This window comes from Phascolarctos cinereus, unplaced genomic scaffold (assembly GCF_003287225.1).
Source record: "Phascolarctos cinereus isolate Bilbo 61053 unplaced genomic scaffold, phaCin_HiC Scaffold_5;HRSCAF=322, whole genome shotgun sequence".
In the NCBI taxonomy this organism is placed as follows: Eukaryota; Metazoa; Chordata; class Mammalia; order Diprotodontia; family Phascolarctidae; genus Phascolarctos; species Phascolarctos cinereus.
The window spans coordinates 5,069,708-5,213,886 of NW_027555958.1; the positions used below are offsets into that span (position 1 = coordinate 5,069,708).

The window sequence follows — 144,179 nt, forward strand, 5'->3', positions numbered from 1 at the left end:
ACAAACCACTCCAGGATCTTTGCTAAAGAAAACTCCATATATAAGTCCATGGGGTCACAAAGAGTTAGACAGGATTGAAAAACCGAACAATAATGATGACCAAAAAAACAACCTGATAATCTAATAAAATGGATGCATGTTTACAAAAATATGAACTTCCTAGATTAACAGATGAAGAAATAGAACTGTTTTTTTCCTTTAAAATGTTTATTTTTTCTAATTACATGTAAAGACAATTTTAACATTCATTTTCAATAAAATTTCGAATTCCAAATCCCTCCTCCTCCTTAAGATGGTAAGCAATTTGATATAGTTGTATATTTGAAATCATGTAAAATATATTTCTATGTTAATCATGTTGTGAAAAAAGAAGCAGAACATAAGGAAAACACCACCAAAAAAAAAAGAAAGAAAGAAAGTGAAAATAGCATGCTTTGATCTGCATTTAGACTCCATCAATTCTTTCTCTGAATGCAGATAGAATTTTCCATCATGAATCTTTTGGAATTATCTTAGATCATTGTATTGCTGAGAACAGCTAAGTCAGTCATAGTGGATTATAACACAATGTTGCCATTATTGTATACAATGTTCTCCTGGTTCTGCTCACTTCACTTTGCATCAGTTCAAGTAAGCCCTTCCAGGTTTTCTGAAATCTGCCGGCTTATCATTTCTCATAGCACAATAGTATTCCATAATGTTCATATACCAAAATTTGTTAAACCTTTCCCCAATTTATGGGTATCCCTTCAAGGGGTATAGAATTCCAAAATAATCCAATCTTAGGGGAAAAAAATTGAATAAGCCATCAATGAGCTTCCTCAGGGGAAAAATCACCAGTACCCAATGGATTCACAAGTAAATTCTGCCAAACATTTAAGGAAGAATTAATTAACAATTAACCCTAATACTATATAAAGTATTTGAAAAAAGATAAAGAAGTCCTAACAAATTTAATTTATGACACAGAGTTTTGATACCTAAACCAAGAAGAGGGAAACTAGAGAAATAAAACTATAGACCAATCTCCTTAATTAATATCAATGCAAAAAATTTGAATGAAACATTAGCAATAGGAGTACAGCAATACATCATAAAAATTATAGTCTGATTAGGTGGAATTTATACCAGGACTGCAGAGCTGGTTCAATGTTAGGAAAACTATTAGCATAGTTGACTGTATCCATAACAATAACAACAAACATCATATAATCATATCAATATCAATATCAATAGAGGCAGAAAAAGTATTTGACAAAATATTCCTTTTACAAACATTAGAAACAGGGCAGCTAGATGGCACAGTGGTTAGAGTGCCGGCTCTGAAGTCGGAAGGACCTAAGTTCAAATCCAGCCTCAGACCAAACACTTGACACTTACTAGCCGTGTGACCCTGGGCAAGTTACTTAACTCCAATTGCCCAAAAACAAAACAAAACAAAAACACTAGAAAACATAGGAATCAATGGAACCTTTCTTAAAATGATAAGTAATATATATCTGAAACCAAGAGTAAGCATTATCTGTAAAGGAGATAAACTTGAAGCCTTCCAAGTAGGTTCAAAAGTGAAGCAAGGATGTTTATTATCACCACTGTTATTCAGTATCATGCTAGAAATGCTAGCTATAACAATAAGACAAGAAAAAGAAACTGAAGGAATAAAAATAGGCAATGAGGAAACAAAGCTATCACTCTTGCAGGTGATATAATGGCATTCTTAGAGAATGAACTAAAAAAACTAGTGGAAATAATTAAGAACTCCAGGAAGCTGGAGGATATAATATATTAACCTACATAAATAATCAGCATTTCTATATGCTACCAACAAAACCCAGCAGGATGAGAAAGAAAGAGAAATTCCGTTTAAAATAACTGCAGACAATATAAAATAATTGAGAGTCTATCTGTCAAGACAAACCCCAAGATTATATGAACACAATTACAAAACACTTTTCACATAAATAAAGACAATTGAAGAAATATTAATTGCTTATGGGTGGGCTGAGCCAATATAATAAAAATGACAATTCCACCTAAGCTAATTTACTTAGTGCCAATCAAACTACCAAAGAATTATTTTATAAATCTATAAAAATTGTAACAAAATTCATCTGGAAGAACCAAAGGTAAAGAATATAAAGTGAATCAATGGAAAAAAATGTTAAGGAAGATATCAGTTCCAGATCTCAGATTATATTACAAAGGAGTACTAATCAAAATAGTATGCCATTGGCTAAGAAAGAGTATTGGATCAGTGGAATAGATAGGTACACAATAGAGAGTAGTAAAAATCATAACAATCTAGTGTTTGATAAATCCAAAGATCCAAGCTTTTGGGATAAGAACTCAACAGTTGTAAAAATTGCTAAGAAAACTGCAGAGCAATTTGGTAGAGACTAGGCTTAGACCAACACCTGACACCACATACCAAGATAAGGTCAAACTGAATAAATGATTTAGACATAAAGGGTGATATCATAAGTAAATTAGGTGAGCATAGTAAAAATGTATCTGTCATGGGTATAGATAAGGGAAGAATTTATGATCAAACAAGAGATAGAGGGCATTATTGGAAGTAAAATAGATACTTTTGATAATATCAAATTTAAAAGGTTTTGCACGAACAAAACTAATGGAGCCAAAATTAGAAGGAAAACAGGAACCTGGGAAATTTTTTTGCAGCAAGTTTCTCTGATAAATGACTTTTTCCTCAAATATATAAGTAACTGACCCAAATTAATATATCAAACAGCTATTCCCTAGTTGATACATGGTCAAAGGATACAATCAGAAGAAGAAATTCATGCTGTCAATAGTCACATGAAAAAATGCTCTAAATCACTACTGTTTAGAGAAATTCAAATTAAAATAACTCTAGGATCCCATTCCACACCCCTCAGATTGGCTAATATTACAGAAAAGTAAAATTACAAACATTGGAGGGGATGTGGAAAAAAAAAAGTATGCACTGATGGCAGAGTCGTGAACTAGTCCAACCATTCTGGAGAACAATTTGGATCTATGCCCAAAGGACTATAAACTCTTCATGCCCTTTGAACAAGGAATACCACTATTATATCTATCCCAAAGAAATCAAAGGAAAGGGAAACAAAACTATTTATAACAGCTTTTTTTTTGTGGTGACAAGAACAAGAAAGTAAGGGGCCGTCCATTAATTTGGGAATGGCTGAACAAGCTGTGGCATGTGATTATGATGGAATGCTATTGTGGTATAAAAAATGATGAAAAAATGGTTTCAGAAAAACCTGGTAAGACTTATGTGAATGCATATAAAGTGAAGTAAGTAGAACTAGGAAATCACGGTTCACAATAACAGCAATATTGTAGGGATAATTAACAGTGAAAGACTTGGCTACTCTGATCAGACAATGATCCAAGGCAATTCTAAAAGACTCCTGATCAAAAACACTATCCACCTCCAGGGAGAGAACTAATGAATTCTGAATATAGATTGAAGCATATTTTTAATTATTTATCTTTTTTTAATTTCATCTGTGTCTTCTTTTGAAACATTGCTAATACAGAAGTATGTTTTGCGTGACCTCACATGTATAATCCAAATCAAATTGTTTCCCTTCTCAAGGAGGGAGGAGAGGCAAAAGGAAGGAAGAGAATTTTGAAAGTCAATTAATAAAAAAGATTGTTAAAAAGTTTCTCATGTAATTGGGGAATATTTAATGAAATAAATGAAAATATATAATTTTTAAAATAAAGAGGATGACTTTCCCAGGTGATTGTGATGGCAGTTACCTGGGTGAGGAAATAGGAGTGAGTGGAAAGACAAGATCTTTGGGGCCTATATGGATTTGAGCTGGCAGTGACCTTATAGCCATCTCCTCCAATCACTAAGTAAACAACAAGCATTCATTTTTCATTTACAAATGAGGAAACTGAGGTCTAATGAATGGAAGTTGTGCAGGTAATAGGCAACAGAAGTGAGATTTGAACCTAGGTCCTCAGACTCCAGAATGGGTGTTCTTTCCACATTGGCCCTAAGTGCTAGGGTCAACCTTCTGAGCATAACATAGCTCTTCAACAAAAAGCCACACCATCAAATTCACAGGGGAAAAAAATGTGCTTAGCTGTTTGATCAGTGCTCCATTCTGTTGCTGATATCTTTTCTAGCATTTCATATATTATAAATGTATATGTACATTCAATATGAAAGTCTGACTCATTCTGTGATTTGTTTAGGCTTTGTTATTTCTGTTTGTGGGTGCTGTGTGGTTGTTTGGGGGGAGGAGATTTGGTAAGGGCTGGAGAATCTCCCTGACAAGATAAGGTGATCCACGCTGGGTATTCTTCAACACGTACATTTATTAGTCAAAAAGCATTTATTATGTGCCAAGCACTTTCATAAGAGCAAGGGATGAAAAGAAAGGCAAAGACATGGTCCCTGCTCTCAAGAAGCTAACAATCTATCTGGGAGAGATGATATGTACCTAACTGGGTACAAAGTACCTGGAAGGTAGCCTTAGTGGGGGAAGCCTCAGTGTTCCAGCTGACATTTTAGGTGCAGCTAATCTCTAGGGACCCACTCTTGTTTCAGGGGGACCCTGCTTAGCCCTGTGTCTGGGGCTTCCATGGCAGACAGCTTATCCCTTTTACATGTTGTTGGAAATGACCCCGATCTAAAATCATAGACAGAATCTCAAGCCCCATTGGCCTGCTGAATCTGCATGAGAAAACTTTTTTTTTGCAATAAAATGACCAGCCTAGTTCATTTCAGATCAGATGGAGCTGTATGCCCCGACCCCTGCTCTCAGCTGATCAGCACACAACTTTGCTCAACTTTGCATTTTTCTGATCCCAAAGCCCTCTGATGCCTCATTGGCATGGTGATGACCTAGGTCTTGAAAGCTCAGCCAGTGGAGGAAAGTTCTGGTAGCTTTTACCAAGCTGGGAAGTCCCAGTGTCATCTGCTGGTGACTGTTGCTGGAGGAAGTTCAGCAATGTTCCTTGCCTATGGGGCTCGCCCTGGAATTGAAGCCACTCCTCTTGTCCAGTCTCTCTCCACAGTCCTGCTAGACTTGATGAAGCCACTGCTTCCTCAAGGGAGGGATTCTGCATTGCCACTGGACCCTCCTCCCCTTTACCTTCCTGCCTAAGATCTTGGAGCAGTGAACCATGTGTGACTTAGCAGACTGAGCCACATTGAATCTGAGCAAAAGGAAAGAGGAAGAGAATTCATGAGGAGTAGCAAGGATTTGCACCTCAGGGAGAATTTCTGGTTTGAGGCAATCCTGTCAATTCATCCCAAATGATGTCTCTAAATTGATGGTACAATTCTTAACTGGAATACTCCAGGACTCAGACACAGACACAGACACAGGCACAGACATTTCTGTAAATGAGAGGCAATCGCATTACCTTCCTGGGCTCAATGGGGCTCACTTTGACCTTGAAACCAAGGAGGCCTCCCAGCTCCCAGATGTGGAAAGTAAGACAGAACATACCCAAAGGGAGACGCCACCTTCTGCTCTGCCCTAGGATAGGACAGTGTATGTTCAGCAGATCACTGGTTTTTTAAATACTCCCCATCTAGTCAGGTAAAAAAAAATAAGCATTTATTAAGCACCTGCTATGGGTCAAATGTTATGCTAGTAATAGGGGAAACAAAGTCAAATAAATTCCCATACTGACTGTAGAATACTGTACGTCTCATTCTGTGTATTCAGTCCATTGCCTCTCTGTCAGGAGGTCAGTAACATTCTCCATCACTGATCCTTTGGAATCATGGTTGGTCATTGTGTTTAACAGAGAATTTAGGCCTTTCAGATTTGTTCCAGTGTTGTTGCCATTGTATAAATCATTCTCCTGGTTCTGTTCACTTCCCTCTGCATCAGTTCATATGAACTTCCCCAGGTTTCTTTGAAACCATTGCCTAGCTCATTTCTTACAGCACAATAGTATTCCATCACATTCATATCCCACAGTCTGTCCAGCCATTTCCCAGTTGATGGACACCCTCTTACTATCTTATTCTTGCCACCATAAAAAGAGTTGCTGTTGATATTTGGTCAAAGGATATGAACAGGCTATTCTCAAGGGAAGAAATACAAATGATCAATACCCATTTATCTGCTGTTTTTCAGAAACCTTGCCTACAGTAGGCCCCCAGTCCCTCTGAGTAACAGCAAACGTTTGCGAAGAAATGATTAATACAGAAATGTTTTACGTGACTGCACATACACAAACTATATCAGATTGTTTAACATCTCAGGAAGGAGAAAGAGGAGAAAGAAGGGAGGGATAGAATTTAAAACTCAAACCTTTAAAAAATGTTAAAAATTTGTTTTAACATGTCATATTAGTTACAAAAAGTTTGTGTGGAAGGAAAATCCATTTAGCCAGAACTCACTCTTTATCTTGGGTGAAGAACATGGTCTCTTTCCAGGTAATAATTGACCCCTGGGCACAAATTCCCTTAGGTAATTGGCACATAATTCTTCTGAACCAGCCCTAGAGAAATACTGATTCAGGGCTATGAAGGTTTGGATTTACCTTCCTGCAAGGGAAAAGGATAGTGGACTTGGCGTTTTGCCTTCATCATTTAGCAGGTCTCCTGACTTATCAAATAAAGACAAATTTTAAACCAAGAAGAATTTGTCAGACACCAACTCTGCATCACCCTTATGTTTGTGCTGGGTCCTGGGGACATAAAAGCATAAAGAAAACAGTAGCTGCCCTCAAAGGGCTTATGTCAGGAGTGGGGAACCTGTGGCCTTAAAGCCACATGTGGCCCTCTAGGACTTCAAGTGCGGCCCTTTGGTTGAATCTTAATTAATTAATTAATCCCCTTAATTAAGGGAATTTGTTCTGTAAAGTTCAGATTCAGTCAAAGGGCCACACTTGAGGACCTAGAGGGCCACAGGTTCCCACCCCTGGCTTATATTCTATTGGAGGAAACAACATGGACATAGATAAGTAAATGCAAATAGGGCAGTTTGGTGGCATAGTGGATGGAGTGCTGGGCCTGTAGTCAGGAAGATGAGTGAATATCCAGACACTTACTAGCTCTGTGACCCAGGGCAAGTCACTTCACCCTGTTTGCTTGCCCAGTTTTCTTATCCGCCAGATGAGTTGAAGAAGGCAATGGCAAACTGATCTAGGATCTTTGCCAAGAAAAGCCCACATTGGGCCACGACTGAAATGACTGAACAACAACAAAATGCAAAGTATGTACGAATAAATATCAAATGCTGGTGGAGAGGCAACTAAGACCAGAGGGCCCCAGGAAAGGATTCTGGTAGAAAGGAGAAATCCGGCGGAGCCTTCAAGGGAGCTGGGGGTTCTAGCATCAAAGATGAGGAAGGAGACTATTTCAGGTATGGGGGCCAGACCATGCAAAGCAGCAGGTAGGAGACAGAATATTTTTGTAAGTCATTCAACAAACATTTATTGAGCACTTTCTATGTACCAAGTACTTTTCTAATATGGTGATACACGGTAAGCAAGGAAGAAAACCCCTTCCCCCAAGGAGTTTATATTCTAATGGGAGAAGAATGCACCCAGAGGGAAGCTGGGAAGTTGTGGTGGGCAGGGTGGAGTGAGGTGGAGACAGACAGGACAAGGTTTTGGTAGGAAGGCAACAAGGACTAAGTCTGCAAAGGCCGGCTAGATCCAAGTGTCAAGGTATTTAACTCAAAGAGGGATTTGTAATTTCTGCTAGAGGCAAGAAGGCACTGCTGAACTTGAGGAGAGGTGTGCCATGGTGCTGGGTGAATCTGGCAGCTGTGTAGAGGAGGCAGCAGGGGCAGGAGAAGCTGGAGGCAAGGAGACCAAACAGGAGACTTTTGCAAAGCTAAGACATGTGGGAGACCTAAAACAAGATGGAGAGCAGTGGGTAGAGAGAAAGGAATTGATCAATCAATCCATGAACATGTATGAAGCACCTACTACGTGCCAGGCACTGTGCTAGGCCCGGTATGTGACTGATGTGAGTGATAGTTGGAAAGAATATCAGTGCTGGAGTCAGAGACTCTTCATGCCTTGGAAAGGTCACTTGATGCCTTGGAGCCTCTGTTTCCTTATCTCTTAAAGGGGGTTTTGGACTAGATGCCTCTGAGGCCCTTTCCAGCTCTAGACTGTGATTCTACTGTGAGGTTAAAAGCAATAAATCTTGGCAACTGAGTGGCCATGAAGCTGGAGTGAGTGAGAGAGAGAAATCAAGGAGGACACTGGCGCTGAGCACCAGATGTTAGAGGAGGCTGGCCTTTACTGGAAACCTAAGATCCTCTGCCGGACACATTGAGTCACATGATCTACTGAGGGAGGGATCTCTGCAGGGTTCCCCCCTGCAGAGCCAAGTTTGGGGAGCACTGCTGAACCTGGCAGACAAAAGCAGAGAGCCCTAAACCTAACACTCCCTCACCCAGCCTTTTCCGTGGTGGTCCCCAGACACGTTCCAACTCTCTCTGCTCCAGAGGAACTGGAGAATTGGAAGGTGTGTTTACCAACCTTTACCACAGCTGATCAGACCCACATGCTGCCTGATTGTACAGGGAACTGGGACCACCCAAGCCATTCAGCAAAATTGCCAAGTCAACGAAAATGTAGTAAACTCGCTCTGTATGCACAGCCAAGCATCCATCCAGGCCCCAGAGCACGCTCTTTCTTCCTTTCCTGTTTGGAATCCGTGGTTTCCTTGGATCTCGCTAAACTGCTCCCTGCTGCAGGAAGCCTGGGGGATCTTCCTGGCCCATAGTGCCCTCTCCCACCACAATTACCTTGGGTTTGTTGACAACAATGTACTTGACCTAGAGGCCTGAGGGCAAGGACTCTCCTTTTGTATTATCCAGAGCCCAGAGCAGTGTCTGGCACACAGACACAAATGATTGTTGAGTTGAGCGGTGGAACAGTCGGTAGGCATTGTATTTAGGGTTAGCAAGACCTAGAGGGGCCTTGTGACTTTTAACGCCACTTCGGGCTAGCTGGGCGACGCCTAAATTTCCTCTCTTGTAAAATGAGGAGATGGGAATGCTTGGCTTCTAAGGCCTCTTCCAGCCCCAAATCTGTGCCCCTGCCCTGCTCTTGTATTGACAAGTACAAACAGCCCTTGGGCCTCCCCTCTTGGGACCACCCAGAACTGCAGAACTCCCGGGGCTCCGGCCCTTTCGAGATGGAGACTAGGGATGTCCCTGACGGCCCCTTCTAGGGCCTCCGTTGGAGGCGCCCCCGGGATCAGAGGCCAGGACTGTCAGGAACTGCCGCCCTTCTGTTGGAGAGGCAACTGTGTCCCCGGCGAACTATCAGCAGGGGCGGTCACTGGATCGGACTGTAGGTGCTGTTCGAGGGAGCAGCCAAGGACGCAGGAGTCCGGGGTTGCCTGGGAAAGGAAGCCTGCAGCGTTGGCAGGGCAGGGCGCTGATGGGCGACGCTGGTGCCAGGAGTAGGTGCCCAGAGAGCGGCTTCTTCTCTTGCTCCCCGATCCCGGGCTGATCTGAGCTGAGCCAAGCTAGGCGGAGTGACGGGCCGGGCCGGGGAGGGGACAGTCTGGGGGAGGGCAGGGACGGCTTCTCTGCTTTCTTCTGCGTCTCCGCCCCGAGCACAGCCAGACCCCGAGCCCCAGCCGGGCAGAGGTTCCCCGCACCAGCCCTCTGCCTTCAGCCCCGCCAAAAGCGGGAGTGGCGAGCCGCCCGAGGGGGAGGGAGGCCCTGTCTGGTCCCGCCTTTCCACCCGCCCTCCCCCCCCAGTCCCGCGCAGTGCCCGACTCCGGCCCCCCAGAGCCTATAGTACCCCGAGCTCGAGCCCTTGCCGACGGCACCATGTACGCTGGCCGCCGACGGAGAAAGCCCGTGCCCAGGACGTGAGTGCCAGGCCCGCCGTAGGGCAGGGGGCGGGAGGGGAGGGGACGACTCGCCAGAGCCTGGGGGGGTGGTGGGTAATTCCGCGAGGCCGCTTATTCCGGGGAGGCGGGCTAGGGGTCCCCGGGGAGTAGATGTGAGCCCGGGGAGCGAGTGACAGCCCCGGTAAAGTGGCATCCTCTGCATCCCGGGGTCGGTGTCGGTGTTGGGTTGGACCCTGGGGGGGAGGGTGTGAACTTCGGGTCTGGGCATGGGCCCCTCCCCGGGAAGCAGCGGAACACATCAGGCCACCGCAGGGTTCGAGAACAGAAGGCCAGGGTGAGAGAGGCGGAGGGGGACTTTCTACTGCCCCGTCCATTCTTCTCCTGGTCTCCTTCTGTTCGTTCAAGTCCATTCACGGTCCTATGCCTCATCAGTTGTATGTCCTTGGACAAGTCCCGGCCCCTCTGACCAGACCCCACGTTCGTCCCTCCAACGGGAAGGGTTGTGATGGCAGTACCTTTCTGCTCCCTCCCTGAGCTGCGTCGTCATTCTTAACTCATCCTGTTCTAACGAAGAGTAGAAAGCGGTCCCGGCTCCACAGTTCCCGGCTCTTTGCCTGAGAGTCGGGGGTCCTGATCTGTAGGGTGACTGTGATGCTCACGGGCTGAGGGACCCTGCTCAAGCCCTTTTTCCTTTCTGCGCCAAGGGTCCTCACTGAGACCGGCTGCGTTTAGGGATTTGTCGATCCCAGACCCGCGCCACATCCTAGGAGGAAAAGTTTCTGGTGACTTCAGCGATTCCCAGGGTGCTGCTGTGACTTCACTTGGGAGGGCTTAGGGGCTCAAGACACACAGGATGGGGAACAGGCAGCGTGCGTGGAAGCTCCCCCCAGAAGCGCCTCCTCTTCCTCAGCCTCCGCGGAAATGCAGCCACAGAAAAAGCCGCTGGATTTGGCGTCAGAGGAAGCGGGTGCAAACCCAGCTGCCTGGGTGACTTGGGCACCTCTCTGAGACTCAGTTTCTTCATCTATAAAATGAGGAGGCTTGGACTAGATGCCGTTGATATTCTCCTTGGAGTCAAATACTAGCTCTACCCATTTCCTCTGTAGGGCTTTGGGCAAATCCCTTTGCCTCTCTGGACCTCAATATCCTGATCCATGAAAAGACAAGGTTGGACTAAATGACCCCCCATTCCCTTCCAGCCTCTAGGCCCCAGCCAGCTAGTTTTCTTTCTTTTTTTGGGGGGGGGGGGGAGGCTGTCCTGTCCTACACGCTCTTGTTGCTGCTGCTCTTTGTTCTTGGCCCCTGCTTGCCCTGGGTGTGGGAGGGGGCTTTGCTCTGCTCCCAAAGGGACCACCCCCTCCAGCTTTCACCAGAGGAAGCCCCCCTGTGCATTCCCCACTCTCTGCCCCTAGATCAGGGGATTCTGTGGGTTGAACCTAAACTAGCCACAGCAGCAGCACCACCACCAATGCCAAGACCAGAGCTGCTGTCGGTTTTCCTGAGGGGGCGCCAAAGGCTGGAGGATTTCCCCGAGATCCCGGTAGCTCATCGGTGCTAGAGCTGGATTTGAACTCATAGTCTCTGTTTCCCACTCTCTCCCCACTTTGCCCATCCTCCCTCCTCCAGTTCCCACAGACTGTTTCCCGGGACACAAACATTTAAGCCAGTTTCCATTCTGCAAGGGAGGCCAGCATCACATTTCCCATTGGTTCTATCACCACCTCCTCTTCCCCCATTGCTGTCTGGCCTGGGTGTGTAATGGCTGCCGTGAAGCTAGCATCTCCAGTCATGAAAGAGGGGGACCAGGGCCAGCAGTTGCTTCTCTGTCTGAGCCTACACTGCTGCTCTCATTTCAGAATGCATCAGATTTGGATTTTTCCAATAAAAGGTTCCAGTTGGAAGCTTTCATTTCAGAAAGAATATTTTCACTCCTCACCTGCCCCCTGAGAACTATCAGTCTGTAGCATCCAAAGCAAAAGGAATCCAGATTTGATTCTTTGTTGCCATTTGATTATAGAGTGGACAGATGACTATCCAGTTGTGCCAGATTGTGTGTGAGACCTGCATGATGTGGTCATCTCTGGCCCTGACTGGTACAGTAGCAGATGTCGACAGGCTTTGGCGAGGGGCGTAGAGCTCTAGACTGGGTCCTCGCTCTGAGACCGTGGGGCCTTACCATAGGATAAAAGATGGAAAGGCGGTGGGACAGAAGGTCTTGGCTCCACCGTGGGCTTTCTTGGAAGGTCTCTTGATGATCTTGGATTTAGGAAAGGGATCTTCTAAGTCCTGGACTGACAGGCAACCCCTCCATAAATGCTGTTTGAATTGAATTGGAACCCTGAGAAAAGCGGGTCGTTTCCCTGTAGGAGGGGTAAAAGCTCTCTTATGATCCTTACTTTGAATCAGAAGACCCAGGATCAAAAGATACTGACAAACTAAACATCCTGTAGACTTCCGATTAGGCAGGAGTTCCCAGGCCAGATGATTTAAAGAAAGCTTGAGGGTGTGTGGCTAGAAGCCCACTAACAAACGGCTGGGTCCTCCTCTCCCCGTGTTTCCTGAGGACTAGCAGTGGTTGGGAGCAGGAGGGGGAAGGCCTACCATTGTAACATGTCTGCCTTTGCCCCTCCCACCCCCCAACTGCAGGGCCAAGTTGCCTCCTCTGAAGGTGTCAAGGCAAACCCCTCCAAGCGGCACCGGGAGAGGCTGAACTCTGAGCTGGAGTGCCTGGCCAGCCTGCTGCCCTTTCCCAATGAGGTCATCTCCAGTTTGGACAAACTGTCCATCCTCCGGCTTACTGTCAGCTACCTGCGTACTCAAAGCTTCTTCCAAGGTAAGCCCTGGGCCCCTGGCTCACTCTAGATCTTGCCCAAGGGGAGTAGAATGGGCAAGGGGCAATCTCCCACAAGGAAAGGGTGGTTGAAAATGCTTTGTTCCCCCCTTTAAAGTGCTTTGGATGTGGCCACTATGATTACTATGACCATTGTCATCTGTATCAAATCCTCCTCCCAAATAAGACCTTCCGGCCTCATTGGATCTTAGTGGAATTCTATTTCTTGTCCTTGACAAGAATAAATTCAATTCTTTTCCATCGTGTGAGGAAAAACAAGTGAATTCTGAAATTGCTAAGGCAGGTCAGTTTCCAACGCGAAATATGGGGCTTACTTGGGTACCCTGGCCTAGTTCAAAACAAACATGGCACGGAGATGAATATTGAGTCCTAGCTCTTGGTAGTAAGTTGAGCGCAGACCTGCAGGAAGGCTAGCGAAGCTTCAAAACCAATTGATTTCCTTTGAAGATAATATTTCTCCAGTGCACTTATATTCCATCTTCTCGAAATGTGTACCTTTTGGAGTGCAATTTCTATGATCCCAGCCTTTCAAATGGGCTAGAAGGAACAAGAGGAAAGAGGAAGTCCTGTCTTAGTGGACTCTGACCTCTCTCCTGAAGGAAAAAGCAATTTCAACTCTGAAATTCATGGATTTAATTTTTTTTTAAATGTTTCTCTAGAGGACATCTAGATTACTGCTTCAGAAAAGAGAAAAATATAAACATACCTGCTCATCTACTCAAATCACCTTACCAGGCTTTCTTAGAGCTGGCAGCTACAATCCTGGCTACAAGACAGTTGATATCTTGCCGGCTCATGTCCTTTTCATTTCGACTTAAACTCCTTCCATGATCTCTTTATTTACGCCATACAGCCTATTTCCCGCAGAAAGACGAGCAGTGTTTCCACTTGATTCTATTTGCAGATAGATTGTGTTTTCATTTAAAAAGAGATCTTTCTTGTTTTGGCTGTACCTAATGTTTTCTCTGTTTGGAAGTTATTCAGATAAACAATCAAAAATATTTATTGAACATGCTTCCATTCATTGGTTTGAGGAGCATCCGTTTGGTTTGAGATGTCAGCTGCTCCTCCAGATGTATTCTGTGTGTTTGTACATATTTATATATATATGTGTCTGCATGTACATTTGTGTGAGAGATAACAGCATTGGTAGTTGGAGCTCACCAGTTCCCTGCACAGAAATCTAGAGAGGGGTTTCCAGGCATCAATCATTCCTTGATGCTTAGCCCATCTAGTGACATGTTTGGCAAACATGCCTTCATTCTTGTCTCCATCTTCCTTTCTTTTTCGTAGCCCTTAATACCTTTCTAGGTCTTCTCCAATTCTTGCATCGTTGACGCAGAGCTTTTGCAGTGTCCTTTGTCTCACTGTGGTATATACACATTCAAGAATGGCATTGAAATGTATATGTGGTTAGAATGAAGGTTGAAGGGGGCTACTGGAAGTCACGATATGATCTAAGGTTGCTCTTCATTGCTACTTTGAATTGATCTTTTCATGTTCATTAGGAAGCTAAAAACACCCTGTTATCTAGAAAAGCAATTGTTCTATATTTTTCTTGCATCCTTAGAAAATACGACAGATTTCAAACATTTTCTTTTGGTATCAGACTTCTTCTGCATGTATGAGCTGTGCTTTAGAGCACATCTGTTTATTCTAGGATGTGCACTACTCTGCCAGGCACACGCATATGTGCATGTGTGTGCTTCTGCATATATTTTCGGCTCTGGGTGACGGATTTGATAACATGTGCACCAATTCATATTAAAGAAACCTGGAGAGTGGGCTTGCCAGGCATTTCGTCATTTGCTTTGCTGCATCATTTCTAGGGATGCATTTATTTAATAAACTTTCATCATCACTATTACCTTCATCATCCCTTCCTTTTTATAGCCCTTAATACTTTCTCATGTCTTTTCCTATCCTTGCTCATTTTAGATGATAACTATGCAGAGTGCTTTCCCATATTTCAGTATGGATAGTTTCAAAGGCAATTTGAAATTGAAGAGTGTTTTGCATAAAATATCTAGTGGCATTTTTAAGTCAATCCATTATATATCTCATGGCGGTGGGGATTGTGTTGTCCTCAATTTCAAAGAAATGAAAGAGGAACATAATTGGTTGGTAAATCTGTCTTTTCCAGGCTTACTGAGTACAATTATGTTGGGGCCAGCAATGTATATTCCAAAAATATCTGCTTGAAAATTTTGGCTGGAAAATTTGCCTGTATTTGATATCTTACTCCTTATTTTATTTTGAATATTTTATCTAAATGGGAACTGAACTGAAGTCACTCCACTTCTAGAATGATTAGAAAGAGACCTTTTCTCTTTGATGATGCCCATCTAGTTTTGCTTTCTTTTTCCCAATAACAGTCTAATTTCACATTTGATGGGCTTTTTTTAAGCTTGAACTCTTCTCCTGAATTAGTAAAGCGACTGCAGTCAAATGAAGCTCTTCCTCCCACACTGTTTCTGAAAGCGTGTCTGATGAGTTAGTAGTGAAGTAGGAAAAGAAAGCATGTTGAAAATAGAAATAGTAGGAATTTCATTTTCTTTGTTGGTCAGTCCTTCAGTCCTGTCCGACTCTTTGTGACCCCATTTGAAGCTTCTTGGCCAAGGTTCTGGAGTGCTTTGCCATTTCCTTCTCCAGTAGGAATTTAGTAGAGACATGCAATATTGGGGATTTCCAAAGACAAGTGTGCTTGCAATCATCAAAGTGATTTTCTGTTGTTTGAAACCCGCACGTGCCTTTGTTTTCTGGAGTCGACCACGCTGCTTGTTGGAAGTCAGTGGTGCAGTGCAGCCATTGGGCTCTTCTGGGGCATTAATAATGTAAAACTTGCAGCGAAAGAATTTCTCAAAGGGAGGAGGGGAGGCTGCAATGGCTTCAAACAGCAGCTTTGAATGGGTTCATCAAGTCACCAAGAATCTCAATGGGCTTGTTTTCCACTGGCAATGAAATTCTTCCAAAATAGCTGTGCATCCAGCTAAGTAAAATGGAGACCAACGCGGGTGGATCTAGGGAAGAGAGACCTCAATAATGAAGGTCTGTAAGATTAAAGACGTTTTTTAAAGCCTACAGTATTCAGATGAACAGATGTCATTTTTGTTTAATCAAATGCCAGTTTCTCACAATCTTGGCTTAAGGTTAACCCTGGGTGAGGGACATAACATCTTTTAGCCCTAGTTTCTCATTTTTAAAATGATGAAGTTTGACTCTAAGTTCCCTTCCAACTCAAAATTTACAAGCCTATGATTCTAAGATAAGTATGCAGGCACATAAACAAAGGAGAGAGGATTGTAGATGAATCTAGGATGGAATGTCTTGACTATTGAGGTCTGGGAAGGAAGGAAGGAGGGAGGGAGGGAAGGAAGGAAGGAAGGAAGGAAGGAAGGAAGGAAGGAAGGAAGGAAGGAAGGAAGGAAGGAAGGAGGGAGGGAGGGAGTGAGGGAAGGAAGAAAGGAAGGAAGGAGGGAGGGAGTGAGGGAAGGAAGGAAGGAAGGAAGAAAGGAGGGAGGGAGGGAGGGAAGGAAGGAGGGAAGGAGGGAAGGAAGGAAGGAAACAAGCATTTATTAAGTGCTTACAATGGGCCAATCATTGTCCTAAGTGCTGGAGATACAAATATAAGCAAAAAGAAAGATACTCCTGAGGAACACAACACACAAAAGGGATCTGAAAGGGGAAGGAGAAGGAGGGAGATGAAAATACCTAGCCCAAGTTCATGATATTGAAGCCTAGAAAGTCTGGTCCACCTGGGTCCTTCCACAAAATAGGGGTTGTGAGAGAAACTCACCAATGGGAGAATGTTAAGCCATTCACTAACATGAAGCTACGGTTTCTTCCCAATCATGGGGTAATTTGGAGGTTTAGTACCTATCCACCTCCATTAGTGACACAGAGGCAACAAAATATGCTCCTTGGATGACTAGAAGTGTACTTAAGGCAGTTAGGTGGCACAGGGCATAAAGAGCTCTTGAGTCGGGAAGATATCTTAAACTTGGTATGTCCAAAGCTGAACTCGTTAATTTTCCTCCTAAACACTGTTCATTCCCCTTCCCTGTTACAATAGGAGCCACCGTCATCCTCCCAGGCTCTCAGGCTCATAAAATAGGAGTCATCCTGGATTCCTCACTATCTCTCACCCCTCCCCCATATTCAATATGGTGCCAAGGCCTGTTGATTTCACCTTTGCAAATTCTTCAGAATATACCTCCTTCTGTCCTCTGACACTACCCCTACTCTGGCACAGGACCTCAGCACCTCATGCCTGGACTACTGTAATGGCCTCCAGGTAGGTCTGCCCGCCTCAGATCTCTCCCCCACTCCAGTCCAGCCACCAAATGATTTTCCGAAAGTATAGGTGTGACCCCATGTCACCCCCCTAAGCAATAAACTCCAGTGGCCTCTATCACCTCTAGGAGCAAACACAAGATGCTCTTTGAGGCATTCAAAGCCCTTCATAATCTAGCCTCCTTCTCCTTTCCAGTCTTATTAAACCTTACTCCCCAACACTTGCACACATTATTCTGTCACCCATCTCCATTCCTTTGCACTCTTACTCCATACATAGAATGAGTTCCTCCTTCACCACCTCTGTGTCCAAGTTTCCTTCAAAACTCAGCTCAAGTATCACCTGATCCATGAGGTATTTCCTAATTCTCCCCAGCTGCTAGTGCTTCTCTCCCAAAACTACCTCTTATTAATTTTTGTATGTGTTTGATGTACACTTATATTTCTATATGTACACACTGTCTTTCCCATTGTGATGGGACAAGGATCATATCACTTTTGTCTTGTACCCCAAGCAGTTAACACTATGTAGTGTCCCTAACTTAATGGCTGTTCCACAAATAAGACACTCTATCTCTTGACTCCAGGCACTTTTTCTAGCTGTTCCCCATGTCTCAAATACTCTCCTTCTTCCACTCTAACTACTGACCTCCCTAGCTTCTTTTCAATCTCAATTAAAATCCTACTTCTACAAGAAGCTTTCCTCAACCCCTCTTGATTACACTGTAGTCCCTCTGTTCATTGTCTCCTATTTATCCTATATAGAGATTGCTTTGTGTATGTTTGTTTGCATGTTGTCTTCCCCATTAAATTGCTAACTCCATGAGGGTAGAGATTGTTTTTTGACTATTTTTGTCAACACTAAGCACAGTGCCTATCACATAGTAGGTTCTTAATAAATGTTTATTGATTGATTGATAAGAAAATCAATTCAAATCTAGCTTTAGGCATTCACTAGCTGTGAAGTCCTGGGCAATCTGTCTGACTTAGTTTTCTCATTAGTAGAATGGTGATAATAATAGCATTTACCTTGGATACAATGAGATATATAAGGATAAAATGAGATAATCTTTATAAAGTGTCATATAAATGATAGCTAATATTATTATTATTACTATTACTATTACATCTACTACTATGACTGTTGTTGTTGTTTAATCATTTCAGTCATATCTGACTCCTGATGATCCCATTCAGGGTTTTCTTGGCAAAGATACTAAAATGGTTTCTCATTTTCTTCTCTAGCTCATTTGACAGGAAACTGAGGCAATGGGGTTAAGTGGTTTGCCTAGGGTCACATAGCTAGTAAGTGTTTGAGGCCAGAGTTGAATTCAGGAAAATGAGTCTTAGATAACTGCGCTCAAGCTGTAATTTGGGTACATTCTCAAAAGGATTCATGTTTTACCACCCACAGTGAGTCTGCACTGAGTAGTATCCTTGGGCCAATATGTTGGAATTAGAACCCATTACCTTTTCAGACTCATTGCCATTGACCTTTGAAAATTAAGAAAGCCTATAACATCCCAATCTACAAAATTGGATGAGGTTTCGGAGGGCAGGGGACAGAAGTATCTCATTTTGTTTTGAAAAGAGACTCAACAAATTCTTTGGGGAAACAAGGAAAATAGAATTGAATTATTTTAGCCCTGCTATTTTTTTCTCCTGTCAGGCAGGTTCTAAATGTTCCCTATTTGGGGGTGATTTGAGGGTAATTCTTTTGGTGTCTGATATTCTAATACCTCCTTCCTCAGAGGTAAACCTGCAAATAAGGTGTATTGGGGAGGGTACTTCCGCATGTGGAGTGAGGATGTCCTCCTATAACAAGAAGGGGAAAGCTGAGGAGTTTCATGAAGGCAGGTTTGCTATGGATGGTTAAACATGGATCCGTGGGAAGACATTCATCTCAGGCCCTGAGCACTCCTCCTTTCAGCACTGAAATTCCATTTCTTTCAGATGGTGCAGGATCAGAAACCTTAAGTAAAATTAAAATTCCCCTTTTGTACTTTGGAGCATGAGTAAAAGGCGATGACCAACTCGTAAAGGCTGCTCTTTTGCCTCTGAGCTAGTCCCCAGAAAGCCCAGCAGCATGCAGAGGAGAGCAGCTCAGGCCTATGGTCTAGGACGCCACTTCTTCTTCCTTGCAGCCAGTTTCACAGACTTGGCTGGGATGTGGCCACAGTCCTAAGTATTCCTGTGGAGGGGTGAATCGGGGAGAGGTCATTGTCAGGAGACCTGAAATCCTTCGCTGAATTGTTCGGATTTGATCACCTGTTGGGGATTAGTGGGGACTTGATCCACTCTGGGCTCTTGAACTGGGGCAAGCTGTGTAGGAGACAGTCCGATCTGGGAATAGTTTGGAAGAAGTGGCCAGACGAGAGATGGCTAGGACAGAGAAGAATGCTGGACCAGGGACTTGGGCATCTGGGTTCAAATTCCAACTCTACCACTTACTTAGTGACTACTTAGGACACCTTGGACAGAGAGATGTGGAGTCAAGGGCCTGGGTTCTAATTCGCTCTTTGACACTTGTTCATTTTGTCATCCTGGGCAAGTCACTCCAACTCTCTCTCACCTCCACTTTCCTCATCTGTAAAATGAAGGGATTGGATGAAGTGATCTTTACAATCCTTTTGAATGGGGGCAGCTAAGTGGTGCAGTGCACAGAGCATTGGCCCTGAAGTCAGGAGGACCTGAGTTCAGATCTGGACTCAGACACATAACACCCCCTAGCTTGTGGTACTCTGGACAAATTACTTAACCCCCACTGCCTCACCAAAACAAAAATCTTTCTAACTTTGAAGTCAGGAAGTCCAAGGCTCAAAGCAAGAGTTCAAGGTCAAAATCATAGAAAATGAATTTGCAGTTAGAAGTGACTTCACAGGTCATGTAGTCCAATCAGCTTGTTTTACAATTAGGAAACAGGCTCAGAGAGGTCCACAGGAGTGTGATTTAGGAACCTCCGAGACCATCTGACCCAACCTGATCACTTAACAGATGGGGGAACCGACCGAGATAGATGATATGATCTGCCCAGATTGTGTGAGGTTATATCAGAACGGAGACTTGAATCTGGGTCCTCTGACTTGAGGGCACCTTTTCCCGAGGTCACACAGATATGTACTTCTATGTGTGTGTGTGTGTGTGTGTGTGTGTGTGTGTATACATATACATACATATCCGTGTATGTGGCTACACACACATATGTGTGTATATATACACTCACATATTGTGTACACACACAATACACATGTACATATATGCATATATGTGTGTGTATACACACATATCTCTATCTATCTATCTATCTATCTATCTATCTATCTATCTATCTATCACAGCCAGGATCCACACTCAGATCTTCTGATGAAATGCTTTTCTATTTTATGGAAATAAGTTTCTTTATAGGTCTTTGCTCCATAAAAATCAAACCAAACAAACCCCTGAGCTAAGAAGTTGAAGGTTTGACAGGCATAACTGTCCTGGGAGAAGATACAACTGTTTACCCACTTTGTTTTTAAGTGTTTGTGGGTGGGAGAGGGCGGCGATCTAACCGTGCCCCTGGCTAGCTCTGAGACACTGCTTCATTCCTGGAGCCCAAACACGCTTTCCTGCTGTTGTGTGCTAGATGCACTCACTCATTCTCCAAGCCCGGCTGCCTCTCGGTGGGAGGTCTCCCATGTCTAGAATCCACTTTTTGTGACCCCCTGGAGTGAGAGATGTTGTATTTTGGTGTCCTGAATAATGAAAGACGGCAATCTGGGCATGTGTGACAACGTGTCCTGTCTGAGGTAAATTCTCAGCATGTAATGTTAACAGACAGGTCAGCCTGAGAGCTATTGACTAGATCTGGAGGCACTAGTAGATAAATCATGTTTATTCCACAGAAAAGAAATAACCAGAGGTTTATTTAAAATTCTGTTTAAGGCCCCCTGTTGCTCAGTAAAATGCATTTCAGCGTAACTTCTTCCCTTTTGATCTTTTGTTGGGAGTCAAGTATGTCAGAGTACAATTAAGGAGGAAAATGAAATGAGGTCTTTTCATGATTACTGCTGTACTTTGATTACATCTATGATCTCCTCAGCACAGATTGCAGCCCATCGATGTCTTCTTTTCCTGTGTGACTTTTGATTTGTCTTTTCTGGGATCTGTAGTGGGGATGGGTGGAGGATGTAGTAATGAGGGCCATTTTGTATTTTTTGTGGATTCATGATTTGTCAAGGCCAAATACTTCATCAATAAGGGTCTAGCTCCTGGTCACTCAGCACTAGAGTAGACTAGACCATGGATAGGAGGGTATGGAAAGTTTTTCCAGGCTGGTAGATATCACCAGAGCTTGTGCTCATCTCAAGAGGGCCTTGAAGAACCCACATCAACATTTCCTCTACTCCCCTTCATTCACAATGAGTGAGGTGTGGCAGAAGTGGCAAAAGATTGTCATTATTGTGCCTAATTAAACATTTTTAGGAATGTCCTTACAAATTTCCTTTTAAGTATTTATGGTTTAGAGAGAGGACATGGCCCTAGGTGGTTACAAGCAGATGTTTGGGGATTTTCCTCCCTGAATGTGTGAGTGTGTGAGGACTACAAAAGGGTCAATGGGATTTAAACCTTTAGGGAGAGGTCAAAAAAGGCCTTTGACAGGTCACTGGGTTTGTAAGGAAGACTCTTCCAATTAAAGTTACAGTTCAAAACAGCATTCATAGAGAGTTTGTGCAGGTGCTGAACAGCGAGGTCATGGGACTGAATGCCAGGCAGATGACCCTGTGTGCTTGATGGAGCAGCCTGACATGGAAGGGGAGGACAATCAATGTTGGTGGAGTTAAAACACAGGTCTTAATAGTCAGCAAGTGCTATTTCTTTTCCTGATAAGCTCTGGCATGCCTCTCCTGAGAGATAGCTCAATTGTGAATCTCAGGTCCACTCACTCTCAGAGTAGGGGTAAAGGGGTCTCAGACATTGGGTTTCACCCATATTTAACTATTTCAATTCAATTCAACAATTATTTATTAAATAATTTGTATGTGTCTTAGGCCCTGAAAATTGAAATGAACAAATAAACAAAAAACAATACATGCCCTGAGGGAGACCACATTACTAGATAATCACCCATATTCCATCCCCTTAACTGTGGGTGTCCCCCAAGGCTCTGTCATGGACTCTGTTGTTTTCTACCTATTTTATCATTTCCCTTGGGCTCAATTGTCATATCATTCAGATGATGTCAAGACCTAAATAACCAGTCCTAGTCTTTCTCCTGAGCATCAGTCTCATGCCAACTGTTTCCTAGATATTTCCAAATGGATCTCAAACATGAGATGAATGCCTAAACCAAAGCTTATTATCTTTTCCCCTAAACCCCTCCACCTTTAAACTTCCCCATTCTTGTCAAGGGCATCGTCTTCCTCCCAGTCACCCAGGCTCACAGCCTCAGTGTTATCCTTGACTTCTCAGATTCATTTGGCATATTTAATTATTTGCCAAATCATGTTCTTTGGATGCATTTCTTTTAAAAAATTTATTCTTGGGTTATATATTTTTTAATCCATTCTGTAGCCTCTTTGATTTTTATAAGGTAATTTAGTCCATTTACACTTGAGGCTGTTTTATTAAATTAGAATTATCTGTCATTCTTTGTTAAAGTACTTATTTTGTCAGAAGAAGATACAATCTCCCTTCTAAAACTTATACCAAACTTTTCCCAGACTTTTCATAATTTATGTGTTTTATGCTTTATTCTTTAATAAGAACTCCAATCCTATTCTTATCTTCATTTAAAATAGGAGTTTCCTTTGGGGATTGTCCATTTCCTCATCTCTCCACAGTCACTATTCTTTCCACTTTTCTATGTATTAGACCTACAATCAATTTATTCATTCATTTTTAATCTTCCTACTTTTGTTCCCCTTAATTCAGAGGGTGTCATCCAGCAGGTAATCCTGCAAGATACTAGAGCTGTGTTTTATTCTTCTGTAGCTAATTACATTAAGACTGTTCCTAGCTCATCACAACTGCAAAACAGCTAATGATTAAAGCACAATTTAATTTCAGAGTATTTTTTTCAATTTTTCTTTTGTCCTTTAATTCCTTCAGTGTATCCATTATTGATTTTATTAATGATTTTGTTAATGATTTTTACAAAACCATGCCAACCCCATCCGTGTCATTTATTACAGCACATGACAACCATATGTCACAGCTTGTTCATTCCTCAATTGATAAGCATCCCCTTGATTTCCAATTCTTTAGTGCCACTAAAAAGCTAATATAAATATTTGTGTGTGTATATATGTATGTATTACATATGTATTTATGTATGTATGTATGTATGTATGTCCTTCTCCTCTTCCTTTGAACTTTTTGGGATATAGACCTAGTAGTGGCATTGCTGGGTCAAAGGGTATTATTCACAGTTTTATAGCCTTTCGGCCATATTTACAAATTGTTTTTCAGAATGATTAGACCAGTTCACAACACCAGCATTTTATTAATGTACCAATTTTTCCCTCATCCCCTCCAGCATTTGTCATTTCTGATGGGTATAAGGTAGTACTTCAGAGTTGCTTTAATTTGCATTTCTCTAATCACTAGTGATTTAAAACATTTTTCATATGACTATAGATAGCTTTGATTTCTTCTTCTGAAAACTGCCTTTTCATATCCTTTGGCCATTTATCATTTGGGTAATGACTCCTATTTTTATAAATTTGACTCAGTTCCCTGTATATTGAGAAATGAGACTTTCATCAAAGAAACTTGCTATAATTTTTTTTTGACATTACTTCATTGTCTATGGTGCCTTTTTAGCAAAATGTAGTTTCCCTGATTATCTCTTAATTGGGTCTATTTTTGTTTTTGCTTTGTCTGAGATCCTGATTGCTCCCCCTGCCTTTTTACTTCAGCTGAAGCATCATAGATTCTGCTATATATCTTTATTTTAACTCTGTGTGTGTGTTTCTGTTTCAAGTTTGTCTCTTATAAACAGTATGTTGTTGGGTTCTGATTTCTAATCCAGTCTTCTATCCATTTCCATTTTGTGGGTGAGCTTGTTGTATTCATACTCACAGTTATGATTACTGTGTATTTCCCTCCATCCTATTATTATCCTTCTCTCTCTCTTTTTATCCTGTCCCTCCTCAAAAGTCTGTTTTGCTTCTGATAATTGCCTCCTTAATGAGCTCTCTCTTTTGTCAATGCCCTCTCCCATGTCTTATCCCTTTCCTTTCCTATTTCTCTATTGAGTAAGATAGATATCCATATCCAACTATATACACATGCACACACATACACACACATATATGTTTGTGTATATTCCTTCTTTGAACTAATTCCAATAAGAATGAGGTTTAAGCATTGATCTCCACCCTCCCCATTTTCCTCTTTACTGTAAAAGGTCTTCTTTATGCATCTCTCTTATGTGAGAAAATTTTTCCCATTTTATCTCTCCCTTCCCTTGTCTCCCACTGTGTCCCTCTTTCTTACCCCTTTTTTTTTTTGAGATCATCCCAACATAATTGACTCACATTTATGCCCTCTGTCTATGTAAACTCCTTCTAACTGCCCTAATAATAAGAAAGTTCTTAGGAGTTACATAAATAATCTTACCATATAGGAATGCAAACAGTTTAATCTTCTTGACTCTCTTATGATTTCTCTTTCACGTTTAGCATTTTATGCTTCTCTGGAGTATTGTGTTTGAATGTCAAAATTTTTATTTAGCTTTGGTCTTTTCATCAAGAAAGCGTGAAAGTTTTCTCTTTCATTAAATATCAATTTTTCCTCCTGAAGGATTGTACTCACTCTTACTGGGTAGGTTATTCTTGGTTGTAACCCTAGCTCCTTTGCCCTCTGGATTATCATATTCCAAACCCTCCAATCCTTTAATGTAGAAGCTGTTAAATCTTGTGTTATCCTGACTGTGGCTCCTTGATATTTGAATTTTTTTTTGGCTGCTTGCAGTATTTTCTTTTTGACCTGGGAGTTCTGGAATTTGGCTACAGTAATCCTGGAAGTTTTCATTTTAGGATCTCTTTCAGGATGTGATTGGTGGAATCTTTCAATTTCTACTTTGCCCTTTGTATCTAAGATAGTGGGGCACTTTTCCATTATAATTTCTTGAAATATGATATCTAGGCTCTCTTTTTTGGTCATAGCTTTCAGGTAGTCCAATAATTCTTAAATCATCTCTCCTCAGCCTATTTTCCAGGTCAGTTGTTTTTCTGATGAGATAGTTCACATTTCTATTTTTGCTTTTCTTTATTTTATTTTTATTATTTCTTGATGTCTCATGGAATCATTAGCTTTCACTTGCTCAATTCTAATTTTTAGAAATTATTTTCTTCAGATAGCTTTTGTACTTCTTTTTCCATTTGGCCAATTCTGATTTTTAAGAAGGTTTTTTTTTTTCTTCAGTGAATTTTTTTTTTTACTTCCCTATTCTGCTTTTTAAGGAGTTCTCTTCAGTGATTTTTTTTCTGCCTCTTTTACCATTAGGTCAGTGTTTTTTTCAAGGTGTTATTTTCTTCAGTATATTTTATGCTTCTTTTACCAAACTGTTAATTGTCTTTTCATAATTTTCTTGCATCACTCTCATTTGTTTTCCCAATTTTTCTTCTACCAGTCTTATCTCTTTCTTTAACTGTTCAAGGAACGTGTGTTGGGCTTGGGTCCAATTAACATTTGTCTTTGAAACTTTGCCTGTAGCTGGTACCCATTGTATTCTTCTGAGTTTATGTCTTGCTCTTCCCTGTCACTATAGCAGATTTTTATATTCAAGTTCCTTTTTTTTTCTTATTTGCCCATTTTCCAAGCCTATTTCATAACTTTTAACTTTATGTTAGACTCTGCTCACTTGTGGGTGAGGATGCATTGTCCCAAGCTTCAGGCTTTTTTTGTGCTGCTGTTTTCAGTGCTAGCTCTGGTGGTCTGCAGGTTTTTGGTACTTTTAAGATGGTGTGATTCAGGGAGAGATGTGGTAACCTAATTTGTGCTCTAGTCTTTAGCCTTGAAGAGTCCTTGGTCCCCTGTAGCCCCAAGCACGAGCAATCTCTGTGCCTTGGACATGTAACCAGAGCCCCTGCTTCCTTGTGACCAACAAAAGCACCCTGGAATTGTGACCCCCAATGGAGCCTGGGCAATAGACCTGCTAATCAGCACCACCCACACTCCCGGTCCACCACAGGGTCCCCTTCAATCTCTTTTGGACCAGCTCTCTGATCCCCTTACTGGCTCTGGGCTGGGAGCTCCCCAGATCGCTGTTGCTGCTGCTGGCTCCAGGGCCCACTGCTACTGCTGCCCCCATGTGTGCTCTGGTCTGCCTTGTTAGACTTCCCCTGCTGACCTTCTGAATTGTCTTGGGCTGGAAGAATTTCTCACTCTGACCTTCCCTTGGCTCTGCTACTTCAAAATTTGATTTGAGGAGTTATTTTAAAGTTGTTTAGAGGGGAATATTGGAAGAGTTTGACTGGGTTGCTTCCTCTAATTCACTATCTTGGCTTAACACTTTCCCCCATAAAGCTATTTTATTGACTTTTAGCCAGACTTCAAGGAGTAAGTCTTTTGATCATCACATTAGCATATACTCTTCTCCCCTCCTCCTTTTTTTTTTTTTGCCATATTGCTACCATTACTGTCCAATAGAAAGTAATCTTCTTGAGCACAGAAACTGTTTCATTTTTGTCATTGCAGCTTCATCTCTTGGCATAGTGCCTTGTACATAGTAGGTGCTTACATGTTTATTAAGTTAGTGATTTTGAGCAGAGGAGTGTTATTCATTAACTTAAAATGAACCAAGTGAAAGAGCTTTTTAGGATTTACCTAGTTCAGTCATGGCAAAGGACACAGTAGAGGCACATCACTAAACTCAAATTCTTAGGAAGTTCTTCCTTGTATTAAGCCTAAATAGACTTCTTTGCACCTTCCATCCCTTGTTCCTAAATATGCAATCTAGGTCTGAAAAGAACAAGACTAATCCAGCTCTGTTCCAGACCTTCAGATATTTCGTATGGAGCCTCATTGTCCTAAGCAAAGCTGGCTACATTACTCAGGTAGTATTCCAGGGCTGTGCCTGGAACCTGTTACACGATATCCGTGTATTCTCCAAAGCCTGAGTCAGAATTGTATCGGCTAGGCATGTTTCAAAGGTCCTCAAGACTGGGCTCATTAGCTAGTTTTGTTTTAGTAAAAATCATAGTCTAGACCTAGAAGAGATCATACAGACCTCCTAGTTAAATCCTCTCATATTACAGGTGAGGAAACTGACTCCTAAACATATTATACGGTCTACCCACGGTCATACAATAGCAGAGATGGCTTACCCAATACCCTAGCTTCCTTACTCCAGATCCACTCTGCTTTTCCCTATACCATACTACATTCTTGACTACCGCCATCTCCCCTTTTAAGTCTACTCTTCTCCAGCCTAACCAGCTCCAGGTCCTTCATGTACTGGGAGTATGTGGCAGAGACGGGATTCAAATTCAAAGCCTTTGACTAGACTACATTAGAATCATCAACATGAAAACTTCCCAAATAGTGCTTTAATTGTTGCAGTGATGTTTGATTCCATATGACAATAGAAACCCATAGATATGGAGCTTAGAATGAATTCATACACTTTACCATTAATGAGCAAAAAAAAAAATTCATCAATCTCTTCCTAAGTATCCTCACTGGGGAATGCATTGGTCTAATTTGCTGAATTCCACAAGTGTGCAACAGTATTGCAGAAATTTCAATCTTCCTTCCTTGGCCCCCCACCTGCCAGCTTTTCTGCCATCAGTCAGCTTGTTTATCTTGGCTGGTGAAGAGCCTTCACCTCTGAAACCCCCTCCTTGTGCTAGAAATTAGCTGAGGATTTGGAGAGAGGCAGCAAGAGGCCCATTGTGTGCCTTGACTTGAACCCAGGGAGTGCCCCCATGCCAAGAGAGATTACTTAGGGCTCTGTAATTGGCTGGCCAGATTTCCTTAAGTAAACTTTGTTCGAGGCCAATCAGTGATCCTGGGAAGGAGCTCAATGGTGAAACAGAAACCACATACCAGAACATCAGGTGAAAAGTTCCCTGCCAGGCTGGTTTCCTTCTGTGGCTGATGAGGGAGGTTAGCTGTGCACACAAAGTGGCAGGCAGCCATAGAAAATGCACTGAATGCCACTCAGGAAGAAAGATTTCAGCAGATCCTGATGTAAAGGCTGTGAAAACCTCTTAACCGGCGATATTGCTCCCTCCACTTGGCTCATGAGTGCCAGTCACCAAGAAGACTTCATCAAATTAGTCAGCCATAGAATCTCAAAGAAGAAAGGGCACTGGAATGCACTGAGTTCAACCCCCTCCTCCCCATCATGTAGATGACAGCCTGGAGAATCAGTGATAGGAAGGGGCTTAGCTAAGTTTCCCCGGAGAGGGGAATATGAGGTCAAAGGGTTGTTATGGTGATGAGGAATGGCAAAACCAAAGGATTACAGGATCTCAACCCCAGCAGCCATCTAAGCCAAGGAATCCCTGAGCAAGAATCTCCTCTAAGACCTCACTGACAAGGCACCATTCAGTCTCTACCTGCAGATTTCCAGTGAGGGGAAGCCCACCACCTGATGAGGCAGCTTAATCCATCTGGGGACAATGCCCATTGTTAGGATGCTCTTCCTTAAATCGAGCTTCACTTCACCTCTTTGCAGCTTCCATTGATCTGCTGCTGGCTTCGTCTTCAGGGGCCAAGGAGAGCAAGTCTCACCCTTCTAAGTGGTAGCCCTTCAAATACTTGGGCACAGCTACCATGCTCCTACTGTGTGCTGCAAGTTAAACATCTCTGGTCCTTTAGTTTATTCTCATTAGCAATGGTCTTTAGGACCTTTAGCATCTTGGTTGTCTTTCTCTGGTCAGTGACACACTGAGTTCTCTCCTTGCCATGTCCAGGCAAGGTTTGAATCCTAAAGAAAAGCTGTCCCTTGTCATTGGTGTATGAGAGTGGGACTCACTGGTCATCACTCAGCAGCCTTGAAAACTTTACACTGTGTATTAAAAGATCTAAAAGAATTAACCAAGAATGCCCCTAAAAAGGTTTGAACGTGTTATTGTCTATATAGGCACACACACATCCATATTGTTTACATGTGTACACACTGACACATAAGGGCATATGTCTACACATACATATATACATGTGTATATATACACATATGTGTATATGTATGTATATACACATACATACTCCTTTTACAAGGCCAGTTTTAAACTGGTTGACTATAGTTTCTAAGGAAAACATTTCTAACATCTCCTTTACTGATGCCACGTCCACTTTCCTGGCCTACAGATGTGGGAGATTTTCCCACACCACCAGCTTTCACTCAGTTCACACCCTAACCTGAACTGGCATCTTCACATGGGCTTATATCAAGCAGTGGACTGGAAATCAGCTGAGTCTGAAGCCAGGGCAAACAGTTAATGATAAGGAAGTTACTGAGAGGTTGGGTGACCATGAGACTAGCTATATTTGGGGCATTCTGATGTCAGAAGACTTTGATGGGCTAGCCCCGTGACATTTCAGGTCAGAGCAGGAAATCATCCACCGCCATTATTTGAAGGGCTGAGCTGTGCCATGGAGCAGTGCTGTTTGGGCATGTAGCCAAGAAAAAAACTCATTCGAGACTCCTTGGTGGGATAGAGACAGAGTCAGGGGATCTGGGTTTGAATCCCCACTCTGTGGGGATGCTTCTACCCATATGGCCTCAATCAGTGGCTTTAATGTTTCCCAACTTGGTTGCCTTATCTGTAAAATGTAGGGCTTGGATTAATTAGATGGTCATTTCCAAGTCTACATTCTAGGAAAATCGCTTTGTGGGCTCTCATCTCAACATTTATCCACAAGAGGAGTCAGGTTAAAATGGACCCCAGGGCATACTGGAGGGGGCCAGGAGAAGAGATAGGTGGCAATTTATACACATTATCCCGTCCTAGTAGCCTCAGTGATTAGGAGAGAGAGCAAATGTGGGTATCATGGATGAATCCTGAAGACCCGTGGAGCACCAGCTTTGGGGTGGACATCCATCTTCCTCTCTGGCTGACTGGCTCCTAACAAGGAGCAGGCATTTCATCATTCCCGGCAGGCAGCTCTGCTCATGGACAGCAAGGGCAGACTTTAGATATAACAGAGAAGATAGGAAAATGGAAGAGAAAGGAAGAATGGCGGCAGGAGACTGAGAGAAGAGGAGAGGAGAAAGGATCAAATATCCATGTGAAAAAATGAGAAAGAATGGATTTCTGGTGGGGAGCATCATCAGTGGTCCCAGAGGCCCCTCAGGGTCTTTAGGGACATCATAGACCATCTACTGATGGGAGAAAGATCGTCACGCTCTGGGGAGATGAGACTCCTTAAATCAAACAGAATAAATTCCCATGAGACCAGTCTGCTAGACTTAAAGGCTCATGGAGGCAAGGACCCAAGATTTAGAGCTAGAAGGGGACTTCAGAGGTCATCTCCAGTGACCTCATTTTACAGAGGAGGAAACTGATGCCCAAAGAGGAGAAATAACTTGAACTCAAATCCTTTGACCCCAAATTTTTCCAGTTTTTCATCCCAGAGTACTTCCCGATACCTAGAAAAATGAATGCTTGACCACCCTCCTCTTTTGCTCTTAGTTTAATAAAAACATAGGAAAGAGGAGATGAATCCATCCCTGTCCCCCGGGGACCCCATCTCTCCCCAAGCTCTGCCTTGCTCTCTTGGTCCCTGGTGTGTGTGTGCTGAACTCCAGGCCAAGCACCAATCCAGCGGAGTGCTGCCAGATCTGCCTGCCTGGTGGTGCCCAGCAGACCGCTTAATCTCTGCATAATCCTCTCTCATTCATTCACTTGACACTCCATGCCCTTTACCCAGCAGGTTCAGTAAACTTTCTTTCCTAGCAGTGGTCATGCTGTTCTCCTCAGACTTTGCTTTACTGGAAGAAGAAAGAAATGAGGCACCAATTATTCTCAAAAGGATTCTTAGTACACATGATTTTTCCCCTACGTCTCTAGAAGTCCACACTAGCCATGGGTGGCTTTTTGCCTGCAAGGATACAGAAGCTCAGAGACTAATTTCACCTGTTCTACCCTCCCCCTCAAAAAAATTAATTTTCTAGACAGCATCACTTCATGCCTGGATTATTGCAGTAGCTGCTGGGGGTTCTCCCTGCCTCAAGTCTCTCCCTACTCCAGCCCATCCTCCATTCAGTCACTACAGTGATTTATTAAATTGCAGGTCTGACCGTGTTACCCCCTACTCAATAAACTCCAGTGGTTCTCTGTTGCTTCCAGGATTAATACAAAATCCTCTATTTGGCTTTCAAAGCCCTTTTCCCTCTAGCCCCCTCCTTCCATTCCAGTCTACTTACACCTTACTTTCTGTCATGTATTCTTTGATCCAGTGATACTGGCCTCCTGGCTGTTCCACAAACAAGACACTCCATCTCTCTGCTCTGGGCACCCTCTCTGGTGGTCCCCCATGCCTAGAATGCTCTTGCTTCTCTACTTTGACTCCTGACCTTCCCTACCAAATCTTAATTCCACAGCATCCCCTCTTAATTATTTCCTACTCATCCAGAGCTTAGCTTGCTTTGTTTATATTTGTTTGTGTGTCATGTCCTCTGTTAGACTGTAAACTCTTTGGGGGCAGGGACTGTCTTTTGTCTCTTTTTGTATCCTTGTACTTAAGGAAGTGCCTAAACGTTTATTGATTGATTGAGAGGCAGCTTCTGTTCCAAGACCTTCAATAAGGAAAATCTCCACACATTATCTCCCAAGAAAATCATTCCATTTTGGGACAACTAATTGTTAGGAAGTTTTTCTTGAGATTCTGACTAAATTTTCTTTATTCCAACTTCCACTCATCGCTCTTGGGTGAGTTCTATTCTTTTGGCCCCAATCAAAAAAGGCTAATCCCTTCTCATATGACAGATCTTTAGGGACTTGGGAATAGCTACCCTCTCCTACCTGGTCTCCTCTCCTCCAGACAAAACAGGGCTACTTGCTCCATGCAGTGCTTCTGCAAGACGCTTTGCCATCCTGGCTGGACACTTTCCAACTCATCCATGTCCCTCCTACACTCTGGTGCCCAGAGCCTAAGGTGATACCCTAGACATTGCTGCATCTGAGAAGAGCACAAAAGAAGGGACCCCTCTTAATTTCTGAATATTCCATGAGCCTGTGAAGATGCTACCTTTGCTGGGCTTCCTCCTCACATCTAGATTCTTATTAATCTTGTGGTTCACTAGAGCCCCCTGTTCTTTTTCTTCTTTTTTAAAAAGAAATTTGTATTTAGCTATGCCTTTGCCATCTTCTAATAGTAGAACTTCATTCATTCAGATAAGATTGATCCTGTATCATTTTCTTATTGATCCTATTTCTAAGTAATTGATTTTGTCTTGTAACTGTTTTTTTTTTCTTTTCATGTAACGGCTTAAGAAATGGTTCTTTGTCTCTGACCTTAGTTCAGAATTCAGCTGGCCTGTAATGGGCTAATTCTGAACATCCAGTTCTCCTGCTAATCACTGAGCTCTTCTCGCCACTAGGAATTTTTGCTAACTTTGAGGAATGTATATGAAAGAAAGGGAGTGAGGCCTGATATCTTTACTTGGTATGCTTTACTGCCCAAGAGTCTGGGCCACTACCTAGTGCCTGGACTCAAACAAAGAGTTTCTTAGTCTCATGAGAAAAGAAAGGGGAGTGGGTATCACTAGCCTCCATTAACAAACTTCCAACCAGTCATGACGTTCCCTGCTCCCCAGCTCTGTAACCCATCATGTTCCTTAATCTCATGATGTCATCTACTCTATTGTGTTCTTTGTTCTCTACTCCCCAAAATCTCTTTAAGGGAAACTGTCCTCTTGTTCGGGTCTTTGGCATAAATGGAGGCAACTTATTGAGCCATTTACTGACAGATAGGATGCCCCTGCTAATAAAGGTTATCTCACGCAGAGATCTGCCTCAGTTTACCCTTCTGTTAAATTCCAATTGTGACAATTCTTATTAAGTTTCATCTTGTCAGATTCAGCCCAACAGTCCAACCTATCAAGGTCTTCTTGGAGTTACTGAGTCATCCATGTTAATTAACTCTTTCAGCTTTGGGTCACTTTCACAATAAGCCAGGACTGTTAAGGATGCATTAGGCACAACCTGGGAAGCGTCATACAGGCTTCTCTCCCTTCTGCATGAAGCTTAAACTCCTCTGGATGGTTTCTAGGGTCATAGACCTAGAGCAGGAAGGGACCACCAAGCCTGTCCAGTTCAACTTCCTCATTTTACAGAGGCGCTCCAATGAGGTTCAGTGCTTTGCCTGAGGTCACACAAGGTATTAAATATTAGAAGTGGGATTTGAATCCAGACCCTCTACCTTCAGAGCCAGTGCACATCCCATTAGGCTCTGCTTCCTTCTCAGCCAGTTGTCCAGTATCTATGAAGTGGTGGATCCAGGACTTTTACCTGATTTTCTGGCTGCAGGTATGGAGCTCTTCCTACCATGCCAGACATAGGACTGAACTATAGGAGTTGTACTGGAGACTAGCCCTGCCAGTGGTGGGCAGACTGGGCTCCACAGGTACACAGACTGCTGTTTTCAAGCCTTTTAGTCCACTCACCCCAGCCCAGGCATTATTAACCATCAGTGATAGCCCCAAGGGAATTTTGAGTGCGTTTAGGGTTAGTGTGTCACTGTCAGGCAGAAGGTGGAAGCAGGCAAAGGTCTTTCCTAGTCCTTCTCTTCCTTCTGCCTCATCTCTCCCCCAGGGGCCCAGCACTCTTATGAGTGCCACCTTCCCTTCTTATAAGTATCACTGTCCTCCTCAAAGTACCTAAGGCTATGAGGTTCCAATGCCCTTGAGGCTGCCCTGATTATGAGACCAGAGAAAGAAGGGTACAATGAGGGGGTGAGCATTACAATGTTTCCTGCCCTACTACTTTTTTTTTCAAGAATTAATTTACTTTTAGTTTCAACATTGGCTTCTTTGCTATTCCTGGCTACTCTATTTGTCTTTGAGAGCCCCTCACAAGCTGGTGTCTTTCTATCTTTCCAGTCTTATTACTCATTACTACCCTCCACACACTCTTCAATCTAGCTAGCTGGCCCAGCTCTTGTCCCTCACACAAGACATTCCATTTGCCATTTCTGGAATTCGTGCTGACTTTTCCCCATTCCTGGAATATACCCCCTCTGTTTTTCTGCCTTTTAGTTTCCTTGGGTGAATCCTAGTCTCAGCCCGTATCCAACTTTCTGCAGAAGGCCTTTTGCGGTACCCCATACTCCAGGCAGTGCCTCCCTTCCCCTGCCCCCCTCCCCTGCTGGCTGCTAGGCCGTGCTTGGCTGAAATTACATTCTGCCTTCATTGTATGTATCTTATATGTCCCAAGTTATACACGTTTTGTCTCCGCCATTAGAATATGACTCCTCAAGACCAAGGAATAGTTTTTGTCTGTAATTTTATCCCCAGCATTCAGCACACCTCCTGTGTATGGTAAGAACTTAAATAATATTTGTTGACTGAGTGATTGATTTTACCTCAGATCTTATTGGAAAGGCCTTGACTATTTCTCCATTACACATAATGTTAGATCTTGGATTTAGATAGATGAGATTTACTCTATTAAGGAAAGGGCCATTTTCCCTATGCTTCAATTTTATTTAGCAGGTGTTGTATTTTCTTAGAAAAAACCACCAAAATCCTTTTTTCTACATTTATTTACATAACCATGTAATTTTTAATTGCTCTTGTCATCAATATGGCTTATTATCTTTGTAGTTTTCCTAATAATGAACAAATCTTGTATTCCTAGTAGAATCTGACCTTATCAGAGTGTATGATCTTTTAAACTTATTCTTTTAGCTTCTTTACTGATGTTTTATTCAATGTTTTTGCATCAATATTGATTAGAAATTAATATGTTGCTTAATCTTTACCTGGTTTAGGTGTTGAGGTTATTGAATATGTGGGCAGCTGGGTGCAGTGGATAGAATGCTGGGTCTGGAGTCAGGAAGACCCAAGTTCAAATCTGGATTCAGACTCTTTCTACCTATGTGACTCTGTACAAGCCACTTAACGCTGTTTGCCTCAATTTCCCCATCTGTAAAATGATGTAGAGAAGGAAATGGCCAACCACTCCAGTATGTTTGCCAAGAGAATCCCACCATGGGGTCATGGATAGTCAGACATGACAAAAATGACTGAACAACAACAAAAGAGTGTGTGGTAGGGAGTAATTTATCAACATACTAGAAAGGTAGAAAGGGGCCAGGTGAGGAAGAGCTTTAAATGCCAGAGGATTTGATATTTGATTTTAGAGATAATAGGGATCTCTTGGAGTTTATTGAAGATGGGGATTATATAGTCAGACTTCTGCATAAGGAAAATTCCTTTAGCAGCTGCTTCCTTCTTATAGCCAAGTCTCAGAATTCTTTGTTGAGGTTCTGCTTGGAGATCCTCTCATTCATGAAGACTTTCTTGAGCCAACCATCCCTCCTCATCTGAAAGTGATCAGGGAGTGGAGTCAGGAGCAGAAAATGGGGAATAAGGGGACCACTAACTGAGCTACCCTATGAAATCATACCTTTAATAGGCAGTAGGACCCCCTGGCCATCTTGCCTCTGCCCCCCTTTTTGTGTATTGGTTGGATTATATGGTTAATAAGAGCTCCTTCAACTCCTAGTTTATGGGATTTTGTAATGGTCCTAACTCTCACCTTTTTCCAAATCCTCCACTGTCAGTGCCTAGGTCTGGGCTCCATTATCGCACAAATTTAAATGTCATCTTGGCCTTTTCATCCTAAAGCTCCACAGGGATGGAGTCATGACTCCTCTTCCCTAGAGGCCCCCACTCCCTACCATGTGAGTCACTTCCTGAGGGCAGGACATGGACCACATTCCTGGGCCTTGGCACTGGGGCTTCACCCTTTGTGCTGCTAGAAATAAGATCAGCCTGCTTCTCTGGTGTGCTCTGAAAAATGAGACATAATTATAACAGACAAGAGGGAGACGCATTCCACCCGGATGCAGGGGAGGCCATTATCAGGTCTCCAGTTGGTCTTCACTCCATCAGCCTGAACTGGTGTGACAGCTGTGATGATGGAGAGACCCAGGAGACCTTGCAAGGCTATTTGTGTAGAGACAAAGGCAGAAGCGAGCAAAGGAGAGGCTAGGCTGGTTCTTTGTAATCCAGGGCTATAGCTCTATCCTGCATACCTGGGATGGTTACACAGAAAGCTTCTGGGTCAGTACCTTAGGAGCAGAGTGGACCCTGAAGAAGAGATCTTCCTAGAATATGGGGACTAGGTCAGAAAGTGTCAGTCTAAATGGACTACTGGAGAGAAAGAAATTATTGCAAATTTGCAATATTATCTGCAAATTATCCAGTCCAGCCCCCTAATTTTACAAAGGAAAAACTGAAGGTCAGAGAGACCTCTCCAAGGTCACCCAGAAATTGAATGTCAAGGCTAGGAAAAGATACTGGAAGTACTGAAACTGTGTTCCTTCTCTTATCCCATACTTAGAATCCATTCAAAGTGGAGATCAGCCATCTGCAAGGGTAACTCTTTTGATGACATGTTTCTGAGGAGATCAGAGTAGCTCCTAGATCTCTAAGCAGCTATATGATCTATAGTTGCATCTTCTGCATACCCCTGCTCTTCTAAAGGACATGCCCTGTGCAAATGATTGAGGACAGTTACTCTCTTCAGTATCTCTCCCGTGGAAAAAAAAATAGAAAGTAGCCCAACCTCTCATGAGTTTGGCCACACCAGGGAGACCTCGTAGTGTAATGGGAGGAATACTACGTTTAGCATCAGAGAACCTGTGTGCAAATCTTGGCTTGGCTACCTCTGAACTGGGTGACCTTGGACAGCTCCCTTCTCCTTTGTGGCTCCCCCATTTCCTTATCTACAAAATAAAGTTGGATTCAGTGATCTCTGAGGTCTTTCCTAGCCCTAAATCTATGGCATTATGTTCCCATGTCCATGATATCAAGATGGAAAAGAATCCCAAATGACTGTGGGTGGGGTGTTAATGTTGGCCATGCTACTGCAACCCTCTTGGAACAGTGGGCCCTCCTTGGCCTCTCAGCAAGAAGAGGAATGAACACTTACCTGAGCTTCTCGTAAGAATTTCCACCCATGTGATTAAACCTACTGCTCCAAGCTCCACTAAAAAGGGGTGAGATATTTGCACAAAGATGGAAACATACTTTTCTACCGTCATTCAAGTAATTGTTAAGGGACCTTTGTGTGTCAGGTGCTAAGGATATAAAGAAAAAAGAAAGTTCTTGCCTCCAAGGTGCTCCATTGAGGGGAGGGGCAGGAGATAACATATAAACAGAAAATTTAATAAACAATCCATACAAAATTTTATGTGTTTTTCAGAGGGTAGGGGTTGGGGTGTGTAGCTTTTAGATACTGGGAAAATCAGGGAAGGGTCACTGTAGGAGGCCACATTTGGACTAGGCTTAAGAGGAAGCAGCTTGGAGGAGGAGGGCTAAGTACAATCAGCTCTGGTTCTGCAGTGGTTAACAGCCTGGTCAGCCTTTTGCTAAAACCTTAATCCTGCTAAAATGGGGATCAGGTGTCTAGTCTTTGCTGCAGAGGAGGGTTAGACATAGGTAATGTTTTTCTTCCAGAATTGAGCAGATTTTCCACTTCAGTGTTTTAAGACACAAATCCGAGGTGATGGAGGGAAGGCAAAGGCAAGGGAACTGCTGGGCTGGGAGTCAGAAGACCTGGGTTTTAATCTGGGCTTTGGCACTTAGCATATGTGTGGCCTTGGGCAAATTCCCCTCCCCCCCCTTAGCTTAAATTTCCTCATCAATGAAAGTGGGATAAAATCATTTGTGCTATACAATTCACATTTTTGTGTAGATTAAGTAGGATTGTTGCATTCAACCCCCCACCCCACCCCAATTAATTGAGTCTGCAGTGTGCAGTCCACATCCCTTAGCTCCTAGAAGTGCAATGTTGAAATAGGGCATGGTCCTCTCTGGTAGCCTACTACCTAGCTGAATGAATGAATGAAGGTTTCGTTAAGTACTTACTCTGTGCATATCACCATGCTAAGGGCTGGGGATGCACCTAGAAAAGTAAGGCTGCCCTGTCAAGCACCTCACAGTGCAAGGAGGAACACTGCAGCCACCAGTCAGATGGCCTTCAGAGCAGGCTGGAAGAGTCGGGTGGAGACCTGCTTCTGACGTCCAGTCTGTGGGCCCAAAGCAAGTCACTCAGCCTTGTGCTCTAGGGCAGAGAGGTCACATATGATGCCCCTTTTCTGAGTACAGGCAGCCCCAAATGTAATTGGAAAATATTTACCAAAATAAAGATATAAATCATAGACAATGTTACGTTCTAAAGCTAAGTCTGTACTTGGCCTGCAGGGATTCCTTTCTATGCTTTAGTGCACCACTTTCTATTTGACTTTGACATCACTGACCTAGACACTTTCCAAGAGTTGCTGATCTGCATTGGTGAAAAGAGTTTATTTCTTGAGATTTTCCCGCATCAATGAAATCACAGATTTGGGCCCCAAAAGTCATAAAATGGAAGCAAAGCAGTGTGTTATGGGCATCTGAAAAGAATCACAGAACTTAAGAGCTGGAAGAGACCTCAGGGGTCATTAGTCAGACTCATCCCTCAAAGGGCAGTGTTTCTAGGAAGGTTTGCTGGAGGATGTGGGATTTACAGTGGACTTTGAAGGATGGGGTTAGGCAGGGTAGGGGGGACATTCCAAGGACAGGGCATCCCATGAGCAAATCCACAAAGTGGGAAAGTGTAGGACATATTTGAGGGATGAAGGCTAGATCCTAAAATGTGTCTATCAGATTGTAAGCTCCTTGAGGACAGGGACTGTATTTTTGCCTTTTTGTAACTCCAGCTAGCATAGTGCCTGGCAAATAGTAGGTGCTTAACAAGTGTTTATTGATTGATTATGCAGAGAGGCATAGTGGAGAAGAAGCTGTCCTCAGAGCCAGGAAGACGTGGGTTTAAGATCTTCCCTCTGATATTTACTGTCTGTGTGTGTGTTTTTGCTTGTTTTTTTTTCTCATTTGCTGTCTTTGTGATCCTGGCCAAGTCACATAACATCTCAGTGCTGTGGGGAGGACTATATGTCATATTATATGTTTAACCTGGAAAAGAGAATATTCAGAAGAGATATGATAGAGGTCTTCAAATATCTGAAAGTGACAAATGAATGTACGAGTGAATGAATGAATGAAAACAAATATTTCTTAAGCACTTCCTGTGCGCCAAACACTATTCTAAGGGCAGGGGATGCAAACAAAAAAAGCAAAGACCCTCCTTGATCCTAAGGATCTTACACTCAAATGAAGGGAGTTGCCAACACGCAGAAGTTCCTGGTGGGTAGGGAGGGCCCCTTTGGTTCAGAAACATACAGGAATGGTGAGGGTACCCATAGCATGTTAGGTTGATTAACCCACCCCTGCATGGAGAAATTGAAGTGAAGACCAGGGAACAAGGAATGAAGTGAAGCAGGCTAATGGACTTAACCAATATTACACAACTAGAAGGCAGCAAATCCTGAATTTGAACTCGGTTCTTTTCTCTCTAGCTTCAGCCCTATTTGCACCATGTTATAGTCAGTCAACAAGCATTTATTAAGTGATTATTATGTGCCAGGCATTATGCTAAGCACAGGGACATAAAGGGATATAAAGCCTATCAGGTTATATCATTATGTTTTCTAGTTGTGAGTCATTTGTTTGGTCATTAATTTCATGAGCAGTTGGGATCTATAGCAGGTTTTAGAGGTGGAGAGTGACATAACTCTGCTTTACAAAGATTAACCTTACTGTGGTATTGAGAATGATTCTGTAGAAAGGAATAGTAGGAGGGAGATAGGAATACTGGTTAAGGGGCCATTCTGGTCTCTAGTCTAGACACAAGGAAATGAGCTGGCATGGTGGCAGTAGAAATGAAAAAGAAGGAATTGGTGAAACTTTATCAAAGGGATTTAGTGATCATTATAATAAAAATAAAATTTAGAATCTAGTGCAAAGTGTACTTCTGAATGTCCATCATTCCTACCATTGGCCAGACTGATCAGTGTGTTCTCAGCGAGATCCCCTATATATTCCTTCAACAAACAGAAGGGCTAGGGAAACATATCATCCATAACAATTCCCTCATCTGCTGAATAATAGGAACCCCATGGATCCAGCTAACATGTACTGAGCACCTACTGGGTGTGTAATGTAATGCCATCTTCCTTTGGAGAAGTCTGGCCGCACACACACTGTGAATGAGGCGTGTGTAAAAGAAGCTGACATTCCCAGCAGTTACTTGGTAAACATTAGCTCAGCACTGAAATACTTTCTTTTGCTTCACTGCAGTCACCCGGAAGAGCCACTGTGCCAAGGAGTCGTCTGCAAGCCACAGCCAGGATGGGGACACAAGCTGGAAATGCACAGGCACAATTGTGCCCGAGGGCAAACTTCTCCTCCAGGTGAATGCTTCAGGCATGTTTTCTCATTCTCTAGCACACTTGAAAAGATGTGTCTTCTCTTTAGTTGTTATTTATTGCTTAGGGGTTTTCCTAATAGTAATACCTTCTTCTTCTTCTTCTTCTTCTTCTTCTTCTTCTTCTTCTTCTTCTTCTTCTTCTTCTTCTTCTTCTTCTTCTTCTTCTTCTTCTTCTTCTTCTTCTTCTTCTTCTTCTTCTTTTTGTAACTAAACAACTGTTAGATTAAGTATGTTTGGGCAAAGAAAGGAGGTAGGTGGGGTTGAGTCACAGCCTAAGCTACTGTTTCAAAGCATTCTTACTAGCTTATCATATCCTCAAATCTGTTTAAGTTTGTTTTTAAAAAAATAAATTTGACTAATATCTGTTTTTTTTTTATCATCTACATTTCCCAATATATCCCTTTCCTACCCAGAGAGCTGTATCTTAAAATAGAGGTTAGAAAAGAAATATATATATATATCAGCAAAATGACTCGGTGCAAAAAGGTTGACATTATCCATAGTGTTCCATATTTGTAGCCTACCATCTCTTCAAAGAAGGTAGGGACATGCCTTTTCATATTTCTTTTTGGGGGTCAATCTTGGTCATTATAATTTCATGTTTTTTTTATATAATTTCATTGTTGTTCATTTCAGTCATGTCTGACTCTTTGTGACTCCATTTGGGATTTTCTTGGCAAAGATAATGGAGTAGTTTGCCATTTCCTTCTCCAGCTCATTTTACAGATGAGAAAACTGAGGAAAATAGGGTTAAGTGACTTCCCCAGGGTCCCATGGCTAGGAACTGTCTGAGGACAAATCTGAACTCATGATGATAAGTCTTCCTGACTCCAGGCCCAGCACTCTATGCACTGTGTCACCTAGCTGCAATTTCATAGCATTCAGGTTATGTTATAGTCTATATCTATATATCTGTATCTATCTATAGCTAGAGATAGAGGTAAATATCTATCTATATCTTCATGTTGTTTAGCTTATTCTATTTTGTATCAGTTCACATAATTCTTCCCATGCTTTCCTGTTTTTATCACATTAATCATATCTTACAGTCTAGTAATATTTCATTGTAGCCATATACTACAATCTGTTTATTCATTCTACAATCAATGGACATCTACTTTGTCTCCAGCTCTTTGCTATTACAAAAAATGCTTCTATAAAGATTTTTAGGGTATGTGAGGTTTTTCTTTTTGTCATTGACATCACTGAAGTATACACACACACACACACACACACACACACATCTGAGATAAAGGGTACAGCATTTTGCTTGGAACTTTTAGGAAATTTATTATTTTCCTGATTAGTTAGCACCCCATGAATGAGGAAGCCAGGAGAGCCTATTAATAGGAAACTTCTGGCCAAGATTCTATCTGTCCATCTATCCATCTATCTATTGACCTACCTTCTATCTTCTCATTTATTTATTTAATACACCTTACATTTCAGTCTGTTTGATCTCAAGCTTCTCATTGATTTCATTAGAATTGTCCCGATCAGGGAGATAACCATGTACTTTGCATCCATCCATTCATTCAATCATCTATCCATTTGTTCATTCATTCAACAAGGATTTATTAAGTAGCTACTAAGTGCCAGGTACTATGTTAGACGCTGAGGACACAAATATATAAGTGAAAATTTTTTGCCCTCAGGATTCCAGAGGGGAAATGATGAGGGCTTAAACAAGATAGTGGCCAACACTGGTGGCTTTGGAGAAAAGGCTGGGTGACTCTTTATGGGGATGTTGTAGGGAGGATTTCAGTTCTGGGACAGATAGGACAAAGTGACCTTGGAGTTCCTTTTCAACTTGGAAATTCTGAGATTCTATTAAATCAGACCCTTTAAAAATGAACTATAGTTATACTTTTTAACTGACTTATTCAATGACCTACCCATGGACCTAAAACATATGGATGTATTATTTATCATTTGTTATCATGGGGGGAAAGGACATATTGAACAGAGAATACTCCTCTGAGTTGGGAAGATCTGGCTTCAAATCCTACCTCTGCCATATACTAGCCGTGTAACTCCAGGTAGTTCATGTACTCCCAATACTGCTGCCAATTCTCTAGGATGAAGTTGGGTGAATGTTTGTCACTTGGATTGATGATAGATGGAATTTCATGACCAGTAATGCCCGATCTAGGGGTGGGGAACCTGCGGCCTCAAGGCCACATGTGGCCCTCTAGGTCCTCAAGTGTGGCCCATTGACTGAAGGATTTATTAAATCCTTAATAACAGGATTTGTTCTGTAAAACTTGGACTTAGTCCAAAGGACACACCCAAGGACCTAGAAGGCCACAATGAAGTCACAGGTCAATAAGAACCAAAAAATCACTTCAGCACACATCACTAAAAAACAGTTTTATGTGGATCCTGTCCAGTTGTGGCACAATGAAAAGAACGCTCATCCTGGAGTCCTGGGATCTGAGTTTGAATTCTGTCTCTGATCTTCATTACCTTGGTGACATTGGGCAAATCCCTTCACATCCCTGGCCTCAGATCTCTTCTATGAAAAACCAGGGGATTGGGCCAGATGGACTCTGAGCTCGAATCTCTAGTCCTATAATTTATAATCACAGTCTTTATTGCTAACTCAGGACAAATAATCCAACCTCAGTGAAGGGTTTATTGAGATCTAGCCACTGCTATTTCTGCTGACGATCAGCATGATGGGCTGAAGGTCAGGCATTAGGGGCACCAATTAACCTCTGGAGTAAATTCCCACCCACTGGGTCCTTCTCAGTGAAAAGAAAGACCATTTGTATCCAGAATAAAGGAAAGCAAAAGGGAAAAAGTGCAGACCTGGGGAATGAAGAGGAGTGGTGAGCAGCAATAGCTGAGCTTGGCGCAATGTGCGCACCAGACCCTAATGACTTCCGACATGTCTCTACATTAGTGAGTTGGGGAAAGTGGGCTGGGGTTGGATGTCAAGGTTTCAAATTGCCATTAGCAGTGAAAGTCATGGAGCCAATGTTTTTAGCTTGAGTGATGGAAGGGCTGTATTTCATCAGCAGAGTTGGTGTGTGTGTGTGTGTGTGTGTGGTGGGGAAGTGGGGGAATAGAACAAATATGTTTTGGTGAAATGAAATTAGATTAGTCAATTAAGTTGATATTTAAGATAACAAGTATTTATTAATTGCTTACTAAGTTCAAGGCACGAGTTCTGGGAATGCAAAGAAAATGTAGAAACTGTAACTATTACAAACATTGTCCAGGGCAGCTGAAACCAAAAGAAGATGGTCTAGAATTTAGGAGGGGAAGCTGGAAGGGACCTGAGAGATCAAATGACCCAGCCCCCTTGTTCACAGGTAAGGTTTGGAGAAGTGGATTGACTTGTCCCAGGTCATACATTTTTCCCAGTGCTGGGGGCGGGATTTGGACCCAGATTTTCTGCCTCTCAATCTCATGGTTTTTCTACACTCACTGTCGTAGGGTTGGCGGATAGCCCGTTTCCAGGCTGTTTGTGTCTTCTCTCCAAAATGTGAACTTTCTGATTAGAGGTCCATTTAGAGGAGTCCTCACGGTTCTGGGGTCCAAGGACAGGACTGAGAAGTTGAAACTTCTCTGTTTTATCTCTGTGCTAACCCTGACTTTGTCTGATGAAGCTATTTAATTTGTCTGCTAAATGAGGAATGAATGCCAGGCCAAACAGTCTTCAGGCCATTATTGCATTCATGAATGAAGAAAAATGAATTACTTTCCTTCCGCAGTTAACTCTCCCTTAATTAGGGTCTAGTTCAGGGCTGGGGAACCTGTGGCCTCAAGGCCACCTGTAGCCCTCTAGGTCCTCAAGCTCAGCCTTTCAGCCTCATCCAAACTCATTGAAGGGCTGCACCTGAGGAACTAGAAGGCCACAGGTTCCCACCCCTGGACTAGTTATTTAGGGTTAAGATTATCTTGGCCCTCCAGTACTTCCCTGTAGTTCCCTTCCTTTTCACAGAGCCTGAGAATTGGAAGGGACTCTCAAGTGCATCTAGACCCAGAGTGTAGCTATACCTCTGACCTTTGGAACATTGACAATATCCAGCCTGGAGGAGGAGTCCACCACCTCGTAAGGAAACCCACTCATTTAGGGACAGCTATTTCACACTGGTGCTTCATTTTGACCTTGTAATCCTCGAAAACCTCCATATCTGTTTCACTGGAACTTTCACTTACCAATGTCTCCATCACCCTCTACTTGTGGAGTTGATTATTTGAAGCCAACTGATGGACTTTATATTTATCCTAGTAAATGCCATCTTTTTGGTCTTATCCCCTTGTTTTATCATTTCAAGGTCTTTTTGGAACTTGATTCTCTCATCTAAGGCATTCACTCTCCTCAGCTTTGGGTTACCAGCAACTTTGATAAGCATGCAGCTATCTCTTTATCCGAATCACTGATAAAAAGCAACAGAAATTCTTTTGGTTTAGTCATTAAGCTAAATCAGAAACCATGTAACTGTTCTGCTGAATCTTCCAGCCCCTTTCTTATCTTATTTTCCACAAAGATGGCATGAGAGAACTTTTCAAATTCTCTGTTAAATCCAGCTATGCTATGCTTCTGCTAATCCCTTGGTAGACCAGTCTAGTGTAGCTTTAAAAAAAATTCAAGTTAGGTTGACTTCTGTCCTTGATCAGATCATCTTTGAGATGATTGCTTCTCTTTCTAAGTGCTTTCCAGTCATCCTTTTAATAATGCATACCAGAATTGTTATAAAAATAAAAGCTAATTTGACCTTCCCATTTGCCTCAGACTTTTTCCTTCTTTTGAAAATCAGGACAAAGTCTGCCCTTCTCTTGTCCTTTTAAGTTGTTCTACTTTCCTACAGTTTTGCAAAGATCACTGCCCAAGACTCAACAGTCACAGCTGCCAGCTCTTTCAGTGCCCTGGAATCTGCGCCTGGTGACTTGAATTCCTTTATCTGGAATTTTGATTCCTTGTTAACCATGTTTATGCTCTTTCCCATTCCAAAGGTCACTTCTTTTAGCAGAGAAAACAGAAGCAAAATAATAATTGCTATTCTTTCTTTTCTCTGTTGTCAGTAATTCCTCTGCAGTCACCAACTATGAGCCAGCACTACTCATCTCCTTTTTATCTGATGAGTATTGCATAATCTTGGGTCTCAGGGTACCAATGTCAATCACAACATGCCAATACCAACTGCCCCTCAGATAAAAATGTATGGAGAAGATCTATGTGAAGGCAGCTGAAAGACACAAGTGCAGACTAAGCTTGGGATTTCTGGAGGGCATCATTGTCCACCAGGCTGTTTTCAGGGTTTTGAAGGTTACATCTGAAAAAAAAGTAGAAATCTAAGAACTGCTTAGGACCTATGGGGAAACTGTATTGTTTATATTACAAGTGATAGAACTATGAACTTTGGGTTCTTCAACTTCAGTTAGAGATGAATTAACAAATATAAGGAAGTTCTGCAGAGACTAAGTGCAGGGGTCAGAAGCTATGGACCAAAGATACAGTAGCCTCAGTCTGAAGAGAGAAATTGGTGATGAAGACTGCCCCTGATGCTTGAAAGGAATGTAATATAAAAAAGCATCAGAAGATAAGAGAGACCTCTTCTGATTGAATCAGCTGAGAACACTGACTGAAACTAGATAGGCTTAGCTGCTTCTTCTCTTATTGGTGGAGAGCTTTATAGCAGCTGAAAGTTGATTGGAAGAAATCAGAATCTGGCTGCTGGGGGAAACATTGCTGGACATACTGCCTTTTATTACCATCTACATCTTGAGAGATGGGAAACCTCTCATGAGCTTGACAGTATTGGACTGCCCAGAATGAGACATCTTTAGGTTGAGAGAGAGAAACTTTGCTGAGTCCCAAGAGAATGTCTGAAGAGTTTGTAGTTCTTTGGCTTAATGGAATTGCTTTTCACTGAAATAGGTTAACACTTTCTCAGTACCCTGCTAAGAGTGGCTTTGTGCTAAAAGTGTCTGACACTGCTTTATCAATCCAAGTGTTTTAGAGAAGCAGTCTAGACCAGCAGGAGACTAAGGGCACCAAGGTCGGAAGTCCAGAATTGTGAGTTGCCACATAACAGGATTAGAAAAATCCATGGAAGATTTCAATGTATCTTCACTCTCCCCTTTGACATTCCTTTCATTGGTGGGACAATATGACCCAATTACTATTGCTTTCGTTTTCTTGTTTAGTAAATGTTTCATGATTAAGAGTCAATGTTGTCATGGTGACTAATTTTGTTTAAATAGAATGCACACTGTTAGGTGTACAGGAGCTATAGCAGTAAGAGCAGTGTATTATTCCATACTGGGGTTAAGGTTAGACAGAAGGCTAGGTCAGTAAGAGTTAAATTGTAATGCTATGGTGGCACCCAAGACTAACCTCCATTCCCTATTCCCAGACCTGTGTGTGCCAGTACAATATGGAAGAGAGACAGAGAGAGAAAGAGAGAGACAGAGACAGAGAGAGAGAGAGAGAGAGAGACAGAGAGAGACAGAGAGAGAGAAAGAGAGAGAGAGAGAGAGAGAGAAACAGAGAGAAACAGAGAGACAGAGAGAGAGAGAAGAGAGAGAAACAGAAAGACAGAGAGACAGAGAAAAACAGAGAGACAGAGAGAACCAGAGAGAGAGAGAGAGAGAATGGTGCCAGTGCTACCCATGGTTAGGGATGCCACACTTATGGGCTACTCTGCCTCTATTAGTGGGTTGATGGGCATGCCAGAGCTATATAGCTATTACAGACTTTCAAGGCATGTTTAGTCCACATTTTCTCACACTCAGACATTTTAACTTAAGACAGAATTTCCCTCAGGCTCCTCAAAATCTTTATCCCTTTTGTTTTCCCATTAAATCACTTTTTCCTTTCTTTCAAGAAATGTGTTGTTTTCTCCAATAACCTGGAGACTATAGAGGAATTCACTCCTTCCTCTATGTTTTTTCTTATGTGCCTATTACTTCACACTAGCAGAAACACAAACATGGCCATGCTCTGTAGGTCATTGAAAAAATCCCCTTTGCCTTTTGTGTCTTGCCAAAGGGAAGATCCCAGAAGGTCAACAAGAAAGCAACCAATACACATTTATGAAACACCAAATACTATACAGGAGATGCTAGGGATTTGTTGCTCACTCATTTTAGTCATGGCCAGCTCTTTGTGACCCTATTTGGGGTTTTCTTGGCAAAGACACTGGAGTGGTCTGCCATTTTATTCTCCAGCTCATTTTACACATGAGGAAACTGAGGCAAACAGCATTAAATGACTTGCCCTGGGTCATACAGTTAGTAAGTGTCTGATGCAGATTTGAACTGAAGTCTTCCTGACTCCAGACCCAGCACTCTATCCATTGTGCCACTTAGCTGCCTGGTGGTAGAGATATAAGAACATAAAAAATGACACAGTACTTAGGTCTCACAAAGAAATTACCTTCTAATAAGGGAGACAACAAGGACATAAATAAGCATATAAGTATAAATATAAGACAAATAAATACAGTCATTTGTAAGGCTAAGCAGATGGCTAACTTGCAAGGAAGACAGTTCCCCCCGCAACCCCCGCATGAGTCTGGCTTGGTTATTTGCCTTCAGTGTCTAATAAGCATTTCCTTGCCAGCTCCCAAATGCAAATAGAATCTTCTTTCAGTTCTTCTCTAATAGAAATCCATTCCCAGCTCCCTTCTATCTTTGTTTCTCTTGTTTCTTCTCCCTGCTTGTTAGCTTTCTGACATCTATCTCTATCTGCATTTCAACTCTTTCAGCCTTTTTTTTTCTTTCCCCTAAAGGGTGAATGAGACAAAAAAGGAGAGGTGAAAATCACTGAAACTGTTCTTTGTTAAGAATTTGGATAACTACATGAGCAGAAAAGGCATTTAATAAGCACTTACTGTGGATAAGATGCTATGCCACATGATCATGAAGTGAAAACCTCCTTGGCCTTCAGGAGCTTATATTCTAGGTGAGGGGGAAGGATAATAAATAGGCAAATAATTACAAAACACTTTGGAGAGGAGGACAGCGCTAACAACTGGGTGGATCAGGGAGGATCCATGTGGGAGGTGGCACCTGAGATGAGGCTTGACAGATACTGGGAGTTCTTTGAGGCAGAGGGAGTGCATTCCACACATGGAGGCCAGAATGTCCAAGACACGGAGAGTCCAAAGGGAAGAAGCTGACATGATTGACTATAATGTGATTGTAGGTTTCTTTTGTCTTTACTATTTTCCTATCCATGACTGAAATGAGTGATCAGTAACTACCAAATAGGGTGATAAATAAATGTCATCTAGAAGTAACCTAAAAAGCTATGGCTTTTTGAGAGAAATACATGTGCAGGACCAGTATGGGGCCTTGCAGGGTCTTCACCTTTTCTCTGCCCCACTTGGCAGGGGACAGTCTGCTGAAGCCTGTGGACCCCTTCTCACAAGAATGCTCTTAAATGCCTTAGGTAAAATGCAGAAGAATTAAAAGGCTAATTTCTATTATAATGAAATACACTTATCCTTTTTTTTTTTTAAGTACAAGGATTCTAAGGTAAGAACCTGTTCTGTAGGGGAGATAATGTTATCCTTGCAGATCAGGAAGAGGCAGGAGGAGCCCATTAAAAAGTGCCTTAATAAAGCCAGGGTACAGGGTAGGTCAAACATAGGTTGTTTACTAACTGGCTTTGTGTGAAAATCCTAAGTGGGCGAAGGGAGAACCTGGATGATTCCTTGTACCCTAGAATATATATCCCTGGAAAATCACCTCAGCAGGAAATCACGTTTTGCATCCTTGCCACATATCACACACAGAGCCTGTGTGCCTGCTGTGTGGTTAAGTAAACAGAGTAGCTGCATGCCATGTATATATTCCTAGAGCAATCTGGACACATCCCAGGACAGCAAGTGCCCCAAGATCCCAGAGTGGCAGGAGACCATCAATCATTATTTCATGTTTTGGCTTGGAGCCTGAGAAAATGCTTCCAAGTACAAATGTCCCTCCTCTCAGAAAGGAAAGAAAAAGCTCATGGTGCCTGAGATCAGTATTCCAAAAAGTAAAAGAGACACTTAGAAACTTAAGGGAAAGCAGTGGTTTAGAGAAGGAAGAGATAGAACGATCTGAACCATGTCACCACATTGCAGAAAGTTAGTCCTAAAACCATAGCCCTTGAATTCACAATGATGACCACGCATCAGAGGCTGCCGAATCACCTCCTCTGAGCCTTACAAGGACCCTAAAGGTAGCAATGATGGCTATTGTTATCCCCATTGTTCCAGAGGAGGAAACTACCCAAGAACCCCAGCTGCCCTTGGCCACCCAGCTGTACATTAAAAAGGCTCACTTCCCTTTCTCTCTCTTTGTTGTCTTCAAAGACAGCGTAGCCAATGATAGGAGAAAAATAGGCCAGCCTTTAGACACAAGTCAAGAAGCCCTTCTTCTTCTGGGTTTCGTATGCTAGCCTTATGTTGGTCCAGCTGGACAGATGGACTGGTGATTGACTGAATGAAGTGTGAAATCAGATGGGTTTTTGTTCTTCTAAGATCTGTGAAACACCTTAGGGAATCATCTGGTATAATTCTCACATTCAATAGATGAGACTCTAAAAAGTGCAGTGTTTTGTGTATATTAAGGTCTTAAGAAATGCCTCATTCATTCATTCGTTCATAGAAGTGAAGGGACTTCTTCCTAAGTTACTCTAACATGTCCAGAACTGTATCATCTGAGGGAATGTTTGTAAAGCACTTAGCACAATGTCTGGCACACAGTAGGTATTTAATAAATGCTCGTTTCCTTTCTTCCTTCCTTTGACTACCATATCACACTGCTGACTCATCCTGAATTTTCAGTCCATTAAAATTCCCAGATTTTTCTAGCCTGTGGATCACCCATCCTTCATCTGTATTGTCGACTATTTAAGCCAAAGTAGAAAACTTTACATTAGCTAATACTGATTTAAAAAACCCAAACAAACAGTTAATATTTGCAAAGCACTTAGCAAACTTTAAGGTACTATGTAAATGCTAGCTATCATAATCATCATCATCATCATCATCATTGCTATTATGGTTGTTGATAAATATCCATTGGCTCAAATGGAATTGCAAGCAGGACTCCCCTTAATAAATTTGCTCATAGTTTTTCTTTTACCTCTAACGTATATTTCAATATTTCAACAGACACTATGATCTCACCCCTTTGAATACTCTTTCTATCAGGGCAAATTTTGACTCATCCACATTTTCTCAATGTATGCAATCTGTCTCCCTGTTCTCATACCAATTCTCTGTAGATTTTCTCCCCAATATGCTGGAAGCCTCCCTGCAATGTCTGGGTGATGCCATGGGGAAGGGCACTGAACTCGGAAGGATTTGGGAGCTCTGGGTTGGAAGCCTGACTCTGATGCTAAGTTAATGGGAGGCCTTGAGAATTTTACTTCATTTTACCTCTGGTTGCCAGGCATTTCATCTTTAATTCAGGGGACAGACTAGATGATTCCTTTCAGTTCTAAAATTCGATGATTCTTTGGAATTATAGCCAGAGAAAGCATGGGAAAAGCCACACTGCCTCTATCAACCAAGAAAATGTTGTTAGCTTCTTGAGGGATGGAACTATTTCTTTCCTGTCTTGGTATCCCCAGGGACTAGCACAATGCTGGCAAACAGTAGGTGCTTAATAAATGCTTGTTGTTTGATTGTATGACTCCAGAGATAAGAGGAAGAGAGAAAAGCTGATCCTGACTTCATCTCTTCTTTCTCTCCTTCAGGCCCTGAATGGTTTTGTGCTGGTGGTTACCTCTGACGGGTTAATTTTTTACTCCTCTCATACTATTCAGGACTACCTGGGATTCCATCAGGTTAGTATGCCTCTTATTGAAACCTTGGTACAAGCTTCAGTTGTATTTCTCCCTTGGTGCCTGGCATTCTGGGTGGTCAGATACCCTGTGACACTTTTGTTCAGTCATATCCAACTCCTTTGTGACACCGTTTGGTGTTTTTTTTGGCTAGGCAATGGGGTTAAGTGACTTGCCCAGGGTCACACAGCTAGTAAGTGTTATGTGTCTGAGGCTGGATTTGAACTCAGGTCCTCCTGAATCCAGGGCCAGTGCTGTATCCACTGTGCCACCTAGTTGCCCGCATTTGGTGTTTTCTTGGCAAAGGCACTGGAATGGTTTTGCTATTTCCTTCTCTAGCTCATTTTACAGATGAGGAAACTGAGACAAATAGTGTTAAGTGGCTTGCCCAGGGTCACAGCTAGTAAGTGTCTGAGGCCAGATTTGAACTCAGGAAGAGGAGTCCGCCTGATTCCCAGCCAAGTGCTCTATCCACTGGGCCACCTTGCTGCTTTACCCTGTGACATATGAAATATGTATTCCTATTTTGTATTCCCAATTTCTTCCCAATTTGTATTTCGTCCTGAGAGAAGCTAAGAGGCGTAGGCCCCACAGGCCCTGCTGGGATTCAAGGCATTCGGTGTTGTACAGGTCATGAGTGGACCCATTGCACCATGTACCTATTAAGTATTCATCAAAACAATATTCTTTAGCGAGGATGACAAACAATAGCATATTTAAGGAATGGCCTTGTCAACACCAACCTAAGTGCAACAGTGTGCAACAGGAGGAAGTAGAAACTGGTCCTCTGCAAAATAGAATCAGAGTAGCAGGAGAGCAGAGTGCTGAGCTGCACTGGGCAATCACGCCGATTGGCCCCCTTAATTCTATCACTGACTGATCGCCTCAGGACTTTTCCTTCTCTCTTCTGGGAAGTTTCATTAAAGGATCTGGAATTCTATTCTTTTTTAAGCTCTGAGCCTTCCTTCCAGAGACAGTGTGACTTGCAAAAAACGTTGGTGTTTGAACCAACTCTTCCTTTTCTCTGGAGATGCCTGGCCTCTCAATTTCTTCTTCCCTACTGCATTTCCAAAAATATATCCAGACTACTAAAGGCCTGAGGTTAACACAATCTATAAAGACAAAGTCCATTTATCTTTCTTTATTTTAAATGTTTACTTTGTCTTTATGAATTGTGTTAACCTCAGGCCTTTACTAGTCCCAGCCTTACTACTAGAGTCCTGGCCTCTTTCTTTTTGGCAAATGGCTTTGCCCATGCTTCCATCCCCTTTTCCATGTGGTTGCCTGCAGCCTCCCCTTCTCCAGCTGTGTGTAGCTCATGGCTTGCATGTGTCTGATTAGGATCTGGATTCCTTTTGGAGTCTGACCTTGGCCTGGACTGACAAAATTGACTTTGAAGGTCACCCTGATGACATGGCCCTTTGGTGTTCAACTTATGGTACTGTTCCCTTTCTAGGTCAGAGCTTGGTCATGCCTTGCAAATGGATCACTTCCATGATCATGTTTTTATAGTTAGTTTGGAATCTCACCTATCAGTCCCCTTTCTGTGATTGGGTATTGGGCTTTTGAAGACCACTCCTTTACACTGGCATCATCAAACTGGGCTGAAATGGCATGTGAAATGGCACACCAGTCAGGACACATCTTTGGATCATTGGCATTTTCCCTAGCAGCTGCTTCATCACCATCCACACCCCCCATATACTCAAGGCAGACAAAACTGTGGACCCTTCAGAGACCATTCTCCAAGGGAAGTAAAAAATGGGGTATACACTCTTGGTTTCCTGCTACAGAAGGTAGCTTCCCAGGATTCCCAGAAGGGAGAGTTCCTTGACACCATCTTCTTAGTTAGTTACCATTGGGTGAGATCATTCAGGGAGGGTCTGAAAGTCACTGAGGGCATGCTGCTCAAGGACACCCAGGAAGCCTTTGGTTGGCCTGATAGGAAGAAGAGAGAGGAGATCTGTCTTCCTGGGATTTGTCAAGGGGGTGACAGAGAGCCCACTTGAGCTGGTCAAACCTGATGACAGTTACTTGATGATTCATGTGGAAATGATCTGTCTAGAAGGAGCCTTAAAGTATGTCTTGGGCTTATTAAATTCTGGAGAAGAAACTAAAAAGCTTGGGATTCATGAGTGACATTTTCATCTGCACTACTGGTCAAAGGCAGAGGCTTTAAAAGAGGTAGATTTGGGATGCAAACAGCTGGTTAAGACAATGGATTCGCAGAGTGGGATTTAGATTTCTGGGCCACAGTTCAAACTATTGGAATGATGGACTTCTGTCTGGGGACACAGTTCACCTAACAAGAGGCAGCAAAAAATAATTTTCTACTTAATATTATTTTATTTTTTCCAATACTTGATAGTTTTAAACATTCACTTTTATAAGATTTAGAATTCCAATTTTTTCTCCCTTCCCTCCCCTCCCAAGACAGCTAGCCGTCTGATATAGGCTTTACATATACAATCATATTAAACATACTTCCACATTAGTCGTGTTGTGAAAGAAGAATCAGAACAAAAGGGAAAAGCCACAAGAAAGGAAAAAAAAAAACAAACAGAAAAAGAGGGAGAAAATAGTCTGCTTCAATCTGAATTCAGACTCCATAATTCTTTCTGTGGGTGTAGATAGCATTTTCCACCATGAGTCTTTTGGAATTGTCTTAGACCATTGTACTGCTGAGAAGAGCTAAGTTATTCATAGCTGATCATTGCATAATGTTGATGTTACTGTATACAATGTTTTCCTGGTTCCGTTAATTTCACTCAGCATTGGTTCATGTAAGTTTTTTAGGTTTTTCTGAAATCCATCTGCTCATCATTTCTTACGGAATAATAGTATTCCATTATGTTCATATACCACAATTTGTTCAGCCATTCCCCAAATGATGGGCATCTTCTCAATTTCCAATTCTTTGCTACCTCAAAAAGAGCTGTTATAAATATTGTTGTACAAGTGGGTCCTTTTCCCTTTTCTATGATCTCTTTGGGATACAGACCTACTAGTGGTATTGGTGGGTCAAAGAGTAGGTACAGTTTTTTAGCCCTTTGGGCATAGTTCCAAATTGCTTTCCAGAGTTCACAACTCCACCAACAAGGCACTAGTGTTTCGGTTTTCCCACATCTTCTCTGACATTTATCATTTCCATTTTCAGCAAAAAAAATATTAACCTGAATTGCTATGAGTTAGGTCAAGGGGGCTTTAAACTGAAAATAGAGGCTAGAGGGAGAAAACTGCCCACCTAGATCTGCCTAGTGAGATGCCATGGAGAACAGAAGGCACAACAGAGGAAAAGGAATATCAGTAAGAGGTCCAACGGTTTCCAGGAGAGCAGATCAATGGTAAGAGGAAGCAAGGAAAACCTGTAGGCCCGGGTGTCCCTGAATATATGTACAAAGTACAGGTAATCAGCAAAATGAATTAGAAACCCCAGCAGAAAGAGAACACTTAGATTCCAGGCTACCCCCTCATCCTCACCCAAATCTGGAAATATACACCTTAGGTTTGCTCAAGGGCTGGGAGAGAGACATCATCACTTGCCCCAGTCATGGCTCAACCTTGTATGGCTAAGTACTGTGGAGAAGGAAGCAGCTCACACTGGGATGGAATTCAGTGGTCCCAACCCCTTGACCTTCTAGATCCTACCATGATCACCCCTTCTTAAAAGGGGTGGGCCCATGCCTAGTCACACACATTGAATGAGCAGAAATCACCAACTCCAATACTTCTGGTAAAATGGAGGGACTGTGGACTTGATCATCTCCCCTGCCTTCCACTGTGCTCTCCAGATGCCTGGCCAATGTTATCTGCTTTGTCACTACATACTAAGGCCCAATGGCCTTTGTGTCTGAACTCTCCTATATGGGCTCTATTCCATATTAATATTTGAATTGCTTAGAGGCAGAGACTGTCTCCCTTGACTATCTGTATGCCTAGCCCTTAGCATAGCCTTCATAATACCAAATCCCTGGAGGAAAATTGAGCATGTCAGTTAAACGACTGTGTGTGACCAAATTCAGGCTATTAGGAAATGTCCAGATGACCGACTGGCTTTCAGCTTTCTTTTGGGTATTTGGCCACACACAGGCATGGCCTCAGTATTGTTCTTTCTTCTGTCTAGACCTGAGCACCTGAACTCTTCCCTAGGAAAACAGTGACCTACATTGCTTCTGTGGCAAAGTTGTTGGGTAGAGACAATCCACATATACAGAAATGGAAAGTTTCCAAATAAAGTCAAACAAAACTGTTCTTTAAACAAGCATTCCCACCTTCCCTTCCCTATTCCCAGCATCCTGACAGATTGATTTTAACAGAACTTGGACCCCTCTATTAGAGACAATATGTTGCAATATGTATGCTGTGCTGGGCAGTAGGAAGATCTGGGTTCAAATCCATTGCCAAAAGAGTCACACAGGAACATCTCAAAAAGTTACTGTGTGATCCTGAGCAGGCTACTTGACCTCCATGTGCAATCATTTCCAAATCTATAAAATGGGAGTGATAATTCTTGTGGCACTTGTCTCCCAGGGTTAATCAAATGAATGTAAAGCACTTTGGCAAAGCTCCCAGTGCTTTCTCAATGACCCCTTCAGGAAGGCTATATTGAGCTCCTCAATGACCCCTTCAGGAAGGCTATATTGAGTGCTACTTTAACAAACTGTGCTAAATGCTATGGATTCCAAGACCATGAATTAGGACTGACTTTCTAGGAGCTGATCTACTTCCAGAGCAGAAGTTCTGAATCAGGGGTCTGGTGGTGCATGGAGAGATTTAAGGGGCTCCTTGAACTTGAATGGAAAAATATTGTGATAATTATTTCAGTACATCTGATTTCCCTTTTAATGTCTTTTTTTTTTTTTGCTTTTAAAAACAGTATTCCCAGAAGGTAATCCATAAACTCCACCAGCAGCCTGCAATGGGGAGGGCAATTGCTCCCCCTGTAAAGGTTAAAACCATGTGATCTGGGGGCATGCCACGTTTACAAAATGTGTGTGTGTGTGTTCAGAAAAGACTTCTACAAGGAGGTAGCATCCAAGCTGAGTCTTGAAGGAAGCAAGCTTCCAAGAGGCAGAGAGGCAGAGGGGGCATTCCCAGGATGAAGGACGATTTGTAGGAGACACTAAGGAATAGGCGGGGCAGGGGGTGAGGAGGCAGAGTTCTGGTGATAGAAAGTGGTCAGTTGTACTAGAACTTTGAGTAAAGAGGAATCGTGAACATGAAGGGAGTCTAGAGATGCCATCTGGAATTCAGCTGTGGGGGGCTCTGAATTCCAAGCTGAGCCTGTAGTTGACCCTAGTAGCAATAGAGATTTAATGAAGAAGCTTCCCATGCTTCGACCGAGGTTTTAGGGAGACTATTTTGGGAGCTGCGGGAAGGATGGATCGCAGAGGGTAGAATCTTATCTACATATGGGTCCCATCTCCCCTCGATCCTCTGTCTCCCTCCCAAGCTCTCTTAGGGCAAGTGATTTTTCATCTTTGTATGACCAGCACCTTGATCCATTCTTCGAGCTCAGAAGCGTTAAATGAGTCTGCTGAATGGATGAGTACTGCAGAACACAGATCCCTTAACCAAGCAGAAGTTGATGTTAACTACTGTTTATCAACCATCTCTTTAGCTTGTCCAAATCTCCCATCAGCACTTTCATGGAAGGCATTAAATAAGGGCTGACTTTATTTGACGATTCTCTCATTTGTCCCTGACTACAATCCTGTAGGTTATTATAGGGATTGCATTCCCATTTCATAAACAAGGAAACTGAGGCACAGAAGGTTAAGTGTCATGCACATGATCACATAGCTAGTAAGTGGGTGAGGTGAGACTCCAAATCAAGCTTCCTGACTCCAGAGTTTTTGAATTTGAATCCTGCTATCCAGAAAATGACTAGATTTATATTCAAACAACTCCATAGAAGAGACCTCATTTTTTATACTATAAGAAAGAAAACTGTTCCTCATATTGATCCTTTCATGAGTGAGTATATAATCCTACTAAGCTAACTTCTGAGTGTGCGTGTGTGTGTGTGTGTGTGTGTGTGTGTGCGTGCTTAAAGTCTGGAGTTCCAGGGTTTTTTTTTTTCAATATACATAGTCTGGAACTCTTCAAAGTGTGCTTTGTGTTCTAAGATGGGGGCTAGTTAATCTCTCCCATTTGAAGTTGACCTCCCTTAACTCCTCTTCATTTTTGAAAGCAACTGGGTTGAATTATCTGTTCTCTTTTGACGTGTTTACAAAGCCATCCTCCACATTGAGCTGCCTCCAAATAATCCCTCTGAATTAGAACATGCCATGCACTGCTTTCATCACATAGCTGCTCAAACGTCCAGCTGTCCACAGATGATCCCTCCTGATGAGGGGTCTTCTTCCTTTTTAATAAAAGAATAGAAACTGAGAGATCAAAGGCATAGGAATGGTCTGTGAATTCTGGTTAAATGTCTGCAAGATGGCCCTTGGGCATCTCAAACCCTATTTACATTTCATAAGCCAAGAGCTTCCTGGAGGATTTGGGGGCTTGTGACTCTCCATTGAAGAAGGTGGGACAGCTAGAAGGAATGCTAGACCCTCCCCCCACCCTGTCTATCAGAAACAAAGCCTGTTGGCCAGACAGCTGGACTAGGTGAGGGCTGGGGTCTCCAGGTGATCCACTGGACACTTGCCAAGCCCACTCCCTCCACATTACAGATGAAGGAATAGACCAGGACAGGATGGCAAAGATAGTGAACAGGGCCCATGTTTCTTGATGCTTGGGATCTTCTCCTTGGAATGCCTGGAAAGTTATATACCTCCAAATCACTCAACTTCCGAAGCTGGTGTGAAGGTTATTAGGGGTGGTTTGGAGGCTTTGGGTGGGGAATATTTCATGTACAAATTCAACAAATGAATGTCAGCCTGCCCACCCCAATGACTTTGCTCAAGACTTGGCGGACACATTTTGACACCAGTGTGCATTTGTTTTCCTCGCCAGACAGATGTTTTACATCAAAGTGTCTTTGAGTTGATCCACACAGAAGACCAACCAGAATTCAGGCGCAATCTTCACTGGAGGCTACCATCAACTCCCCAACCTGGAAGTGATCAGGCATGCTCTGGTAGGTGCAAGGGCAGCTGCACTAACTGGGTGAACACCTTCTTTGGAGGTCATCTGTCCATTGGGTTGGGATACATGAGGCCCTGGAATGCCATTCCCTCACAGACAATGACATCCAAAGCTGGAGGGGACTTTGGGGTCATTTAGTGCTGCCCCCTCATTTTACACATGCCTTGCCTCTGATACCACCTTCAATTTACCCTATGTCTCCCCTATTAGACTGGGAGCTCTTTGAGGGAAGAGACTTGTCTTTTGACTTTCTTTGTTTTCCCAATGTTTATGACAGGGCCTGGCACACAGTAGGTGCTTAATAAATGTTTATCGACTGACATAGACATTGGCTATTTCTGCCACTCGTTGAACGTCTGTTTCTTAAAGGGCCAATGAAAAGAGAAACTTGGTCAGTGTAGGTGTAGATGATCTGATTTTTCTAAGGATTTATAAAGTTTGCCAAGCACTTTGTCTACATTCTCTTACTTCCTCCCCCAAACAGCCCCATGAGTAAAGTATTAAAACTGATTACCTCTGCTTACTTTAATTTCCCACTGGATCCCTGACCTCCTCAATGGTGGCAGGCCCTCCATGTAGGGCCGATCCCAGATTAGGAGGCATTGGGGCATTGGGGAGAGCTCTGGATTTGGGCTCTGGTTCATCTCTAAGTTCTGCTGCTTACTACCTGTGAGATGGTGAGCCAGTCATTTCACTTCCATGGCCTCAGTTTCTTTATCAGTAACAAAATGAAGCAGTTGGACTAGATGACTTCTGACATCCCTGACAGCTCCGTATCTATGGTCTTATCATATAGTGAACCTTTCCATCCTGTTATGTCTTATCCCCATGTTCCTTCAAATACTCTGTAGAGGAGCCAATCCTTCTACAGATGGGAAAACTGGGGCTTAGAAAGTGGAAGTAACCTGCCCAAGCATTACTTCTCTGTTTAAGCCACCTGACTCCAGGACCTAAGCTTTATTCCAGAAGGATGTAACTGCAATTCTTAGGGCACATTCAGTAGCAGTACTGTCCTATAGGTTTTATGCCCACTTAGCTGAAATGATGATCTGCCAGTGAAATAAAAGATACTGACCAATCCAACAAGCATTTGCTAAGTGCCTACTGTGTTCACATCATTGTGCTAGACCTTGAGGACCCAGAGATAAAATGAAGTCAGTCTCTGCCCTTGAGAACTTTACAGTCTCCTGCATTTGAAACACACCACATCAAAAGATAAGTATTCCACGTGATAATTTGGGGAAGGGAGAGAACAAGTGACTGGTGGCATCAAGGAAGGCTTTCTGGGGGAGGAAGCACAAGAACTAAGCCTTGATGGTGATGGTGGAGGTAAGGAGAGAAAATATACATGGCACAGGGGAATGGTGTGTAAAAAGGCATGGAGGGAGGGGACCAAATAACAAGGTTAGAGACCATAAAATGGGGCAGTTTGTCTTGAATGTAGAGTGTGTGGACACACACGTTACGTTTAATAAGTCTGCAAAAGTAGGTTAGAGCAAGTTTGTAGAAACTTTATTAGGCCAAGCTGGGACATTTGTATTTTCTCCTAAGAAGCAATAGGAAGCCACTGAAGGCTCTTGAGCAGGAGAATGACATGATCAGAGTCAGGCATTAGAAGAATTACTTTGGCACCTGTGAGCAGGACAGATTTGGGAAGGGAGAAACTGGAAGCATAGAACGTGTACCCTGTGCTATGTCTATCTGTTAAAATTGCACTCAGCATTTTCTGCTCACCAGCCTTGGACACATGGATGACTGTGACTCAGAGGATGTTAGTGCTGGAAAAGACCCAGAGACCATTTCATCCAACTACTCTCTTACCAGTGCTGAGTCATGGAGCCGAGTCTGGGGAAGAAGGCTGGGGCTTATTGAGGAAGTGTCAAGGTGTGTGTGTGTGTGTGTGTGTGTGTGTGTGTGTGTGTGTGTGTGTGTATGGGGGGCACAAAATCCAAATATCACCATTTTCACCCCTAGTCTTTGTCCAAAGGATAATAGGGTGTCAGATTCAAAGCAGCTCCTAGTCCTCTGAGCTTTTGTATTTCAATGACATCCTTCAGTCCCCAAGGAAAAAAAAATCACACTGGAAATACTATGGGCTAGTAAAGGAATGGTGGGGATATCGAGTATGGTAGAAACCCCTGAGCCACGGCCTGGAGCTTCCTGGGCAAGTCCTGCCCTGCTGCCTGTTTCCTCTCAGATCTATCTGTCCCATGCTAAAAGGACTGGCTCAAAGTTGAAAAAGGAAAAAAAAAAAGACCAAGTGCTATTGGGTATCTCCAGTGCCAGAGAGCCAGTGCCCCAGATTTTTGGTTTCTAACTAGTCTGGCTTGTCATTCTGGTGTTGTATAAGCATAGCCTGGGCTCACATTCCCAGGCTGGTTCCAATTACTTGCTTGAGAGTGGCCCAGTGCATTTGGTCTTTCATGTGTAAATAAACAGTGCACTATTTGTATGTGTCTATGGTGGTGTATTGTGTATGTGGTGGGGGCTGCTTAAGTCCCTCCAGGATCCAACCTTGGGTGCATCTGCTTTCCACTGAAGCAGATGATCAGATCCTAGGTCTAGAGTTAAAAGTGGCCTTCTAGTGCAAGTCCTACCTGAACAAGCATTTTTTCCCAAATCCTAAATTAATAATCATTTATTAATTGCATATTGTGTGCTAGGTTTGGTGCTAAATTCTTAGGATATAAATGCAAACAAAAAGACAATACCTGCCCTCAAGGAGATTGCATGTTCAAACCATACCAATAAGAGGTCACCTGAGCTTTTCTAAAAGACCTACAAGGAGGGAGGGGAGCTGCTTCCTCCCCAGACAGTCCAGGCCACTTCTAGACAGGTGAGATCATTAGGAACATACCTTCCCTTTTCCCTCTCCCTCCCTCCTGGTTCTGCTCTCTGAGTCCCAGAAGAAGCCTAGGCCCTCTTCTTCATGCCAGCTGGCATGTCCTCTCTGATTCTTCCCTTCACTAGGCTAAACATCCCCACTTCCTTCAACCAGTGCTTATGTGTCAAAGACTTAATCACCTACCTTTGGGTGGAGGGTGGATAGATTGGATTCTCTCCAATTTATAAATGTCCTTCCTAAACCATAGTGCCCAGAACCAAACACAATTCTCTAGAGCACAGCAGAGCACAGTAGGGCTATCATCTCCTTATTCCTAGAAGCTACATCTCTCCTGCCCTAATGCAGCCCAAGATCATATGGAGTTTGGACTTTTATTCTATTTCTTAATTTGGTTTTTATATCACACTGCTGACTGATATATTGAGTCTGCAGTCCACCAAAGCCTCAACTTTTTCTTTAAAAAAATACATGATTTAGTTTTATATAAATTTCTACTCTGTCTCTCCTTCTTACCCCCTGATTGAACAATAAAAAGGGTGGAATCTTCACCATAAACATATATACTCCAAAAAAAACCAAATTCTGACATTGCCCAAAATGTAGATCCTGGGGCAGTTAGGTTGCACAGTGGCTAGGGCACTGGCCTTAGAATCAGGAGGACCTGAGTTCAAATCCAGCCTCAGATACTTACTAGCTGTGTGACTCTGGACAAGTCATTTCAGTCTAACTACCTCACCAAAAACAAAACAAAACAAAATGTAGGTTCCTCCCTGTACTTTAAGTTCCTCATCTTTCTGCCAAGTTTAGAGGGTTTCATCTTCATCTCTCTGGGGTCTTGGTTGGTCACTGCATTGATCAGAGTCTAAAATCTGTCCAAGTTGTTTTTTGATATTAAGTTGTTATCACTGTAGGTTTGGGGCAGGAGTCTTGGGCTACGTTGTCCTCATTATACAAATGAGAAGGTTGAATTGGATTGCCACGTATACTCTGCGGTCATTCCTATCCCTGTATTGTCATCCAGGAGAAACACTGTCCAGCCCTGGTAGCAGCGACAAGCCAGAGGAGCTTCCCCCAGAGAACTCAGCCCTCCTAGAACGGAGTTTTGTCTGCAGGTTCCGATGCCTCCTCGATAATTCATCGGGGTTCCGGGTAAGTCACAGTCCTGATGGGATCAGTGATCTAGACTGCTCAGTCAAGAATGTGTTTAATTCTAAAGCTTGATGCAAATGGAACAGAAGAGAATCCTGGAGGGTAGAGCACCAGTGTTCATGTCCCACTCTTGCTAGCTTGGCTCAGTAGCCGCACCCCCACTTCCCTCAGGACGACATTTCCCTTTGGTCCCTGAATTGTATGGAATGATCTTCTCTCTCATAACCACATGACAGGACCAAAGGATTTAGGACTGGAAGAGACCTAAGACATTTCATTGTATCTCCTAATTTTACAGAGGGGGAAATGGAGGCCCACATAGGGAAGGGACAGAAAGGTCATAGGACCAGAAGGGACCTTAGAGGCCATAATGACATTTATCTAGTGCTTTAAGGCTGGCAAAGCACTTTACAAGGTCCTTAATTTGATCTTAGCAACAATTCTGGGAGGTAGAGGTTATTATTATCCCCATTATACAGATGAGGAAACTGAAGCCAAGAAAGTTTAGGTGACTTGCCTGGAGTCACATAGCTAGTAAGTGTCTGAGGTAGGATATAAATTCAAGTCTTCCTGCCTTGAAGTCACACATTCTATACACTGAGCCATCTTGCAGTCTCGTTGGAAAGATGAGGAAACTGAGACCCAGGGTTCTTCTGGCTACCCGTGGAGTATATAGTCTGTTTGCTGCCCACTGTCCAAGCTTAATGCATCTGCCCCAAACTGCCACCTAGGGAGGGGATGGGAAAATCCAGGGGAGGTGGCAGCTCTGCCCCTTATTCCACAGGGAGGATGGAGCTGAGGGCATTGAGGTTCGGTCAGACATCTGTGCCCTCCCCAGAGACACCCACGCTCACTGCTGGCACATGTAACACGAGCATTAGCAGAATGGAGAAAATGGGTGTGAACCAAAGGCCTCAACCCACTCATTGGAATAAGAAGAAACTTTAACCTTGCAGTGATTCATTCAAATGTGATCATTTCCAAAGCAGATCCCAATTATTATAGCATATCATATTATATTTGATCATATGATGTGATATGATGCCATATTATATTATGTAATAGATCACATATAAGTTATAGAATAACAGTTCAGTATATTGTATTATACAATGTTGTATGTGACATATGATCTATAAATTTGGATATATTTATTTATGTGTGTGTATGTGTGTAAATACACTCCCATTTAAGCCATATCTCTTTCTTTAAAGGCTTTAAGCCTTCAAGGCAGGTTGAAACCACTGCACGGGCAGAATCATAGAACAGAGGATGGTTCTCCAGAGCCCCCTCAGCTGGCGCTCTTTGCCATCTCTACTCCTCTGCAGCCTCCATCCATTCTGGAGATCAGAACAAAAACACTCACCTTCCGGACCAAGCACAAGCTGGATTTTACGCCTGTTGCCTGTGATGCCAAGTAAGCACAAGGGCAGGGCTGGTAGGAGCAAGCCCTGATGGTCACTGTCCTCCCCTGCCTTGGTCCTCCTCCAATGCCTCATTGTGGTGGGCAGGTGATCCTGTGTGTCTGAAGGCTGACTTGGCAGAGATTGAGCTCTGGCTGGTCTGGCCAAGCTGGAAGGGAGAGGCTTAATGGGTGCAAGGATAGGTGATGGAAGGAGAGATGTATCAGGTTCCCTCTCTCTATCCCATCTATAAAATGGGAATGATAAGTTCTATCCTTTGAAAGAGGAAAGCGCTTTCATTGTGAGCCATAACTAGAGAAAGGGGATGATGCTGGCTTGTGCTATGAGCTTCACTGTCTTTTTTCTTTCCTAGAGGGAAGCTTGTGCTCGGATACACAGAGGCGGAACTGCGCATGCGTGGGACCGGCTATCAGTTTATCCATGCTGCCGATATGCTCTACTGTGCTGAGAACCACATTCGGAGTAAGAGTGGAAGCCTCTTCTCCTGCCCCTGCCCCACTGCCCTCGAACAATATGTAGCTAAAAGTAACATGACTATATTGGCTTACCATACTCTAAAAGGTGAATAAGTCCTTAGAGATTCAGAGATGGTCTTACTCTGACCATCACCAGATTACCACCGTGCATATGATATGAGCCAACTGGCTGGTAGGCAATGGCTTGGAGAGTGTTCCCTCACTGGTCTCTGGCATTGCTAATGACTCTGGTAAACACTGAGCTTGAACCCAGTGGCTAGTCACTCCCTTCCTAGAGAAGTATTAGTTTACAGTGACCTTTGGGAGAATATCAATGACATTGACACAAGATGGGCAGGCATGGGTGGCCTGTGGTTTATAAATCACAAGTCCACTGGGGAACTGGAATATTGTCACAAAATTGCAGAGCCTCAGAGCTGAAGGGGACCCAGGGGCATCTCATCCAGAGACGAGATGAATCTCATCCTTAGCCTCACCTAGGCCTGAACTACAACATTCCTGATGTGTAGGCATCCAGCCCCTTCTTGGAGGCCTTCTCTGGGAGAGGCAATGCACCCCTTCCTGAGGCAACCCCTTCCACACTGGGAGGGTTCTAAGTGTGGAAAGGTTCTTCTTGATGTTGAAACAAAACCTCTTCAGATTCCATCTGTTGCTCCTGCTTCTGTTTGTCCAGTCATCCTTTTCCAGGACAGCCCATGCCATCAGGCAAATAGCTTCTGCTGCACAAACATTTTGGTTTCCTTAGATTAGTGACTGTGTAACTTCTGGGGCAAGTAGGACCTGGTGTTCTGGGCTTGCTTCTCTCCTTTCCTTCTACAGTCTCTCATTCAGTGACCCATTCTTAGCTCAGGCCTCAGTTCTCTCTCAATGTACATGACTCCCAAGTGTGTGTATATTCAATTCTCACCTCTCCAGTCTTGTACCACCAATGCGTCTTGGACATTATAAACTGAATGTCCCACAGGCTTGTTCACCACGTCCAAAACAGAATGCATTGTCTCCCCCTACTCGGACCCTCTCACCCTCCAAACCTCCCTGTTACTGTAGAGGGCACCAACATCCTCCCTAGCCCTACAAAGTCAATGTCATGCTCATTCTCCCTCATCCCACATATGTGGTCCATTGCCGAAGTACATCATTTCCACCTTCACAACATCTCTCGTGCATGTACTCTTCTCTCTACTCCTCCAGCCACCACCATAGGTCAGGGGAAGGACTGGAGACAGCAGGACCCTGAGGGAGGAACACCAAAGTGATTTTCCAGAATCCAGGTCTGCCCATGATAAATACCAATGGCTCCTTATCACATACACGGCCCTTTGTTAGTGTTCAAAGCCTTTTGTGACCTGGCCCCTCCCTACTTTGCCCTTTGCATCTCTCTGTGCACTCTGTGATCTCACTCACTGTTCCTCACTCGGGATACTTCATCTCCCTCTCTGCCTTGGCAGGAGTCATCCCTGTCCCCACAGTGGAACACTCTCCTCCCCTCCATCTCCCAGAAGCCTGCTGGCTTCCTTTAAGGTTCAGCTCCGTCCCACCTGCTGCAGCAGACCTTTCCCTCAGGTCACCTTTTCTCTTTGAACTTTCCATGGCTCTCTCCATTTGCATGTGGTCTCTCCCATTAGACTGTGAATGCCTCCTGAGCAGGGAAGTCTTGGCTTTCTTTGTATCCCCAGTGTTCAGCTCAGGGCCTGGCTCATGCTGCTGTTGAGTTGTTTTTAGTTGTGTCCGACTCTCAGTGACCCTATTTGGGGTTTTGTTGGCAAAGATACTGGAGTGTTTGCCATTTCCTTCTCCAGCTCATTTTACAGGTGAGGAAACTGAGGCCAACAGGGGCAAACAGGGTGAAGTGACTTTCCCAGGATCACACAACTAGTTAGTGTCTGTGGCCAGATTTAAACTCAGGAAGATGAACCTTCCTGATTCCAGGCCTGGTGCTCTATCCACTGCACCACTTAATTGGCTTAGGTAGGGACTACAGGCATTATTTTTGTTCCATTTGGGAAACAGAAAGTTTAAGTGATTTACAAAGAATCACACAGCCAGAGAGTCGTCAGCGGCAGGGCTCAATCTGGGGTCTCTCCAGAGAACTGATTTCTGGGTGTGAGTTAAAATGCAGAATGAAGCTCCAAACTGGAGTCTCTTGAGAGCAGGAATCTGGGCTATTTCTAGTTGAAGGAAGGATCAAAGCCCAGTGAGTCATGGGAGCCATGTATCTATCTCATCTGGGCCCCTTTTCTCCATTTAGAAGAAATGTCTGCCCAGATGGCAGCATACTGACAGCTGCTGAGGGCAGGGCATGGACTCTCTTCTTAGACTGAATGAGCTTCTGGAGGGTAAAAAGGGACTATTAATTCTTACAGACTCCTACTGTTTGCAAATGAATGCCATTGTTTGGACATACAGTGACCAACTTTAGAGCATGAAGGAGCTTTAGTAGTAAGTTTCCTTGGAAAAGAAACGAGGTTAAACTTATTTGGCTCATCCATGTAACCAGCAGTCACAGAGCATCACAGAGCTTCAAGGGGACCTAGAGATAGTCTATTTTATAGAGGAAGAAACTGAGGCCCCGATGGAGGTCACACATGCCATAAGTAGCCAAGCCTGGATTCGAACCCTCATCCTCTGACTCCAAGTTAAGCATTTGTTTCACTATTCCACAGTACCTCCTGTGCAGCATTTTTGGACTGGCATGCACTTAAGCAAGTTTTACCTCTTTCTGGGCCTCAGTCTTCCTCTCTGTAGAATGGGGCTGGGTTGAAATCTCTTCCAGCTGTGGATCCAAGATGATGTGATTGCTCATTCCCTTTCATAGCTGCAGATAGGGATAGACATGATGTCCTGGGTGGTTCTGAATATTCTGCTGCTGCTCAGTAAGTGCAGGAGAAGGAGGGAATTGGTAAATCCTCTCAAATGTCCTCCTGGGGTCAATGGTCCATCTGTACCTGGAGGTGCATTGAGGGAGTAACTCTCAGGTTTGAAAGCCACACCTTCAGATCTTCAGCGCTAAACCAGCTGTGGGAAAGTTGTACAAGTTGCTCTACCCCTGTGGGCCTTAGCTTCCTCATATATAAAAGGGGAATAATAAAATACTTGCTCAACCGACTTAAGAAAGTGCTTGCCAGTGTGAGCTGAGTTGATGTCAGATGAGAAGCAGAAAGAGGAAATGCAGACGTCTGTCTGGAGAAGAGAAGATTTGGGGCTCAGCAGGAGAGCAGGCTTCCAAGAGCTGTCACCTGCAGGGTGGAATACCACGTTCTGTTTGTTCCCCAAAGACAGAATCAGGAGCAGCTAGTGCAAATGGTCAGGAGGCAAGTTTGGGTTTGGGATTTGATGGACCAAACTAAGCCTTCCTACCACTGAGGCAGCTGGGTGAGGCACCGGGGGCAAAAGGACCACAATGGACGGTCCCTGCTCTCAGGGAGCTTACATTCTACTAGGGAAGAGTCACTGGTAACTTTCCCAACTATAAAATGGAGTTAGTATCATGTGACTTTTTTTCCAATTTAAAAAAAATCATTCAAAAGTGTTTATCAAGAGCAATTCATTTCAAATCAACAGATATCTATCCAGCCCCTATTCTGTCTGCCTCCTAAGGGGCAGGCATAATGCAAAGAGAGCAATAAATCACATGCATAAAGGCTTTGGTGAGGCAAGCAGAACACATATTCTGAAATCAGAGGACCTGGGCTCGAATCATGTCTTTGCCACTTGCTCCCTGTGTGGTGTTGGGCAAACCTCTTAACCTTTCTGGCCTCATTGTCCTCATATGAAAAAGGAATGGGCTTGACTCTCTGATCCCGAAAGTCCCTTCCAGCTCTGGATGGGGGAACCTTAAACAAAATGGAGTAAACGATCTTATTAAAGGCTTCAGGGTGGTGCAGTAGAGCGCCCCCTTGAAGTTATGGTAACCTGGGCTCAAAGTCTGATTGTGACGCTTAGTTGTCCAGCCATAAGCCAATAAGACTGAGAAAAGTGATGCCTAAGGTGCTTCTCTCACAGGGCCATCATCAGAATCAGATCCGATAATGTCTGGAAAATGCTTTGCAAACTTTAAGTTGCTAAAGACATATCAGATAGCCTTATTAATCCTAATCCATTCACATGTTTCCTAGTGATGAGAACTGGGGAAAGCGGCCTGACGGTATTTCGTCTTCTGACCAAAGAAAATCGTTGGCGATGGGTCCAGTCTAATGCCAGGCTCATCTACAGAAATGGCAAACCCGATTACATCATTGCCACTCAGAGACCTCTTGTGTGAGTACCAAGCTTCCCCTGAAGGTGGCATTTCCTTCTCAGATGCCCAGGGAGCTAAGAGGTGAAGATGAGCCAAGATTGACCATCCATTAGCCAATCAACACTGCCAAGTGCCATGAGACAAAGCCATTCTCTTGATGCAGACTAGGAGTTCTATTGGTGAAACTGCAATTTTATTATTTTTTAAAGTATTGGTATTTCCTTCTGCGCAGGGATGAAGAAGGAGGGGAGCACCTTCAGAAAAGACCCCTACACCATCCTTTCACCTTTGCTACAGGGGAAGCACTTCTATACCAAGCCATTCACCCAGATCCTGGTTTTCCTGCCCCTTTCTCAACTCAAGGAAAAATGCCCAAATTCAAAAAGCCTCCCAAAGGAGAAAGGAGCCAGCTCAATCTCCCAGCTCCTAATTCACTTCTTGGTGCCATGATGCAGCAGGATGTGACCACCTATGTGTCCCATGCAGCAGTGACTCCACAACTGGGCTGCAGCAGTGACATCTTCAACCAGATTGAAGACCCCTTTGCGGCTTGGGTAGCAGGAGACATCCTGACTGGATCTTCAAAGATGATTTCCTCTGAGGATGAGCCTGAGAAATTGGCTGATTTGAATCAAGGAACTACCCTTCTAACCACTCTGGATTCCCTCTCTCTGGACTATGATGAGAATTGCTCCAATAATGAGCTCTTGAGTGCTCTGGAAAACTTGGGGCTTAATGCTGAGGAGCTGGAGCTCCTGCTGCTAGATGAGTGGAAGGTGAAGGAAGGGGAAAATCCAGGCTCTAGTCCGTCTCTTAATGATATGTTAACAAACAGGGAGATTGTATCCCATGTTCATGATTCCCTCATGAATAAAAATCAGGATGAGCAAGTTGGGGATCACCAGGCTTCCTTGAAAATTCACTCATTGTTGAGCACAAGCCAAGAACCTGAAGTCAACAGTTCTCATGTGGCACATCAGTACCCACTTCCTTTATCACAGGAACCACAACCCAATCAGCTAGCCCAAATAGTGTGCCTACCAAATACAATGCAACATTGTGCTGTAAGCCAGAAGCAGCCAAGTCACCTTCCTTGGGAGCCTGGTCCACCCCCACCCGTGACAAAGGAGAGGCATAACCACTACAGCTGTGAGCCATGGAGGCAGCTGGCAGTAACATCTCAGGATCTGTCTACTCATTTCACACAATTGCCTGCAGAGGTCCAGCAACAGTGGCCACCATCCAACAGTTCAGGCCTTCTGAGCCCATCCTTCCCCCATCTATCCTTAGAAAATCCTTGCCGACCCAAACAAAGTCAGCAGCAGCTGGAGAATCATTTGAGATCACAGCATGAAGGTCTCCAACCCCTATTTCAACATCAGCTTCTAAACCAGCTTCATGTTCAACCACAGCAGCTCTGTGGCCATGGACCCTCAGAATCAGGGACCCTCCTACAACCTAACACTGACCAGGACTTACTTGTGAACACAATCCACAGCTGTGATTCAGCTGGTCAACAAATTCTAGGTGGCAACTTATGGCCAGACCATGCATCTGGGATTCAGCAACCAACTCAAAGAAAACTTCTGAACCAGGCAAGGAACAGTTCGGGACCACAGCTCTACTCAAGAAATGCTCAACAAGATTCCAGCAAGTCCCAGGCCCAGGTCAAACAGGATACATTAGACAGTATGGAGACTGGCAAAAGTCACGGGACTGGAGCTGAGATGGTGCCTGTGCAAAGATTCCTGCCCCCTTGCACTTGTCAACCCATCCCCTTAAAACCTTCTGCATCCATTTCTTCTGAGACCATGTTTCCATTTCAGAATTTTACTTCTGACCATTTTATTAATGGAGATGGGTGCCAGGAGACATCGGTGAGTACTTAGTAGATCTGGGCATGGCAGTTAACTTAGGATGCCAGCCAGAAAGCAGAATTCTCATTGGCTATTTTCAGTTCAGCTGAAAATATGGCATGTCCATGAAGCATGTTTGTACAGGTGGACTGGTCTTTTTTGTTTGTAGCTAATTACAAGCATAGGTACAATAATGTATCATCTCATATATTACACAACATATGGAGAATGGCCACAGTGTTAATGATACTAGGGAAAAGCTCATTTTGGAAGCTGAGGCATCAATTTTCAAGGTACCCCAAACAGGGTGAGATTTGAAAGGATTAAGTCCCATTTTAGGGGAACCAGCCTCATTGGTGTTGGAAACTCCAGGTGAGAAAACTCCCTTAACCAATGCGGATCAGCGACTGCTCTGCCAATTGTTATATTAATGAGTTTTTTCTTTTCTTTTTTTTTTTTATTAAAGCAATTGGGGTTAAGTGACTTGCCCAGGGTCACATGGCTAGTAAGTGTCAAGTGTTTGACCTGAGGCCAGATTTGAACTCAGGTCCCCCTGATTTCAGGGTTGGTGCTCTATTCACTGCGCCACCTAGCTGCCCCTTAATGAGTTTTTTCTGAAACGTACTTAGAGGTTGAGTGACTTCTCCAGGGTCAGGAAGTCACAATGTGGAAGAAGTGGGTCTTCCCGACTCCGCTACCAGCCCAGAGAGCCAGGCCCACACTGCCTTTCATGTACTGTTTTAGGAAGTGTATTGATCATCTGGACCATGTCCAGAGGAGGCACCCAGGATGGTGAAGGGCCTTGAATTCATTCCGTAAGAGGATTCTTTATGGAACTGAGGATGCCAAGCCTAGGGAAGAGATGACTCATGGGGGATGTAATAACTGACCTCAAGTACTTGAGTGACCTTCATGCGGAAGAGAGGTCAGATTTGTTTTGCTTGAGAGCAGAAGGCAGAACCAAAAGCAATAGGTGGCAGTTGTGAAAAAGGTAAACTGAGGCTTCATGTCAGGGCAGACTTCCTAATGATGAAAAGCATCCCCAAGGGAACTCAGCTGCATGGAGAGCTAGTGTGCCCTCCTTCCCAGGGGGGCTTCAGGAGAAGACTGTTCTTGGCCCCTCAATGGGGATGCTGCAGAGGGATATGGACCTCTGAGCTTCTTTTCAGCTCTGAGGCCATGGGATGTGATTACTGCCACTGAATGACTTTATGATGGAAAGGTGTTGAGTCTCTCTGTGTAAATGACCATTGAATGTCAATCTGCAGAATTCTCATAACTCTGAAAGATGGGCTAGTTCCCTTCAGAATGCTGGCCCCATGAAAGGCCCAAAGGGCTGTTCTTGCCTCCAAAGCTGAATAGCTCCTGCTTATTCACAACAAGTAGATCATTAAATGCCACCATCCAGCCTTGGCCAAAAGCCCTCCGGTGAAGAGGAGAATACAGCCTCCTGAGGCAGCCCGTCCTACTTGGGGACAGCTCATATTGCTTTGAACTTTGAACTTCGAGCACAAATCTTCCTCCCTATGCCTTCCCCCCACCCCAGCTTCTAGTTCTGCCCTGTGATGCCGAGCAGAGCAAGGCTAAGCCTTCTACCTTAGGACAGTCCCTCAAATACTTGAAGACTCTGCTTATCCTCCCCCCCCCAATTCTTCTCTTGTCCTATGACCTCTAACCAGTCCTTGATGACATGAACTCAAGAGCCTTCACCATGCTGGGCATCCTGGATGCTCTCTAGCTCATCAGATTCCTCTTTTCACCACGTCAGCCAGAATGGGACACCACATTGCATGTGGTCTTTGACCAGGGCAGAAGATGGTAGCGATATTGCCTCTTGATTACTGGAATTATCACAGACCCTCTTAACGTAACTAAAACACTCCTCTTGTGTGTCATGTCACACTGTTGATTCTTATGGAAGCTACTGTCCCCTAGTCTAGAGAAATCAGTGTACTATCACAAACACTAGGGCTCTGGGCCCTGGCAGGATGTCTGGAAGGAAGCAGTCAGCTCACTCATTTATTCACCAATCATTCATAGCTATGATGGGCAAGCCCTTGTACTGGGTTTACGCTATATAATAATTATAGGGCAAAAGGGAAATTTTATTCAAATAACTGCAGCAGCTCTAGCAAGAAAATGGAACCATACAGATGTAATGGAGTCAAGTCATGGAGTTGGTACCCTTTGTCCAATTAGCCTGGCAAGTCCTCATGGAGAATATTCCTGCGTTCAATATTTTATTCCTGTCAGATCTGGGATTGTATCAAAGAGGTTTTTCTCTTCAAAACAACAGATAGCAACCCTTGTAGAACTCGGCAGATTATCTTAGAATTTCATTGTGTCCTTTCCTACCATACTTCATGTCTTGAACATAACTAAACAGCCTCTTCATTTTCCTTTTTCCCAGGCAGGAGATATATGTGGATTGACTGACAGACCCGTGGAATCCTGGGGAGACTTCCTCCTGCCCAGTGGACAGCCCACTGCCCTCACAGAGAGACATTCCTGCCCCAAAGTGTTTCCTAAGCCATCACCGTCCTCCAGTGGTAGCTTTTATTTTTGAGTCAAAGATTCAAATTGACAAAACATGAGCAGTCCAAAGCCACATGGTGGAATAGGCCAATATTTAAATTAAGGAAAAACCAGAGGTATGCATTTCTCCTTCTGCTCATCTCTTTTCCCTTCATCCTTCACCATCATCCATGGAGCTCTCATGGAGTAACCTGAGAAATGTGTAGGCTAGGAAGTAAAAATGAAGCAAGGCTGTTTGAAAGGATTCTATCTTCATCACAATGTTCCACACATTCCATCTACCACCTGCTAGAGTGGGGATGAGTTGTGAATGAGACACATTCATAGACTGACCTACCTTTTCTTGTTCATCAACCCTGGCACTGGGCTCAGATGGTTGGTTAGAGTTTTTTAAAAACAAAACAAAACAAAACAAACAAAAAAAAACCCCTTTACATTCAAGGACACAGAACTCAAAGGTCCCTTCTATATAGCATTTTCACATTCCTAGGTAGACAGCATAGGATTTAGAGCAAGAAGGGACCTTAGAGGTCTCCTAGGTCAACCCCATCACTTCATAGGTAGAGAAACTGAGGCTCAGAAAGGCCATATTCATCAATTTAGAGTTGTGATGACTTACTACATATCACACAATCAGTGAGTAGCATGGCTAGATTTAAACTCAGAGCCTCTGACTTCAAATCCCATGTTCTTTCTACTGCTGGTGATGGCATTCAAAAAAAGATAGTTACATACAAGTGAAAAAGAGAAAGCAGTTAGAGCTGGGCCAGACAGCCTCGGAGGTCCCCAGGACCTTGGAGATCCTATGACATGTTTAGACTGGGGTTATTGACTACCTGTCTCTTTCCAGTTGAGTTGATCTCTCAAGCTTAGTAAGTGAATATGTGTTTGTGGTACAAACTTCCAGGCTTTTAGCGAATGTAGCTTAAAGCACTGTTTGGCTGAAGAAGCATAATTACAGTCTGGAGTGAGAGGAAGTAACAAACCTCATCCTGTGAAATGTTTCTGGGTTGTACAAAGTTTGTTTTTTAGTCAAGTCTATGTAAGGTGGTAGGGCTGATTTTAGTGGCTTCAAAATGAAGGAAATCAGTTTCACTATGTCCATGGGGTTTGTGCAATGGCCCTATGCTATGGGTGAGACACTGTTCTAATGAAATCCTTCCCACACTGGTCTGCAAGAAGCCCACTTGGATGGGGCTCAGGATGGATTGCCTTGTCCTGCACTCCATGTTCTGCAGGAAAATTCCAGAGGGCTTTGGAAATGAGTCAGTTACACATATTAATTGCTTATGTTTCTACAGTGCATTAAGGTTTGCAAAGCACTTTACAGACTTTATTTTACATCCCTATGAGGTAGGTGCTATTAGCCCCTTTTACAAATGATGAAACTGAGGTCCAGAAAGATGAAGTAACTGTTTTGTTCAGTGTCCTCTGAAGAGTTTCAGATGTAGGACCTGAACTGATGTCCTCCTGATGTTAAGCCCAGCTATTCCACACCATCTCTGTTCAGAGTTTTGATAACAAGTGTCTTTCAAATACCCAATTTGTTAAAGATGACACAGAATCCAACCTTAGGTTAAGAATGATCAACACGTGTCCTCCCATCTCATTGTTTTCTTGCTTTGCCCTTTGTGATGAATATGGTTTGTAGGCAATGAAACGCGGATATCAAATTTCATTAAGCACACACCTGTAAAAAGGAAAAAACGAAATCAAGTGGGATTGGCCAAGTGGACTTTGCCAGCTCCCAGGGGTTGTGAGGAAGAGGAAAACAAAGGAATGGAACTGGACAGAGCATCTTTCCATGATGGGTCCCATTTGGAAGGCAGGTCAGTGCTACGGTGCAAGTACCAGATGGAAACTTAGTTCAGAATAAAGACCTTTCCTATATCCTCATGTTGCATGGACCTTATTGTAGCCTTGAAAATGATGTAGCCCACTTTTTCATTCCTATCGAACTTGATCCCTTTCACTGGTTCCAAAGTTGGAGTTTTATGGCAGTGAACGCTACTGCTGGTGATGTGACTGTGTGATCCACGTTGGACTCCTACTGGCTGGCTCCCACTTCTAGTGCTCACCAAACAATTTCTCCAAATAAAAGTGGGGGATAAGGAGAAGGATGTGAAGGGTCAGCCCTTTCTGTCTGGTGTTCTAATTGTGAGACCTGAAAAGAGAATAAATGAGTGATTGAGTGAGTGAATGAATGAATGAGTGAATGATCTATAGTATGTCTACATCTATGCCCAGACAAACCTTAAAGGAAATATACACTGACAGGATCAAGGTAAAGGCCAAATTGCTGTAAGCCTTTTCTTTGAAAGATTTTGCAGTTAAGAAGAGAGTGCTTCATTTAAATCTGGAAATGCTGATTTATCTCAAGGCACCACATGTAAGGAAAAACATTGATAAGTAGAAGAAAGTCCAGAAAGGGGTAACTAGAGTGTGAAGGGCCTCAAGCTTCTGCTTTATGAGGAATAGTTGAAGGACCTAGAACTATTTAACGTGGAGAAGAAAAAAACTCAAAGGTGGGAATGATGGCTGACTTGAACTATCTGAAGGTCTGCCTTAGAAAAGAAGTATTAGACTTTTCTACTTGGATCCAGAAGGCAAAAGTAGGAGAGGTGGAGACAAAAGGAAACAAATTTAGGCGCAACACACAGAAATACTTTCTAAACAGTTCCTAGCACCTAGAACTTTCACAAAGCCTACTGGACTGCCTCAAGGGTCAGTGAGTTTTACATTATAGAAAGTCTTCAAAAAAAGCTTGGATGACTAGGTAGCTTAAGTATGTTATCTATGAGATTCTTGTCCAAGAATAAATGGAGCTACTTGGCCTCTGAGATCCCTTCCACATATAGAAAATGTTCACTACTTATAATTTAGGGTAAAAGTCAGTAAAACTTTATTTCACCATAGTTAAAAGCCATGGCATGGAGAAGCATTGATTGGGCAATGGAGGGGTTTCTGAATGTAAGCCATTTCCCACTGTTATTTGTAATATGCAGAAAATATTTAGCCAATCTGGGCTCACAAACCATGTGTCATTGTCCTTGGGGGCCATTGTAGGAAAAGGGATGGAGACATCTTAATTTGCTGGTATGACATTGGCCTCAGATTCTGAGACAGGGTAGACTTTGTCTTCTGGCTGGCCTTGCACAGGGCATGGAAAGAAAAGGAAAACAAAACCCTAAGATTTTGATGTGATTGTCCAGTGACATTCAAGTGGAAGCTCAGTCTACAGTGGAGTTGCTCATGTTAAGGAAGGGAAAGTATTGAACCCCTTTCTCTGTGTCACCACAGATCCTGAAACTCTGTGATTTGGCTCCAGGACATGAAATGAGGATGCATTTCTATTGCTTTTCATTGGAAAAAAATAACCAAATAAATGTATTTCTCTAAAATGTCAAACTTGACTCCTGTGAGATGAGAAAAATAGAACTAGATCGCTTTATAGCTGCTTTAGAGGAGAGGCCTTTGTGTATATGCATTTTTCTGTGTTCAGAAGGTACTGGAGGACTTTTGAATGTAATGCTGGGTCTTAGGTAAAAAGGTTTGGTTTGGCTCCTTTTCCTCCTTGCCTTTTCATTTTTGTTGGTGTTTTATAGCACTGGAATTAAATTTTATCTTCACTTTTCCTACAATATATATTTTTAAAATTTCCTTAAGATTGGGGCTCCATATTAGCTTCCAAAAGTATGGTTTTATGATTACTCAAGACTTCAGAACACTGTGACTTTAGGCATCAGTGTAGTGCCCCTCTGCAGACACAGCACCTTCCCCCATACACACATTTATATGTCACAGGTGATGGTCTTCATGAGATACTAGGGACAACAAAATTCATCACAGTGTAGCCAGCTTTGTGGTGATGAAGCTCCCTACATTTAGTTTTGGCAGTCAGTCAGTCAGTTAACAAGAACTTATTAAACACCTGTGATGTGTCAGGCCCTGTCGCAAGCATTGGATGCAATATGAATGCAAGAATTGTACAATCTCTGTCTTTAAGGAGTTTGCATTTCACTTGGGGGGACAATATAATATATTCACTGATATATTCAAAATAAATGCACAGTGATTTGGTGAAGGGCATGATGAACTGAGTGAATCAAAGCTTGTTGAAGGAGGCAGTATATGAGCTGAGTCTTGATGGGAACTAGGGATTCCAAAGGGCCAATGCAGAGAGGAGAGAGAGAGAGAGAGAGAGAGAGAGAGAGAGAGAGAGAGAGAGAGAGAGAATACAGGAGGCATGGGTGATAGCAAAGGCACAGAGATGGAATGATGTTGTATATGAGGGCCACCAAGCAAAAGAATCTAGCTAGATTTCTTCCCATGAAGGGAAGAAAGGTGTAATCATCCTGGAAAGGAAGTGTAAAGGGTGTAAAGGGCTTTAAATGTTGAACAGAGGAGTTTTGTATTTCATCTTCAGTCCAGTAGGGAGCCACTAGAATTTCTTGAGTGGGGGGTGGGGTCTTGGGGGTGGTGGTGGTGGTGACCTGGTGACTTGTTTCCACAGCTGTGCAGAAGGTGGATTGGAAAGGATTGAAATGGTTTTTCATGGGGAGGCCATGCAATCCATCATTTGGCCCCAAGATTTAACAGGACTCAGTAGAAAGCAGCTAAGCCATCTGATTGCCTTCAAGGAGAAATCAGACTATCTAAATTAGGACTAATAGATATTCCAGAAGAAAAAGGACAAGAAAAGCTGTCTCAAGAACAAACTTAGAGAAATATTTGACATGAATTTTCTGGAGCTAAAAAGAACCAATAATCTTGTCTGCAAACCAAAAAAAAAAAAGTACACAGAAGGCTCTTTGTGAGGGGTCTGGTCTGCAAGACCATAAGGCTTATTAGAGCCAAACTTCTGAGTCCCATGAATAAAGACAGGATTCTTTGGGCCACATAAAAGGAAGACACACTGGCTTCAATTATGACAACATGTAATTATACACAAGCATTAAAGGCAGAGAGAGGAAATAGGCCAAAATAGGCATGCAATGGGAGAAATCGGTCTGGGTAACCATTCCTCCTTCAGACTTAAACCTCCTCATTGCCCCTTTGAGGACATAGTTCAAGAGCTCTGAAGAAGGCTTGCCATTGGGGGTGGGGAAGCCTTGGTAGGAAACTTTAGCTTCTTTTTTTTTAATTTTTAAATTTTTTAAAAATTTTATTAATTTATTTTGATTTATCAACAATCACTTCCATATGCTTTTGAGTTGAATATTTTTCTCCCCCTTCCTCCCAACCTTCCCAGGATGGCACACAATCTGATATAGGCTTTACATGTACATTCCTATTAAACATATTTTCACATTAGTGAAGTTGTGAGTAAAAATTAAAAACAATAGGAGGAACCATCAGAAAGATGAAACAAAACTCAACAGAAGGTAAAATAAGTGACAGCGATTCAACTACCATAGTTCTTTCTTTGGATGTGGACAGCATTTTCCATCCTAAGGCCTCTTGTATACAAAGTCCTCTTGGTTCTGCTCACTTCACTCAGCATCAGACCATATAAGTCTTTCCAGGTTTTTCTGAAGTCAGCCTGTTCATCATTTCTTATAGCACAATAGTATTCCATTTCATTCATATACCACAACTTGCTCAGCCATTCCCCAATGGATGGGAATCCTCTCAATTTCCAATTCTTTGCCACCACAAAAAGAGCTGCTATGAATATTTTTGTACATGTGGGTCCTTTTCCCATTTGTTTGATCTCTTTGGGATATAGCCCTAGAAGTGCTATTGCTGGATCAAAGGGTATAACATTTTTGTAGCCCTTTGGGCATAGTTCCAAATTGTTCTCCAAAATGGTTGGATCATTTCACAACTTCACCAACAATGTATTAGTGTTCCAATTTTCCCACATCTTCTCCAACATTTATCATTTTCCTGTTTTGTCATGTTGGCCAATCTGATAGGTGTGATGTGGTACCTCAGAGTTGTTTTGATTTGCATTTCTCTAATCAATAATGATTTAGAGCATTTTTTCATATGACTATAGATGGCTTTAATTTCTTCATCTGAGAACTGTCTGTTCATATCCTTTGACCATTTATCAATTGGGGAATGGCTTGTGTTCTTATAAATTTGTCTTAATTCTCTATATTTTAGAAATGAGGCCTTTATCAGAGAGAGTAGTTGTAAAAATACTTTCCCAATTTTCTACCTTCCTTCTAATCTTAGTTGCATTGGCTTTGTTTGTGCAAAAACTTTTCAATTTAATGTAATCAAAATTATCCATTTTGCTTTTCATAATGTTCTCTATCTCCTGTTTGGTCATGAATTCTTCTGTTCTCCATAGATCTGATAGGTAAACTATTCCTTGTTCTCCAGTTTACTTATGGTATCAGCCTTTATATCTAAGTCATGAACCCATTTTGACTTTATTTTGGTATATGGTGTGAGATTTGGGTCTATGCCTAGTTTCTGCCATACTCTTTTCCAGTTTTCCCAGCAGTTTTTTTCAAAGAGTGGGTTCTTATCCCAGAAGCTGGGGTCTTTGGGTTTATCAAATAATAGATTACTATAGTCATTGACTACTGTGTCTTGCATATTTAACCTATTCCACTGATCCACCTCCCTATTTCTTAGCCAGTACCAAGCAGTTTTGATGATTGCTGCTTTATAATACAATTTAAGATCTGGAATTGCTAGGCCACCTTCCCCTGCATTTCTTTTCATTAGTTCCTTTGATATTCTGGACCTTTTTTTTCCAAATGAATCTTGTTATTATTTTTTCTAACTCTATAAAATAATTTTTGGTAGTTTGATTGGTATGGCACTGAATAAGTAAATTAGCTTAGGTAGGATTGTCATTTTTATTATATTAGCTGGCCTACCCATGAGCAACTGATGTTTTTCCAATTATTTAGATCTGATTTTATTTGTGTGAAAAGTGTTTTGTAATTGTGTTCATAGAGTTCCTGGGTTTGTTTCAGGAGGTAGACTCCTAAATATTTTATAATGTCTACAGTAAGTTTAAATGGGATTTCTCTTTCTATGCTGTTGGGCTTTGTTGGTAATATATAGAAATGCTGATGATTTATGTGGGTTTATTTCATAGCCTGCAACTTTGCTAAAGTTGTTTATTATTTCAAGTAGTTTTTTACTTGATTCTCTAGGATTCTCTAAGTATATTATCATGTCATCTGCAAAGAGTGATAGCTTTGTTTCTTCTTTGCCTATTCTAATGCCTTCAATTTTTTTTCTTCTCTTATTGCTAAAGCTAATTTCCAGTACAATATTGAATAACAGTGGTGATAATGGACATCCTTGTTTCACCCCGATCTTATTGGAAATGCTTCTAGCCTGTCCCCATTACATACAATGCTTGCTGAAGGTTTTAGATATAATGCCATTTATTATTTTAAGGAAGGCTCCATTTATACCTATGCTTTATAGTGTTTTTAATAGGAATGGGTGGGTGTTGTATTTTATCAGAAGCTTTTTCTGCATCTATTGAGATGATCATGTGGTTTCTGTTGGTTTTGTTGTTGATATGCTCAATGATGCTGATAGTTTTCCTAATATTGAACCAACCCTGCATTCCTGGTATAAATCCTACCTGGTCATAGTGTATTATTCTTGTGATAAGTTGCTGCAATCTTTGCTAGTATTTTGTTTAAAATTTTTGCATCTATATTCATTAGAGAAATTGGTCTATAATTTTCTTTCTCTATTTTGACTCTTCCTGGTTTAGGTATCAACACCATATTTGTATCATAAAAAGAATTTGGTAAGACTCCTTCTTCACCTATTTTCCCAAATAGTCTATATAGTATTGGAATTAATTGTTCTTTAAATGTTTGATAGAATTCGCATGTAAATCCATCTGGCCCTGGAGATTTTTTCCTAGGGAGTTCATCAATGGCTTGTTCAATTTCTTTTTCTGAGATGGGGTTATTTAAGTATTTTACTTCCTCTTTGGTTAATCTGGGCAATTTATATTTTTGTAAATATGTATCCATTTCACTAAGATTGTCAAATTTGTTGGCATATAGTTGGGCAAAATAATTCCTAATTATTGTTTTAATTTCCTCTTCCTTGGTGGTAGCTTCACCTTTTCATTCTTGATACTAGTAATTTGGTTTTCTTCTTTCTTTTTTTAATTAAATTAACCAAAGGTTTATCTATTTTATTGGTTTTTTCATAAAACCAGCTCTTAGTTTTATTTATTAGTTCAATAGTTTTCTTAATTTCAATTTTATTAATTTTTCCTTTGGTTTTCAATATTTCTAATTTGGTGTTTAGTTGAGGATTTTTAATTTGTTCTTTTTCTAGTTTTTTTAGTTGTATGCCCAATTCATTAATCTCCTCTTTTTCTTTTTTTATGTAAGCATTTAGAGATATAAAACTTCCCCTAAGAACTGCTTTGCTGCATCCCATAGTTTTGGTATGTTGTCTCATTAGTGGCATTCTCTTGAATGAAATTATTGATTGTTTCTATGATTTGTTGTTTGACCCAATCATTTTTTTGGATTAGATTATTTAGTTTCCAATTATTTTTTAGTCTATCTTTCCATGGCCCTTTATTACATATAATTTTTTTTTTTTGCATCATGATCTGAAAAGGATGCATTTAATATATCTGCCTCTCTGCATTGGATTGTGAGGTTTTTATGCCCTAGTACATGGTCAATTTTTGTGTATGTGCCATGTACTGCTGAGAAAAAAGTATATTCCTTTCTATCCCCATTCAGTTTTCTCCAGAGGTCTATCATACCTAGCTTTTCTAATGTTTTATTCCCTTCTTTAACTTCTTTCTTATTTATTTTGTGGTTAGGTTTATCTGGTGCAGAGAAGGGGTGGTATATGAGGAGGAGCAAGGTGAAATCTATCCAGAAAGTTTTATTGAAGCCACATTGTAAAGAACTTTAAAGCAAAAAGAGAAGTTTGGATTTTATAACAGAAGCAATAGGGAGCCAAGGAAGCTTCCTGAGTGGGAAGAGGCACAATCAGACTTGGATATTTTTGGTTGGGCTAAGTAGAACAAATTGAATCCCTCATCTTCATGTCAGTCCTTGAAGTACTTGAAGATAGCAATCATGCTGCCCCAGCCCAAGTTTTCTCTAATCAAAATATCTCTGATTCCCTTCCTTTATTCTCATAAAACATTAATTCAAGGTTCTTGTTGTCCTTCCCTGGACACTTTTCAGGTTCATCAATTCCCTTCCTAAATGTGGCTCCCAGAATGAATGCAATATTCCAGATATGTTCTGACAAGGGTGGGGGAATAACAAGGCAATCATTTCATTTCTAGACACTTCACCATTCTTTATGTAGCTTAAGTTCACATTAACTTTCCTAGCTACTATATCACATTATCTGTATTCAACTGCAAGTACCCTAAACCCCCAAGGTCTTTTTCAGAATATTTGTTTTCCATCCAAGTCTCCCTTAACTTCGACATGTGAAGCTGAATTTTTTAACCCATGTAAGACTTTACATTTATTCCTATTAAGTTTCTTTTTTTTTCAATTCAGTGCTATGTCTTGACTTCCAATAACTTTTTAATATTAATTATATTATCCAGTATATTTGCTAACCTCATTTTTGTGTTATCTGGAAATGTCAAATGCCATCTATTCCTTTATCCAAGTCATTGATAGAATTGTTAGACAAAAAAAGTGTCAAACACTGATCCCTGGGGTACTATGCTAAAGTCCTCTGTCGCAGGTGGCCCTAAACCATTAATTGCTAATCTTTGGATTTGGTCATTCAACTGGTTCTAAATCAACCTACCTATGCTGTTGTCCTGCTTTCATATTGAGACACTTTATTAAATGACTTCCTAAAAATCTTTGCATACTCTTTTTTTTTTGTAAATTCAAGTTCTTACATAATTTCAAAATTATAAACATGATAATTAACAAACATGAATGCTTCCATGTCAAAAGCACAGGCAAAAGAGAATTACATGTGAATCTGCCATGTGCAGCTTTTTTAAAAGTATACATGAACTTTAACATATTAACAACTTTGCCCTTCTCTGTCTCCTTTTGACTATCTTTTTTCTCTCTTCTTTTATTTTTAAAATATTTCATTGATTATCTTTTTTCTTTTCTTTTTTTTTTTGGTATCACCACCATCACCCCTGACAGTAGCCTTCTCTTATAATAGTAGTAGCAATAACAACAACAACAACAACAACAATAATAATAATAATAATAATAACAATAATAAACTTATAGTCAAGTAGGAGGGCAAATTTGGTTTGTACTGTTTATATCTGAAAATGTGTGTCTCCTGTATGTCCGCTCCATCACTTTCCTACCAGGAAGTGGCAAACTTGTTGTTTTATCAGTCTTTTTTAGAGTCATCATTCATTATTGCATTGATCAGTTTCCATTGTATTTCAGAGTTTTCTTTTATAGTGTAGCTGTAACTGTGTAAATTGCTGTTCTGTTTCTGCTCACTACACTCTGTGTCAGTTCATATAAGTCTTCCCATATTTCTCTGAATCTGTTCCTTTCATCATTTGTTACAGTGAGATAATATTCTACTACATTCATATGCCATATTGTTTTAAGCCATTTTCTAATTGATGCATGCCTACTTTGTTTCCTATTATTTTGATATAACAAAACACTGTAATAAATATTTTAGCACACATGGGAACTTTTCCCCTGTTTTTTATTTCTTTGGGATATGAGCTGAGTGGTGATATTGCTAGGTCAAGTGGTACATACAATTACTCCCTTTTTGGGTGCAATTCCAAATTGTTTTCTAGAATGATTAGACCACTTCACAGGTCCACTAGTAGTGCATCAGTGTGTCTGTCTTCCCACAATTCCTGCGATGATGGCCACTTTGCTTTTCAATCGTCTCTGCCAATCTGATGGATGTAGGGGAAGTATGTATCTATGGTATTCTCCTGATCTACCAATTTATAGCCCTACAAAGGATATAAAGTTATGTTGATATTCTTGATGAAGCCATGCTTGGGTTTTGTGGTCATTGCTTCCTATTCTACATGTTCACTAACCACCTTTGGAATAATTCAATCTCCAACATGGTCAGAAAAGTCAAGTTTGTGGTCCCATATTTTGCAGATGCCATTCTCATCATTGTTTTGAACATCAGGGAATCTGCCTCTCGGTAGAACTGTGGTGCTTCTCTTGTTTTACAATATCTATCAAATATCCCTGAGCGTGGCTCAGCAATCACATCAGCCATTTCTTTCTGTGCCTGGCATTGTAGTTCATCTGTGCCTGGTGACCAAGGACATCCTGGTTCTCTCTTACTCTCTCCTTACACATGCCAGGAGCAAAACAGAGTTCTGTACACAATGTCACTGATCTAACCAAGGCCTTTGATATTGTCAGTCATGAGGGCTTGTGGAAAATTATTAAAAACAAAACAACTTGGTTGCCCAAAGAAGCTCATCAGCATTGTATGTCAGTTGCATGACAACATGCTTGCATGAGTTCTGAATACCAGATGATGCTCTCACGCTTTCCCAGTCACCAGTGGAGGGCAGCAGGGCTGTGGCTTCCTCTCAAGCTTTTTAACCTCTCTCTTGTTCTCATCAATTTTGTCTGAAGCCTTCAATGAGGATGAAAATGGCATCAAGGCCAGCTACCACACTGACAGTCAATTATTTAACTTGAAAAGGCTACAAGGCAAGAGTAAAGTGGAGGGGGAGTCAGTGTGCAGCTTTTTGGTTGCAGATGATTGTGCCCTCCTTGCAGCCTCTGAGGCTGAGATACAACAAAGTATGCATCAATTTTCTGCTGCTTGTACTGATTGTGACCTAACAATTAATACTAAGAAACCAGAGGTTCTCCACCAGCCAGTGCCCCACTATCTATATGTGCAACCACTAATTACAGCAGATGGAGATATTTTGAATGCTGTGGTTAAGTTCACTTACCTTAGCAGCATACTTTCCAGGGATGTACACATAGATGATGAGGTTGACACACCCGTTGCCAGAGCTAGCCCAGTGTAGAAAGAGAGAGAGAGAGAGGTATTAGGCTGCCTACCAAACTGAAGTTCTACAGAGCCATTGTGCCGACCTTACTGTAGTTTGCCTGTGAAACCTGGACAGTATACCAGTGCCATGCCAGGAAACCTAATCACTTCAATTTGAATTGTCTTAAGAAGGTTCTGAAGATTACCTGACAAGATAAGATACTGGACACTGAGGTTGTTCCTCAAATGGAACTGCCAAACTCTCAAACTCTACTGCAGAGAGTGCTACTTTGATGGGTGGACACATTGTGTGAATGACAAATATATGTTTGCCTTTAAAGACTATTTTACAGAGAGCTCACACAAGGCAAGTGCTCATGTGAAGGTCAGAAGAAGAGATACAAGAACTCTCTCAAAGTCTCTATGAAGAACTTTGGAATTGATTGTAAGATATGGGGGACAGTGGCACAGGACTGTGCAGCATGGTGTGCCTGCATCCAAGAAGGACTGCACTCTATGAGCAAAGCAGAATTGTAGCTCAAAGGAATCAGAACATGCACACGTTCAGAGACATTGCCACTCCAAATGTTCACGTGGACTACTTGTGCCCAACCTGTGGAACAGCCTTCCGAGCTCATCTTGCTCTGCTCAGCCACAGCTGGACACACTGTCACATGACCCCAGTATAGTGATGTCATTTTGATCCTCTTTGAGGACAAAGGACAACAACCACCCAACTGCTCTCTCCTCACTTATCTTGAGAATCAACTTCCAATTGGTCATTTTAACTCCACTCCTTCTACTCCAAAGATCAGCTATTTTTGCATTGAATGTCAAGCAAAAGAAAGAGAAAATAACTGAACAGTTCTGGCTTCTCTCTCAGCAGACATCATAGTTATGTCCACCTTGATCAATGCTCTAATCTATTCTTTGCTCCTTACTTTTTAGCTTAACATAACTTAAGACCAAAACTCTTCAGTGCGACCGGCTCTCCTGAGATCTATATTTTTCCCATCATACTTCTCCTCTCTGCTTCCTGGGTTTTTATCTCCTGTGAATGTTACAATGTAGGATGAAGAACAACAGTCAATATATTCCTACTTCTTTCTATGGCATGTAACTCAAGGCTTGTTTATTAACTGATTTCTCTCTCCCTCTCCTCATTCGGTTAAAAGCTCTTCCTTTATAAAGACTCAAGGCAAATTTATTCTTACTTAGCCATGCTGGATGCATTCCATCTCTGTCCAGGATGCTCTAGAAAATAAAATCTCATTCCCAGTCATCTTGTTCACCAGCTGTTCATTTCCAAAGTCCATTTTTTCCCCTTTTGACTTTCTTGCCTTCAGTGCGTAGCAGGAATGAAAACACTATCTGTGCCTCTCACAGCCACCTTTTGTTGCCTTGTCCAAGACTAAAACAAAGTGGTCTATGGGGGAATCAAACCTTTGACATTACACTCTAATCGGCTGAGCTAACTGAATGTTTGAATCTTTCCTCACAAAAATCCTCTTTGAGGAAAATTTGCCATGTTAAAATGCTCCACTCTACTCTATTTGACAAGTAGGCAAGAAATACACCTGGCATCACAAAGACTTGCCTCAGATATTAGCTAACTGTTTGGCTCTGGGCAAGTTAATTAATTTCTGCCTTGGTTTACTCATTTGTAAAATAGAAATAATGACAAAATGTATCTTCCTATGTTGTTGTAAGGATAAAATGAAATGGCATCTATAAAATGTGTTTTTTTTAGGCAATTGGGGTTAAGTGACTTGCCCAGGGTCACACAGCTAGTAAGTATCAAATGTTTGGTCTGAGGCCAAATTTGAACTCAGAATCTCCTGACTTCAGGGCCACTGCTCTATCCACTGCACCACCTAGCTGCCCCTATAAAATGTTTTACAAATGGTAATTCAATATGCAGAAATTAGCTATTATTATTAAAAGAAAAAAAGAGAAATACTATTAATTTAAACCTAAGACTTTAGAAAAGGAAGAAAGCAGTGACCAAAAAAATAGGAAAAGAAATATAACAATAAGGGTAAAAATAAAACACACAATTAAAATGGATTATTAAATAAAAATTCTTAGATTAATAAAAATTTTAAAATAGACAAATCCGTAGTGGGGGGTAAGGTAAGAGGGAGATTATAAGTGACCAAAATGAGAAAGAAGGAAGGAGAGGACACCTCTTTCTCTTCCATTTGAGAGAGCACTGGCTAGAGGGAATGGGCAAGGTGACAAGGCTTCCCATCTCAGCCATCAGCCATGTAGATGCCTCAGTGCCTGCTGCTAGCTGTCGAGACAGTTATTTCCACTACCCCCAACCTGATGTTTGCCTCCAGCAACCAAGTGCTTCATCCATTATATATGGGGTGGCTTTCTGCATCCTGAGCAGTAGAGTGGAATTGTTCCCACGGGAGGCATCTCAGCTGGCAGGTAAAAGCCCAGTGACAGAACGGGTCCCTGCCAGCTGCACCTGCCATCACTGGTAGCCTAGACAAAAGGTCAATGATATCTAGAACCCCATACTTGCCACAAGACTTTGGCGTTCATGCATAACATAGCAGAATGGAGGGAGGCTGCATGTGCTGTCAGGAAGACCTGGGCTTGAATTCTACCTCCGTGTGAGTGCAGACATTATCTAACCTCTCTGAGTCTGGGGGATGCTCTCCAAGACTAGAAGTTATGACATCAAATGTAGAGCTGGAAGAAATCATGAGAAATCCTCCAGTTCCACCCCCTCATTTCCAAGCTGAGGAAATTGCATGGAGGCACTGAGAGGGAAGTGACTTATCCAAGGTCACAACAGTAGAGGGACATAGAATTTGAATGTCCATTTTGTGACTCTAAAATCCTGTGCTCTCTCCTCTGTACCACACTTCCCCTCTAAGTTGTAGGGAGCTTGTGACCTGCGCAGGTCAAGGGAATCCCTATACCAGCACTGTCCCGTAAATTGATGTTGATACGTTTCACGTCTTTCAACACTCAAAAATATCTTAGTGAGGCCGGCCAGGCCAATGTTAGAAAAATTTTACAGATAAGGAAACTGAGGCTTGAAGAAGGGAAGTGGATCATAGCAAATGGCTAGTAAGTAATAGGGTTGGGAGTGGAACCTAGGTCTTAAGTTTCCTTCTCCCTTAAACATCCTTCTGTTAATCACATTGGGGCTTAGCTTTAAGGTTTGCAAGGTACTTAGCCTCACAAGGGACAGTACAGACATTATTATTCTCATTTCACAGGAAACTGAGGCTCAAAAAGAAAATTTTTCTTAGAGTCAAACCATCAGGACACATTCGAGTTAGGATTCAAACTCATATCTTCTGAGGTGACAGCAGGTTTCAGTGCAATGAGAATTGAACTTAGGTTCAAATCCTGACTCTTTTCCTCAAAGCCTACATGACTTTGGGCAAGTCACTTTCTGGGCCTTCATTTTCTTTTCCTCTCTATAATAACAGGGTTGGACCAGATGGTTTCTGGGCCCCTCAGTTCAGAATCTGGAATCTTGTGACTGACAGTTGTACCCTTTTGAATATCTGACACTGTTGGTTTTTCACCCCTGCCCTGGAAATAGTCTGAACACTTTGCTAAAGGCTCTTAACAGTAAAGATAAGAAGCTCCTTCTGGAAGGAAGGCTTTAGGATCACCCTGGAAAGGGAAAAGACAGGCCCAGAAAGTCCCAGGGAACCCTCCCATACCGACTGGTCCATGTCCAGGAATACCTTCTTCACATAAGAAAGAGGCAGGGAAAGGAGACTTTTACTGGGAAAAAGTGGTCCCTAGTTCTTCTAGGCCCCAAGAAGGAGTGAATAAATGTGTCCAAAGAAAAAAAGGACAGGCCCTGCCTGTGGGTAAGAAAGGGGCAGACAGAACCTGACTTGTGCTGACAAATCCCCCCACAGAAAAGTCCTCTGGAGCCACTACTCAGCAGCAAAGCCTGAATCAGGAGCTTTTATCATGAAAATGGAAGGAAAAAACAGCCTTAAGACCCCAACATTGTGTCTTGAGATATGACTTACATTAATTCCAGGGAAAGAAAAAATGGAGGCAAATTTAGGGTGGGTAAACTGAGGCTCCAAAGGCAGGGAAGGGATTGGGCTGGTCTTATTCTGGTCAGCTCCAGGGAAGCAGCCCTGTACTAGAGGAGGGGATGCAGAACACCTGAGGTGGGGGTAGGGTGGACTGGAGGAAGGGGTACAGAACACCCTCAGGGGCCAAAGGACAAGAACTTTGGGGCTGCAGGTGGCTCTAGAGGGAATTAAGGCTAATCACTTCCACCTTATAAAGGAGAAATGTGAGGCCCAGAGAGGGAAAGAGCTTTGAAGCGAGTGACCGCAATGGCCCTTTTGTCCAACCCAACCCAACTGAGAGCCTCACTACATCACACCTCCCAGGTGGTCAGCCAGCCCCTGCTGGGAGCCCTGCCATGAGAGGGAAGCTACTTCTCCCAGGCAGCCTGGTCCACTTTGGGACAGCTCTCGCTGTTGGGAGAAGTTTCCTGAAGCCAAGTTTGTCTTTTCTTTCCGATTCTTAAAAGGGCTCTTGGAAAATCAGAATACTACTTCAAAAACTGACATGGAGAATAGGTCAGACATGAAGACGCAGCTCCAATTATGTCCTTGAAGTCTTTCTTCTGCAGGCTAAGCATTCCTGTAAATACAAAGGACTTAGCTCTTAAGCTGGGGAGACCCTAGCAATGCCTCATTTTACAAACAAGTAAAGAGAGGACCGCAGCATGAGCAAATAACTTACCCTAGAATGTGACTAAAGAAAAGAGATGAGGACTGGGGTGATTGCTATTGGGATGGGAAAAAAAAGACCTTGAAGTGGTTTTAGAAGTATCTGGTTCATTCCCCTCATTTTAAGGATGAGGGAATAGATGATATTCCATCAAGGAAAAGTGACTTGTTTAAGGTCACATAGAGAGGAAGGATTGGACTTGAAATTTGAACCTCATCCTTTGACTCCCCACACAGGACTCTCTTGGGCACATCTAAGGGAGGGCACTACCATATGCAGCAGGCTTAGACACCCTCCACTCCCCCAGACTATTAAACCTTTCCCTGCTGGCCCATCCTGGACCTTGGGCACCCTTGGAAGAGGTAAGTGGGACTACTTCTGACTCCAGACTTTGCCCCCCATCTTTTTTACGTATTGTCTTCCCTCATTAGAATGTAAGCTCCTTGAGGGAAGACTGTCTTTCTTTTTGCTATATTTGTGTCCCCAGCCCTCAGCATAGTGCCTACCAAATATCAAGAGCTTACCAAATGCTTGTTGACCTGACAAGCTGTGAGTGCAAGGAGAATTGGAGCAGGGGAGGAAGAAGGAAGAGCCAGAGACCTGTGTGAGGTTGGTGAAGTGAAAGAGCCAGCCCCGTTCTCCAGAAGCCAGCAGGCCCCAGCTTGAGCTGAAGAGGCTGCGTGCCAGCAAGCTCATCGTATGTGTGGCTCAGATTGAGGCTGCCCCAGGATTGGGAGCGTGGGGAGGCTACCTTCCGCCTCAGTGACCCTGGCTGCAGCTCCCTGTGGCCTGGCAGAATGCCAGCCTGTCAGGGAATAGCACAAAACATGGATCAACTCTGCTTCCTAGCTGGAGACTAAAATAACTATGAAATCGGTGCCATGGGCAGGCCACAGCAGGCCAAGGGCTTAGGCAGCTTCTCCATGGGCCCTCCTGCAGGTGGACCTTTGCCTCCTCGTGTTGTCTGCCTTGGGGCCTTCTAACTCCAACCTAGAATCAAAGGCTGTCAGAGCTGAAAGAGACCATGAAAATCCTAGGGCCTAGGTCTAGGGCTGGAAGGGACCTCAGAGGCCAGACAATTCAGCCCCCTTGTTTTACAGATGAGGAAATTAAGGCCCAGGCAATGAAGTGTCTGCTATTGCAGTATCATAAACTCAGACTTGGAAAGGATCTTCACTCCATCCAGTCCATTCCTCTTATTTTACAAAGAGGCCTTCACCCAGGGTCAAGGTCACATAAGTAAGAGAAGTGGGATTTGAACCCAGCTTCTCTGAGTCTAGAGCTGCTACTTTTTCCTGCCAACTGCCACTCACAGGGCAAGAAAACTACCTGAGGTGAAGCAGCCAGATCCCCTGAGGGAGAGACGAGAGGTGGTGTGTACCGGGCAGGTCACATCGTCACAACTGCCTTAACCACCATTTCCCCTCAGACCCTGATGGAGACACTGAGACCCAAAGCCTTGGGAATAGCCAGTGGATCAATCCAATGTCCTCAGGAGCACCTAGGAAGCAGCCGCTGTGGAGATGCCCCCTGGCAACTGCACCTGCTGGTGCTACAGTCACAGGGACTGTGGACAGTTCTCTCCAAAGTCTTCGGCCCTGATTAAATGGCTTAACATCAGAAACAATTTAGTTGGTGGAAATTCTAGTAGAGAAGAGGCATTATCTTCTGATTTGGCTTTATACCCTCAGGACTATGGGTCCTTCTCTTACTAGTAGCGGAAGCCTCCCCCGCTAGAATGTGAGCTCCCGGCTAGTGGGGGCTGTCTTCTCTCTTTGTAGTACTTAAAACAATGCTGTGCATAAAGTGGGTGTTTAATAAATGTTTCATGCATTCATTGCACTGTGCCATGCTGCCCCAAATCCTTCCCTTAAGAGAGGACGAATCCAAGACCTAGATAAAGGAGACTAGCTGAAAGTCACAGCAAATTAGTGGAGTGATTTCTCACTAATTTCATTGAATTATTTGTTTTAAAGATCTTTTTCTTAAAGGTGGTGAGGTACTGGGCTGGCAGTAAGAAATGGCTCCTTTGAAAGGAAGCCCTGCCTGGACACTCTTCTGCTGACAGGAGGTAGGGGGGAGCTGTCCAGCACAGGGGTGCTTACTTGGATTCTGAAGCCTGTGTCAGGGCTGTATTCCTTAAGCACTTTTCCTCTTACCTAAACCCTGGCTACTTAACTTCTACTTCGTTACATCCACCTTCCCTGGGGACCTAGCATGTGGTAAAGTCATCCTGCCCACACCTGTCACAGGGCCCTGCTCTCTGACTTGTTTTAAGAATCCCATAATTATAGACATATGATATAAGTTCTGGAAAGGGCTGCTGAGATTGCCTAGTCTCACCTTGTTTTACAAATTTTAAAACAAAAACAAAAAGAAAAAACCTTAGGCCTTGGGCGGGTGCAAAGGGGAACTGAATTGTAGAATCTCAGAGCTGGAAGCAACCTTAGAAGGCACACCGTCCAACCTTCTCCTTTGGAAGAGGAGAAAGCCAATCTAGAAGTTCAATCTAAAACTCTTTCTGGTACATACATATCTATTCTTCATTCCTCTTTGGCTTGGGGTTTAAAGGGACCTTTACCAGATGACTTTCCAGCTCATGAGAACCTGCCAGAGCTTGTCCTCCATGAGGGGACATTGAAGGAGAATTTTGTTTTTGAAAGAGGGAAATTTAAAGTCAAGAAAGAATAACATTATTCCAAATCAGAGACATTTTGTCCATCAAATCACCAACTTTTGAATTGAAAACATTTTTTGAGGTCATCTAGTTGACCCTGTTTATTGTACAGGTGGGGAAACTGAGGCCCAGGCAAGAGAAATGGCTTATCTATTCGAGCCTCAAGCTCCTTCCAGAATTGAAAACATATAAATATCATATTACTTAACACTATAATCAGAGGCACTTGATTCTGAGACATTGTGACATAGTGAAAAGAGCCAATAGAATTTAGATAATAGCTCTGGGGTCAGATCCCTTATCACAATATAGTCCCTACTATTTACCAAGGAAGATCATTACTGAGTCTGTCGTTAGAGAAAAGACTTCATAGGTCAGAAATCACAGTGTCTTAAAGCAAGGTGAGACTTCTGAGATCTTCTGGTCCCTGTCCCTCTCATTTTATCAAGGATGAAACAAACCTAGGGAGGGAAAGTGGGTGGCTGTCAGTCAAAAAGAGAACCAGATTGTTTCTCAAGTGAACTACCATCTAGGGCAATCAGAAAAGGCCTCTTGGAGGTGGTGATACCATCTGGGCCTTGAAGGGAGCTAAGAATTTCCACAGGTAAAAGTGAGTAGGGAAAACATTCCAGGCACGGAGGATAGCCAGAACAAAGTCACTGAGGCAGGAGACAGAGGCTTCTTTATGGGAAATAACAAGTCAGTTTGGCTGGAATATAGCACATGAGAAGGGGAGCAGTGGGAAATCAGTGACAAGAGGCAGGCTATCACCCAATGGAGAAAGGCTTTAAATGCCAGACATGGAGGAGACCCCTGATATGGAGAAACATGAAGTAAAACAAGAAACTTGACAAGGGTTTCACCATCTTCTCTAAGGCCTTCTCCATTTATGTCTTGTCCCTTTAAGGAAGGGAAAGTAATTCAAAAGCCGAACCAATCAATGTAAATGTGATATACTAGAAAGAGCCTGTCTTCACCAGCAGGGGCTCTGGGTTCAAATCCTCATGCTGCTTACTGCCTTTATGGCCAGACTTCATAGAAGAACAGAACTGGGAGCAAGACTTTATCTTTGCACACACCTGGATGTTCAGACATTTTATTGGGTTTGCTAAAGAAGTCACTCTTCTCTTTGTGTGGGATTTTATCTACCACCTCCATGCCTTTGCCTAGGCTGTCCCCCTGGCCTAGGATGCTCTCCCTTCTTTCCTCTTCCTTTTAGAATCTTTCCTTCCAAGCATAGCTCAGATGCCACCTCCAACATGAATGAAGCCTTTCCTGGAACTTTGACTTGGCAGTTAGTTTTTCTATGATTTGTATGTACTCATTTCTCAATCGTTTGTATCTCGCAGTAAGAAGAAAGTAAGCAAGTATTTTTTATGTGCTTTTTATGTGCCAATAAAGCAAGTTCCTTGTGGGTAGGGACTATTTTGCTTTGGTCTTTTATCCCCAGTACCCAACACACAGCCAGTGCTTAATATATGCTTATCAAATTGAATTGCATCAAAATTATAGCAAAGAAATATTCAAGGATCACAAAGTCCTTCTCCCACTGGTCATGTAAAGTTGTAATGCTTCTCTTGAGCTGAGCCAAGGGGCCACTTGGCTGCAAAGTATCAGGCTTCTTTAGAATTATCTCTAGTAGTGGGCAATTAAGAAGTATATTACATTAATAGATAAGCTAATAAATGGGTAAGTGAGTTGATAATAAATAGATAAATGTTAATTGACTAGTGGGACAACATAAGGGAAAGCCTGGTGTAATGGTTAAAGCTCCAGCCTCAGTGTCAGAAAGATCTGTGATAAATCCAGCTTGTGGCATGTCAGCCAGGTGGGTGGCCCTGGGAAATCACTTCACATCTCTGGGTCTCTAGGCAACTTTGTAAAACTTTAAGTTATGGAGGAGGTGTCAATCTGCATTGGTAGGGGGACCTTCTACAGTGGAGTTCCTAACACCAAAGAAATCACAAGTCTACACACACACACACACACACACACACACACACACACACACACACCCATGCATGGATACATACCCACGCACACATACACACAATGTAACTAGACTACTATTTGAATAATTCAAATCCCCCCAGATCTGCAAATTCAGTCTTGCTTATCCATTTTCCCCTCCTCTCTGAGTCTGACTGAATGTGCTGAGCAGTAGCTAAATTGCTGAATCTGAGCTCATCTCCTTTCCCTGCCCTCCAGTCATTCTGTTGGGAAAGAGGAAAAGGCCCTGAAATGGCCCAGATAAAAGCCCAAATACTGAGCTGTTCCACGGATGGAGCAATCTGCTGCCTTCCCGATTATGGAGGCTTGGGGGAGGGGGAAGCTCTCCTCCAGGCTGCCAGAGCTGTGACAGAGAGGCAGCCACAGGAGGGAGCTTTTAATTCCTTTTGTTCCCCAAGGTGAGGATCAAGCTTCATACAATTATTCTGGGGCATAGCATCACAGGATGTAGAATAAGAAGGCATTTTAGAATCTTTTCAGTCATTCAGTCATTTTTTCTTCAGTCATGTCTAACTCTTCATGACCCCATTTGGAGTTTTCATGGCAAAGATACTGGAGTGGTTTGCCATTTCCTTCTCCAGTTCATTTTACAGATGAGGAAACTGAGGCCAGCAGGATTAAGGGACTTGTCCAAAATCACATAGCTAGTAAACATCTGAGGCCAGATTTGAACTCAGGAAGATGAATCTTCCTGACTCTAGGGTTACTGTAACACCTAGCTGCCCAGAGAAATGATTTAGTCCAATTTATTTACTTTCCAGAGAAGAAAACTGAATCCCAGAGATATTCATGCCTTGCTCAAGATCACTGACGTAGTAAATGGTAGAAGTGGTGTTCAAATTCAAGTCCTCAGCCTTCAGATCTCGTATTCATCCTTTAGAATGATCTGGCCATGGGCAATAGCTTTCCCACATGAGTGTTTCGTGTTTATGGGCACACATAGCAACAAACACCCCCATGTCTGAATCCTCCACTGACACTGAGGTCTGGCTATTGTGGCTGACAATTTAATTCCCAGGAAAAAAGAGCTCGTTCAAGTGAATGGCAGACTGAGCATCGCTGTTACGATATTGAGATGGCTAGGGCTTCCTCCTCAGCACTGTCAGCCTTCCTTCAGGCAGTGAGGGAGTTTAAAAGCTCGGCTTCTCTGGGGTAAAAATGCCCAGGATCACATGCCAAGGAGGACGACACAAAGGAGCCATTGACCTGAAGTTCTTCCCAAGCCAAAATGCCACTGTACTGCGAAAGACGCTACTGAGACTTGACTTTGGCCCAGTTATCTAGACTAGGCACGTGGAACGCTTCCAGTGCACATGCTTGCATAATCCGAAACACACGTGAGCAGGCCGGCTCACCCAGGAGCAGTTCAGGTGAAAGCCAGTATTAACTATGTTTCTGAGACTTCCCAGTGTTCTGTCTGTCCTCTTCCTCCTCCCCTCTGCTCTGAACATCAGTGCCCTCTGATGGACCAGAATGAGGGTGGACTAAATTACCTGAGGATCCATCAGCTTAATCCTGTGAGCAACCCAATGAAGCAGGGGCTATTATGATCTCCATTTTACAGGTGAGGAAATGGGCTCACAGAGGTTAAGTGACTTTCCAAGAGGGCATATAGCCAGTAGGTGCCTCAGGCAAGATTTGCACCCTGGTCTTGCTAATTCCAAGATCAATGGTATATCCCTTAATCCAAGCTACTTCCATCGGAGAAAGTCAGATTCACTCCATTACCTCATTCCACTCAGCAGTGGAAGCAGTCATGGGGCAAGATGGGCAAACGGACATTAAGGCTGCCTCTGTCTTATTGCAGAGTAACATGTTTATATTTCATTGAAAATATGTCAGTGTTCTCTTCTAATAATGGATGAGTGAGGGAAGGAAAGAGAGACAAAGAGATAGGGTGAGACAGAGACTAAGACAGAATAATAGAGAGAAAGAGACAGAGTGACCCAGAGGGACAGAGGAAGGGAAAAAAGAAAACGAAAAAAAAGAAGGAAAAGCAAAAGCTAAAGCAAGCTCTCTTCTGCTCTAAATCCATCGGGGCCAAGCCATGCACGCCTTCCATGTTCCCTTCCAGCTTTCAGATCCTCCACTTTCTACAAGATGGTGTCACAAGGTCACAAAACAGTCTGGTCAGTAGAAGCACCATAATCTGCCAAGAGACCCAGCAGATGGGGCCAGGTCTCAAGTCCTTCTAGCTGCCACCTTAGGGTGGGAGGGGGGTCCATCAGGGACCTCCTCAGCAGCCTAGTCTGTCAGCTATGACTCCATCAGGCTTCTATGGATAATGCCTGCTCCATCCACCTGGCACCCCAAGGTGTTTGCACCTTAAGTTACAGAGCTAGGTGACAGGAAAGAGAAGAGGCTGGTGTCCTCACAAAGTATGGAAATTTGGAAGGGGGGAGGAAGCATTTATGATCTGGGGTCCTCTACCCTCTCCCTCTGTTTTTCTTCATCTCTAAGATGGGAAGGTCACTCTCATGGCTTCCACCCAGGCTGGTGTGGACAAAGCCCCTTGGAAACCTTAGAAGATTATGGAAATGAGCTGTTAGCATCACTGGTCTGTCTCCCAGCCCTCAAGAAATCTTCTCTTTTTGTCTCATGGCTCCATCTAGTGGTGACAGCTAAGCCCAGTGGGCCTACCCCAGCCACCCTTCCTAGGATCCTTTGTGCCTATGGGGTGTCTCCCTCCCCACCCGCTGCCCTCAGCCTGTGGGTCCCAACTCCAGTCCCCCACCCTAGTTGGAGCTCCCTTTGCTGCATGTGTGCCTGGGGAGGCAAGCCACTCCCCACAGAGGAAGAAGAGGGAGTTTGCTTCCCAAGGAGGAAGAAAGGTAGGTCAGTCTTTCCTCCCCCACTTTGTGAGATGCAGCTTGATACAGTGGAAGAAGTATTTTAGAGTTAGAAGACCTGGGTTCCAATCCTGACACTTTTGCTTCTAAGTTTTGTGACCTTGTGTAAGTCTCTGAGCCTCAGTTTCTTCATCTGTAAAATGAGGGTGTTGGACTAGCTGCTGTCTAAGTCCCCCCCCAGACCTAGACCTGTGATCCACAGGCTGTTCTCCATCACTCCTCATTCATGATCGGATGAGTGGAAAGCCTTGGAGGGAGGGGAGGGAGGCAGAGAGGGTGACGGGAGACACATTCCGGAAATCAAGGCGCAAAGTCTGGAAGAGCAGAGAGCCTTGGCATGTCTGACTTCATAAACTCTCTCACATACAACCCCTTCTCTTTATTCACACAGCCACTATCCCACTGCAGGCTCTTCAGTACTACTGACCTGAACTATTGCAATGTTCTCTCTCTCTCTCTCTCTCTCTCTCTCTCTCTCTCTCTCTCTCTCTCTCTCTCTCTCTCTCTCTTTCTTCTTCTTCTTCTTCTTCTTCTTCTTCTTCTTCTTCTTCTTCTTCTTCTTCTTCCTCTTCTTCTTCTTCATAGAGTTGGTAAAATAATCTTCTTAGGGTACCATTATGACTATGTAAATGAGGCAAATGCAAAGTAAAGCAACTTTTAGTTGCCACCTCACATCATCAGATTGCCAGAGTTGACAAAAAGGATAATGACAACTGTAGGTAGAAAGAGTCAGTGGGACAATATGTATATGAATTCCTTGGTGGTGCATTTGTGAACTGGTTCGATAGATTTGGAAGTATTCCTCAAAAGTTACTAAGACGAAAACCTTTGATCCCGTGAAATCACTACCTAACATATACCAAAGAGATCAAAGAAAGAGGAAAAGGTCACATATGTACAAAAAAAGTGTAGCAGCTCTGTATGCAGGGGCAAAGAATTGGAAACTGAAAGCATACCCATCAACTGGGGAATGGCTGAAAAAACAGTGGCATATGAATGTCACAAATACTATTACAGCACAAGAAATGATGAAAAGGAAAGTTTTCAGGGAAATAAGGAAAGTCTTACATGTCTGATGTGGAATGAATTGATGAGAACTCTGGGAACATTAATACAAGGAGATCAATATTGCAAATATTTAAAAAATCCTTTGAAAGATTCAGTAGCTCTGCTCTATGAAATAACTTGCTCATCCTTCATATCCACAGAGGAACAATGGTATCACAATGTTGGGGTCAAGGTACAGTGAGTTTGACTGTGGCTGATCAATCCAATGAGGGTTTGGAAGGCTCCACCACAGGTTGGGCACAAATAATCCATTTGAACATTTGGGATGGAGTTGTCTCTAGATATGCATGTCTCACATTCCCTTTGTGCTACTACAATTCTGCTTTGCTCATAGAGCACAGCACTCTCTTTGCTGCAGACGTGCCATGCTGGGCAGTCCTGTGCCAGAGCATATCTAGAAGACCTATGACGAAGCATGTTACCTACCTTCTGACAGAAAGGTGATGGACACGTGACGCAGGAAGACATACATGTTTTTTTAACATGGCCACTGTAGATTTGCTTTGCTTGACTATACTTATTTGTTATGAGGTGCTTTTTTTCCCCCTTTCTCCTTGTTTTAATGGGGTTTGATATGATGGAAGAATGAGATTTAGCAATTGTGATGGAAAAAAGATAAAGCCATTTAAATATTTTTAAATCCACTGATAAGAACACAAGAAAGTTCAGAAAGAAACAGACAAGTAGGACAGCTTTGAAAGTAATATGTAGAATTTGTTACATATTTTAAATGAAAGATTGGAAATGGAAATTCATGGCTTTGTATAGAATTCTCTTTCTTATATTCTGCTTGTATATAAATTATTATTTTGGATTATTAAATTAAGAATTAAAAAATTAAAAATACCACTCTATATCAACTGGTTTGTATTTAAAAACCTTCAGTAACAGAGAACAGACCACTTGTAGGGGCAGCCAACTCCATTTAATTTTTTTTCAATAAATTAAATTCTCCTCTCCCTCCTATCTCTTCCCCTCCTCACTAAGAAAGCAAAAAAGAAAAATGAATAAAACCATTATATAAATAGATTCTTATTGGTGGAGCTGTGAACTGGTCTAAAAATTGGAACTATTTCCAAAGAGCCATAAAACTGTGCATACCCTTTCACTCAGTAACAACACTACTAGGGTCTATATCCCACAGAGATAAAAGAAAAAGTTGAGGGACATACATAGAAAGATAGTTACAGCTGTTCTTTTTGTGGTGGCAAAGAATTGTAAACTTAGCCATTGTTCATCAGTAGAGGAATGTCAGAACAAGACTTGGCATATGTAAGAAATGACATTGAAACAATCCACCAATCATCTCCTGAAAGAGATCTCAAAATGAAATCTCCTAGGACCATCATAGCCTCTGGTAGGTTATATAGCCAGAATCTGAAAAACAGGGCTGATGATGACTATAAATTTAACATTCTCCTCAGTCTTCCCCACCCAACTAGGGAAGCTTAATTCTGATGAAAGTATAAAAAGAATCTAATCTAGGGAAATTTTAGCCCATTATGTGCTACTCAGACAGGCTGGAGGTGGGTAGGTTCCTTTTGCATAGGTTGAGGGAGGCAGGAGTGGTCTGGTTTGAGATGAATCTCCATGAGTGAAAAGATCAGAGTCTTGTACCCAGCCCCTCATTTGAATAGGCCCATCTCTCATTACACTATTCCTCCTCTCATTAATTGTTAACCAATCAGAGTTGATTCCTGCTTGTTGGGAACACCCACTCTTCCAAGGGTATCTAAGCATCTAAAGGCCTCTATGATGGCTCTTTAGTTTATGAGAGAAAGCCAAATGACCATCCTTTTATTATTCATTAACCATAATTAATAAAATGATTAATTACCTGGGAAAAATGTCTCTCAAGCCTTTTATACATCAAAAACTTATCGTTGGATTCTGGTTTCTAATTCTTTCTGCTTTTATTCTATGGGTGAATCCATCTTTTCTCTGTCTCTCTGTCTTTCTCTTTCTGTCTCTCTGTCTCTCTCTATGTCTCTGTCTCTCCTCTAAATGATAGATAGATAAATCTATGTCGATATAGACAGACTTTTCCCTCTTTGAACCAATTTAGATGAGAGCAAGATTCAAACATTATCCATCCCTCCCACCATTTTCCCATCCATTGTAAAAACTCTTCTGTGTAAACTTCTTTTATAGGAGATGATTTTCCCTATTCTTTATCTCCCTTCTCCTGTCTCTCAGTGCTTCCCTCTTTCTCAACCATCCATTTTATTAGATCATCCAATATAATCAACTCACTCCTGCGCCCTCTGGCTATGTAGACTCCTTTAAACTGCCCTAATAATGTTAAAGTTCTTAGGAGTCGTATGTTTCATCTTTCCAAATAGGAACAAAAACCATTTAATCTTTTTGAATCCCTGGTTATTCTTTCATTTTTATGTTTCTGTGCTTTTCTTGAGAAATTTGAAAGTCAAATTTTCTATTCAGCTCCTATATTTTCATCAGGAATACTTGAAAGTCTTCTATATCATTAAATATCCATTTTCTCCCTTGAAGCATTATACTAATTTTTGCTAGGTGGATTATTCTTGGTTGTAATACTAGCTCTTTTGCCTTCCAGAATATCATATCCCAAGCCCTTCACTCCTTTAACATAGTAGCTGCTAAATCTCGTGTAATATTGACTATGGCTCCATAATATTTGAATAGTTTCTTTTTGGCTGCTTGAATTATTTTTCCTTGATCTGGGAGTTCTGGAATTTGGCTATAATCTTCCTGGGAATGTTCATTTTGGAATCTCTTTCCCAATCAATGGATTCTTTCAGTAATTATTTTACTCTCTGTTTCTAGGTTATTGATGCAATTTTTCTTGATAATTTCTTGAAAATACGATATAGGTTCTTTCTTTGATCATGGCTTCCAGGTAACCTGGTGATTCTTAAATGACCTCTTTTTAATCTATTTCCCAGTTCAGTTTTTTTACCCAATAAGACAATTACATTTAAAAATTAACTTTGTTTTCTTGTTTCTTGATGTCTCATGGAATCATTAGATTCCATTTATCCAATCTAATTTTTGAGGAATTATATTTTTTCAGTGATCTTTTGTACTCTGATCCTCCCCCCTACAATTTGGCCAATTCTGCTTTTAAAAGAGTTATTTTCATCAGTGAAATCTTTTCCCTGTTTTACCATTTGGTCAATTCTGTTTTTAAGGTGTTGTTTTCTTTAGTATTTTTTGTGTCTCTTTTACCAAGCTGTTAATTGTCTTTTCACAGTTTTCTTGCATTATTCTGACTTCTTTCTCCAACTTTCCTCTATCATGCTCATTTGATCTTGAAAATCATTTTTTTAGCTCTTCCAGGAATTTTTGTTGTGCTTGTATCCAATTCAAATTTTTTTCTTTGAGCCTTTGCTTGTAACTGTTTTGACATCACTGCCTTCTTCTGAGTTTGTGTCTTGATCTTCTCTTTCACCACCATAGCCTTTTTTTAAAAAAATATATATTTTTTAGGCAATTGGGGTTAAGTGACTTGCCCAAGGTCACACAGCTAGTAAGTGTCAAGTGTTGGGTCTGAGGCCGGATTTGAACTTAGGTCCTCCTGACTTCAGGTCCAGTGCTCTATCCACTGCGCCACCAAGCTGCCCCTACCACCATAGCCTTTTATGGTCAGGTTGTTGTTGTTGTTTTTCTTCTTCACTTATTTTTTCACCCTATTTTTTTTATTTTGAATGTCATGTTAAAGTTGAGCTTTATTCCTGGCATGGTGGAAAGGGACCCTGTTCCAGGCTTTAGGTTTTTTTTGCACTGCTGTTTTCACAGGTATTTCTGGGGGTTTGGAAGTTTCCGGTATTTCCAAGGTGGTATGATCTGGGGAGAGGTGTGGTCACGGCTCTCCTCATGTACACTTTAGTACTTACCCAGGAAGGTCCCCTGATCCCTGGTACCATATGTAACACTGCTCCTCAGGGTCCTTGCTCCCTTGAAACTGGAAGTGATACTGCTACTCCCTTGTGACTGAAATTGCTCCTCTTTGCCCTTGAACTATGACCCAGAAGTAGGTATAGGCAATGGAGCTTCCAAACAATCCTGAATTCAGTGTTAGCATGGGTGTCTCCTGTGCTCTATTTCTGACCAGGTTACCAGATCCCCTTATCATCTCTAGATTGAAAGTTCCTGAAGCTGCTGCTGCTTTTTTCACTGTCACCAAGTCCTCCCATTGTTTTTGGATTCATGTGGGCTCTGGGCCAGGATCCGCTCCTATATCAAAGATTTCTTTCTTCAACCTCCTAAGTTATCTTGGGCTGGAAGAATATCTCTCCCTGACCTTTTGCTGGCACTGCCACTCTAGAATTTTATTTGAGGCAATATTTTAAAGTTATTTGGAGGGAAATATTGGGAGAACTTGGCTGAATGCTTCCTCTGCTCTGCCATCTTGACTCTACTTCTGAATGTGTGGCCCCCATGGTTATTTTCTTTACCAAATTTCCACTCTGGGTCTGTGGCCTCCCACCCTTCTGGATATTGATTGCATTAAGGAGCTCTGATTTCTATTCTGAGTTGGGATGCTATCCATGAAGGCACAACACCATCTTAGAAGAGTGGTTTCTTTAAGCTTCAAATCTCTGCAGATTATGCCCTGACTCCTTCTTCCATTACGGAATCTTCACAGGAGTATTCTTCATCACGATCACCTCCTGCCACTGAATCAAGATTTCTCCTTTCCTTTTCTCATTTCAATCCTTCCCTTTCTCCCCTCACCTACTTTCCATTAGCCTCTCTTCTTCCTGAGAGACTACAGGGTTTATTTCTATTGTTTTCCATTGACATGGTTAGGACACATCGTCCATTTACTCCATTTTTATCCTTTCCTCTGCCTTTTTATGGATCCTCCCATTCAACAGTCTGTTTCCCCTTCTTCCTCCCCCCACAAAATTGCTTCATAGGCTGACATGATGTTGTAAGGTTTAGTCCTCAGTGTTCCAGGCCTACACCTTTGCCATTACTTTAAGTTCCACTTTTCTCCCTATTTATCTTCTTGTGTGCTTTTAGAAATAAATCTCTTAATTGTCCTTCATTTTGTTGTTTTAAGCAAATTTGTTGCTTTCTGGTTGTTTCCCTACTCTTCATGACCCCATTTTTGTTGTTGTTGTTTGGCAAAAACATTGGAGTGGTTTGCCATTTTCTTCTCCAGCTCATTTTCAGATGAGGAAACTAAGGCTAACAGGGTTAAATGACTTGCCTAGGGTCACAAATCTGAGGCCAGATTTGAACTCAGAAAGATGAGTCTTCTTGACTTCAGGGCTATCATTCTATCTATACTGTACCACTTAACTGCCCCTTATTTTAAGCATAAAGGGCCCTTTTCTTTCTAGTTTTTTTTTTTCCCTCCCTTCTTGTGGAGTAATTTATCTCATTACTTGTACTTTTCTTAGTTGCTGTATTTATTTTGCTTCCTTGTATTTCTGTTGCCAGAGGTCTTTGAAAATCAAATATTCTTCTCATGTCAGTTTTTTGTAGGGTAATATTTGGAAAATTCTCCCAGTCTTTTGGTAGAGAAATCTCCACGGGGCTCGTGGGTCTGATGGCTGTTTATCAAAGACAAGATGACAAACTAAAAGCAGAGGGATTTCCAAGCATGCTGAGGAAGCTACTCTCACCAACCGAAGATTCCAAGTCCTGGGCTACAGTAGAACTGTCATACATTTTTGGGCCCAATTAGAGAATACAATCAGCAGCATCCTGGGACAACATAGGGTGGGAAAGGAAAGCATTTGCCAGAAGAGGAGTAGAAAACAGAGGGGAATCAACCAAGGAAGACATGGGGAGTATTTTGAATGTAAGTGGCAGGATTTGCTATTGGATTAGGAAGATATTCCCTGTTATAAGGCAGGAGATGAGAAAAAGAAACTAAATATTAACTCTTATTTTTTTCTTTTTGGCTAGGCAGTGGGGTTAAGTGACTTGCCCAGGGTCGAGCAGCTAGTAAGTGTCAAGTGTCTGATCAGAGATCATATTCGAACTCAGGTCCTCCTGACTCCAGGGCTGGTGCTCTATCCACTGTGCCGCCTAGCTGCCCCTTAAGTGCGTGTGTGTGTATATATATATGTATATATATATGTATATATGTATATATATGTATATATATACATATATATATACATATATATACATATATATATGTGTGTGTGTGTGTATGTATGTATATGTATATGTATGCATACTAGAATGAATTAACCTTTTTTTTTTTTTGCTTTTTGGTGGGGCAGTGGGGTTAAGTGACTTGCCCAGGGTCACACAGCTAGTAAGTATCAAATGTCTGAGGCCAGATTTGAACTCAGGTCCTCTGGACTCCAAGGCTGGAACTCTGTCCACTGCTAGCTGCCCCTGAGGAAGAATATTAAAAGGAATCTTTCAGCACTGACCACTCATTAAGTACCTGCTGGGAGCATACAACACATTCACAGACAAGTAAATAGTAAATAAAGGATCTCTGCCCCACTCTCAAACATATGAAGTACTTTGGGGGAAAGAGGGAGCCTAAAAACTAGGGCATTCAAGGAGACTTCTTGAAGGAGGTGGCTTTGAGGGGAATCTTGAAGAGAAATGGACATTCCAAGACACAGAGGTCAGGCAGGCTGCAGTCCAGGCCTGTTGTCAAGCCCAATTCATCCAAAATCAGGTTTCCAAAGGACTTCTAGCCTCTCCAATTTATGAGACAGTGTGTGTAGTAGTCTCCCCAGCATACAGAAGAAGGAACTGAGGATCAGAAAGAGGAACTATATAGCTGCTTCCCAAGGTCCTAGGACTAGGAGACATGAAATGTGTACGTAGCTCTCCTGCTGTGTACAACGGGGGGGGGGGTGGAGGGGAGTGGAGGAGTGGGGGGGGAGTGAGGGAGGCTCAACTTTCTTTCTTTTTACTCTCCTAACTCTGAATTCTGGCTTCTGACATTAGTCAAATGAATCTGCTCTCTCTTACCAAATGAATTGACCTTTTCTCAATCCTCATCCTTCCTGAGCTCTCTGCAGTCTTTGACATTATTGATCACCCTCTCTTTCTACATACTCTCTTTTCCTCTTTTCCCCCGGGGTGTGTGTGTGTGTGTGTGTGTGTGTGTGTGTGAGAGAGAGAGAGAGAGAGAGAGAGAGAGAGAGACTGATCTCACCCAGTTCTTCTCCTATCTGATCACCCCTTTACAGTTTCCTTTGTTCAACCATTTACAATCCTTTTTTTAAGGAGATTTGTTCTGTGAAGTTTGGATTGAAAAGGACTCACTTGAGGACCTAGAGGGCCACGTGTGACCTCAAGGCTGCAGGTTCCCCACCTCTGGTCTAGATCCTAACCACTAGCTGTGAGTGTCCCCCCACCCCTACCCTAGGCTCTGCTCTGGGCCCTCTTCTTTTCTCCCTCTGCATCATTTTGCCTTATTTCATTGGCTCCCATGGGTCCAAATGTCATCTTTAGGTAGAGAATGCTCAGATACATTTACATAGCCCAGCTTCTCTGAGGGCCTCAGTCTCACGTCTCCAACTGTCTCCTGGACATCTCAAACTTGATGTCCTATGGACATCTTGAACTCAACGTATCCAAAACTGAATTCATTATCTTTTCCCCTGATTTCACTATTTCTATGGAGGGTACTAACTTCCCGGAATCACCCAGACTCAGCCTAAATGTCCTTCTTGATTCCTTACTCTCTCTCATCCTCTGCCTTCTATCCAATCTATTGGCAAGTCTTGCCAATTCGACCTTTGCAACATTTCTCATACATGTCTCCTCTCTTCTGCCACTGCCACCTGTCTGATCTAGGTCCCCATCACCTCATTCCCAGACTAATGCAATAATCTGCTGCTTGATTCCCTTACCTTGAGTATCTCACCCTGCTACAATCCATTCTTCACTCCACTACCAAAGTAATCTTCCTAAAGTGCAGATAGGATCATGTAAGCCACTCCTCCCATTCAAGCAACTCTAGGAATTTTCTATCACCCCCACAATCAAATTTAAAATACTGTTGTTTGACTTTTAAAGCCCCTTATAACCTGGGCCCTTTCCTGCCTTTCCAGTCTCCTTATTCCTTACTCCTCTTTATATACTCTGTAATCCAGTGACATGGACCTCCTATCTGTTCCTCCTACAAGACATTCCATCTCCTGACTGAATTTCATGATCTGCTCCCCAAGCTTAAGAATCGCCTCCCTGCCTTTTCTGCTTCCTGGATTCCTTTAGGTCTTGGCTAAAATCTCACCTTCTATATGACCTTTCTTCATCTTTCTTGATGCTCATGTCTTGTCTTTGAGATTATCCCAATTTATCCTCCATATATGTTGTTTACACATTGCTGTTTGCATGTTGTCTCACCCATTAGGTTGGGAACTGCTTGAGAGCAGGGACAGTTTTTTGGCTTTTCTTGATTTCTTCAGGAATTAAAAAAAAACCTAGCACATAGGAGGTATTAGCAATTTCTGCACACACCCACACTGGTAGAGTGTAAGAGAAGGTGGTCTATAAGAACTTTTACAAAAGCAGAAATGGCAAGACTGAACAACTGGTTGGATATGAAGATGACTGAAGAACTGAGGATGACAGCTAGGTTGAAAACCTGAGTGACTTCAAGGATAGTGGTATACTCCAGGATAATAAGGAAGTTAGGACAGAGTTAGTGTTTGAAGGGAGAGACAAGGAGTTCATTTTTGGACATGTTGAGATTAAGATATGTATATCATTTTCAGTTTAAAATATGCAGTAAGCAGTTGGCAGTGTCAGAATAGCACTCAGCAGAGGGGTTAGGGCTACATGAGTAGATCTGAGAATCATCTAGAAAGAGGTAATTGAACTCATGAGAACTGAGATTACTAAATAACATAGTAGAGAGGGAGAAGAGAAGAAAGCTGAGGACAGATCCCTGAGGGACATTTGCGGATAGTGAGTATGACCTGGGTGAGCAAAGGAGACTAATGAGGAGTGGTCAGGAAGGTTTGAGGAGAACCAGAAAGGAACAGTGTCATAAAAACCCAGAGAGAAGAGAGTATCAAGGAAGAGAGGGTGATCAAGAGTGTCAAAGACCACAGCAAGGTGAGGAAAGGCGAGGAGTTAGAAAAGGTCGTGTGCCATTAACATCTATATGATACATGCTTACCAGGGCCTCTAGGAATCAGGTTGGTGATTTGGTACTAGTGGGGTTACATTTACATACATTGATTAATAAAGTTTGATCTCATGCACTGAGAAGCATAAGTCTGATTAGGGTTTCCATAGGATATGGTAAATCAGTTTTGCTTTAAATAATGATAGCTCACCGCAGTACACTGTCCCTTTTCCCAGATCAACTGTCTTCTCCTCCACCTCTTCCAGACAAACTTTCCCCTGCTCAATTGTCTCCTCCTGCACCTTCCCTGCACAATTGTCTCCCCACTCTCTCTTCCCCAGCTCAAGTGTTTATTCCACCTTCCTTTTCATGTTCTTCCCCTCAGATATTTCCCTTTGCTCCTCCCTAGTTCACCTATCTCCACTCAAAGGACTCACCCTCTTATACCTATTCTTCTCCTTAATGTTTTGGAAAACCCTTCTGGAAAAACTGGCCCAAGTGCTCCTAATTCTCTTCTACCTCTAGTTGTAGCTAGACTTCCCTAGAGAGAACAAACTCCAGGCCTCAGCCAGGTCATCTGAAGCCCAGCACCAAGAAGATATATCTGTGGCTATGAGGGTGTCTATTTTGGATGGACTAGAGATTGGAGGCAGCAGCCCCTATAAACAGCTTAGAAAAAGGCTATAGGACATTCAATGTTAGGGTGAACCAATCTCTAGACTGTTGGAAGCAAAAGGACAAAGACTTAAAGTTAGGGAGGAGCGAAACAAAAGAAAAAAGGTGCCCGGGTAATGAAGCCTTATTCTCCCTCCATAGCCCAACAATCCATGTAGCTATACCTGCATTGCCAACCCTAACCCTAACCCTAACCCTAACCCTAATTGCACTCTAACCCTAACCCTAACCCTAACCCTAATTGCCTTAAAGCCTGCTTCTGGGGGAAGGAGGAGGGTCATGCAGGGCGAGAGAAAGGTACAAATGTGAAATTTGGCAAGACTGTTTGTCTTTTCTTGATTATTGAAGGCTGATGTTATGAAGGGTAAAGGAAGGGAAGAAAATAAACATATATTAAACAGTTACTATGTGCCAGGCACTGTGCTAAGTGCTTTGCAAAATATTATCTCACTTAATCCTCAAAACAACCATGGAAAGTAGGTGCTGTTATTGTTCCCATTGAACAGTTGAGGAAACTGAGGCAGATAGAGGTTGAGTGACTTGCCCAGAGTCACACATCTAGTCTGAGGCCAGATGTAAACACAGGTTGTGAGCATCAGTTATTGTTTATTCTTGGTAACAACACTACAAAAAAAATTCTGCTATAAATGTTTTAATGTGAGGCAGAATGAAGATGGCAAAGTAGCAAGAATGCAGCTGAACTTTTCTCTGCAACTCCTCCAGCTTTCCAGGCAGAGTCCTAATTGGGAAATCCAGCCCAGGCAAGCGTAGGGAGGCAGGAACAGATGCAAAGCATTAAGGAGAAGTGAATGGGTGGGCATCATAGCAAGAAGACATCCCAAATACAATGCAGGCCCAAAATTGTACTGCCACGGGAAGGGCTTGGCAACTCTATGCAGTATTACTCAGTTCTGGGTCCCAGATCCGGGGTGGCTTGAAGATTCAACCTGTATCAAAGGGACACTATTGTGGGATTAGGCAGCTAGGTGGTGCTTACATAGAGTACCATGCCTGGATTCAGGAAGACTAGTCTTTCTTTTTTTTATGATATTTTAATCAGTAACTGCAGAATTTACATTTTTCTTCAAAAAAACAGAAAAAGACAGCAGATTTGATGCAGAACTCCAATCCCATAATTTTGGTTTTTGCTAACCACTGGGGCAAGGACAGGGCAAAACTAGCTAAGGTCTTGTAGCCCCTAATTTTGCAAAAATGTCCTAAGGCATTGGTGATAGGGGATGATGTAGGAGAAGACAAAAAAGTTATTTCTATGCAGTGAGGAGTCTACTTTAATGTTTTAATTTTTTTTTCAGATTTCATTAAGTTTTTTAGTTTTCAATATTTACTTCCACAAGATTTTGAGTTCCAAATTTTCTCCCTATCTCATCCCTCCCCCCACCCCAAGATGGTGTGCATTCGGAATACCCCTTCCACTAATCTGCCCTACCTTCTATCTCTTCCCCCTCCTTCTCTTATCCCCTTCCCCTTCTATTTTCCTGTAGGGCAGGATAGATTTCTATACCCCATTGCCTGTATATCTTATTTCCCAGTTTCATGTGAAAACAATTTTTAACATTTGTTTTTAGGAGCAGCTAGGTGGCACAGTGAATACAGCTCTGGCATTGGAGTCAGGAGGACCTGAGTTCAAATCCAGCCTCAGACACTTAACACTTAATAGCTGTGTGACCCTGGGCAAGTCACTTAATCCCAATAGCCTCACCAAAAAGCAAAAAAAAAATTGTGTTTAAAAATTTGGGTTCCAAATTTTCTCCCTTCCTCGCTCCCCACCCACCCTCATTGAGAAGGCAAGCAACTCAATACAAGTTATACATGTGTAGTCATGCAAAACACTTTCATAATAGTCACGTTGTGAAAAACTTACTATATTTCCCTTCATCCTATCCCCACCCTCCCATTTATTCTATTCTCTCTTTTGACCCTGTCCCTCCTTAGAAGTGTTTGCTTCTGATTATTCCTCCACTCTGACCCTCCCTCTATCATCCCCTTGCTCTGTTATCCCCTTCCCTCCTATGTTCCTGTAGGGTAAGATAGATTTCCATACCCCAATTGATCTCCTTAAACCAAATCCAATGAGAATAAGATTCACTCATTTTCTCTCACCTTCCCCCATTTCCCCTCCACTGTAAAAGCCTTTTCTTGTCTGTTTTACATGAGATAATTTACCCCATTTTACCTCTCCCTTTCTCCTTCTCCCAGTACAATTCTCTCTCACCCCTTAATTTTATTCTCCAGATATCACCCCTCCATCTTCAACTCACCCTGTGCCATCTATCTATCTATCTATCTATCTATCTATCTATCTATCTATCTATCCATACATACATATAATTTTTCCCCTCCAACTACCCTAATACTGACAAAAGTCTCATGAGTTACACAATATCATTTTTCATGCAGGAATGTAAACAATTCAACCTTAATAAGTCTTATTAAGATTTCTCTTTCCTATTTACCTCTTCATGTTCTCTTGAGTCTTGTATTTGAAAGTCAAATTTGCTATTCAGCTCTGGTATTTTCATCAAGAATGCTTAAAAGTCCTCCATTTCACTGAATGTCCATTTTTCCCCCTGAAGGATTATACTCAGTTTTGCTGGGTAGGTGATTCTTGGTTGTAATCCTATCTCCTTTGCCCTCCGGAATATTATATTCCAGTCCTGGTCCTTAATGTAGAAGCTGCTAAATCTTGTGTTTCCACACAACTTGAATTGTTTCTTTCTGGCTGCTTGCAATATTTTCTCCTTGACCTGGGAACTCTGGAATTTGGCTACAATATTCCTAGGAGTTTTCCTTTGGGGATCTCTTTCAGGAGGTAATCGATGGATTCTTTCCATTTCTATTTTGCCTTCTGGTTCTAAAATATTAAGGCAGTTTTCCTTGATAATTTTTTGAAAGATGATGTCTAGGCTCTTATTTTGATCATGGCTTTCAGATAGCCCAATAATTTTTAAATTCTCTCTCCTGGATCTATTTTCTAAGTCATTGTTTTTCCAATAAGATATTTAACATTGTTTTCTAATTTTTCCTTCTTTTGGATTTGTTTTTGTGTCTTGATTTCTCATAAAGTCACTATCTTCCAATTGCTCTATTCTAATTTTTAAGGAAATATTTTCTTCAGTAAGCTTTTGGACTTCTTTTTCCACTTGCCCAATTCTGCTTTTTAAGGCATTCTTCTCCTCATTGGCTTTTTTGGACCTCTTTTGCTATTTGGGTTAGGCTATTTTTTAAGGTGTTATTTTCTTCAATATTTTTTGGGGTCTCCTTTAGCAAGCTGTTGACTTGTTTTTCATGATTTTCTTGCATCACTCTAGGTTTTTCTCTATTTCTCTTACTTGCTTCTCAAAGTCCTTTTTGAACTCTTCCATGGCCTGGTACTGATTCATATTTTTCTTGGAGGCTATAGATGTAGAAACTTTGACTTTCTTGTCTTCTTCTGGTTGTATGTTTTGATCTTCTTTGTTACCAAAGAAAGATTCTATGGTCAGGCTTTTTGTGCAGTTTGTTCATGATCCCAGCCAATTACTTGAGTTATAAATGCTTTGTTAAGGTAAGGATTTGCTTCCAGTGTGGAGAATGTACTGCCTTAAGCTTCAGGAGTTTTGTGCAGCTGTTTTCAAAGATACTTTTAGGGACCTGTAAATTTTCAGTTCTTCCAGGGTGGTATGATCAATGATGAGGTGTTTACTCCTTCCATGACCTGTGCTCTGGTCTATGAGTGACCACAAACACTTTTTTCTGTCTTGTAACTGTAAGGAGGATTCCTTCTCTACCACCACTACAAGCTCCACCATGTCAGTATTCCTCCTCACCTCAGGAGCACCATCCAGAGCTGCGACCCAGATCCAAGCATGGGCAAAGCAAGAGAATCTTGCACCAGCAAAGAAAGTCCTGCAATCCCCCTCTGATCAGCCAGTTGATTCCCCCTCAGTCTGTGAGTTGGAAGCTCTGGAAACAGCTGCTGGCCTGGGGCTATGCTGGGACTGGGGCTGACACTGAGCTTCTCTCAGACCTTTCCTACTGACCTTCTAAGTTGTCTTTGGCATTTCTGCATTGAGAAGCCTGGAAACCACCACAGCTGACTGTGATTCAGTCCTCTGAGGCCTGCTTCAGGTTCAGTGAGGCCTGTTTTGCCTGTGTGCCCACGCTAAACTATGCTCCTGTCCTAGCCTGGCACAATAGACCTTTCTGATCAACCATTCATGTTGTCTTGGTCTGGAAATTTGTTTCACTCTGTCTTTTTTCGGGTTCTGCTGCTTTATAATTTGTTTAGAGGCATTTTTACAGATATTTGGAAGGGCTAGGGGAAGAGCTTGAAGCAAGTCACTGCTTTTATTCTGCCATATTGGCTCTACTAAGACTTATCTTTTTGAGTTCAAATCTGGCCTCAGACACTTATTAGTAGTGTGACCTTGGACAAGTCACTTACTCCTGTTTGCCTCACTTTCCTCATCTGTAAAATGAGCTGGAGAAGGAAATAAGAAACCTCTCCAGTGTCTTTGCCAAGAAAACTCCAAATGAGGTCCCAAAAAATTGGACAAGACTGAAAAATGAGTGAACAACAAATGGGCAACAGATATTCAAACCCAGCACCATTATTTTATATATCAGGCAAAAGCTTTTAGGCCAGACTGTGGAAGGCCTTGAAAGCCAGGCTAAGTAGTAGGGAAATAAGGAATACTTTTTCATTCAGGACAACCTGATCAGAACCACACATTTGGAAAGTCATTTGGTGTCACTGCTTCAGATTTCTTCCTCCTCTATCTGATGGGACTCAGACCTCTGATGGCAAAGACCATGTCTCTGGAAGTAACTCAGCCACATTCAAGCCTGACCCTGTAATTCCTCAGATATAAGCCCATAGAGCCCAGACCACTGATGCCTCTTCCTGAGTCCCTTGGCCTGCTGCAGGCTGCATAGACTGACCACTCCTTAATCTCATCCAGATCCTTTCACTAACACTTTTGTATATAAGCATCAGCACCATCCTCATTAGTTTGCAGGGTCCCCAAGAACTTAGCCTCTTTTATTGGTGTTATAATAAGCTTTGCCACTTGACCAGAAGATGATTTGAATGCATGAATTCATTCCAGGTGATGCTGCCCTGTTTCCTGACATTTTGGGTCTCCTAGAACCCTTGAACTTCATCACATCCATTCTGAACACTGTTACCAAATGACAAGAATGCTCTCTGCTCCCTGAATTGGTAGGTTCTCCTACTTTGGAAATCTTTGTGGAGAGGCCAAGACTGTAAAACACTAAAACTGTTGGAGTTGGCAAGGGTCAAGGACCAGGGAGATAAGTAAGAAGCTCCACCCATTTCCTTCATATTCCAGAAGCCTGGGCTGTAATTATCCCCATTGTGCAGGTAAGGAAGCTAAGGCAAACAGAGGCTAAGACTTGTCAAGGGATGTATAGCTACGAAGGCCTGAGGCTAGATTTAAACTCCAGCACTTCAAGACTCCAGGCCCAGCTTTCTCCCTGTCCCTCAGGGGATTGATGAGAAGATCTCCAAGATCCCTTCAAGCTTGGCTGATTTCACTATAACTTTCTTTTTCCAATTAATCTGCAGAAGAATCACAGAATTTGAGTGCTGGAAATTGCCTTAGCAGCCACTGTCCAACCCATACACAAAAAAAGAACATTCATTTGTTTCTTTTCTGCCAAATTGTTTTTAGATCTAACATTCATCACAATTTCATCTCAAAAGGGCGTATTTGAACATCACCACCACTACCACCACTCATTTTTTTCTTTAAAAAAGTACTATATGAATATAGTGGGTATATATAAAATATATAAATATATATTACTTTTAAAAAGTACTATATGTATATAGTGGTGTATATGTATATATATATGTATATGTATATATATATATATGTATATATATATATGTATGTATGTATATGTATATATATATATGTATATATATATATGTATGTATGTATATATATATGTATATATATATATATATATATATATATATGTATGTATGTATATATATGTATATACATATACACACCAATTAACCAGTTAGTAAGAGCCTGCTAGAGCTTGATTCCAACTTCTAACCACATATCTTTGTCTTTAGATAGTGTAAAAGTAATTATTTAAAGGAGGTTCTTAAGTTGATGGGGAAATGTTTTGAGTAAAGGATAGAAGGGCTCCTACAACCATGATAATGACAAAATAATTCGAAGTTCAGGGTCCAGTACTCTTTGTGCTAGATCATGTGGTCTAGTTCTTCCAAAATCTGGCCAAAACACCCACAATTTTTTTTTTAAAGATGAAGCCATTACTTCATTGGTGCCAAAGTACACAGAGAGAAGAACATCCACCTGCTTCATTCCCAAACAATTCCTTTCTTCCTAATCCCATCCTATTTCCACTGCAAAACTCTTTCTCATCTTTCCTTAATATCCTCTTCCCTATCACACATTTTTTCCATCTCCACTTAACACCACTGTTTCATCTAATCACAGGAACCACCCCATATCCTACACTCCTATCTCTTTATTTATTCACACTCCTACCTTCTAACACATTTGCCTTCTGGAGGTGGGAAGGGAAATGAACTTTATTTTGGTATCAATTTTTGAATACTGTCCATTTCCATGTATTCACCACCATGTATCATTTATTCCTATTTAAAATGACAAAGCACAAACTTTTATTAATTTATTTCTATAGGTAGACTCCTTAATTGACATGAAAAATTATTCTCTTTGCAGCAGTTGATAAAATTATGACACACCAACATGATGTTAATTAACAATTTTATTGCATTAGAACATCAATCTTAAATTACCCCCCAAAAAAGCAGTAATCTCTCATAGGCTCTGGGACTCAAAGACCTAGATCTAAATGTGAATTTCAGAAACCATCAGTGCTGACATATATACACACACACACACATGTATATATGTATATATATACACACACATGTACATATATGTATATATGTACACATATGTAAATCAATGTTAATTTATCCATACTTCTGATTTCCTTGTGTAGAGATCCCCTGATAAAAATACTCCCTCTAACTCTATAAGATAGCCTCAATTGCATGACTATTTACATACAACTCAGCCACCCCATCCTTTGTCATGGAAATCCTTTACTTCTTTAATTGATATCCTGTACAGAGATTAGATTAAGTACATTACTCAGGTAACCCCATTATGATTTACTGGGGCATTTTCCTCAAATGGCCATACCCTTCTAAACCACCCTTCCACAACTCAGGATAGCACTTGCTGAAGAAGTTTGGTTTCAAAATCTCCTAAGCAAATACAAACCACTGCAAGCACTCCCTTCAGTCAGGTCTGTTAAATTAATAGGATAAGCTGGCAATGCTAATTCAGACTGCTCCAAGGACTTTATGACTTCCCTCTTGGAATACTCTGGGAGGGAGGAATAAAAATCCAGGTGAGAGAGAGAGAGAGAGAGAGAGAGAGAGAGAGAGAGAGAGAGAGAGAGGCAAAGAGAGACAAAGAGAGAGAGAGAGGGAGAGAGAGAGAGAGAGAGCGAGAGCTGCCTGGATGATGAAAACAGAATGGTATTCCCCCAATCCTATTCTGAAGCTCATATCCCCCCTTTATGTCATGAGGCATCAGGCAATCAACCACTATTTTATCATTGCTAGACTCAAATTTTATCATCATCCACACTTGGCCTCTCATTTTCTTCCTTCCCTCCACTAACTGAACCTAGGGACTTCCAAGAATGACAATTAGTTCTTTCTCATCCATATGTCTTGGGCCACAATCTAGTCTTCCACAACAGAAATCATTGAATTTATATCCAGCCTCAGGACTTATTAGCTATATGTCCTGGGACAAGTCTTAATCTCTGTTTGCCTTAGTTTCCTCAACTTTGTAAATAGGTAGTAAGTAGCAGATCCAGGATCTAAACCCAGCTCCTCTGACTACAGAGAATTCTGTCCACTGCCTCAAAGTGTCTTTTTAGAGGACAAGGAAGAAAATTATCTGCTATAAAGTTTTATCTACCTAGCTAGTGTAGGCAAGGCCACCTCTGAGACCTTTTGCAGTCCTAGTGGTTGTCTAGTTTATGCCATCTAGGTTTGAACTGAGCAGGCAGGCTGCCAGAAGAGTATACTGTCTTAGAAGCCAAGGAATTCAGGAAGTGATTCTCCAATGCCTATATGTGTACACAGTAGGTGCTTAATGAGTAACGTAGATTTTATGCAATCCTTCATATGGAAGAGGTTGGGTAGCCTGCTTCTTGAGAGACATGACATGTAATGGAGCAAGCATAAATATTCTTTAACTAGTTCTCAACTGCTAACCAGGTGATGAGGAGTCAGACTGGTTAGTGGCTCTGTGGTAGGGTGCCTCCAAAGATGCATTAGTCAATCAGAGCCAGATCTCTTGGCTCTGATGTTTCCCGGACTTGCTTGCTTTGTTTACTGCTTTTAGGTGAAGGAGACTGAGGGTGATTGTGACCTTGTGAGTTTGAAAAGGTCAGGAGAACAAGTCAGAAGGAAGTCCAGGAATGAGGTCTATGTTTGGAATCCAGTCAGTCTAGCATTGATGTCTTGAGGGTAGGAAATTGTCCTCCAGCCCAGCCAGAGCTAATATATGGACTTTCTATCTGTTATACCACATTTGGATGTGAACTTAGCAGAGTGAATGCTATGTAGAAGGGGGCGGAGCTAAGATGGCAGAGTAAAAGCAGTGACTTGCTTCAGCTCTCCCCCAAACCACTCCAAATACCTGTAAAAATGGCTCTAAACAAATTCTAAAGTAGGAGAACCCACAAAACAAACAGAGTGAAACAAATTTCCAGCCAAAGACAACTTGGATGGTCGATCCAAAAGGTATATTGCACCAGGCTAGGAGAGGAACACAGTTCAGTGTGGGTGTGCAGGCCTCAGCGAACCTGGAGCAGTCCTCAGAGGACTGAATCACAGGTAGCTGTGGCAGTTTCCAGACTTCTCAACCAATGAATGCTGGAGACAAATTAGAGGGTCAGTAGGAAAAGTCTGTGTCTGCGGTGAGGGAGAAGCATGGTCCCAGCCCCAATCCAGAAGCATGGCTGCAGAGTGGTAGCTGGCTCTGGGGCTTCCGGCCTACACACTGAGGAAGAGTTAAGTGGCTGATCAGAGGGGGATTGCAGGGATCTCTTTGTTGGTGCAGGATTCTCTTGCTTTGCCTGTGCTTGAATCTGGATCACAGTTCTGGAGAGCGGTCCTGGGGTGAGGAGGAGTGCTGGTGTGGTAGAGCTTGTAGTGGCTGTGAAGAGAGAATCCTCCTCACAGTTCCAAGACAGAAAAGAACGCTTGTGGTTACTCATAGACCACAGCACAGACCAGGAAAGGAGTAAACACCTTGCCATTGATCATACCACCTTGGAAGAACTGAAAATTTACAGGTCCCTAGAATTATCTCTGAAAACGGCTGTACAAACTCCCCAAAGCTTGGGACAGTATATTCTCCACATTCTCAGACTCCTACCTTAACAAAGAGTTTACAACTCAAGTAATTGGCTGGGATCATGAGCAAACTGCACAAAAAAGCCAGACCATAGAATCTTTCTTTGGTGACAAAGAAGATCAAAACATACAACCAGAAGAAGACAACAAAGCCAAAGCTCCTATATCCAAAGTCTCAAAGAAAAATATGAATTGGTCCCAGGCCATGGAAGAGCTCAGAAAGGATTTTGAGAAGCAAGTAAGAGAACTAGAGGAAAAACTGAGAGTGATGCAAGAAAATCATGAAAAACAAGTCAACAGCTAGTTAATGGAGACCTAAAAAAATACTGAAGAAAAAAATGCTATGTAGAAATTGTGAGGTTTGAGCCCATTCTCCCCACATCATATAGAGGACAGTAGTTCTCCAGTGTTTGGGGAAAATTTTTGTTCTTGCTATTTCTTTAGAGTAAATACTCCCTTTGTAAAGATAATTGATGTTAATTGGTTAAATGGAACTGAGGACAAGTGATGGAAGGCTAAGTGGCACCCTGAAATGATAGCATGGAGAAAAGACAACTTCTGTAGTCCCTTAGGGAAGGCTTACACTTAGCACCCTAAGGGGAAGATGTAGGCCACGCCCTAGGCCACAGCAGAGATAAGGTACTCCCTGCAAAATGTTCAGTGAATTCAATGGAATTAGCTATTTTCAATTTGATGTTCCATAGATATCTCAAACTCAATATGTCAGAGAGAGAATTCCATATCTTTTCCCTCCCCCTTTTCCAAATTTCCCGTTTCTGTCAAGGACACCACCCTTTCAGTCAACAAAACAGGAAATGAAGCTTTGCTTTGGTGCATTTGCTGACCTCCCAAGCATAAATGTTGTAGCTAAAAATTTACAAATTCCATCTGAAGACTCACACTCTCCTCAATGGGGTGGGGAGGGGAGGGCGAGGAGATAGATCTGAGTCATGTGAAATAAGGAGGTGGAGAGAAGAGGAAGATCTCCATGAACGGTTGGCTGATAATGTTGGGGGAGAGGTGGCATGGGAGGCTCAGGAGACAGCTGTTTTGGAATACACTCTTCTACATTATAGAACATTCTTCTAGGCACATATTCCTCATGCTTTCAAAAGGAAGAAAGCTCTTAAGAAATCTTCCATTCATGGAATTAGACACTAAGGGGTGCTATTCCTCTACTAAGTAAAGCTACACAGATTTGCCACGTGCACAAAGCTGTCTACTAATAATTCACCCTGCAGAGCCCCTCTAAAGGTCTGCTACTTTTTAAATAAACCTAAATGCAAATTATTAACAAAGTGAGACTTCAAGCAATTCTTGTAGAGGTAGTGGCTACCTGGAAAATGTCTCACACCCTTACTACAAACCTGTGTACTCAAATGTTAAAAATATCAGTACCACTGAGAAATAGCTATCCTACTCATGAACAGATATTTCCAGTGTTTATTCAGACCCAGGAATGATCTATAATGCTGCCATGTTTTTGTTTCTCTCTGAAATAAAAGGGCTAGGTTGTAGATGGCTTGATACAAAGACCTACCAGGTATCTGAAGCACTAACACAACACTAGCCCCCTTGTATGAAGGAATGTGATCTTCTCCTATAAAAAATAATTTTATTGATCTCCTAAAAAAACCCTTTTTCTTTAGGGATGTATCCCTCCTACTCAGAAAACTATTGTTGGTGACAAAGAATAAAAACCATGGCAGGGGGGTGGGAAGGCGGGAAGCAGGCAGCACAGTAAAACTAACCCATGTATCAACTGAAGCTGACAGTTAATATAACATTCCTTCTCCACACCCCCACCCCTCTGCCTAGCAAAGGGGGAAATATGCTTTTATATCTCTTTCAAAGCCACACTTTCTCATTATAATGACATGGGAGCATCTCTTTTACTAAAAGATTTTCTTTTTCCTGTGCAGTGCATCCTATGTTTCTGACTTAATGTCCAGATAATCGTATCCTAAGGAGTTTTGTCTTTATAATAAATTCTGGTTATTGAAAAGTGGCAAAGTCACCAGTGGGAAATTCTGAGATGAAAAAATCTGGGACAATTGAATGGGTCACCCAGAGTCAATCTTGAAAGCTGTGAGTGAGGGCCAGTAAGGCTCTAAAGCATTGGATTCAGTAAAGGCAGACAGGTCACTAGCTGAGCATAAATCTGATTTTTGCTTAATACTTCACACATTATTAGGTGCCTACTATGTGCAAGGAATTCTGCTAGGTGCTGGAGATGCAAACAACTCTATTGCACAGATAAGAAAAGATGTAATATATACAAAGCAGTAACATAGTGATTTCATGGGAGTATCATTAATTGAGGAAAATATAAGGAAAATTTTGAAGAAGAGCAGAGCTGGTGCTTGTACTGGTCCTGAAGAGTAGCTTCTCTGGTCCCAAGGAAGCTTTTATTTAGAGAGGCAGAAAATTCCCAACGCACTCACAGGAATTCTGACTATTCTTTAATGTGGATTCCATTGGTAGCCACATCATGAATCTGTCCATTGGAAAGGGGGTCCCAAAGAATTCAGTGGCTGCCATATTTAGAGAATCAGGTTTCCTGGTTGCCATTTAACTTCATGACCTCCCCATCTCTACTAAAAGTGCCATATGATTTCTATGTCTGTATGGATGCACACACACATACACACACACACACACACACTCACACACATATATATGCACACATTTATATATACATATACATATATATGGATGTTTACACACAAATCTACATACAGCTATCTTGTTATCTTTTTCTCCCCTTTCCCACTCTCCCTCTTTTTTACCCTCTCTCCATTCCTTCCCTCTCTTCCTTTGCTTACTTCTCTCTCCTCTTTCTCTTGCCCTCTATTTCTCCATCTTTCCCTCTATCTCTCTTTACCTGTTTCTGTCTTACAGTGATGGCACTTATGTGCTATATCCCACTATATATGTGTTTGTATGTACATGTGTGTACATACAAGGCCAAATGATACCATATATTTGTGTATGTGCATATGTACATATTTATACAAAATGCCACATGACACCGGAAATGCCAAGATGCCAGGACTCCAACACACTTTCAATCATAGACTCACAGGGTTGGAAGGGGCTTTAGAGTTAATTCAACCCTCACCTAGAACATAGATGTCCTGTAGAACAACCCTACCAAGAGCAATGCACTCAGCTCCTACATGAAGCTCTAGTTATGAAGAACTTACTAACTCACAACACAGCCCATGCCACTTTTGGACAGTTCTAACCATTATACTGTTTTCCTTTATGCTGGGCCCAAATATGGTTTCCCTCATTCTTCTCTCTAAGGCTGAGGAGAACAAGCTTAATCCCAGTGCCATATCAGCCCCTGAAATATCTGAAGGCATCGACTTTTATCAATTACATATGTGTGTATGTATATGTATATGTATATGTGTATGTATATGTATATGTATATGTATACGTATACGTATACGTATACGTATACGTGTACGTGTACGTGTACGTGTACGTGTACGTGTACGTGTACGTATACGTATATGTATACGTATATGTATATGTATATGTATATGTATATGTATGTATATGTATATGTTTATGTATATGTATATGTATGTATATGTATGTATGTATGTATGTATGTATGTATGTATGTATGTATATCCCTCCAGTCTAAAAATCTCTCGTATCTTCAAATGAAATGTATAGCAATGAGGTACCAATGAAAAACAAGATATCCTGAAAAATCAATCTTATCATTCACATCCAGGCTGTCCATACAGTTGAGATTCACCAGAATGGGCCACAGTATAATCTCTCTTGCTTTTGCCTATCCTGAAGACTTTAAAACTTGTGCAGAAGTTTTGGTATCTCTAAGGTGCTGGGTACAGGAGAACTGAAGTGTTTGAAATGGTTTCAAGACCCTTCATTGTTCTGACCATCTTATAGCTTATTGTCATCTCTCTTAAAATGTGGTGTTCACATTGAACATGATGCCTCAGGGGTGGGGTGGCTTGCTCAAGTTGTCATGAGAAAATCTGCTTCCCTATTTTGAATCCTGTGCTTCTGTTATTGCAATCAAAGCTCCTGGGAAAGGTTCTGGCAGCTATATTACATAGCTGACTATTATGGAGCAGGCAGATATATAAGGATGTGTAGCTTTGGGGTTTTGTCCATACTTACTGGCAATTTCATTGGCAAGGGAACATCAGGTGCGGGGACTCCCTCTCTCAATGGAGGCACTTGCCCTGCAGTTTACAATAGAGAGAGTTTCCTGGAGCATTGGAGGTTAAGGGACTGGACCATAGTAAAAAAAAAATGCAGTGTATGTCAGAAATAGGACTTGAACTCAGAGCTTTGTGACTCTAAAGCTGATCCTTATCTACTGTGTTTCTCATAGAGTGTATGTGTGTGTTATGTTATGTACATCCATTTTTTTACATATCACTGTATGTACATATGTGTGTATGGCATATGTTATATTATGTGTTATGTATATTATATAATTAACTATGCATGTACAGATGTGTATAGATACATATGTGTTGTATAAGTATATTATATATGTTTATATGATTACATGCCCATATTGTATGTGGATAATATGTACAGGAGCTTATATATGCATATGTACATATGTTTGTATATATGTGTACATACAAACATGAGTAAATATCAATTGAAAATAATATTTGGATGATTTCTTGGGAGAATTTCATATCCTGAAATGGCATGTTAAAGAGATGATGTGTCATGATAGAATAAGACTTGATTATCCATCAGGAAATTTCTTTGAATTTGAGCTCCTTCATTTACTAGCTGTGTGACTTAGCACAAGTTACTTCTTTCTTAGCCTTCACTTCTTTACCTGTACAATTTGGGGTTAAAGTAGACAATTTATTTTTAATGGACTTTACTAATATCTTTTGTTTCTACAACACCTATACCTTGTTTTCTGTCCTTTGATAAAAGACATGTTGCTATAAATATTTTAATGTATATGAAAGTTTTGGTTTTGGGCAATCACCTCCTTGGGGTATATAGCTATCAATAGCATCTATAGGTCAAAGGACATGGACATTTTGGTCACTTTAGTTGCATAATTCAAAATTGCTTTCCAAAATGGTTATACTAATCCACAGCTCCACCAACAATGCATTAGTGTGATTGTGTTTCTACAACCCCTCCAATACTATTTCAAAGCCAGGATGATTTCTAAAGTCCCTTCCAGTTCTAACATCCCAGGACTGGGATTCTATGAGTTCCAAAGTCTCTTCCAATTTGAAGGTTCTCTGACATTATAGTATATCTGCAGGTCCTGGGGAATCTGAAAAAGCAGATAATGTTTGTACAAAGCTTTACAAAGGGGAAAAAATATAACTATGAGTTATCTTTATCATCATCATCACAATTATCATTAATGGCTTTCTTATGAACAATGCTTCCTTTACTTCTCCTGAACATTATCCTAGATACTTTTCTTCATAAAAATATCAGTTGTTGGTGTCTCAGATTGACAGGACTGGAAATACAATTTATTGAAGAATTCCTTCACGAACTGGAGGATATCATTGCTAAATAATTTTCACTGTGTAATGAAAGGCAATTGTTGGTTGTGAATGAGTCTTCTAGCCCTTCTGCATAAAAAAAGGAATGTCTTTGAGTAGGTGATTTTTGAACATGAATAAAATGGTGGTTTACATTCTTTTTAAAGTAGATCAAGGACATAAAGGACCACGCAGCTAACTGGCCTATGGAGGTATAATTAGATTGATGGGTTCAGCATGCCTTTATATTCCCCCAGCAGCAGCATAATCCCCTTAATACAGCAGGGAAATTGAGAAATATTTTCAAATAATAAATGCCATTTTTTAGGTTTGGGAAAAAATGGGGGAATGATCTAATGCTGACGGGCAGTCAATGTTTCTTAGCCATCGATTTCAGCTTTCCTTCCTTCTGTATTGCAGTCACACATGAATAGTACTAAGTACTTTATACATCTTTGTGACATTATGGATGCTCTTTGACTATTTTTACTTCACAGCACAGATCTTATTCCAGTAACTTTGATTGCATTTTAAACTTCATTGCATGAGCTCTCTAATGTCATGCAGGTAGAACTATAGTTTATCTTTAGAGAATCCAGGCTACTAACTGATTCTTCAGTGAAAGTGGGCTCAACTATTTATCTAATAAGTATTTATTAAATGTTGATTATGTGCCAGACACTATTCTAATTGCTGGGGATTCAAACACAAGAAATGAAACAGTATCTGCTCTCAGGGACCTTATATGACATTAGGGTGACTCAACAGTATCTGCTCTCAGGGACCTTATATGACATTAGGGTGACTCAACACACACACACACACACACACACACATATTATATATATATGTAAATATATATATATATACATATGTATGTATGTATGTATGTATGTATGTATGTATGTATGTATATGTGTGTGTATATATGCCAGCTATATTTTCCACTCTATGTGCACTAGAAAATGGAGATGAAGAGAGATCAGAACAGGCTTTTGCAGGTGGTGATTCTTGAACTGAGCTTTGCAAGAAGCTGGAGATTCAAAGAAGTAGAGGTGAGGAGAGAGGGCATTCTGACACCTGAAGCAATTGATGTTGTTCTGAGGGTGAGGCTCAATGGAAAAGAGGAATTAATAGGGGCAATCCCTATAAGGCAGTGGCAGAACATGCCTAGAGTACTGAGTCTAGAATGATATATTGGAAACTTTGATTTTATAAGTAATACAGAGGAGAGAGAGAAAGAGAAAGAGAGAAAGAGAGAGGGAGAGAGAGAGAGAGAGAGAGAGAGAGAGAGAGAGAGAGAGAGAGAGAGAGAGTTAGTTATAGTGCTCATGAATCAGAGAATGAAGGTGAAGAGCAAACAGAAAGAGAAGATGGTTAAGAGAGTGAGAGAAGTCCTTCCTGGAGAGGATCAGGGACCCTTCCTCGGTAAGTTCCAGAGCCCAGACCAGGAAAGCATTGACCACATCTCTCTCCAGATCTCACCATGTTGGAAGCACCAAAAGCTTCTGATCCCTAGAACTAAGCTCTAAAAACAGTAATGGAAAAATAGCCTGAAGCTGGGACAGTGCCCCACCTCCTCCAGTACCAGGAAGACAGTTCAACTGTAACATAAAGTTTAAAGTCAAGAAGCATATGGGAAAATGAGCAACAGCAACAACAACATCAAAACAAACCTGACCACACAATTCTACTTAGGTGACAAGAAAAATCAAGACAAAAACTCAGAAGTCAAAACAGTTATACGCAGAGCCTCAAAGGAAAAAAAGGATGTATCACAAGTCCAATGAGAATTTTTAGAAGAGCTAGAAAAATTTTCGAAATCAAGTAAGAGTGCTGGAGGAAATATTGGGTAAATAAATGAAAGTTATGCAGGAAAACCATGAAAAGACAATCAACAACTTGGTTAAAAAGGTACAAAAGTACTGAAGAAAATAACACCTTAAAAGGCAAAATTGGGCAAATGGAAAAAAAAGGACAGAAGCTCACTAAAGAAAATATTTCCTTTAAAATGAGAAATGGGCAAGTGGAAGCTAATAACTTCTTGAAAAACCAAGAAACAGTAAAACAAAGTCCAAAGTATAAGAAAAAGGAAGAAAACGTGAAACATCTCATTGCAAAAACAACTGACCTAGTTGTGGTATATGAATGTGATGGAATACTATTGTGCTACAAGAAATGATGAGCAGGCAGAATTCAGAAAAACCTGGAAAGACTTGTATGGACTGATACTGAGTGAAGTGAGCAGAAACAGGAGAACATTGTGCACAGTAACAGCCATATTGTGCAATGATTAACGTTGATAGACTTAGCCCTTTTCAGCAACGCAAGGATCTAAGATGTCTCCAAAAGTCTCATGATGGAAAATGCTATCCACATCCAAAGAAAGAACTATGGAGTTTGAATGCAGATAGAAGCATACTATTTACTATTTTTTTTCCATCTGTTTGGTTTCTCTTTTTTTGTGGTTCCTCATATTGGTTCTAGTTCTTCCTTACAACACCACTAATGTGAAAATATGTTTACTAGGAATGCACATGCACAGCCTATATCAGATTGCATGCCCTCTTAGGGAGGGAGGAAGGGAGGGAAGAGGAGAAAAAATTAAAACTCAAAAGCGTATGGAAGTGATTGTTGATAAATCAAAATAAATTAATTAAAAAAACTGACCTGGAAAATAGATTGAAGAGAGATAATTTGAGAATTGTTGGATTACCTGAAAGCCATGATCAAAGAAAAATCCTAGACTTTATATTCCAAGAAATTAAAAGGAAAACAGACCCAACATCCTAGAAGTAGAGAGTAAAGTAGAAATTGAAAGAAACCACTGATAATTACCTGAAAGATATCCAAAATGAAAAGTCTCAGGAATATTATAGCAAATTCCAGAGCTCCCAGGTCAAAGAGAAAGTACTTTAAGAGGCAAGAAAGAAACCAATCAAATATTGCAGAGCCATAGTCATGATCACTCAAGATTTAGCAGCTAATGTTAAAGGAGTGGAAGCCTTGAAATATAATATTCCATAAGGCAAGAGAGCTAAGTTACAATGAAGACTAACCTACCTAGCAACACTGAGTATAATGCTTCAAAGGAAAAATGCATATTCGGTGAAATAGAGGACTCTCAAGCATTCTTGATACAAAGACCAGTGTTGAATAGAAAATTTGACTTCCAAATATAGGACTCAAAAGAAGCTTGAAAAACAAGGAGCATGAAAGGGGAATCAGAAGGGACTCAATAAGGTTAAAGTTTTTACATCTCTATATGGGAGGATGATAGATGCAACTTCTAAGCACTTTATCAAAACAGGACAATTAGAAGGACTCTGCATAGACAAAGGGCACAGGAGTGAGTTGATTATGTTTGGATCATCTAATAAAATGGGTGGGCAAGAGAGAAGGGTGCATTGGAAGAGAGCATAAGGGAGATGAAAATGGGGAAAATTATCTCACATAAAAAAGGCACATGATAGAGCTTTTATAGTGGAGGCAAAAATGGTGAGGGAGGCAGGTAACACTTGAAATCCATTCCCATATGAATTGGTTCAGAGAGGAAAAATATATATAAACACAGAATTAGGTACGGAAATCTATCTTACCCAATGGGGAAGTAGGATGGGAAGGGGATAAAAGAAAAGGGATGGTGATAAAAAAGAGAGCAAATTAAAAAAGTCAGTGGTCTGAAGCAAAACGGACTTTAGAGGAGAGACTAGATAAAAAGAGAGAGAAGGATAAATAAAAGAATATAGGATGGCCACAGATGCACAGTTGGTAATCATAACTGTGAATATAAATGGATAAATTCACCCATAAAATGGAAGTGGATAGTAGAATGAATTAGAAACCAGACTAACAATATGTTTACAAGAAACAGTTAAGGCAGAGACAAACATAGAGATAAAATAAAGGGTTGAAGAAGTAGCTATTACGCTTCAGCTGAAGTAAAAAAAAAAAAAGAAATGTAGGAATAATGAGCATGATCTCAGACTTAGCAAAAGCAAAAATAAAATGACCTAATTAAAAGAGATAAGCAGGGAAGGTATATCTTGCTAAAAGGCACCATAGTATCAGCACTAAACATACATGTACCAAATGATATAACATTCAAATTCTTAAAGGAAATGTTAAATGAATTACAGGAAAAATATAGACAGTAAAGGTGTACTAGTGGGGGACCTCAACTTTCACTTCTCAGAGATAGATCTCACCACAAAATAAATAAGAAAAAAGTTAAAAAGATGAATAGAATTTTAGAAAAGTTAGATATGATAGAGACATTTGGAGAAAATTGAATGGGAATGGAAAGAAGCATACCTTTTATTCTCAGCTGTACATGGTATTTTTATGAAAATTGAACATGTATTAGGGCATGGAAATGTCACAAACAAATACAGAAAAGCAGAAATATCAAGTGCACCTTTTCAGACTATAATGCAACAAAATTACATTTAATAAAAGGCTGAGAGAAGATGCATTAAAATTAATTGGAAAATAAAGAATCTAATCTGAAAGAACAAATAGGTTGAACAAATCATAGGAACAATCAATAATTTCATTAAACAGAAGACGACAACAAAACAACATAACAAAATCTGTGTGATGCAACCAAATCAGTACTTCAAGGAGAATTTAAATCTATAAACACTTACATCAACAGAAGTGAGAAAAAAGCAGATCAATGAGTTGGTCACGCAACTAAAAATACTAATAAAAACATTTAAAATCTCCAATTAAAGAACAAAATGGAAACATTAAACATCAAAACAGAGATTAATAAAATTGAACATATTGAACTAATAAATCAAACCAGGCCATAGTAGTATGGAAAACTCAACAAAACACGTAAACTCCTGATTAATTTGTTTTTTTTAAAGAAAAAAAACCAAAGTACTAGTATAAAAAACTGAAAAATTGAATGCACATAGATGAAATGAAATTGAAGTAATTATTAGGAGTTATTTTGCCCAATCATATGCCAATAAAACTGATAATCTAAGTGAAATGTATGAAAATTTGTAAAAAATATAAACTGCCCATGTTAACAGAAGAGTAAATAGAATACTTAAATAATTCTATCTTTAGAAAAAGAAGTTGAACAAGCCATCAATGAGTTCCCAAAGAAAAAATCCCTAGCACCAGATGGATTCACAAATGAAGTCTACCAAAACATCTAAGGAACCATTAACCCCAATACTATATAAAGTATTTGAAAAAAAAATAGGTAAAGAGAGAATCCTACCAAATGTTTTTTATGACCCAAATGTTGGTTTGATACTTAAACCAGGGAGAGCAAAAACAGAAAAGGAAACTATAGACCAATCTCCTTAGTGAATATTGATGCAAATTTTTAAAATAAAATGCTAGCAGTGAGATTATAGCAACATGTCACAAAGATTATACCCAATGACTAGGCAGTATTTATGCCAGGAAGCCAGGGCTGGTCCAATATTAGGAAAATTACTAGCCTAATTGACCATATTAATAACAAAACAATAAAAATCATATGATTATCTCAATAGATTCATCAAAGGCCTTCGACAAAATATCTCACTCATTTCCATTAACAGTATAGGAGTCAACATATAGGAAATCAATGAAAGTACAGGAATCAATGGAGCCTTTAAATAGAATCTGTCTAAAACCAAGAACAAGCATTATTTGTAATAAGGATAAACTTGAAGCCTTCCCAATAAGATCAAGGGTGAAGCAAGGATGTCCATTATTGCCACTATTATTCAACATTGTACTAGAAATGCTAGCTATAGCAATAAGACAACAGAAAAAGAAATTTAAAAAAATGAAAATAGGCGATGAGGAAACAAAACTATCACTCTTTGCAGATGATACGATGATTTACTTAGAGAACCCCAGAGAATCAACTGAAAAAAAAAACTAGTGGAAATAATTAACAACTTCATCGAAGTTGCAGGATACTAAATAAACCCACAAACAATCAACATTTATGTACACAACCAATAGAACCCAGCAGGAAGAGACAGAAAGTGAAATCCCATTCAAAATGACTGTAAATAATGCAAAACACTACCTGCTAAGACAAACCCAGGAAATATACAAACACAATTACAAAGCACTTTTCACACAAATAAAGACAGATCTAAACAATTCAAAAAAAGAGTACTTGCCCATAGGCAGGCTAAACCAATATAATAAAAATGACAATTCTACCTAAGTTAATTTACTTATTTAGTGCCATACCAATCAAACTATCAAAAATTATTTACAGAGCTAGAAAAAGTAACAAAATTCATCTAGAAGAACAAAAGGTCAAGAGTATCAAAGATAACTGTTAAAAAAAAAGGGTTAAGGAAGGTGACCTAACAGTTCTAGATTTCAAACTATATTGCAAAGAAGCAATTATCAAAACAATCTGGTACTAGCTAAGAAGCAGAATGGTTGATCAGTGAAAAAGATTGAGTATGCAATACACTAATAAAAGAGAATGGTAATCTAATGTTTGATAAACCCAAAGATCCAAGCTTTGGGGCATAAGAATTCAATATTTGACAAAAATGGCTGGGAAAACAAGAAACCAATTTGGTGGAAACTAGACATAAAACAACATTCATACCATATACTAAGATAAAGTTGAAAAAGATGAATGGTTTAGACATAGCAATGTAATAAATAAATTAGAAAAGTATGGGAAACTGTATCTTTCAGCTCAATGGATAAGGGATGAGTTTATGACCAAAGAAGAGATAGAGGGTATTGTGTTGCTTAGTTATTTCCATTGTGTCCAATTTTTTGTGACCCCATTTGAGGTTTCCTGGCAAAGATACTGGAATTGTTTGCCATTCCTTTTGCAGCTCATTTTACAGATGAGGAAACTGAGGCAAAGAGGATTAAGTAAGTGTCTGAGGCCAGATTTGAACTCATGAAGAAGTGTCTTCCTGACTCCATGCCTGTTGCTCTATTCACTGCACCATCTAGTTGTTGGATTATGGGAAATAAAATAGATACTTTTGGTTACATGAAATCATAAAGCTTTTGTACAAACAAAACTGTCAGAGTCACAATTAGAAGACAACAGAAAACTGGGGAAAATTTTGAAGCAAGTTTCTCTGATAAAGTCCTCATTTCTCAAATATATAGGGAATTGAACCAAATTTATTTTCTAAAAAGAAGCATTCCTCAGTTGATACATGGATAAAGGATGTGAAGAGATGGTTTTGAGAGAAGAATCAAAGTAATCAACAGTCACATGAAAAAATGCTCTAAATCACTACTGATTTAGAAATGCTCTAAATCACTTTCTGATTAGAAAAATGCACATTAAAACAGCTTTGAGATACCACTCTGCAGTTATTGGGTAGGTTAATAGCTCAGAAAAAAATAATGAATATTGGAGGCAGTGTGGAAAAATTTCGACATTAATGCACTGTTGGTGGAGTTGTGAACTAGTCAAACCATTCTGGTGAACAATTTTTAATTATACCCAAAGGGCTATAAAATTGTGCATCCCCTTTAATCCAGCAATATCATTACTATGTCTGTATTCCAAAGAGATAAAAGGGCTATGGGGAGGGGGAACTATACATGTGAAAATATTTATAGCAGTTCTTTTAGTAGTGGCAAAGAATTGGAAATTGAGGGAATGCCAATCAGTTGGGGAATGGTTGAACAAGTTGTGGTAAATAATTGTGATGGAATACTACTGTGCCATAAGAAATAATGAGCAGGATGCTTTCAGAAAAACCTGAGAAGTCTCATATGAATTGATGCAAAATGAAATGAGCAGAACCAGGAGAACATTGTACACAATAATAGCACTTTTGTAATGATGATCAACTGTGAAAGACTGTTTTGTCTAAGAAAATGATCCAAGACAATTCCAAAGGACTCTTGATGAAAAATGCTCTCCACTTCCAGAGAGAGAATTGACGAGCTCTGTGTGCAAATTGAAGCAGACTTTTATCACTTTATTTTTTCTTGGTCTGTGTGTGTGTGTGTGTGTGTGTGTGTGTGTGTGTGTGTGTTTGCAACATGGCTAATATGGAAATGTGTTTTCCATTACTTCACATATGTATTTGACATCTTATTGCTTGCTTTCTCAAGGTGGGAGAAAGAGTCAGCAACCAGAGAAAGAATTTGGAACTCAATTTTTTAAAATATACATTTATTTATTTTTAGTTTTCAACATTTACTTCCACAAGATTTTGAGTTCCAAATTTTCACCTCATCTTGCCCCTCCCCCACCCCAAGATGGCATGCATTCTGAATACCCCTTCCCCTAGTCTCCTGTCTCTTCTATCTCTGTCCCCCTTCACTTATCCCCTTCCCCTTCTATTTTCCTGTAAGGTAGGATAGATTTCTTTATGCCATTTCCTCTATTTCTTATTTCCCAGTTGCATGTGAAAACATTCTTTTTAAACACGTGTTTTTAAAACTTTGGGTTACAAATTTTCTCCCTCCCTCCCTGCCCACTCACTCTCATTGAAAAGGCAAGCAGCTCAATATAGGTTATATATGTGCAGTTATGCAGAACACTTCCATAGTAGACATATTGTGAAAACTAACTCTATTTTCTTTAATCCTATACTTCCCCCCATTTATTCTATTCTTTCTTTCCACCCTGTCCCTCCTCAGAAGTATTCGCTTCTGATTACCCACTTTTCCAAACTACCCTCCTCTCTATCATCCCCCTACTCTCTTGTCCTCTTCTCCCCCCATTTTCCTGTAGGGTAACACAGATTTCCGTATCCAATTGAATGTGTTTGTTATTCCCTCCTTAAACCAAATCCTATGAGAATAAGATTCATTCACTCCCTCTCACCTTCCCCTGTTTCCCCTCTACTGTAAGAGCTTTTATTTTCTGGTTTTTTTGTGTGTGTAAGATAAGTTACACCATTCTACCTCTCCCTTTTTTCTCCTCCTAGTATAATCCTCTCTCATCCTTTAATTTTATTCTCCAGATATGACCCCTTAATCTTCAGTTCACCCTGTGCCCTGTATCTATCTATCTATCTATCTATCTATCTATCTATCTATCTATCTCCTATCTATCTATCTATCTATCTATCTATCTATCTATCTATCTACATATATGCACATAATTTTTTCCCTCCAACTACCCTAATACTGACAAAGGTCTCATGAGTTATAAATATCATCTTTCCATGTGGGGATATAAAGAGTTCAACCTAATAAGTCTCTTATGATGTCTCCTTCCTGTTTACCTCTTCATGTTCCAATCGAGTCTTGTATTTGAAAATCAAATTTTCTATTCAGCTCTGGTCTTTTCATCAAGAATGCTTGAAAGCCCTCTGTTTCACTGAACGACCATTTTTTTCCCCCTGGAAGATTATACTCAGTTTTGCTGGGTAGGTGATTCTTGGTTGTAATCCTATTTGTATCATAAAAAAAATTTGGTAAGACTCCTTCTTCACCTATTTTCCCAAATAGTCTATATAGTATTTGAATTAATTGTTCTTTAAATGTTTGATAGAATTCGCATGTAAATCCATCTGGCCTGGAGATTTTTTCCAAGGGAGCTCATCAATGTCTTGTTCAATTTCTTTTTCTGAGGTGGGGTTATTTAAGTATTTTACTTCCTATTCGGTTAATCTGGGCAATTTATATTTTTGTAAATATGTATCCATTTCACTAAGATTGTCAAATTTATTGGCATATAGTTGGGCAAAATAATTCCTAATTAGAGTTTTAATTTCCTGTTCCTTGGTGGTAACTTTGCCCTTTTTATTCTTGATACCAGTAGTTTGGTTTTCTTCTTTCTTTTTTTAAAATTAAATTAATCAAAGGTTTATCTATTTTATAGTTTTTTTTTCATAAAACCAGCTCTTAGTTTTATTTATTAGTTCAATAGTTTTCTTAATTTCAATTTCATTAATTTTTCCTTAGGTTTTCAATATTTCTAATTTAGTGTTTAGTTGAGGATTTTTAAGTTGTTCTTTTTCTAGTTTTTTTAGTTGTATGCCCAGTTCATTAATCTCCTCTACTGTTTTATTTATGTAAGCATTTAGAGACATAAAACTTCCACTAAGAACTGCTGTTGCTGCATCCCATAAGTTTTGGTATTTGTCTCATTATTTCATTCTCTTGAATGAAATTATTGATTGTTTCTATGATTTATTGTTTGACCCAATCATTTTTTAGGATTAGATTAGTTTCCAATTATTTTTTAGTCTATCTTTCCATGGCCCTTTATTACATATAATTTTTATTGCATCATGATCTGAAAAGGATGCATTTAATATTTCTGCCTTTCTGCATTGGATTGTGAGGTTTTTATGCCCTAGTACATGGTCAATTTTTGTGTATGTGCCATGTACTGCCGAGAAAAAAGTATATTCCTTTCTATCCCCATTCAGTTTTCTCCAGAGGTCTATCATACCTAACTTTTCTAATGTTCTATTCACCTCCTTAACTTCTTTCTTGTTTATTTTGTGGTTAGATTTATCTAGTGCAGAGAGGGGGAGGTTCAGGTCCCCCACTAGTATAGTTTTGCTGTCTATTTCTTCCTGTAACTCCCTGAACTTCTCCTGTAAGAATTTGGATGCTATACCATTTGGTGCATATATGTTTAGTAATGATATTACTTCATTGTCTATGGTGCCTTTTAGCAGGATGTAGTTTCCTTCCTTATCTCTTTTGATTAGATCTATTTTTGCTTTTGCTTTGTCTGAGATCAGGATTGCTACACCTGCTTTTTTTTTACTTCAGCTGAGCATAATATATTCTGCTCCAGCCTTTTACCTTTACCCTGTATGTGTCACTCTTTTTCAAATGTGTTTCCTGTAAACAACATATTGTAGGATTATGGTTTTTAATCCATTCTGCAATCCATTTTTTTTTGGGAGAGTTCATCCCATTCACATTCACAGTTATGATTACTATCTGTGTCTTTTTCTCCATCCTTTTCCCCCATTTATGCTTTTCTTTCTCCTTTTTCCTTTCCCCCTTCACTAGTGTTTTGCTTTTGACCACTGCTCCTTCAGTCCCTCCTCCCTTTTATTATCCCTTTCCCTTTTCTTCCCCTTTACTCTTCCTGCTTCTTTCCTCCCTTCTTTCCCCCCTCCCTTTTCTTTCCCCCTCCCTTTTCTTTCCCCTTTTCCCTCCTACTGCCTATAGGGCAAGTTAGATTTTCATACCTAACTGATTATGTTATGCCCTTCTTGAGCCAAATCTGATGACAGTAAGGTTCAAACAATTCTCACCACCCTTCTTTCCCTCTGCTGTAATAGGATTTTTTGTGTCTTTTCCTGTAATTTATTTTACCCTCCTTTCTCAGTACATTCTCTAAGATCAGATTGATCCACTTATTTGGATCCATTTAACTCACTTGATTAGATTTTTTTTTGTCATTACATCAAAGTCAACCAATATCCACCCTCTTTATGTATACTCCTGTAACATGGTGTAATAACAATATAATTCCGAAGGGTTGCAAGTGTCATATTCCCTTGAAGATCAAATTTTTTGTTGAGCTCTGGTCTTTTTATCAGGAAACTTTGGAAGTCTCCTATGTTGTTGAATATCCATCTCCTCCCTTGAAAAATGATGCTTATTTTTGCTGGGTAATTCATCCTTGTCTTCATTCCAAGCTCCTTTGCTTTATGGAATGTCATGTTACATGCCATGCAGTCTTTTAATGTATAAGCTGCAAGGTCCTGTGTAATCCTGACTGTGGTTCCATGATATTTAAGTTGTTTCTTTCTGGTTGCTTGCAGCACCTTCTCTTTCATCTGGTAATTTTGGAATTTTGTTGTTATATTCCTTGGTGTTTTCAATTTGGGATCTCTTTCAGGTGGTGATCAGTGGATTCTTTCTATGGTTATTTTCCCTTCTTATTCTAGGACTTCCAGGCAGTTTTCCTTTATGATTTCCTGAAAGATACTGTCCAGGCTCTTTTTTTTCATGATTTTCAGGTAGTCCAATAATTTTTAAATTGTCTCTCCTGAATCAATTTTCTAGGTCGGTTGTTTCACCAATGAGGTATTTTAAGTTTTCATCTATTTTTTCATTTTTTTGTTTCTGTTTGACTGATTCTTGCTCTCTCATAGAGACATTAGTTTCCATTTGTCCAATTCTAGTTTTTAACAGTTTGTTTTTCTTCTGTTAGTTTTTGTACTTCCTTCTTCAATTGGCCAATTGTGTTTTTTAGGGAATTGATTTCTTCAGTGTATTTTTTTTCCAATTGGCCAATTGTATTTTTGAAGGACTCTTCTACCTCTCTCATTTGACTATTAAAATCTTTCTTGAGCTCTTCTAAGAAGGCTTTTTGTGCTTCAGACCAGTTCATATTCCCTTTTGTTGTTGCAGATGTGGGTTTGTTGACAATGTTGTCTTCTTCAGAATTTCTGTCTTAATCTTCACTCTTCTCATAATATGAATCTATGGTATGCTTCTTTTTACTCATGGTGTTTCTTTATTCCCTGGCCTTTAAAGAGATTGAGCTCTCCTAATGGGGAACAGAGGGCACTGACCCAAGCTTTTTGTGTTGGGAGCCTAGGTCTTGGTCACTGGCTTTGTGTTCTGGGGCCTCTTATGTTGGCAATTGGAGGCTGTAGGTTTCTGGCAGCTTACCTGGTGTTGGGCTGGAATCAGCAAGGCTGGAACTTTCAGGCAATTCTAGGTTGCCTGCTTTTCCTTTCCTTTAGCTTTCTTGAGCTCCTTTTAGATTGGTGCTGCAGGGTGTTTATCTTCCTGGGGCCCCCTGTAGTTTTGTCTCCCTCGTTTCTGCTAACGCACAGGGAGATTCCTTTGTGGTAGAATTCTGAGGCACCTGGTGGTTTTCTGAGCTGGATTCCAATGGTCCCCTCCCCACCCCAACCCTCACTGAGGCACTCTGAGGTCCAGGTGTTGGTGGTTGCCTGTTCTACCACTTGGGCTTCAGGATTTCTTCACAGTTGGAGGCTGCAGGGCCCCAACAGCTCACCTGATGTTGGGCTGGAACCAGCAAGGCCAGGGTTTTAGGAAGACTTTAGGTTGCTTTCTTCATGTCCTTTCAGAAGAATGCCACAGAGTACTTTTCCACCTGGGGCCCCTTGTATTTCTGCCTCCCTTATTTTTGCTGAGGTACTGGGAGACCCATTTGCTGGGCTGTTGCACTGCTGCTCCCCGTCTTCCTTCTAGTTAGCTGTTCCAGGGTTTTTTCTGGTGTGATATTTCCTGGGTTTTCACAGGTTGATAGGGAAGAGTGGGAGTGAGTACCTTTTCACTCAGCCATCTTGGCTCCTGGAAGCAGAAGTCTAGGCTATTTTTCAGGGTGTTATTTTCTTCAGTATTTTGGGGGGTCTCCTTTAGCAAGCTGTCGATTTGTTTTTCATAATTTTCTTGCATCACTCTCATTTCTCTCCCCATTTTTTCTCTACTTCTCTTACTTGCTTCTCAACATCCTTCTTGAGCTCTTCCAAGGCCTGGGACTGATTCATGTTTTTCTTAGAGGCCTTGGATGTAGGAGCTTTGAATTTGTTGTCTTCTTCTGCTTGTATGTTTTGATCTTCTTTGTCACCAAAGTAAGATAATATAGTCTGACTCTTTTTGCAAGGTTTGCTCATGATCCCAGCCAATTACTTGAGTTTTAAACTCTTTGTTAAGGTAAGAGTCTGCTTCTAATGTGGAGAATGTACTGTTCCAAGCTTCGGGAGTCTGTACAGCTGTTTTCAGAGACACTTCTAGGGACCTGTAAATTTTCAGTTCTTCCAAGGTGGTATGATAAGGGATGAGGTGTTTACTCTTTTTGTGGCCTGTGCTCTGGTCTGTGATTGACCATAAGCAGTCTTTTCTCTCTTGGAACTGTGAGGAGAATTTTCTCTGCCCAGCTACTACAAGCTCCATCATGCCAGCACTCCTTCTTGTCTCAGGAATGCTACCCAAAACTGTGACCTAGATCCAAGCACAGGCAAAGCCAGAGATTCCTGCCTCAACACTGGCAAAGAGGTCCCTGAAATCCCCCTCTGATTAGCCAGTCTATTCCCACTCAGTCTGTGAGCTGGAAGTTCAGGTGGCATCTGCCACCCTGTGGCTGCTCTTTCAGGAAATGAGGCTGAGACCTAGCTCCTCTCTCAGCATCGCAGAAACAGACTTTTCCCACTGACTTTCTAAGTTGTCTCCGGCATTCATTGTTTGAGAAGTCTGGAAACTGCCATAGCTGCCTGTGATTCAGTCCTTTGAGGCTGCTCCAGGTTCACTGCGGCTGCACGCTCATGACGAACTGCGCTCCTTTCCCTGCCCAGTGCGATATACCTTTCTGATCAATCATCCAAGTTGTCTTGGGCTGGAAATTTGTTTCACTCTGTCTTTTTATGGGTTCTGCTGCTTTAGAATTTGTTTAGAGCCATTTTTAATAGTTATTTGGAGGGGTTTGGGGGAGAGTTCAAACAAGTCACTGCTTTCACTCTGCCATTTTGGCTCCACCCCCCTTGGAACTCAATTAAAAAAAATAACATTAAACACTTTAAAATGTAGTTAGGAAATATTTTATGAAATGAATAAAATATATTTTCAAATAGCTAATGAAGAGCAGGCCTAGTTTAAAGGGGAAAGGGGAAGGGAAAGTACATTTGACTAACTGAAAGGAAAACAGAAAAAGTAGAACTGTATAACCAGATAAAGGTAGGAGACAAGAACTAACAAACAAGACCCTAAACAGAAAGTCATAACAACAGAAGAGGGTATCAGAGGTGACAGGAAGGGATCCACTGGGAAGAAGGCCACATTAAGAAAAACGATTAAAATAACTAATGGAACATAATACTGTGTTCACAACAGAAGAGGGAAACAATCCTAAGTAGAAAAAAATAGAGACAGATGGAGGAAAATACAAAACCTAGCTCTTATAACTTTAAATGTAAATGGATTAAAAATCCAATAAAATTTAAAAGAGTGATGGATTGGATAAGAAAACTTCTTTTGCTTTCTTTTTGCTTATAAGAAACACATTTCAAAAAAAAGACCTTCAAAACTGAGGAAAGAGAAAACAGTGTACCATGTACAAATGGATTCAAAAAAGAGGGAGTTTCCTGTCATGCTACCGGACAAAGTAAAAACAAATATTCACAAAAATGTAAAGGGATAAAAAGCAAAGTATATTATGCTGAAAGGAGCTATAGGCAATAAACTAATATCAGCAGTAAAATTATGTGCCCCAAATGCCCCAGCCCCCAAATTAATGAAGGAAACATTTACTGAATTTCAAGAAGATATACACAGTAAGACAATACTGACGGAGACTCTGCTATTGCTTTCTCAAAGAGCAGGAAATCAAATCAATATAATAGCAAATGAACAAGATTAAATCAGAATAAATCAGAATCAAAAATATGCACAGTTATATGCTAGCAAAACTGAGAACACACAAAAAAAGGAGTTTCTTCAAAAAAATTCATGATCTGGGGCAGCTAGGTGGTGCAATGGATAGAACTCTGGCCTTGGAGTCAAGAGGACCTGAATTCAAATCCAGCCTCAGACAATTGACACATATTAGCTGTATGACCCTGGGCAGATCACTTAACCTCAATTGCCTCACCAAATATTTATACACACACACACATACACACACACACACACACACACACACACACATATATACAGTTCTCAAAAGAATGGCAAAATATTCACAATCACATAAAAATATCCCAAATCACTAATAATAGAAGAAATGTAAAAAAAAAAAACCAAACCACACCTTCAGTTTCACCCCATAACCTACAAATTGACAAAATGCCAAAAAATCACAATAAGAAAAGCTGGAGGGGTTGTGGGAAGATAGGCATACTAATACATTAATACATTGTTGGTGGAGCTGTGAAATAGACAACCATTTTGGAAAGAAATTTGTAATTATGCAAACAAACTGACTAAAATATCCGTACTCTTTGAACGAGAGACTCCATTACTGGGCTTTTACTCCAAGGAAACCATGGCTAAGAAAACAGTCCACATATACTCTAAAATACAGCAACACTTTCAGTGATAGATAAGAATTGGAAGCAAAATACATGTCCATGGATTGGGGAATGGCTAAACAAATTGCGGCATGTGAATGTAATGGAATACTACTATGCTGTAAGAAATAATGTGTATGCTGAATACGGAAAAGCCTGGAAAGATCTACAGGAACTGATGCAGAGTGAAGTCAGCAGACCAAAAAAAAAAATGGTGTACCTGAATGATAACCACAATAATGTAAATGGAAAGAACAACCGCGCAACAACAATAACAACAACATCAACAACAACAACAATAACAAAGTAAATGTAAGAAAATTATAAATATCAAACAGGACTCAGTTGAAAAGATATGAGAAGAGAACTCTAACCTACCACTTTGCAGATGTGGAAGGTCCGCAGGCATTACACATGGCACATGATTTCAGATGTTTTTCAATGTATAGATTAGTTGTGTTGACTTTTTTCTCTAAAAGAAAATCATACAATTTGTCACTGGGATAAGTCTCAGAAGGCAGCTAGGTGGTACAGTGGATAAAGCACTGGCCTCGGAATCAGAAAGGCTCGCCATCATGACTTCAAATCTGGCCTCAGACATTTATGTGCTATGTGACCTTGGCAAGTCACTTACACTGCTTGCCTTAGTTTTTCATCTATAAAATGAGCTGCAGAAGGAAATTGCAAACCACACCAGTGTCTTTGCCAAGATAACTCCAAATGTGGATTACAAAGAGTCAAACTCTACTGAACAAAAACAATAATAGATCTCAAAGAGGGGAAGGCAGAGGGATATGTAGGATATTATAGTTATGTAAGAAACTGAAAATATAAAGAAAAATAAAAGAGTTGAAAATAAAAGACGCCAAAACCTCTTAATTCTAGTGCCTTCCCTTTGTTAATTTTTCCTATTCATTCTATACTCACATATATGTATATATGTATATATACACACATACACATGTGTGTATGTCTCTTTTTGTATCCCAAGTGCTTAGCACAGTCCCTGGTACATAATAGGTGCTTAATAAATGCTTATTGACTGACTGGTAGAATGATGAGGAGGTATGCAATCCATGTCTTCGAGGACGAGTAGTGGACTAAGAATGCAGAATGAGGCATACATTTTCAGGCATGGACAATGTATGGATTTGTTTTTTCTCAACTATGTTCATTTGTTACAAAGGAGGATTTTTATTTGAGAGTAGTTAGGAGTTGCAGTGAAGAAGTAATGATAGTGATGTAAAGGGGAAAAAAAAAGGACTTAATAAATGTTGATCGATGGGTGAGAGAGAATATAATGTGACCTGCCATGAAAGGCAGGCTGAGGAGTTTGGAGTCACCTGCCCATCAGGCAGTCTTAACTAGCCATCTCTCTGTCTCTGGCTCTCCCTGTTCTCTGTCTGTCTGTCTGTCTGTCTGTCTGTCTCTCTCTCCCTTTCTCTCTCCCTCTCTCATCAGCTCCCATAGATTGAATGATCATTTCTAAGGTACAAAATGTACATTAATGTACAAAAGTTAAGTGACTTGCAAAAGGTCACATGGCTGGATTTGAACTCAAGTCTTCTTGATTCCAGGCTCAATGTTTTATCCATTGAGCCACCTAGCTGCCTCTGCCTTGCACATAGTAGGCATTTAATAAATGTTTCTTGTCTGACAAAGTCCCCTTTGAGCTTTAATTTCCTTATCTATAAAGTGGAAACAATAACACTTGTAGTTCCCCATCTCACCGAGTTGTGGTATAGACCAATGAAATCATGTTAATAAAGGATTTACAAGCTTCATAAAGTTATATAAATAAGAACAAGTCAGGTCTAGTAGATACAGAATTGTCTTTGGAGTCACAAAGGTTGGGTTTGTGTCTCTCCTCTAAAAGAACAGTCAACTTTTGGACCAAATTTGGAGTCAAGAGACCTGAACTCAAGTGTCAGCACTGTCACCTGTGTGATGTTGCAAAGGCCTCTAACCTCTTGGGCCTCAGTTTCCTCATTTGTAAAATGAATGGCTTCAGCTAGATGGTCTGTGAGGTACCTTCCAGCTCTAGAGCTATAAGATGGTGCTCTGACTGCCATCTTGGCTGTGGCCCCAGGTAACTTTGTAAGACTACAAATTATAGAGGAGGTCTCAACATCCTTTAGTAGTAGTAGTTTCATTTACCAATTAAATTCCTGTTCTGGGCCCCTTCCCACCTCTAGAGCTATATAATTGTCAACTATCGTTATCATTAATGACCTTTCTTGAAATAAACCTAACCAAGGAATAATCAATATTCTCTGTGCTCTGGGTTAAAATGTATTCAAAATAAATTGTGCCCTGTTCATTAGGTAATGGATTCTCATTTTACCTCTGAAATGCTCTGTAAGTTTAGCCCACCTAAAAGAATGTTCCCTGAGGCACAGTTAGTGCATACTATCAGACTTACTTTACCATCAGAGAACTTTAGTAATTCTTTTTGGATAAAACCACAGAGTACAATATTGGATACATCAACATTGATCTGATCTCTTTTTCTCCCTCCATCAGCATAATCCACTTTGGGCAAATAGATGTTTTTTAACATTGTTCTCATTGACCAATCATTTTATTGTTTATAGCTATTCTTCTGGTAGAAAGTAGTAAACATTACGGTTCCTGGCAAATTCTCAGCCTCTATTGAATTAGTCTTTGGCTTCTCAATCATTCTCTTTTATAGCAGTGGCAGACGAGTGCAGTTTCATTGGCAGGATCCTAAGTCAGTGTGGGAGACAAGTGGGATAGAAAACTGTATTTCCAGGTGTGTTTTTTATTTTTTTTAATCAACAAGTGACCTGGATGATATTGGTAGAGTTTTGTTCTCTTTTTCCTCCTGCTCCTCTTCCATTTGTATCTTCTTCTTCCATCTCCTTCTCCTTTTCCTTAGTCTCTTTTCCTTTCTCTTTCTCCTTTTTTCTTTTTCTCCTTATCCATTTCTATGTAAGTATCACTGTAAATAGGAATTTAAGTGGGGATGGCTAAGGTGTATGGTACAAAGTACATGATGCTGGGAATTGGCATGGTGTAGGGTGGTTGGGAATGCACAAGGGATTCAAGGGTAGCACCTCTTGTAAGGTTGAACTGCTTCACCAAAAGATCAAAAGAATAAAAGGAAGGAAGTGGTGCTAGAACAAGGTGATGGGATGGCAGAAAAGGGAGGGACAGGGGCACTAGAGGTCATGAGAATGAACAACAGATTTAAGAGGAATGTGACAGCAGGAGGGATCGGAAGAGTGAAGGTTGTAGTCAGAGAGGACTTTCTGACTTCTGAATCCTGGAGATGGAACTGTCATTATCTCAATACCTGTTCTGTAATGGACAGATAACTTCTGTTCCTTTATAGAGTCGTTGTGGAGTCACAATGACTTAGGAAAGGAAAACTAAAATCCTGTCAACTATTTCAGACATGAAAAGTGGTACTTTTTTTTCAAGCTGCTTTCATAGAACTGCTATCTCCATGGGGCTCTTTCAGTGCCTTATCAACGAATGAAATAGAACCATCAACAATGTGCTCAAGTATAGACAAAGCTGCCGTCAAGGAGGTAGCGCTGCTCACAATGGATGGCCACTGAAATTTACATATCCCAGAATTTACATGCCACCTAAAAATCCTTTTAAAAAATGTCAAACCCAGTGGATCTAGAAAAAGGAAATGAAGTCGATACATTACATTGTTGAACTTGGAGTCAGAGACCTTGAGTTTCAATCCTAGCTCCACTTTAATAGAGATCACTTAATAGCTCTACTCCTCAGTATTTTTTTCTGTGCAATGGGATTAATCATATCTATACCACCTACTTCAGAGGGCTCTTACAGAAGAAGCATTTTGGAAACCTTACAGCATTATAGTGTAACGAATGGGGTTGGAACAGGCTAGAGAGAGTAGGCTTGAAGTGATGTGCTTGTCTCAGTCTCTTCTGCTGACTCTTTATCCAGACTATACCATGGATGTCTTTCAAGGCTCTGTCCTGGGCCCTCTTATCTTGTCTTTGTACACAAGGAGCTTTAAATATTTTTTTGTTTGTTTTATAGACTCCTTTGAAAGTCTGGTGAAGCCTATGAACTCTTCAGAAGAAAAGAAAGACTTTGAATGCATAAAATAAAATGCTTAGGATTATATAGGAGATCAATTGCATGAAAATACAGTTATTAAAGCTTAAAAATTATAACATGGTAACACTTGTGCTTCTTTATTTGTCCATTAAATAACAATACAATGTATTGAAATATAGGAAAGTTAAGTGAAATTTTATTTTAAAGACATCAGTGAAAATGTTGTTTTTTGCTTAACTTGAATAAGAACACTAAACATTGGAGGTAGGGACCTTTGAATATGCAACACACTTGTCATACTTAATTGTTTTTCAACTGTAATATGATATGAAAACATTCCTAACTTTGATTGGTGATGGTCATAATGAGGCTGCTATTACTGCAGTCTATTGTCTACATTCAGAATTGGAGGAAATACTAAATTTCAGTTAGAGGTAAGTGAAAATTAAGATGTAATTTTCTTTCTGTCCAAGTTCATGGAACTTCTTGAATCCATCCATGGACACATGAACCCCTTGTTAAGAACTCCTGTGCTCGGGGGCGGAGCCAAGATGGTGGAGTGAAAGCAGTGACTTGCTTGAGCTCTCCCCCAAACCCCTCCAAATACTCATAAAAAATGGCTCTAAATAAATTCTGAAGCAGCAGAACCCACAAAAAGGCAGAGTGGAACAAATTTCCAGCCCAAGACAACCTGGATGATTGATCAGAAAGGTGTATCCTGCCGGGCTGGGGGTGCAGCGCAGAGCGGGGTGGGCGCGCAGGCCGCAGGAAACCTGGAGCAGGCCTCAGAGGACTGAATCGCGGGCAGCAGTGGAGGTTTCCAGACTCCTCAATCCACGAATGTCAAAGACAACTTAGAAGGTCAGTGGGAAAAGTCTGTGTCTGTCGGTGGTCAGAGAGGAGTGTGGCCCTGGGGTGGGGAGGGGGCAGCTGCTTCCCAAGCTTCCAGCCCACAGACTGAGGGGGAATCCAGTGGCTGATCAGAGAGGGACTGCAGGGATCTCTTTGCCAGTGCTGAGGCAGGAATCTCTTGCTTTGCCCGTGTGTGGATCTGGGTCACAGTTCTGGGCGGCAGTGCTGGGGTGAGGAGGAGCGCTGGCGTGGTGGAGCTTGTAGTGGCTGTGGAGAGAACCCCTCCTCACAGTTACAGGACAGAAAGGAACACCTGTGGTCACATGCCAGGAAAGGAGTAAACACCTCGCCCCTTATCATACCACCTTGGAAGAACTGAAAATTTACAGGTCCCTACAAGTATCTCTGAAAACAGCTACACAAACCCCTGAAGCTTGGGACAGTACATTCTCCACATTGGAAGCAGACTCTTACCTTAACAAAGAGTTTAAAACTCAAGTAATTGGCTGGGATCATG

General features: G+C 41.4%; 1 protein-coding gene across 1 annotated transcript; it reads left to right on the forward strand.

Moving 5' to 3' along the window:
• The first annotated feature begins 10,732 nt into the window (after positions 1–10,732).
• On the forward strand, positions 10,733–74,958 carry LOC110199912 (aryl hydrocarbon receptor-like). Its single transcript, XM_078155419.1, has 12 exons — positions 10,733–10,778; positions 11,224–11,351; positions 12,458–12,644; positions 40,300–40,412; positions 51,135–51,224; positions 58,188–58,311; positions 62,186–62,313; positions 63,528–63,730; positions 64,090–64,199; positions 68,329–68,470; positions 68,683–70,327; positions 72,717–74,958. Exons 1-12 carry the CDS (start codon positions 10,733–10,735, stop codon positions 72,870–72,872), a joined length of 3,072 nt encoding a protein of 1,023 aa, XP_078011545.1. The 3' UTR covers positions 72,873–74,958.
• Positions 74,959–144,179: the final 69,221 nt, after the last annotated feature.

Coding starts and splice junctions, on each gene's coding strand:
- LOC110199912 (XM_078155419.1), top strand. CDS start 10,733: ATGCAGCCACAGAAAAAGCCGCTGGATTTGGCGTCAGAGGAAGCGG. Junction 40,413..51,134: donor AGGGCAAACTTCTCCTCCAG/GTGAATGCTTCA, acceptor TCTCTCCTTCAG/GCCCTGAATGGTTTTGTGCT. Junction 51,225..58,187: donor ACTACCTGGGATTCCATCAG/GTTAGTATGCCT, acceptor TTTCCTCGCCAG/ACAGATGTTTTACATCAAAG.